Source organism: Cucumis melo, chromosome 5, assembly GCF_025177605.1.
Source record: "Cucumis melo cultivar AY chromosome 5, USDA_Cmelo_AY_1.0, whole genome shotgun sequence".
NCBI lineage: Eukaryota > Viridiplantae > Streptophyta > Magnoliopsida > Cucurbitales > Cucurbitaceae > Cucumis > Cucumis melo.
Window position 1 is genome coordinate 9,139,960 of NC_066861.1, and position 144,179 is coordinate 9,284,138.

The 144,179-nt window shown below is 32.4% G+C and overlaps 7 protein-coding genes, 1 long non-coding RNA gene and 1 pseudogene across 24 annotated transcripts in view; 5 read left to right on the plus strand and 4 right to left on the minus strand.

The window, feature by feature from the left end:
* LOC103496963 (purple acid phosphatase 15) overlaps positions 1-2,595 on the minus strand; it is an 8,784-nt gene extending 6,189 nt beyond the window's left edge. For 2 of the 5 annotated variants that reach the window (XM_051084433.1, XM_008459016.3), the window contains exons 1-5: positions 1,991-2,595; positions 909-1,100; positions 471-807; positions 119-336; positions 1-19 (exon numbers count right to left, since the gene is read on the minus strand). The exon at positions 1-19 is cut by the window's left edge and continues 172 nt beyond it. In XM_051084433.1, coding sequence (XP_050940390.1) covers positions 1-19; positions 119-336; positions 471-807; positions 909-1,100; positions 1,991-2,255 — 1,031 coding nt within the window. In that variant the 5' untranslated portion in view covers positions 2,256-2,595. Of the gene's footprint in view, positions 20-118; positions 337-470; positions 808-908; positions 1,101-1,601; positions 1,970-1,990 lie in introns of those variants that run through there. The other 3 variants (XM_008459014.3, XM_008459013.3, XM_008459017.2) reach the window with 3 other exon arrangements.
* A 25,396-nt stretch (positions 2,596-27,991) lies between these two features.
* LOC103496962 (ER lumen protein-retaining receptor-like) lies at positions 27,992-31,951 on the plus strand. 2 transcript variants are annotated; one of them, XM_008459012.3, is made up of 7 exons: positions 28,103-28,367; positions 29,781-30,046; positions 30,195-30,310; positions 30,940-31,013; positions 31,106-31,169; positions 31,275-31,355; positions 31,558-31,951. In XM_008459012.3, exons 1-6 carry the CDS (start codon positions 28,271-28,273, stop codon positions 31,309-31,311), a joined length of 654 nt encoding a protein of 217 aa, XP_008457234.2. In that variant the 5' UTR covers positions 28,103-28,270; the 3' UTR covers positions 31,312-31,355; positions 31,558-31,951. The 2 variants fall into 2 exon arrangements, with proteins under 2 accessions (XP_008457233.2, XP_008457234.2); XM_008459011.3 differs by lacking the exon at positions 31,558-31,951 and having other exon boundaries at positions 27,992-28,367; positions 31,275-31,503.
* A 261-nt stretch (positions 31,952-32,212) lies between these two features.
* On the minus strand, positions 32,213-35,938 carry LOC103496961 (uncharacterized). Of its 2 annotated transcripts, XM_051084434.1 has the most exons (7): positions 35,676-35,869; positions 35,433-35,587; positions 34,661-34,867; positions 33,900-34,080; positions 33,368-33,516; positions 32,896-33,123; positions 32,213-32,572 (listed from the first exon to the last, which is right to left on the minus strand). In XM_051084434.1, exons 1-7 carry the CDS (start codon positions 35,689-35,691, stop codon positions 32,456-32,458), a joined length of 1,053 nt encoding a protein of 350 aa, XP_050940391.1. In that variant the 5' UTR covers positions 35,692-35,869; the 3' UTR covers positions 32,213-32,455. The 2 variants fall into 2 exon arrangements, with proteins under 2 accessions (XP_050940391.1, XP_008457231.2); XM_008459009.3 differs by having other exon boundaries at positions 35,433-35,938.
* A 1,079-nt stretch (positions 35,939-37,017) lies between these two features.
* EF1 (elongation factor 1-alpha) lies at positions 37,018-39,957 on the minus strand. Of its 2 annotated transcripts, none has more exons than XM_008459007.3 (3): positions 39,794-39,957; positions 38,657-39,133; positions 37,018-38,137 (listed from the first exon to the last, which is right to left on the minus strand). In XM_008459007.3, the coding sequence occupies exons 2-3, from the start codon at positions 39,116-39,118 to the stop codon at positions 37,256-37,258; spliced, it is 1,344 nt and encodes a 447-aa protein (XP_008457229.1). In that variant the 5' UTR covers positions 39,119-39,133; positions 39,794-39,957; the 3' UTR covers positions 37,018-37,255. The 2 variants fall into 2 exon arrangements, with proteins under 2 accessions (XP_008457229.1, XP_050940392.1); XM_051084435.1 differs by having other exon boundaries at positions 39,798-39,858.
* Positions 39,958-46,509: 6,552 nt separating this feature from the next.
* Positions 46,510-58,798, plus strand: LOC103496959 (uncharacterized). The gene is made up of 12 exons (XM_008459006.3): positions 46,510-46,877; positions 47,007-47,151; positions 48,260-48,355; positions 49,783-49,859; positions 50,549-50,628; positions 51,175-51,235; positions 51,548-51,615; positions 51,769-51,850; positions 53,789-53,872; positions 53,959-54,036; positions 57,496-57,615; positions 58,479-58,798. The coding sequence occupies exons 1-12, from the start codon at positions 46,710-46,712 to the stop codon at positions 58,653-58,655; spliced, it is 1,236 nt and encodes a 411-aa protein (XP_008457228.1). The 5' UTR covers positions 46,510-46,709; the 3' UTR covers positions 58,656-58,798.
* Positions 58,799-68,753: 9,955 nt separating this feature from the next.
* Positions 68,754-84,689, plus strand: LOC103497003 (cyclase-associated protein 1-like; annotated as a pseudogene).
* A 2,945-nt stretch (positions 84,690-87,634) lies between these two features.
* LOC127149283 (uncharacterized) lies at positions 87,635-91,410 on the minus strand. 10 transcript variants are annotated; one of them, XR_007820686.1, is made up of 7 exons: positions 91,045-91,410; positions 90,528-90,665; positions 90,322-90,452; positions 89,779-90,106; positions 88,951-89,147; positions 88,510-88,748; positions 87,635-88,253 (listed from the first exon to the last, which is right to left on the minus strand). It is a non-coding gene; the product is annotated as an uncharacterized LOC127149283 (long non-coding RNA). The 10 variants fall into 10 exon arrangements; XR_007820689.1 differs by having other exon boundaries at positions 89,779-90,252; XR_007820690.1 differs by having other exon boundaries at positions 89,779-90,252; positions 90,322-90,455.
* A 6,845-nt stretch (positions 91,411-98,255) lies between these two features.
* On the plus strand, positions 98,256-100,791 carry LOC103496955 (pentatricopeptide repeat-containing protein At1g04840). The gene is made up of 2 exons (XM_008459004.3): positions 98,256-99,695; positions 99,771-100,791. Exons 1-2 carry the CDS (start codon positions 98,489-98,491, stop codon positions 100,601-100,603), a joined length of 2,040 nt encoding a protein of 679 aa, XP_008457226.1. The 5' UTR covers positions 98,256-98,488; the 3' UTR covers positions 100,604-100,791.
* A 23,469-nt stretch (positions 100,792-124,260) lies between these two features.
* Positions 124,261-127,955, plus strand: LOC103496956 (cytochrome P450 714C2-like). Its single transcript, XM_017046586.2, has 5 exons — positions 124,261-125,120; positions 125,877-126,103; positions 126,536-126,777; positions 126,925-127,294; positions 127,393-127,955. Exons 1-5 carry the CDS (start codon positions 124,847-124,849, stop codon positions 127,816-127,818), a joined length of 1,539 nt encoding a protein of 512 aa, XP_016902075.1. The 5' UTR covers positions 124,261-124,846; the 3' UTR covers positions 127,819-127,955.
* Positions 127,956-144,179: the final 16,224 nt, after the last annotated feature.

Genomic DNA, 144,179 nt, shown 5'->3' on the forward strand with positions numbered 1-144,179 from the left:
AGCCATTTGTATTGATCACCTGCACCGGGTGAAAATCGTGGTGGATTCAGCAATTTTAGTCAATATGAAACTTTTTAATCTAATGGATTGTGAAAAGAGGATCAGGTTACGGTTTTACTTGATTTGTCATAAAAAATGTAGGCACCAAGCATTATAAAATGAATGCCACCAGCATTGAAAGAGTAGTAAAATGTCGAATTAGAGTTACTCTCTACGGATGGGAATGAAAATCGGGAACTATAAGCTGCAAATGTTTGATTTTCAGCTTGCGGTTCTATTTCATGGTTCCCTTCCACCACCATCAACGGAACTTCAGATACTAGAGGCTGCATATACCTGATAATAGAAAGGCAGTAAGAGATCATTTCCTAAAGTTGCCTAATTGTTTCTAAAAAAACCAAAGATCTGAATATTTAACAACTTTGCAAGACGAGTCAGTTTCAATTTTTAAAATAAAGTACCCGACTCACCTTCCCCAATAGTCCCAACGAGGCTGATAAGTTTCGTGAATAGGAGTTTCGGGAAAAGAACAAGAGTAACAATCAGAGCCAGTGCCATTTGTAAGATACAAGTTGGCATAACTCACATCCCCAATCAATAGAACAAGGTCGGGATGATTACTCAAAATATGATTAACTGTTGATGTAGTGTTGTATGTAAGACCCAAATCACCAACCACTGCTATTCTATTAGGGTAACTCTTAGGCCCAGAAACAGGCATGGTTCTGAAAAAATATACATCACTCATTTCTTCTGCAACTGAAGGGTCTCCACACTGATATTGATACAAAGTATCAGGCTCCAATCCTGTCAGAGAAAATTAAGAGAGCTCCAGAAATCTTATAACGGATGAAATCAGGTATTATAAGAATAATGTAAATTTGAGTTAGAATTGGAATTGATCATACCCGTCAGACGAACATGGTGTATAATTCCAGAAGTATAGTTCCTGAGGCCTTCAAAGGGATAAAGTTGATTGTAGATAAGAGAATAACCCTCTGCTCGGTTATCCATTGCCATTCTAAACTTTCCATACATGACAATACTCGCAACTCCTTCAGGATCTAGTGGTTGAATGTCGTCTCCAATTTGAAAGTCTCCTGCACATCAATCGTATCTCACTGAATTGAATTAATGGCTTCACATAACGTTAAATTCAAATCCCTTTGGAGAAAAACAAAATCTCTAAAATGAAATTTGAACAAATCATTGGCGAAAGCAATCTAGAGTTTCTAAAGACAACATCTATTCCTCATATGGGAAAGGATTACCTAAGGAGCATGGATACGAGACATAAACACATTGACACGCTATTTTTTAGAAAAATATACGACATGGACGTCTTTTCTCAAATGTGCACCTCAACAATATTATACAATAAAACAAAATGGGTTTGATGTATTTTAGTCTCAAATTTTCTCTGTAAATTCTCTGCCCTATCATGTCTATTTAGTATAGTTAGCAAATGTTCAATACGTGCAGTAACAAACGTTGGACCTATATTGACTTCGTACAATAGTTTCTATTATGTGCTAACAAGTGCCAAGTGTCAAGTGTTGAACATGTCCAACAAGTAGTATCGTAGGTTCAAAACATGCAACCTTTCAATCAAAAATTGCCAACTCCTCGTAAGAAATATCAATTCGAGAAACCACCCAATGCATGTTCATATTACACTTTTCCAATTTCTCTCCAATAGAGTGTCAAACCGTGGGCAATCGAAAGTATCTCCAATTGAAGCTCACGCCAGGAGGGATGTCTTTTACGCATTTTGTCAAACATTAAATGAAGCTTGCCAATAGAATTTCCAGAGCTTTACTCAATGAAGCTTGCCAATAAAGTAATCTCATATAATTCAATCTCATAACGGGAGAATTGGTAATTTGAGCAAGCAAAAGCATCTTCAGCGGAGCAACAAGTCAAACAAGCAAGCAAGTACGCAACTAAATTAGCCACACTCCAAACGATCAACAAGAAGTATTAGAAGAACCTGTAATCCAAGAAATCCAAACGGAGTCATAATCTACAGAGAGTGAAACAGAAATCTGCTCCGGCTGAAACTGACCCCCATTTTTCTGAACTCTCGGATCAGTTTCCGGCAAGTCCTCGGCCACACCCCGGAAGCTCTTATCAAGTGGGATAGTCACAGGCTTAAACGGCCCTTCAACGGTGGTAGGAATTCTACCATAAACCGAACAAAGCCTCAAAAGAAAAAAGGAAGAGAGCAAAAGAACAGCAAATGGGAAGAGACCCATTTGCCTGGTTGGAAAATTCTGAAACCCCAGATGAAAATTAGGCAGTGGAGTAAGGAGAAATGAGAGGGAATGGGATTTAAATAAGAAAAGAGATGAAAATGAACATCAAATTGAATGGGGGAAAGGAAAAAACATAGTGGAATCCCCATGTGAAGGCAATTAGAAATGGCGACAAAGGAGATGACGTCCAGTGTTCTCTACCATGCGAATGGATTCGTTTTCTGGGAAAGAGGGATTTCTCCACCAGTCCGAATACGAGACTGACAGATTGAAAAATTGGTTTTTGCAGGCGGTTTGTTTTGTTAATTTATGAACTTTCCATACTGTTCAATGAAATGATGAGTTTGAAAAGTAAATAAAAATTCTTATAAACGCCGAACGGTATTTATTGTTTCGAGGCGCTGCAATGTTACTGACTTAAATTGTCGTTTATGTCCCTAAAGTGCTTTTTAGAGAAAAATGATTATAATAATTCTAGGATTAGGATAATTAGAGAAAAATGATTATAATAATTCTAGGATTATGGTAATTCTACTCTTATGATAATATGTTTTTGGGAGAAAAGTTACTATCGATAGTGTTATGATAGTATGTATTTGGGGGAAAGACTATGATAGAAGTGTTATAATAACATGTGTTTTGGGGAAGAATTATGATTATAGTAACTTAAAAAAAATAATAGAATTTGGATAGGGTAATGTAGGATTGTAATGAGGAAAATAGAGGACAAGATTGGGTTATTTGGGGATTTGGATAACCCTAATCCTCATTTATCATATGGTCAAACCATGTTTGACCCGATTTACTAATCATTTTCCCCCTAAAACCCTACCTCAAACATACCCTAAGATTACGTTGTTTCCCATATTTCATTTCGTTTCAATGCTATTACGTTGTCGTCATTCTTTTAAATCGATGGTTAACGATACGTAATTTTTTAATATTGTACTTGCAACATCAATTTAAATTGATGTTGCAAGTACAATATTAAAAAAATACATGTAATTTCTTTCACAAGTAATGTATCAATTAATTTTTTGGTACGAAAAGCTTGCGTACAAAACGTTCAAAATTAACATCGTATTTACAAAAGCTAATGAAACATGTTTTCCAATAAAAATTCCAAAATTCGGTAAATAAAATATGAATATTTGTATATTGAATTTACTATACAAATTAAAAAAATTACATTTGTACGAATTAAAAAAATAAAAAAAAATTAAATCAATCGTTAACAATACGCAATTTTCCAATATTGTACTTACAACATCAATTTAAAGAAAATACAGGTACTTTCTTTCATGTGTAACACGTCAATTATTTTTTTTGGTACAGAAAATTTGCATACAAAATGTTCAAAATTAATATCGTATTTACGAAAACTAATTGGACATGTTTTTCGATAAAGTTTCAAATTTTGGTAAATGAATATTTGTGTATTGAATTTGCAATATGAATATTTAAAAAAATACATTTGTACCGATTAAAATAATAATAATAATAATAATAATAATAAATTGTCATATTCCTTCCCAAACAAATATTATAAATAATCTCTCATAATTCTCCTATTTATTCCTTCTCAAACAAGGATTATAAATAATCCTTTCATTTATTTCTTCTCCCTACAAGAATTATTATAATATTTTCCTTTTCATAATCCCTATTTTCTTTATTTCTTTCTCCTCTTATTCCTTTCCTTCTCCTAAACACATCTTAAATATTTAAACTTTATCTAAGGGACAGATGACCAAATTAAGAGGAAAAATAGAATTTGAAGTATTACACAAAGAAAGGTTTTGTTTAATTATCTCAACTTTAATATTGTTTTAAAAACGCCTTTAGTTACCACTCTGTTTTAAGTCACCATTTTGATCCGAAATTCTAAAAAGTATCTTTACCATAGTAATAATTAAAGTTTAAGGAATAATGTTGTAATTTTATAGAGTAGAATGATACTAATATTACTTGTAGGATAAGATTAATAAATATCATGCGAGTATAGTCAACAATTTAATACCATAGTAAAGCAAACGTAAACGTAAAGGCATTGACTAAATAAATTTGTTTTTCTTTTTAAATAGATCGAATTCTTATAGATAATAAAGAAATTAAACTATTTGATAAATTTTGCTTTTTGAAAATTTTTAAATAAAATATACTTTAAATTTTTAATTTTATTTCTAATAAAGTTTAATTTGATGGTAATTAATATGTATTTAGATCCTTAAAATTTGACATGTATACTTTATTAAAATTGTTTAAATTTTTTAATCAAACAACGCATATTTGAAAATATGAAAATATAAATTATTTTTATTGAATCAGTTGTTATCATATGTTTGTTTTCGGATTCTCCACCCTTATATTTCACCTTTAAAAGACTTGTGTCCGTATCATTTTAGCTATTCTATCTTTTATTATTTTATTTTATGTTAGACATATATAACTTAAATTAAATTAAAATTATATTTAATTACTTTATAATTTATATTTTAAAATTTGATAATCATAACTTTCACCTTTGGAGCAAAAAAAAACTCATCAATTTTGAAGAAAACGAGAGAATCACATATTCAGCAATTTTTACTTAAAAATATCAATTGTGAAGCCTTGCTTCATCTTATTAATCATTTGTATTTAAATTTAAAGAAAAATATCATGCCAAACACTTTACCCAATAAATCGACACTTAATTGATGATTAAGCTAATGGATTTGGTGGTAAATTCTAGTATATAAACAACACATTGAAGCATCCAACTCAAAATATGTATCAACTAAATGTAGGAAAATTCCAATTTGATAAGCCAAACATTTTGACTTTGTATTTCAAAATTTCATTTCATTTACTAAATTGACTATTTAATTATATAATTATATTAATTAATCTATTTAATTAATCATAAATTATTTTAATTAAATAATAATAATAATAATATTTAATTATTTAAACTTTTTTTAATTATTTTTAATATTATTTCTACCATATATCATTATCAATCCAATTGACCTAATTCGAATTTTAGATATTTAAATATGATTTAAATACCATTTTGATAATTTGTAATAATACAAGTTATTATAGCCTTTTAGGTAGAATAATAAAACATTAACACGAGGTAAGGAAGAAAATGCGTAGCAAAAATAGACAAATTAAGATAATTATGTATTACAAGTATCAGAAGAGTAAAACGGTTGTTTATCACGATTTTCATGTCTTAATGTAGGCTTTTAAGTGAAAGAAAGAGGAGTAGCGAAGCGACAAGCATAAGGCGAATAAGGAGCACATCAACCAAAGGATAAGAGGAACGATGCTAGGCGATCTACGTTGCTAGAAGACAAGAATAGTTGACGTGGATGCTAGAAAAGAACGAAAAGACATCTGTGACGCCTTCGCAATAGTGTTTGAGAATTAATGATGCCCAAACTATATGTTAAGTCCCATTGGCCCTCACCTATAAATACAAGGCTATCTCCTCCAAATGATGTGTACAAATTTTGTGGAGGACAAACTCAACTTCATTCCTTACCTTTCTTCTATACTTTAGGTGAGAGCTTAGAGGAGAGTTGAGAGTAGTCCAAACCTCATTTCCCCTCAGTTGTAATAGGCAAAAATGGAGCTATTTCTTATGCTCAGAGGCTCGACTCATTTCTTGTAACTTTCATTTGTAAATTTTACTTACTTTGTGTTTGTAATTTGAACTTCGTGGTCGAAAGGCTTAAAGTTGTCTTTATGAATGCAAAACATTAATACTTTCATTCACTCATCTCTTTTCTTTTCCATAATATTTGTTCTTTGTAATCATGACAATATAAATAATTAGTGGAGAATCTAGATGTTGGTATTATCTATCTTGTTGAGTAGGTGTTGTACCCAATGTACATCATTCTATTTGAAAGAAAGAATTAAGTATTAGGCGAAAGAGTAATAACCTAAACATTGCCAAATAAGCGGTGAAGAGAGTATAGAGATACAATCTTGTCATAAATTTCTCTCTAACATACATATCAGAAATGCAAGTGTATGTGACGATAAGGTGTCGAAAGGTTGCTTCCCTTAATAGAGGATGAGTTATAGATTATAATACTATCAAATAGTAATGATATAAATCATATGCTAATTTCAAGTATTTGCATCCCGAAAGGAGAGCAAGTATGGCAAAGGCGTCGAGAGGAGATTCGCCCTAAATTTAAAATTAACAAATGATTTGTGTCGCCTCTCATTCAACTATTTAACCTTGTAAAAATTCAAATTACATATGGGCATTCCTTCCTTCATCTTGCCTAAATAAAATAGAGTCCATATCATGAGTAACCACCACACTCATATCCATCTTGTTCCCCTCGCACGTAGTGTAGATAGTCTTAGAATAGTTTATAATGAGAATATATCAATTTTGTACAATCACCGCATAAAATTAACTTACGCATTATAGTCATAAGCATAATAGATTCCCTATGTTTGACTTTAGCTTATCTAGGAAACCTCTCTTTTCATTTACACTTAGGTAAGAGAGAGGAAAACGTGTATGCAATTGACAAATCTTTAAACATAAGCAACGTCGTGAGTAAGCGTCAGCCCCTTTTGTCGCATGCCCAAAGCTTAGTTGTCCAGTCTAGTCGCATAATTAGAACTTGAATTTGATGTCCAGGATAACACATAACTCATTGCACGTAATCAAACATGTACATTTCTCTCGTAATTATATTGAATATTATTTAACAAATCATTTTCTAAACTAATTCGAACAATTCACATTTTTTATCGCTCCATTCTAAGTTTAAATTCACAACGAGTTAATCAAGGGACCTAATGGATCTACGGATCATGAACTTCAACAATTCGAGATTAACTGGCTAAACCCTTTTAATCGAGTTAATCAACATTTGTTAACTAATCGAGATTGTCTACTATAGCCTTTCACAAATTATTCGTAATATTGGTCGGGTCAATTTATTGTTTTCCTTGAGCCTCACCTAATTCTCTAATTAACCATTGGTTTCCACATTTTTCTTCTTCGCTCTCTTCCTTCTTTTTAATTTCTCTTTTTTTTTTTTTTTTTTTTTTATAACTTTGTTAATTCGCTCTCCTTTTTATTTTATGAATTTTGTTTATAGCATTTATGACATTGTTCCCAAATTCTTTATTTTTCTTTTTTTCCTTTTAAGTTTTATTATCGCTCCTAAAATGCTCATGTTATTAAAAAAATCTTATCTGCCGTAATCAAAACAAAAAACAATATTTTAAATTATTAATTAATTAATCAAAAAATTATCTAGTTTTGAATGAAAGGCAATCTTTCCACATTTTATATCAAACCTAAGATTTTCATTTAAAGAAAAATTATTGAGGGGAGAAGTTAAGTCGTTCAATTTCATTATCATCATCACCAGAGGGAAAAAAAATCATATTCAACATCATTATTCAAATTATCAAAATCAGAGTCCAAAGAGGGTGCAACAATATTATCAAAATTTTCTTCAACATTTTCTGCAATTTTCAAAGAAAACTCATCATCGTGCTTTTTAATGGCATCATCAATAAAGGCAAGTCTCTTATCAAACAAAATATTTTTCCCTACATAAAGTTTTTCTTTAAGCAAATCCTTAAAATTTTTAGAAATATTTTCTTCGCACGCTTTATGAAAGTAATTAGGGGTTTGTAAAAGACACAAAGAAATATTTTTCTACGACAACTTCATTATATCGAAAATGTTAAAAGATACTATGTCTCCGTCAAATTCAACACTAAGAGACCTTTGATCTACCTTTGTAATAGTTTTAGTGGTTTTTAGAAAAGACCCACCTAGTAAAATTGAATGTGATGGTTTGATATAGAGGCTCCTTTCATTTCTAGGATATAAAAGTCTACCAAAAATATTTGATTGCCTACCTTTACCAAGACATCTTCTACAATGCCTAAAGGAGATAAAAGACCAATCCACCAGTTGTATAGAAACATTCGTTTTTGCAAGTTATTGAGCTCAATATCTTTAAAAGCACTAAAAATAATTACATTTATTGATGCTCCCAAGTCTAGCATTGCATGCAAAATTAAACTATTTCCTACTGTGCAAGGTAAGAAAAACATACCAAGATCGCTACATTTCTCCAAAATGTTTGTATTAAGTAAAGCAAACGCATTCCCCACTTACCATCACTTTTTTTTGTTTTGTCGTTCGCATTTCTTTTATTAGTGCAAAGTTTCTTTAAAATTTTTGCATACCTTGGTATTTGTTGTATGGTGTTTAAGAGAGGCAAAACTAACTTGAACTTTCCTAAATACCTCCAAGAGCTCCTCGTCCTTTGATGCTGCTTTCTTCTTTGGAGCCAACCTAGAAGGAAAAGATGCTTTAGGTGCATAATGAGGAATAGTAAAAGGAGCATCTTTTACCTTGCATTGTGAGGGTTGGTAAATAATGTCTACTTTTTCATCATTTACCTTGGTTTGATCAACAAGAGGGGGAAGGTTGGATTTTTATAAATGGGTCATCAATAGTAGAATTTAAAATCCTTCCACTCCATAAAGAGATCGCACTCACGTTAGTGTGGTTGGGTTGAGAAGAAAGCCCTTTACCTCCAAAGTTTGCTTACTGTCGTAGCCAATTAGGTAATCTAGTTACCCATGTTAACGAATTCGACTCTCGTCTCTTGTTGGAATGCCTTAGCACCCGTTGAAAGGTCTTTGCTTCTTGTTGAAATGCCCTTTTGTTTCATTTGTGAGTTGACTAAGATCCTTTTAGAATTGAAGAGAATTAGATGCCAAAGTTTTCAACATTTCATCCAAAAACGACATACCTTGAGTCGACGTGAAGAAGGTAGGGGCAGTGTAGGTAGGCTTTTGATCTTGGTTTTTCCATCTTAGATTTGGATGGTCTCTCCATCCCAAGTTGTAGGTATTTCAACGGGGATCATACTTCTTGAACCCCCTAATGGCATAGACATCCTTTGTAAGTTCGGGGCATTTGTCATTTTGATGCCCGGTCATGCCACAAATCCCATATTGGATAACTTAAGGTGCACTCCCTTTAGCCATAGAAGAAACAAGAGATATTGAATTTAACAATTAAGATCTAAGCTCGCTTACCTTTTTAGATATTGAATGTCTAGCTTGATTGACCTACTCCTAATGCCTTGGGAGTTCTCTGCCATAGTGGAAATTAAGTCTTGAGCCTGTATGGGTGTCTCTCATCCGCCAAGGCTCCCCACTTTGCTGTATCTATTGTATTCCTATCAAAAGCTAATAAATCGAAGTAAAAGTACTAGATCAAGTAAATTCGAAATTTAGTGGTGGGGGAAGCTTGCACATAGCTCTTTATGTCTCTCCTTATACTCGGAGAGAGACTCACCAAAAGCTTGCCTAATCCTGTAGATTTCCTTTCTAATGTTGTGTGCTTGGAAGACAAATTTTTTTTTTTCTAAGAAATTTTTTTTAAGACTAGCCCATGTTGTAATAGACCTCGGCTTTAGAAAATATAGCCATCTTTTGGCACTATTTGTAATGGAGTAGGGGAATCTCTTCCTATTTTACTATGTTTCTCTTATGTCATGTGGCCTCATGGAGTCCTTTAAATATATTTTGTGAGGATCTTCCTCGGAATTTCCCTTAAAAAAAAGTAAAATATGGATAAGCCCCAATTTTAACTCAAACGGTTGGATGGTAGGGTGAATTACTATACATAGGGGCCTTTGGTCTACGTCGGGCTCGGCTAACTCCCTCAATCTCTTTTCTCTAACCTCTCCCATTCTAACTCTGTCAAGGTTGTCTAATCCAGGTTCAAAGTTTGATTCTACCCCACTAAATGGTTATTGGTCTTGGTTAAGAGGATTGTTTGGTTATTGGTCTTGGTTAAGAGGATTGTTTACTATCTTTTCTTCTCTCTCTACGAATCCTATGTTCCTCCCTAGAGATATCCTAAAAAAAACAAATCTATATTCAAGGAGAAACGGGTGATACAATAGGTAGAGAGCAACAATATTCCATCAAACTATTTTTTTTTTCTTTTTAAGAAAAATTTTTAGAAATCAATATAAGATTTTCAATAAATAAAAGAAAATATTTTTTAAATCAAGATTTTGGTGTCTATGCCAAAGAAATTCCTAGCAGTGGCGCTAGTTGAAAGATGCTTTTTATGTAGGGTCGTTTAAAGAATAGAAAGTATACAAGGACTAAAACTATTGCGCAAAAGATTATCGTAATGATTATTACAAGGTACATACAATAGAGAAAAGAGATGTACAAAAGAATTGAACAAATGGGTTCAAAAGAAATCTCTACCTAAAAACCCTTCAATTAAAAGAGTTACCCAACTTACTAAGCCATTTTTGGATAGTATAAAGCAAGTCGGAATCGTGTCCCAAGGAAATTTTTGCTAAGCATTTCAATCAAGAAATCAAAAGACTTTTAGTAATTTCAAGAATCCAAAGAATAATAGTAGTAAAAGGTGAGTTGATTGTGTCAAGAAAAGAACAAGAAAAGAGGTGAAAGTAGTCCAAATTTTATGAATTAAGCAATTAAATTGCAAGTAAGAACCAAAAATTTAAAGAAGGTAACACAAGTGTTTCTCTCAAGAATAAAGAATAGAGAATTTGATGATTTACTTTAATTATAATCATTGAATCAAAAGGGTATTTGCAATCAAATTGATAGATCCTCAATCAATTGGTCTTTTTGGGATCAATTGCCCAAATTTAATGAACAATGTAAAAGACCAAAATTCATATTAATTCATGGGATTAAGTTTTTATCTCAGCGGTTTCAACAAAATCATAAAGAATTGCATTAAGATCAACAGTTTCATATTGAGACTTTTTAAAGGCTTTTAAAGCGGGTAGCCTCTATCTTTAAAAAGATTCATGGGACAAATTCAAATCAACAATCAAGGGTAAATTCAATAGGATGCTAAGTGATGCTAAAGAATCTAATCCAATATTATCAACTTTCATACTTTAGTAATGAGTTTAACACTTCTAAGAATTAAGGTTAAATTCTAAAATCATAAGGTGATCAAACCTACTTTTAAAGAATTTTTTTATGAGAAAACAAGAAAAGAAAAAGGCCCACGATCAATTATGAATGCAAAATTATACAAAGATTCTCATAGAATTGAAGTAAAGAGACTCATCCTAAGAGTTACCTTAGTTTATCATAGAGATTGAAGAAGCAAAAGAGAATTGATGGAAAAAGGTAGACATTCTTGAAGCGAATTGAGAGAATTTTATTAAGCAATTGAGAGAGTTTATACTAATTTTGAGAGAATTCTTGCTTGCAAACTAAGAAATAATTGAAATATGCAACTAATGAAGTGAAATAGAGGGTAAATAGGGCTTAATGGCAATTATTAGGGTTGAGGCACTAGAGACGCACTTCTAATTTCCATCAAAAAAGTTCAAATTGCCACTTCACTTGCCAGATTTTCATCTGAGCTCTGTGGCGCTTGTTTTGAGCGCACTATGGTGCTAAGGAGTTTGCACGCTTCTACCTTAGCATGCTCTCCATCGTTGGGGGTCGTGCTCCTCTTTCACAAAATTACGAAATTGCTTTTAAAGCTTGTTTTAGTATGTTCTTGCTCGTTTTAGCTCTGTTTTGAGTGGTTCTCATTGCATCGGACTTGTTGTAATGTCTAGTTTATTATTTTCTATAAAAAAGGTGAATTTAGTGAATATATGGGGAGAGAGTTAAATACTAAAAATCATGTCAAATATAGTCCTAACAACCTCTTAACTCCTCAATTAAATGGGATAGCTTAAAGATTGAATGGAATACTAGTTTAGAGGGTGAGATGCTTGCTTTTTGAGTCACAGTTTATTAATAACGGTCAACGAATTACATTTACTACCTGCGAGTTTGAGGACATAAAATCCAACAGAGTTAACCTTAATTGTCCATAACCCTCATAATTGAATATTATTGATGTTGGATGTTTGGAGATGCCTCTATTCAATTGGTTTACTTTGTTATTTTTACCTTAATTGTCCATAACCCTCATAATTGAATAGTATTGATGTTGGATGTTTGGAGATGCCTCTATTCAATTGGTTTACTTTGTTATTTTTACCTTCATTTCCATTTTAAAACTCAAGGACGAGATTATTTTTAGGGATTGAAATGAGGTAGTAGGAATATGGTATTATAGCCAAGCCCTCATTTTAGTAGGATTAGGATTAGTTTCTTTGGTTTATTAAAATTATGAATTAGGCTTTTATCATTTAGAATTAGGATTAAATTTCTTTTATTAATTAGGATTTGTTTTTTTTTTTTTTTTTTTTTTTGCTATAAATAGAGTATTTGTATTCATAATTTTTTATATTCAATAAAATTTTCTCATTTGGTATACACCAATGAACTTCCTTTATGTTGGGTTGTTATGCTCTATTATAATGAAACTATGTTAATTGTCTTCTTCATCCTTTAGGGACCATTTGAATGTTTGAGTTTTGAATGTCTTGGACTAGAGGTGTAAGAGTAACCCAATAACTCAAATGACCTGAACTACCTAAACCATATTTATAAGGGTTGGGTTGGGTTGAGTTTTTTTTCAGTTAGGCTGGATTTTAGGTTGAGGGTTGAAAATTTTGATTTAACCCAACCCAACTCGATTTGATGATATATATATATATTTAGTTATGTTTATATATTTATATTTATAGTATTATTGTAAATATAATTATAGATATTCATAACCTATACATAGGTTACTAATTTTTATATAACTCTTCTTTCATTCCATGTTATAACATTCATTCCATTGAATTCCATAATGTAACTTATATCATGATACGTTCTATAAATAAAGGTATGCGGTGCCGTTTGTTAAAAATATTGTTAGCTCATAATAAGATTACGGTTTGGTTCATCTTAATTTCTTTATGATTTATGTGATTGTTTATGTTTAGTTTTTATTTCAATTATTTTAAGATTTATGTATATTTTATGGGTTCTTTATGATTTATGTCTATAATTTAGTTGTCTACTTTCTATTAGTATAAGTTTTGTAATTGTTTGTATGATCTAAATGATTTTATCAATTTACCTAAATATGTTGTTTTATCATGTTAGGTATAAGTATGTTGTAAAATTAACATTTTTGGTATGTATTGTTGTTAAATTTTCATAATATATAATTTTTATTTGTAACTTTAATTATTGTGCATTAACATGCATGTTTTAAATTATTATATCTTGTTCCCATTGATTTTTGTATCATGTGCATAATATGATATTTATCTAAGTTGTCTTAGAATGCATGTTTGACATGTTTATTAAATCACTACAAGAAAAGTCACTTTCTATGACATTTGTAAAGAAAAAAAATTGAGAGAAGAGGAGAAACAATTGTCATAATATGTAAAAATGCGCTTTTTTAGCGGAAAAATACGTTGTTTTCGGATATTGTTTTCCATGACAGTTATTTAGTGTCATTAAAGGGTATATGCTTTTTTTAATATAATTTATTAAAATAAAAAAAACCTAATTTTATTCAATAAACTGAATCCCTAATTGATTTTCAAATTTCTCCTTCCCCATCTTTCGAAACGACGCTACCCTCTGCTCTCCGACGCCGACGCCGACGCTACCGTCTGCTCCTCCTCCACCTTCAACCGGCGCCCGACGAAGCTTCTTCAGCCGATGCCCATCTCAGCCGACGCCCATCTCAGCCGACGCCCATCTCAGCCGACGCCCATCTTCAGCCGACGCCCACCTTCAGCCGACCCCCGACGAACACATTCAGCCGACGCCCACCTTCAACCGACGGCCGACCAAGCTCTTCCACCGACGCCCGCACACCCAACTTCAGGCGACGCCCTACGCCCTACACCCACCACGGCCGACGCACCCACCACGGTTTACCCACCCACCCGCGGCCGAATCACCCAGTCCAACGTTGATCCGCGCACCCAGCCGACGCACTGAGTCGACCCGTCATCCGCGCAGCTTCAAATCTTTCGCGTACCCAGGTTCTAATCCATTTCTTTTTAACTCATATATAATATCCATCTCCAATTTCATAAGGTTCTAGAATCGTTTATAATTGGACGTTTATAATTGGAATAAGGTTGGGAATTTGATCTATTGGCACAATACACAAAACAACGTTAATTCTCCTTCTATATTAAATTAGAAGAACAAAAAGGGGGCTATCACTTTTAACATTATTGCTTGCGACTTTGTGGTCCATTTGGTTGGAGGGAAATCACGACTTTGTGGTCCATATAACAATATATGTGCGTATGTTAGAGAATGTTAAATTCGTTTAAATGATCATCACTAGTTTCATTTGAGGTGTGCATTGTGTTTGGTGCATTATTGTTAAGAAATGTTGTTAGCAAATCTTTGCATAAATTGATCTAAAAAAAACTATTGAAAATATTAAGAGTTTTTCTTAAAGCGAAATTGTTAAGGTTACGGTTTACTTGTAGGTTACTAAGTAACTCAATAATAAACTTGGAAAGATTAATTCAAGACTAAAGCTAGTTTTTAAGGTGGGGAGATTATAACACACATATATAATTAATTTTCATCCGTTTATATTTTATTTTGGACTTCTTACCATACACGAATATATAATCAATTTAGGCTAAATTTATTATTTCCTTATTTGTTTTAATATTTATGTATATTTACCCTTGTCATACAGAATGGACAAATCATGGATGATGGAAAATAGGATGTCTAGAGAATATGATGTAGGAGTTGAAAGTTTTATTCAATTTGGTTTGTCTCATGCCAAAGGTTCTAATTCGATAAGATGTCCATGTCTGAAATGCGGGAATCGTTTACTTAAGGATGTCTCAATAGTTCGATATCATTTGTATGCCAATGGAATTGATAAAAGTTACAAGATATGGTTCTGGCATGGTGAAGATTTGAACTCAGAGACCGTTACCAGTAAAATGGAAAATTTAGGTAATGAAAAATATGAACATGATGATTTGTTTAATACAGTAAACATGTTGCAATCCGCTCATGACGAATCTTGTAATACATCCAACACATTTGATACTATGTTTGATGATGCAAAGAAACCCTTATATCCAGGATGTAAGAAATTCACTAAGTTGTCAGCTCTCGTGAGACTATACAACTTAAAGGTTAGATATGATTTGAGTAACACTAGCTTCTCCGAATTGTTGTCCATAATAAGTGATCTCCTACCTGACAACAACGAAATACCAACTTCTTTATACGAAGCAAAGAAAACACTAGGTGCCTTAGGACTCAGTTACCAAAAAATTGATGCATGTCCTAATGATTGTTGTTTGTATAGAAAAGAGTATGCAAACTCGACAAAGTGTCCTAAGTGTGGTTTGTCAAGGTGGAAGATCAATAAAAACTCAACAAAGGAAAACAGTGGAGTTGCTGCCAAGCAGATGTGGTATTTTCCAATAGTTCCAAGATTTATAAGAATGTTTAAGAACTTAGAGAATGCTAAGAACTTGCGTTGGCATGCGATGGATAGAAAAATCGATGATATTATGAGACATCCGGCCGACACTCCATCATGGAGGTTGATAGATCACATGTGGCCAACATTTGGGTCAGAACCTAGAAATCTTCGTTTAGGTTTGTCGACTGATGGAATTAACCCATTTGGAGATTTATCGTCGAACTATAGTTGTTGGCCCGTTATTACTACAATATACAATCTTCCACCATGGTTGTGTATGAGAAGGAAACATTTGATGTTGACAATGTTAATATCAGGTCCGAAGCAACCGGGATATGATATCAACACCTATTTAGCACCCTTAATTGATGATCTCAAAATTTTATGGGAAGAAGGGGTTCAGTGTTTTGATGCGTATAAAGAAGAATATTTCACTTTGCGAGCCGTCTTATTGTGGACTATCAATGATTTTCCTGCATATGGTAATTTATGTGGATGTACTGTCAAAGGCTTTAAGGCTTGTCCAATATGTGGAGAAGAGACTACTTCAATCAGACTACAACATGGAAAAAAAAATGTATACATGGGACACAGGAAATATTTGCCAAGATATCATCCTTATAGATTACAGAAAAAGAATTTTGATGGTAAGCAAGAGCATGGAAAGCCTCCACAACCCTTGTCAGGAGAGGCCATCTACTTTAAACTCAAAGAAATGATTTTTTCTTCTGGGAAGAATTGTGGCAAGAATAATAATGAAGGTGGCAATGACTACTGGAAAAGAAGATCAGAATTCTTCGAACTACCATATTGGAAGAACTTGCATGTACGACATTGTCTGGACGTAATGCATATTGAGAAGAATGTATGCATGAATATAGTAGGAACATTGCTTGATTTACCAGGCAAAAGTAAAGATGGGATGAATAGTAGACTTGATCTAGTGGACATGAATATAAGACCAGAATTGGCACCAATGGTTACAGGTAATAAAACTTACATACCTGCAGCATGTTATACATTGTCAAGAGAAGAGAAGTATCGGTTTTGTAAGACTTTGGCTGAAATTAAAGTTCCAGAAGGATATTCATCAAATATTAGAAGTCTTGTCTCTTTGAATGACTTAAAACTTAATGGCCTTAAATCGCATGACTGTCACGTTTTAATGCAACAATTGCTTCCAATTGCAATACGTTCAATCCTACCAAAGAATGTGAGATACACTATAAGTAGACTGTGTTTTTTCTTCAATGCGATTTGTGCTAAAAGTTTCTCCGTATCAGAGCTTGATGCATTGCAAGAAGATATAGTAATGACTTTATGTAATCTTGAGAAGTATTTTCCACCCTCTTTTTTCACAATTATGGTTCATCTGGTTGTTCATCTTGTGAGAGAAGTAAAACTTTGTGGTCCTGTATATTTGCGGTGGATGTACCCATTTGAAAGATACATGAAAGTGTTGAAAAGTTTTGTTCGTAATAGAAATCGACCTGAAGGATGCATTGCAGAAGCACAAGTATGTGAAGAGGCTGTTCACTTCTGTTCGGATTTTCTTTCTGGATTAGATGAAATTGGTCTTGGATCACTAAATTCAAGGGAAGAGAAACAAATCGATAGGCCGTTGTCAGCGGGAACCTATGTCCGCCCTGATATGCAGGAACTGAAGCAAGCACATCTTCACATTTTACAGAACACTGAAGAAGTACATCCATATATAGAGTATGATTTCTTATCATCATACACTAACACCATTAAATTACCCTTAAGAACACATAATTTATATTTATTAACTATATTGTAGAGAACATATGAATCATCTCAAAATTGAAAACCCAAGAAGAGCAAAAAATGAACAGTGGCTACAAGTTGAACATAATCGATCATTCGGTGCATGGATACGAGATAAGGTGAATGAAAACTTCAAATCATCCATGTTGTTTTATTATTATTATTTACCAGTCCCAACATATAACTCTTTTTTTTAATAGGTGATGTGTGAATTACATGAAGGAAAGGTAGTCTCGAACACAATATGATGGCTTGCACATGGCCCCAATTGTGGTGTAATGACGTATGAAGGGTATATGGTTAACGGATGTTCTTACCACACTAAGTCCCGTGATGACCATCGAACTGTTCAAAATAGTGGGATTATGTTAGTGGCAACGACAATGCAGGTGTCAAGTGCGAAGGACAAAAATCCAGTGATTGGTGACATGTCTTTCTATGGGATCATTGAAGACATTTGGGAAGTTAGTTACAATACGTTCAATACTGTTCTTTTCAAATGCAAATGGGTTGAAAATAAGAATGGTGTTCGAATAGACGATCTTCATTTCACGTTGGTTGACCTTAGCCGAATTGGACATTCTTCAGATTCCTTCATTATTGCCACACACGGACAACAAGTCTTTTATGTCTCAGATCCTGTTGATCCAAGATGGTCGGTTGTTGTAAGGCCACCACAAAAAGACTTTCCGTACAAATGTGCTAATGATGACCTTGGAGATATGTTGCCACACTACCCCCCAGTCTCAAAATGGAATTCAACAACTGACATTGATGAAAGTGGGGATGCATACACTAGACTTGACTGTGAAGGCACATGGGTTACCAATAGCTACCGCTTGCCTTGATGCATACATAATGTAAGATATGTTATTACAGTGATGAACTTCATAAGTTTGTTTGATATTTATCTTCTTTCAATGTATTTGTAATGCACTCGTAGGTATCTATACACACGTATGGAATCAGCAAGAACTTTGAATCTATACAAGTTTCTTGATGCTGGGTCGATTAGTTGTGGAAGTTCTAAAGAAGAACGAGCCTAATTGTTGACTGCACGATTACTTGGAACAGATTACGATCAACTCTTACTGTTTTCTTACAATTCCGGGTATGTTCATAACCTAAAGTTATTGATAGGAATTGTGGTTACAGTAGTCTAAGATGTAGTATTATTGTTTGACACATATATTTAGGAATCATTGGACATTGGTTGTAATAAACCTTACGAAGGGTGCTGCCTTTTGGATAGACCCTTTGAAAAACCGTATTGACCCAGATGTAACCGAAGTAGTCGAAAGGTATGTCATACTTACTTTTACCTTTACTTCCTTTTTTCTTAATGAGACAATATTTTAATTAGTTCAAACTTCAATATTATTCTGTAGGTCGTTCAACATAATGAACAAGAAAAAACCTGCTTGGAGGGTCGTGAAGGTATGTGAATATCTATATTGCTATGGGTTGTATATTAATCCATATTTCTAACATAGGTGAACTCATGTGTATGTGTATCTCCAGTGTCCTAAGCAATCAGGAGTAGTAGAATGTGGTTATTACATGATGCGGTTCATGCGTGACATCATAATGTCAACGAGTACTTCTATCATACAGATAGTAAGCATAACAGTTATAAAACTAGCGTGCATATATACTTTTTTGTAAATGAAACTCATTTAGAACCACTTCATTGTCTACAGATGAAAGATTCACCTCGTGCGTACACACAGGATGACATTGATTGTATAAGGTCTGAGTGGGCTGAGTTTGTAGGGAAGCACGTACATTGTGCTTAGGATAAGATATTTTGTTACACATTTTGTCACATATTTTGTCATATACTTTGCACATATTTTGTCATATATTTTGTCACATATTTTTGTGTTCGAGCTACCATGGAAAATACAGTGCTGGAGGAAAATACAACTGTCATGTTCAATATCAATGAGGTAAGGTTATCTTAGAATGTATTAAAATGCAGTTTTTTAAGTTCATCAAATTATCTCCATTGATTTAGTATCTCCTTTTGTACTTTGTTCTAGTTATCTTAGCGTGTTGTTGATCTTGAAGTGTGTTGTTGATCTTGAAATGTGTATGTAATTATTGTTGAAGTGTGTTGTTCATAAGTGTTGTTGATCGTGGAGTGTGTATGTAATTATTGTTGAAGTGTTGTTGATCTTGAAGTGTGTTGTTGATAAAAGAGTGTTGTAGATAAAGAAGTGTTGTTGATCTTGAAGTGTGTATGTAATTATTGTTGATCTTGAAGTGTTGTTGATCTTGAAGTGTGTATGTAATTATTGTTGATCTTGAAGTGTTGTTGATCTTGAAGTGTGTATGTAATTATTGTTGATCTTGAAGTGTTGTTGATCTTCAAGTGTGTATGTAATTATTCTTGAAGTGTGTTGTTGATAAAAGAGTGTTGTAGATAAAGAAGTGTTGTTGATCTTGAAGTGTGTATGTAATTATTGTTGATCTTGAAGTGTTGTTGATCTTGAAGTGTGTATGTAATTATTGTTGAAGTGTGTTGTTGATAAAAGAGTGTTGTAGATAAAGAAGTGTTGTTGATCTTGAAGTGTGTATGTAATTATTGTTGATCTTGAAGTGTTGTTGATCTTGAAGTGTGTATGTAATTATTGTTGAAGTGTGTTGTTGATAAAAGAGTGTTGTAGATAAAGAAGTGTTGTTGATTTTGAAGTGTGTATGTAATTATTGTTTAAGTGTGTTGTTGATAAAAGAATGTTGTACATAAAGAAGTGTTGTTGATATTGAAGTGTTGTTGATATTGAACTATGTATGTAATTATTGTTGAAGTGTGTTGTTCATAAAAGAGTGTTGTAGATAAAGAAGTGTTGTTGATCTTGAAGTGTGTATGTAATTATTGTTTAAGTGTGTTGTTGATAAAAGAATGTTGTACATAAAGAAGTGTTGTTGATATTGAAGTGTTGTTGATCTTGAAGTATGTATGTAATTATTGTTGAAGTGTGTTGTTCATAAAAGAGTGTTGTAGATAAAGAAGTGTTGTTGATCTTGAAGTGTTGTTGATCTTCAAGTGTGTTCTTTTTGGTTTTGCTAGGTTGACAAAGGTCTTAACAAGGCAAAAGGGAATCCTATGGCATTCTATAAGGTATGTACTCAATCATGTTATGGTTGAATAGGCAAACATATTTGAAGTGTGTATGTGTTCTATGTTGTTGAAGTGTGTTGTTCATCATGAAGTGAATGTGATGTGTTTATGTGGGTGAATGTGTTGTCTTGTTGAATTATTTTGTTTCCTTTTCTTTTCTTATTAGGTTTTGCCACAATCCATTGGAGCAATGAAACCATGGATACGCCAATTAGTTGATGTATAGCCTTTTTTATAGGTTTGGTAGGAATTTTTTTTGTTTAAATGTAATTATTTAAAATAGTTTGTTCGTACCAAAAAATATTTGTACTAACAATTAAAGCAATATTAGTAAGTGTTTATTTCTATTAAAGCGTTCACCTTTTTTCCATTTGTTGTTGTATTGGTATGTAATGTTATGTGTAATGGCAGGGCGACAACAAATACATAATTCAATAAGAAATAGAGCTTTTGAAAAAAGGGACTAAAAAACACAACTATGACATTTAAATTGAAAAATAAAACTGTCATCGAAAAAGTTTTATTGACAGTTAATAAAAGTCATGGTAAGTAAAATGATGACAGTTAAAAAGTGTCATAAATGATAAATAATGACATTTAATATCAGTCATAGATTATTAACAATGACAGTTATCTTCCGTCATAAAATGTCAACTATGACAGTTATAATCTGTCTTAAAATATAAACAATGATAGTAATTAACTGTCATCGAATATATAATAGTGACAGTTATACTCTGTCATAAAATGTAAACTGTGATAGTTATTAACTGTCATCGTAGCTAAATAATGACAGTTATATTCAGTCATTAAAAAAAATCTTTCGTGACAGGTATTATGTGTCATTGAAACAACATTTCGTGACAGTTTATACAACTGTCATAAAATACTTTCCATGACTGCCGCATCAATGACTGCAAAAAACTGTCACGAAAACCTTCAATGACAGCATTTAACTGTCATTGTAGGCCCTTTTTCTACTAGTGAATTTCTAATATTAGTAAATTTCTTTATTATAGTTCTACCATGTCAAGTCTTACAAAATTACAATTTCTAGCTCTTGATATCAATTATGATAATTATTTATCATGGGTGCTTGATGCTGAAATTCATTTAGATGTCATGAATCATGGAGAAACAATTAAAGAAGGAAACACAACTTCAAGTCAAGAAAAGGCGAAAGCCATGATTTTCGTTCGACATTATCTTCATGAGAGACTAAAGATTGAATATGTTACGGTAAAAGATCTCTATAAACTATAGCAAAGTTTAAAAGAAAGGTATGATCGTCAAAAAAGTGTGATTCTTCCTAAAACTCGATATGATTGGATGCACTCAAGGTTGCAAGATTTTAAATCAGTAAGTGATTATAATTCTGCATTATTTAAAATTTATTCAAAATTATTGCTATATGGAGAAAAAGCTATTGATAAAGATATGTTAGAGAAAACCTTTTCAACATTTCATGTATCGAATATACTTTTGCAGCAGCAATATTGAGAAAGAGATTTTAAAAAGTATTCTAAACTCGTATCATGTCTTCTTGTGGCTGAACAAAATAATGAGTTATTAATGAAAAACCATGAATCTCGATAAACTAGAGCAACACCCCCTGAAGCGAATATTGTATTTTCAAATAATAATGGTCGACTCGTGGTCATGGCCAAGGTCGTGATCGTAGTAAAGGAAGAAGTAATTATACTTTTTGTGGTAATAATCATTCAAATTTCAGGAAAACTACAAATGATAATTATAGAGGGAAGACTCCACAAAATAAGAAATTTAAAAGTGTTGAAAATCAATGCTTTTGTTGTGGTATGAATGGTCATTAGATTCGTACTTGTCGTAGATCCAAGCACTTAGTCGACCTCTATCAAACCTCATTGAAAGAAAAAGGTAATAATGTGGAAGTAAATTTTGCCTATCAAGATGATGTATTTGACCCTTCCAACATGACACATTTAGATGTTACTGACTTCTTTGAGTCTCCTGAAGAGAAAACTTATGTTAATGAAGGAGTAGCAAATATTTTCTTTAATTATGATAATGTCCAAAACTAATATTTGCATTATGTTTTAGTGTTTTCTCTATTCAACATTTAGCAGTTCATTTACATTATTTACATTTCAAGGTTAGTTTTGTTTCTTTTTAACCGAGAGACTTATTGTAATTGTTTTTTTATGAAGAGTTATGGACATTTCTCATATTTTAACTAACTCAAAGATAAATAATAAAGACTTATGTTTGGCAGATAGTGCAACTATGCACATAATACTTAAAAGTTAAAAAAAAAATTCTACATTGACAATGCTTGAAGTAAATATCAAAACAATATCAGGTCTACAAACTTGATTGAAGGTTTTGGTAAAGCAAACCTTATTTTGCCTAAAGGAACAAAATTCACAATTAGTAATGTTTTGTTCTCTAGTAAGTCAAAAAGAAACTTATTGAGTTTCAAAGATACACGTCAAAATGGTTATCATATTGAAACTAGCAATAAAAATAATATAGAATATCTTTATATTACATTTATTGTTTCACATGAGAAGAGTATATTGGAAACACTACCTGATTTTTCTTCTAGAATATATTATACTCATATACGAGTAATTGAAACATATGCGACCATGAACCCAAAGTTCATGAATTTAAATATATTTACTGTTTGGCATGATCAATTGGGTTATCCTGGGTTAATAATGATGAGAAGAATTATTAAAAATTTCATAGGCATCCACTAAATAACTAAAAGATTCTTCAATCCAATGAATTATCATGTATTACTTGCTCCCAAAGAAAATTGATTATTAGGCCATCATAGCAAAGTTGGAGTTGAGTCACCTACATTTTTTGAACGAATTCATTGTGACATATATGGACTCATTAATCCACTAGTGGACCATTTAGATACTTCATGGTTTTAATTGACGCATCAAGTAGATGGTCACATGTGATTATTATCAAGTTGAAACCTTGTATTTGCAAGATTACTTGCTCAATAAATCAAATTAAGAGCACAATTTCATGATTATACAATAAAAAATATTCGACTTGATAATGCTGGTTAGTTTACATCCCAATCATTTAATAATTTTTCCAGGTCAATTGGGATAAATATTAAACATTCTATAGCTCATGTTCATACACAAAATGGTTTGGCAGAATCATTTATCAAGCATTTATAATTGATTGTCAGACCATTACTTATGAGAGCAAAACTTCAGTTATCTATATGGGGTCATACTATTCTGCATGCAGCATCACTTATATGCATAAGACCAACATCTTATCATAAGTACTCCCCGGTACAATTAGCTTATGGTAGGAGCCAAATATTTCTCATTTGAGAATTTTTGGTTGTGTAGTATATGTTCCAATTTTTCCATCACAACGTACTAAAATGGGACCTCAAAGAAAGTTAGGAATATATGTCGAATTTGAATCCCCACCAATTATTAGATATCTTGAACCCCCGACGGGAGATGTCTTTACTACACGATTTGCTTATGTCATTTTAATGAGACAACTTTTCCAACATTAGGGGGAGGAATTAAGAATTTAGAAAATGAAATTGTCTGGAATATATCGTTATTGTCTCATGTAGATCCTTGTACAAAGCAATGTGAACTAGAAGTTCAAAAAATAATTCATTGACAAAGTGTAGTAAACCAAATGTCAGATGTATTTACAGATACTAAGAAAGTGACCAAGTCATATATTCCGATTACAAATGCTCCATCTAAAATTGAAATCCCAACTCAGCAAGTTGATACAAGTAATGAATCAGCAATGCGACAAAAGCGTGGAATACCAATAAGTTCAAAGTATAAAAATCCTCAAGAAAGAAAAGTGATCAATAGTCGAAATGACTTAATTGATAATAGAAACATTCAAGAAAAAGTCTTGGACACGACTAATGGTAAAAATGCTGAAGACACTCAAGTATATGAAGATAACAATGAGATCTTGATAAATTATACAATGACAGAAAAAAGATAGAATAGAACTGATGTAATTGTGGACAACATTTTTGCGTATAATGTTGCACATAATATCATTCCTGAAAATGAGGATTATGAACCTAAATTTGTTGACGAATGTCGTAATAGAAAGAATTGGTCCAAGTGGAAAGAAGTCATCCAAGCAGAATTGAACTCACTTACGAAACGTGAAGTTTTTGGACTTATAATTCATATACGTAAAGGTATAAAACCTGTGGAATTTAAATAGGTATTTGTGCGTAAAAGAAATAAAAATAATGAGGTCACTAGATATAAAGCACGACTTATTGCACAAGGATTTTCTCAAAGATCGGGCATTGATTATAAGGAAACATATTCTCCTGTGGTGGATGCTATTACATTAAGATATTTAATTAGTCTGACTGTATGTGAAATTTTTTAAATGCATCTTATGATGTAGTTACAGTATACCTGTATGAATCTTTGGAAAATGAAATCTGTATGAAAATCCTTGAAAGATTTAAGTTACCTGAATCATATAATTCAAATTCTAGAGAATTATATTCAATCAAATTACAAAGATCATTATATGAATTGAAACAATCAGGACGAATGTGGTACAATCGCTTGAGTGAATATTTATTGAAAGAAGATTATCAAAATAATCCATTTTGTCCATGTGTTTTTATTAAGAAATCACAGTCAAATTTGCAATTATAGTTGTATATGTTGATTATTTAAATATAATTAGTACTCTTGAAGAGTTTTCAAAGGCAATAGAATATCTCAAAAAGGAATTTGAGATGAACGATCTTGGCAAAACAAAATTTTGCCTTGGTTAGCAAATCGAACATTTAGCCGATGGAATTTTTAGTCATCAATCGACATATACATAAGAGATTTTAAAAAGATTCTACATGGACAAAGCACACTCATTGAACATTTCAATGGCAGTTCGATCACTAGATTTGAAGAAGGATATCTTTCAACCTCAAGAAGATAATGAAGAATTACTTGGTCCTGAAATACCATACCTTAATGCACTAGGTGCACTGATGTATCTTGCTAATAACACGATACCAAATATAGCATTTTCAATTAATTTATTGGCAAGATATAATTTTTCTCCAACAAAAAGACATTGGAATGGAGTTAGCAGGTGCTTCATTATCTTCGAGGGACGATTGATATGGGTTTGTTAATTCAAACATTGATCTAGTTGGTTATGCAGATGCTGGATATTTGTCTAACCCACACAAAGCAAGATCTCAAACAAGTTATCTATTTACATGTGGAGGAACTGCTATATCTTGGCGATCTATAAAACAAATCATTACGGTCACTTCATCGAATCATGCAGAAACTCTTGCAATTCATGAAGCTAGTAGAAAATGTGTATGATTGAGATCAATGACTTATCATATTCGAGAAACATGTAGTTTGTCTTTCAGTAAAAATTTATCAACAATATTGTTTGAAGATAATACTGCATGTATAGCACAAATCAAAGGATGATATAGAAAAGGAGATAGAACAAAGCATATCTCACCAAAACTCTTCTATACATATGACCTTGAAGGAAATAGTTACATCAGTGTTCAACAAATTTCTTCAAAAGACAACTTGGCAGACTTATCCACAAAGGCATTACCCACATCAACATTTGAAAAACTTATGCACAACATTGTAATATGATGACTTAGGAAACTCAAGCTATGTATTCATAAGGGGGAGTAGAAATATTACCCTTAAGAAATAGTAATACTGCACTCTTTTTTCCTTGACTATGGTTTTTCCCATTGGGTTTTCCTAGCATGGTTTTTAATGAGACAGTTATTAATGTATAAAAATTATGTACTCTTTTCCCTTCACTAGGATTTTTCCCCGTCAGGTTTTTTCTTAGTAAGGTTTTAACGAGGCATTTATTTTTATATAATATAGATATCTAAAGGAGAGTATTGTAAATATAATTATAGATATCCATAACCTATACATAGGTTACTAACTTTTACATAACTCTCCTTCCATTCCATGTTATAACATTCATCCCATTGAATTACATAATGTAACCTATACCATGATATGTCCTATAAATAGAGGTATGTGGTGTCTTTGTAAGACACCACAATTTAGTTCAATTGTTTTTTCTTCTTCATCTCTTCTCTATTCTTCTCTTTGGTTGTTTTTTTTTTTTTTCTTTTATTCTTTATTTCATAACAAGTATTAATTTATTATTACTATTATTAATTTAGTAAATGGAAAAAGAAGTAGGTCATGGACTCACACCTCATTCTCATTTTGTTCATCAGCCTGTACATCGTGTCTCATCTCTCTGACTCACCCTCTCTGTCTCGTCTCGACCTCTCATCTCCGGCGTCCACTGTCTCCTTCTCAATCTCTGGCGTTCACCTCTCCTTCTCAACCTGACAACCCAATCCAACCCAAATCATATTTTAAGGGTATGGTTCGGTTGGGTTGGGTTGAGAATATTTATGGGTTATTCGAGTTGCTAACCCAATCAACCCAAAAATATGGGTTGGGGTTAGGAATGTCTTCTAACCCAACTCAACCTGTTTATACCCCTATCTGGGATAATTAAGGTCTGTGTTTGGATTTTTAGGATAATTGATGTCTAAAAGTTAAATATTTGTGTTCAATTTAATACTTTGTAAAGATTAAAATTAATTACTTAACTAAATGCTAAAGATCAATTAAATTTAACCTTAAATAGTTTATTATTATGTTAGTTAGTGCTAAATAATAATAATAATAAAAGTATATCTTTTAACATACATAATTAAATTAATTATTGAAAATAATTAAATTACTATAAATTAGTTAGAAAATTTAACCAATAATTTATATGAAATAGTTTCATAACATTAAAAAATATAGTTATATTTAATAATTAACTAAGTTATACTTCGCCGCTCATCTTTTTCACACGTAAAAATCTCACACTTTTACAAAGTATTAAAAAACCCACGTTAAAGTGAATTTTAAGGTTCCATGAATAATATTGTCCAGAGTTTTAAAAAGTGAAATTACGTGAAACAAACATAGATATTAAATATCTGTCTAAAATTTCATGAAAAATGTGTAAAACAAACAGGACTAGGATCGTATATTATCTATCAATTTGAAATTAGGGCGCTTGAGGTGGAGATGGGGGCACTAAGAAGGTTCTAGAAAAGGCACTATATTATCCAATACCCCCAAGTTTTATTGGTCGAGGTCGAGGCAAGCTTGCTTTTCTTGCAATTGAAAGAAACTCACACAAATTTGTTTCCTATCAATCTCAAGTCTAGTTTAGGATTAGGTAATTCTCGTGGTTTCTTTTTTACCCATATAAAATTATCTATAATAATTAAAATATTAAAAACAACCTAGAGTGAAAAGATTTATACCCTTATTCTTGTTCGGTTCTTTTAAATAGAAAATTGATGTGAGGAACTGTCAATTTTTTGTTTTCTCCAAAAAGAAATTAATGGGTTCGATCTTCTGCTTAAAGAAAATAAAACCAAACCAAATGAGTTCAAATTTGGTTGGGTTTGGTACACTTCTACTTTTTATAGTGTTTTTTTGTTCCCACTTCTAACTTCTTCTATTTCATCTCTAAACAACAAATAATTGCTTTCGTTCTAAAATACGTCTGCTCAAAAACAAAGGTCCAATTCCATTCTATTCTACTTCTTCCTTTTCCGGCTGATTCCAACGCCCAGAAATATCACAATCTTCCGACACCGAAATTATGAAGATGAATGTTTTCAGATTGGCTGGGGATATGACCCATTTGTCCAGTATTTTGGTTTTACTTCTCAAAATCCATACTATCAAGTCTTGTGCTGGTTCGTCTTCTTTCTCTAATTAATCAAACCCTTTTACCACTGTTTTACTGGTTGTGGACTTTCTCAACTCCCTCCTCAATTATTCGTGTACTTGTATATGATGGTCACTTATTGGTGCCTCATTGTTTTGGAACTTAATGAGACTAGAATTTGGGTAAGGGTTTGGTTTGGTTAGTCCTTGATTTTCCTCTTCTTTTGGCAAATTCGATTGGAATTTGAGTTTCAGTCATGGATTCGACTTGAAAACTTGAACTCGTGAACTCACATTTTTAACTTTTATGAATTATAAACTTACAAATTCCAATATACATTGCAAAACTCCAAGCTTCCTACCTTCAAATGTAGATCATACAAGGTTAAGTGTATGCAACTATTCTGTTAGACCTCCAATTGTATTGCAATATAGTAGGAGAGGGAAGAAGGATAGTGCACATGCGAGTGGGAGTGTGAGCATTAAGGATGCGGACCACAGTTGGTTTGAGGAAAGAAGTAGTTAAATAGGAGGGCATTCGGAAAGGAGAGGGGAGAGCATTTTGTGGGTAGTTTCCGCGTTCAACCTTGAGAGAAAGGAGAGGCATAGGGTAGTTCTACATGTTTTCTGTAATTTCAATTTAGAATTGATATTCTATCGATTCTTCTTTGTAATAGTTAAGTATTATCAATTGAATAAGAACATATCTCTTGGTGTTCTATCATATTCCTTTGGTTTATGAAATCTTACTGTCTTCTATCAATGAACCACCGCAGGTTGGAGCAAGGTGAAAAAGTAAACTGGACTAGATTGGGTTCAAGTCCTTGGGAAACTTTTGGACTTTGGAGCAAGAGTGGGACTGTTTAGTCTGTTAGAATTTAAATATGAGCAGTTATAGTCATTATATGAGACCTATAGTTTGCGTTAGAAGTAATGGAAGTTATGTTTTTTTAGTCATGGAGCCATGAACTCTGAGCCAAATGAGGAGTGGAGTTCTCTAAACTCCTACTCCGTTGGTCAAGTATCCCCTTTGGAGGACTACCTATGTAGAATATTAAAAATTTTGTGAGTTGTTGATAAGCAAATGTCGGAGGGTAAAATAATTTTCCATAAGCTCATGACGGTTTGTGTAAACTAGTCTAGTCTAGACATTGGCTAATGTCTTTTATTAATGGAATATAAATTCTTTGGATGTGGATCAGGATATTTTCTTTACCTCACAAATTTCGCTTTCATCGTTATAATCTAGCCAGTCTGTTGTCTCTGGACTTTCTGCACTGATTATTTCATCATAAAACAGTTCAGTTTGACGAGTCTCTTATGTTTTCTTTGCTGCGATATGAGCAATAACTTGTTGGTTGTGAAAGTTTAAACTCTAATTCTGATTAAAGCTACCATGTCTATTAGTATATCATGTCTGAATCTGATTATTGATTCTGCAGGCATTTCTTTGAAGACTCAAGAACTTTACGCCCTGGTGTTTATTACCCGTTATTTGGACATTTTTGACCGATTTACATCAATATATAATTTGCTAATGAAATTAATATTCCTGGCGAGTTCTCTATCCATTGTTTGGTACATGCGACGTCACAAAGCCGTGCGTAGGTCATATGATAAGGACCAGGACACGTTTCGCCACCAATTTATCGTGTTGCCTTGTCTGTTGTTGGCACTAGTTATTAATCATAAACTTACATTTAAAGAGGTACATACAGTGTTTCTTTTTCTTCTCTTTCTTTTGAAGTGGTTCTTATCACAACTGAGTGTCGAGTCCATCATGAATTGCATTATAGATATAGCTTTGCATCATTTTTCGATCCCTGTTCTATGTTCTTAATGAATGCAAATGTTAGGTAATGTGGACGTTTTCCCTATATCTCGAAGCCGTTGCCATTCTTCCTCAATTGGTGTTGCTACAAAGGACAAGGAATATCGATACTTTAACAGGACAATACGTTTTCCTTCTTGGGTAACTCTCCATTTCCAAAATCTTTTCCGAGTGTCTTGTTATGTACATTTGATTTTGATTTTAAACCGCATATGGGTATTGAAGGATTCTAAAGGAATTTATGTTCCATCCGTGAAGATGAAAACATTTTGTTTTCATTTTTGTCTCTTACCATGCTGTTTCAAGACATGCTTAATTGTCTAATTTATCTCCAAATTGTGTTCAGAAGTTATGATGATACCAAATGGGTTACTTAGTATTAAACAAACAGAATATCGTTACATTCTCCTTGATGCAAGATTTTGTGTTGGCTTGATCACCTTTTCAAGGTAATGCCTTTAGGTCTTTCACATCTCTTGTTGGGAAGCTATCTTGTGAAAAAATTTAATGATTTTGAGAATCATTCTGTCATTACCAAATAAAAAAAGAAAACTTAAGGTTGGTTGAGTTATACTTTGTAACTTCTTTTGATGAACTTTTATGGATTTCTTTCACTGAAAGAGAGTTGCATCCATTTAAGTCCCTGCAAGAGATACAACTATCTGAAAGTTGGGAAGGCCTTTGTTTCAAAAGCATGAACGCATACTCCTTTTCATCTAAACCTAAGCCTTTGAACATACATTTATCTCCTTGTTATCTTATCTTTTCAGTGCCTACCGTGTGTTGTACTTGCTAAATTGGGTCTATCGCTACTTCACCGAACCTCACTTTGTCCGCTGGATAAGTACGTCTCTCTCTCTCTCACATACTCACACGGGCGCGCACACACAGGCAAAATTGTTCCTTATTCGTCGTCTAACAAATTTGCTTTTGCAGCTTGGATAGCTGGTCTCATGCAAACATTGCTGTATGCCGATTTCTTTTACTACTACATCTTAAGGTAAGTTCAACAACATAATGTTTGATGCTTTGTATTATAATGCATACGTCTTCGATCCTTGGATGATTTTCTACCATTGACTCCATTTTAATTGATTTCTTTCAGCTGGAAGAACAACGTCAAACTTGAGTTACCAGCTTAACCTAAAGGGATTAGTGTTGGAATCGTGTTACACTTTGGCAGAAGGTGAAGAACTTGAAAATCTCGCTGCATTTTTAATTTTGTTTTTATTGATCTTTTCTGTTAGTTTTGAATTAGTTCTAGTATGGGGCTTTATTTAAATTAGGAAGACTTGAATTGGAGATGGCCTTATAAATATAATCTTTCATTTTCATCCTTTTGTTCAATCTCAAAAACTTCAATTTCAAAATTATCAATTTGTATGCAGCTTTCTTCTACAAAATGGGGGCTCTCGTAATTGAAGACTGCAGATGAATGTATAGGTCAAATTATAGAAACAATACGTCCGAAATTTGTCTTTTTTAAACCACTTTTATTCTTCAAAAAGTTGTTATACTCTTTGAGGTAGAAAAAAGCGTTGGAATGTTGGACAAAAGGTCGGTCATTCGTTCAAACTTAATCTAAGCAAGCATCCTAGTTACTACCACATTCTAGATACTCGCTATATCGACTTTCCATCTTATTACAAATGTAGTTTTGAAACATAAATGAAGGTCGCAGTATTGTACACAAAACAACGAAAATTCAAGTGCAGTTTTTATAATTTAGTCTTTACTAAATAAAAGAAACTGCCAGTCGCAAGAATTTCAGCATTTTTTAAATTTTAGGCTAAAAACATAATTACTTCAAACAATTCTGGTCTCTCAAATTGATCGAGATGCGTGTGAAGCATCTGAAGATCAAAATGGTATTCTGGCTCTCAATAACTCAAATTATTTTTCAACAAATCTAATCAAAGTATTAAGCACAAATCTAAAAGCACTAAAACAAATGGAAACTAGTTCAAATATTTACGCTAACTGGTCTAGACACTGTCATTTCAAGTAAGGAAAGATGGAAAAGATAGGAATATTGCAGGATGATTATCTTGAAACTTTCCTTTATGCGTTTTGATATCCTTTCTCTTCGGTGTATCGAGTACTTAAACGACAAAGTAAACAATACGCTTCAGCTTTGTATATGGGTATCAGCAACAACTAACAATGTTATATGATATGAAAAAGGTGCTGACCAAAAAAAGAAATTCGCACCTGTGTAAGAATATGCAACCGATCCATTTACAATGTTGTTCAACCTACAAGCCTAAGTTTCTTTGAAAATTTGGATCACTTATCAATATAATCTGCAGATTGGATGACCCTGAAAAGCTCCTTCAAGTTAGCCAATATATGACGTGGGCCCAAACTCTTCACGCCAATAAAGTTCAGAAGTTGCTCCAAGTCCTGCAACAGATTGACAGAGCAGAACTATGACACAAGTAGAGCTTAAAAGATCAACACGAAGTGGCTTGTTAAAAGCAATAATTGAAGTAAACGTAGTAGGTAAAATTATAGTTCTTAAGCCAGGAGGACTAGGGATGAAAAACCCAAACAAAAAAGAAACAGAAACAAAATGCGTGAGATGGAATGGTTTCTGTAGAAAATTGAGAATGGTGAATTTGAATTATATGAGCTAACCATCTTGCCACTTCGCATGAAAAACCTACTACTTATTTTGGAACTTGAAGAATCACAAAATCCAGACTAAGAATGAATGAAGGAAACACCTTGTTTAACAGAAATACAGCATAAGCAGCTCTCGTTGTATCTTGTCCATCTAAAAAGAGTGGGAACTCGACATGCTTCAAATTTGTGGAAGGTTGAGTGGTGGATAAGGAAGCAGATGACGTGGGTTCTATTGAAGGTGCGTAGTCACAAAGGTAGGAACGAGAACCACCCAAGCGTAAAGGGTAGCGTAAGGGAACTTTTAGATATGAAGATATAAGGGAGACAGCCTGCAGAAAAATAGAACACAATAGCGTCTACATTTAACATCACTGACTGTTAAAACAGCATCAACTAGAGGTTAACCAAAACCAAATCATAATATTTCACAACAATCCAAACTAAATACACCAAATAGGCAAATATTACTTGCAAAGTCTAGCCGACATTAAGCAGCTTGTAAATTAGTAGTTGTAGAAGAAGAAGAAAGTACAAGTTGACAGCACAATCATATCAAGATGAGAGAGAACATACATGAGCTACGTATCCCAAGGCAGATGCAGACCTCTGAGTCTCTTTCTTGTCGCTGAAGAAGCTCATCTTTTTAAATGGAAGCACATTCAAATTTAGACCTAATATTGTCAAAGATCCATGATTGACAGGTTTAGATCCAGAAGAATTCCCTGGTGGAATGAAAAAATGTATATGATCAAAAGGCACGATCAAATGAAGTCTTAACATGGTACAGCATAAAAAATTCTGTAAAGACTAAAACAATAATATTAACAGGCTATGAAAGATAAGGTACAATGGTCGAGAATATTATGCATTCTAACACAAGGGCTTAACACAACTAATACTTGCGAGGTTTTGCTTCAAAAATAGTAGCATCAAGTGAGAAACAGAAAATATTTTAATGAATTTTTATCAATTTGATCGCACTTCAAAAGAGAGACAAATAGTGCGGATTTTTTAAATAATTCCTCCAACTATCTTGCAATACCTGGACTGAACCAAGTCTCGTAAGTGAAAAATTATCGACTGTCTCAGACTTACTAGCATATACCTAATCTACTAGTGCTGGGAAATGATTCGAGCTCTTGATCCTTAGCAGGTCCAGTCGATATTTTTACGGGATAGAGAAATGCAACTTGTGAAATCATAAATTGCTGTCTTCTTCTCAGCGTCTTCTGTAAGCTTTTAAGGCGATCATAGCCTTCTTCCCCAGAAAGTAATCTATTTGACTCCTGTCAAAGATAAGGAATCATAACAGCATGCCAGTTACCTAGTTAGTAGAGTCGCTAGTAAAGATTTCTCTGAGAACTTTATTTACTATTCTGGGTGGAGACCCAGTGACTTGAATATCAACAGAAGAAATGAAAAACAAAAGAAAAATTGTAAATATTTTCAATCATCAATGTTGCCTAGGACATGGAATTCACAAATTTACATTCATCAGGCAATTGTTGAGGGCTTGGTAGCAGCCTGCGGCATCACATCCCCATTAAGTATGAACTATCTTAAGGATTTTCAACAATCAGTACGATAGCTTTGCAACCTTACAGAACAACACTACAAAAATTCCATTTTGAGATAAATGTGGTGAAGGATAACATATGTTAAAATTGATCTCTTCGACTTCAAAATACCAGAGACCTTAAGCCAGAGTCGTTATCCATTTTTTATGTTATTAACAAGTTAGGCATCTCTACAAAGTATGGTTAATGAGTGTATGTGTGTGTCATGATTATTTCCATCTCTACTTAGTTCTTGCTCATATTAATGAAATTTTTTATGTGACTTCTAATCATACTGCAGATAGTTTACCTGCAATCGCTTCCTAGCTTTAGATAAAGCAGTCCCAGCAACCAAAAGTGATCTGACTTCAATGCTAAGACTTTCCTCTTGTTTCTTCACATCCTCTGATACAAGTTTAGAACGCATCCCCATATTCTCCATAATACATTTCCTCGCTTCAAGTTTCTCGCGCATCTCAGCAAGCTCATTTGACCGACTAACTGACTGGGAATCAATCTGTCCAACAAATAACAACCAAAAGTCCAAAGACTTTATCTACATGGCTTGAAATCACCCACATAAAAATTCCTAAAGAAGATCAATCAAAACCTTCCAATCCCCCCAAAAGGGAAGACACCAAAATAAAATCGAGAAGGCCAACAGTTATCTATTTTAACTGTTCTCTTAATGAAACTTCACTCATTAGCCTTCAAGGGTAACGCGGTAATGCAACAAATCGCCAAAATATATATTCTAAGATGTAAATGACGAGAAATTCGACCTCCACTCAACTTGTAGTTTTGAGAAAAAATGCCGTGACCCGGAATCGGAATGAGCAAAAAAAGGGTCTAAAACCCTCAGCCTTGTTGAGTATAACATAAACTCCTCTGCCGCATAAACTAAAAAATTCTCGCACTACACTTCTCCAACATCACTAAGAAACTAAATAGATCCCATTCCCAATAATCCCCAGACGTTCCAAGAAAAAAACCCAATTCACACAGTAGATGAAAATGCAGGCTGCCCAAAATCCCCAAGCAGAAGATAAAAAACCACAAAATTAAAATCAACGAAAAGAAACCTGAATTAAGGAGTCAAGCTTTTGCTTAAGAGATTCTTTTTGTTGCTTCGCTTCCTGGAGTGCCGAAGAGAGACTCCATAGCCTGGCAAGCTCTTGTTCGAAGTCCTCCCATTCAATAACCTTGGCATTTTCCGGATCCGATAATCTGGTGGAGTCTGAAGAAGAAGAAGAAGAAGAAAGGGGTTTGTCGTTTTCCATGAAGGAGTCGAAAAGAAAGGAGGATGTTCGAGTTGAAGAAGTTACAACGGCTCGGCGTCATCGTCTTTCCAGTTCGGAACAACTGTAAAAAAGCCTCAAGAAACCATTGGAATTCCTTCCTTTCTTTGTCTTTCTAACAGAAAAAAAGAAAAAAAAAAAGGGTTCGGATTCTCAGAATTGAAGCGAGAAGAAGAAAGAAAGAAGTGAGGCTTTGAGATCATGAGATGTAACGAAATTAGATATTTGGGGGAAAAAATTGGTTTTGTTAAAATTTACACTTTTTATTGAAAATGTTAGAAATAATATCAGATCTCTTAAACTTTAAAATATCAAATAAGTTCTAAGCTTTTTATTTACATTTACATTTTTTTCATATTTAATGCCTTTAAAACATCTTGAGGTTTAATATATATGGACCTTAATTTCAGGTAAGATCTTTCCATCTTAGAGCCATCGGATGTTCGGTATATAATAAGAAGTTGGTAAATTTGAAAATTTCGGTATATAATGTTTTTAAAAAAAATCGTGTGCTTTTTTCCTACAAATCTAAAACTTAAAAAGTTCATCTAATTGAAAATTAGGGTTCAATGAGGGAGAAAAAATTGAATATTCTTTATAACTGATGATGCTCGTCAAATAAAATTAAAATGTAGAAATCAATTACAGATTTTGAGTTTTAACAAAAGTTTTTTTGTAATGGTGGTATAATCATTGCTTGTCTCTCTCTTCATAGCACAGTGACTCCCACTTCCTATAGACAATTGGGTGAAGAAGCACTAATGTGCTCTGACCTTTGTTGTGTTTTAGTTCCATGAATGTGAAGAAGTAAAGATTGGAAATCTAACATCGTGTTGAGTACATAAATAATGTGTTAAAAAGAAGATGATCGATGAAGCCTCTAAATAATATGTTATTGGAGTTGTCATAAATCATGTTTATGTTTTGGCATTGCCATACCCAAAGTGCGAGCTACCTAAGATGATAATCTCATTTTGGAGGGTGACTCATTTATCCATATTGTTGTTTCCCTCTTTCAAAAGATAGGGTACAAGTACACCAAGTACTAGCTGAAATGTTGAGCTGTGCCCCTGGGGGGACGCGTTTACTCACTTTTCCCATTAAAACCAACCATTTTGCTTAAAATATGACAAACTAAATTTGAGGAGAAAAAAAAGTGCACTTCGATTCTCTAGACGAAATAATAAATTTTACATAACCTCAATCTGTCTTAATTGTTTTTCTTCCCCTTTGGCCTTCTCCTCAATGATCTTTTTAGAAAATGTGCACCAAGTTAGCTGAATCCAAAAATGAAACAAATGCAATTTCCAGTCGACCATTAAAATGCAGAACATAAGTAGAAGAATGTGGAAAAAACAATAAAAAGAAATGGCAGAAGAGAAATTAAAACTTAGATTAAAAACATTTAACCCTCAGCAGTATCCAACAATTTAATGTCTCAAAATGACTCAAAAACAGCATACCAAAATTAAAAAGAGAAAAAACACAAAACCAGACATGTAAACTAAATAAATAAGAACTACTAAGAGTACCAAAAACCAAAAGTCTCATATTTTGCATATTAAAACCATGTTTTCTCAATGACACAAAATGCAGGCTTTGATCACTTATTTCTTCTTCACGGCGGACTTGGTGACCTTGGCTCCTGTTGGGTCCTTCTTCTCCACACTCTTGATAACACCAACAGCAACGGTTTGACGCATATCACGAACAGCAAAACGACCCAATGGTGGGTATGAAGAGAAGGTCTCCACAACCATGGGCTTGGTTGGAACCATCTTAACCATACCGGCATCTCCATTCTTCAAGAACTTGGGCTCCTTCTCAAGCTCCTTACCAGATCGACGATCGATTTTGGTGAGGATCTCAGCGAACTTAACAGCAATGTGGGAGGTGTGGCAATCAAGGACTGGAGCATAACCATTACCGATCTGACCGGGGTGGTTCATGATGATAACCTGAGATGTGAAGTTGGCAGCTTCCTTGGCAGGGTCGTCCTTGGAGTTCGAGGCAACAAAACCACGCTTGAGATCCTTGACAGCAACGTTCTTGACGTTGAATCCAACATTGTCACCGGGCAAAGCTTCTGGGAGAGACTCGTGGTGCATTTCAACAGACTTAACTTCAGTGGTCAGTCCAGTTGGTCCGAACGTAACAACCATACCAGGCTTGAGGATACCAGTTTCAACACGTCCAACAGGGACAGTTCCAATACCACCAATCTTGTAAACGTCCTGAAGTGGGAGACGGAGGGGCTTGTCTGAGGGCCTCTTGGGCTCAGAGATCAAGTCAAGAGCCTCAAGAAGGGTTGGTCCCTTGTACCAGTCAAGGTTGGTGGACCTCTCAATCATGTTGTCACCCTCGAAACCAGAGATTGGAACGAAGGGGATTTTGTCTGGGTTGTATCCGACCTTCTTGAGGTAAGATGAGACTTCCTTCACGATTTCATCGTACCTTGCCTTGGAGTATTTGGGAGTGGTGGCATCCATCTACATAAGACAACAATAAAAAGCAAGATACATTAAAAACAAATTGCATTCACTCCTGGAAAAAATTGTATGCTATATGAAAAGTTTTATAAGAAATTAGAAAGCCAAAATAGTAAGAAATTGAATATGGAATATTCTATTAACAACTACGCCTAATAGAAATAGCATTATTAACAAGGTATCAGTATCTATTATATGGGGAGAGAGGGGGATTTGAACCCCCATTGATTCTTTGAAAAGAACCACACCAGTTTTGGGACCGGAGCCAACACCCTAATGGCCATTCTCTCCTCAAGAAAACAGAATTTATTACCTAATAAAGCGAACACAGATCATAGTCAGGACAATGATAAATAACGTCCATGGATGCCAGCAAATAGCCACATTGCATCTTCACTATGAATGTGGCCCTCTATCAGATTTATAACATAAATTATATTGTCAAAATTAACAACTATTATATAAAAGAAAATAAAACATGCAAGAACGGAATAGCAAAACGTATGCATGTATAACAACCTTGTTGCAGCAGCAGATCATTTGCTTGACACCAAGGGTGAAAGCGAGAAGAGCATGCTCACGAGTCTGACCATCCTTAGAAATACCAGCCTCAAAACCACCAGTGGTGGAGTCAATAATGAGGACAGCACAGTCAGCCTGTGAGGTTCCAGTAATCATGTTCTTGATAAAGTCACGATGTCCGGGAGCATCGATGACTGTGCAGTAGTACTTGGTGGTCTCAAACTTCCACAGGGCAATGTCAATGGTAATACCACGTTCACGCTCCGCCTTAAGTTTGTCGAGCACCCAAGCATACTTGAATGACCTCTTGTTCATCTCAGCGGCTTCCTTCTCGAATCTCTCAATCACACGCTTGTCAATTCCTCCAAGCTTGTAGATAAGATGACCAGTGGTGGTCGACTTCCCAGAGTCGACATGGCCAATAACCACGATGTTGATATGAGTCTTTTCCTTACCCATTTGGTATTAATCGAACTGCAAACAAAGAAACAAAGGAAGGATAAGAACTCCCTACATTCGAAACCGTCTAACACAACAACAACAAAGGATTTGACAGAAAATAAATCAACTGATATTATACACATAATCGGCATAAACAACATCCTAAAAAGTAACATGATATTAGAAGATCTAACAACCCTAGTTAAGCATAACAATACATGTAGGAGGGTTCACGAGAACATAAAGCCACCATAAACAACCCAATAAACAAATCTAGAAAATCAATTTCTAAAAACAAAAAAAGCTGAATCTCAGCTATGAAACATCATAAACGTAACGTCAGATTTCACAATATTATTGAACATCCATACAAAGATGTAAATCATAACAAAGATAAGGCATGCTACGTTGAATCATCATCTATTGTCGAACACCTAAGATACTATCAGTTTATTAAAAAAAGAAAAACATACATTAACTCAAAGTTTACCCAAGATCCGTAAAGGGTCATCAATTTACAACGTGATAATTCTAGATCTGACTCAAAACATTAACACAGGCATACAAAACAAATCGAGGAAGAAATATGACAAGGTCGTGCCTTATGATTGCATAAAAGTTACAAAGAAACGAATCAACAAAAGAGAAACATGAAACAAAAACAAGGAAGAGGAAGAAGAATCGAAAGCTTACCCACAAGAATTTGCAGAGAAATCAAAAGAAAGAAGCAGCCTAAATTTAACGCAGGAGCAAGCAGCGAGGCATTTGCAATGAGGTTTATGGTATATTTATAGCCAAAGTGCGTCTAGGGTTTCTATGAGACCGTGGTATCGCTTTTAATTAATTTTACAATTATACCCTTCTATCTTGAAACATAATTACGATAATAGCCCTTGATTTGCTTGCCCTAATTCCTCTTCTTCGACGGATATACTTTTGAGGCGCAGTCGTACGGCAGACCACAAGATTGAGAAGCTGCCACCATCATTTTTTTCTCTCTTTTTTTTTTTTTCCTTTATTGAAAATTTACGAAATTGGTTATTTGAAATTAAATTCTATTAAAAAGAAAAAATTAAAGTCTATGACTCTATTGTTTATTTTTGGAATATTGCGTACTAGTTGGGATATATGCGTTTTCAAATTATATTCCCTAAAAATAACAGTTTAGACATTCAATTTTTGTTTAAAACAATTTAGTTAATACACTTTTAGAATTATAAAAAAAAAAAAAAATAGTTTTTATCTATACTAAAAATACCGTTATGATGTCTTTTTTTTTTTCTCTATTATACCAAGTAGATTAGATTAGGTTGTTCACGATTTATTTTTTGAATAATTTACGAATTATTAATTTTAAAATAGTATATAGACTAGAATGAATTAATTTGTTTTCATTTTTCTAAGATTTGAATTAAGATAGGATGAAATCAATTTTTAATTTTAAATAAGAAGATGTGTATTTTTTTAATTACCAGATATTTATTATGATGTTTTTAAAAAATAAATTAAATAAGTAATCTCAAATTATGCAAATCACAATGAAAGGTAAGATCATGTTTGGGAAAGGGTTTCAAAGAGGAGGGTGGGGTTGATTATCGTAATGCTAGTTTTAGTCCCTAACCTCTTCTTTAACCCTATTATAATTCTAGTTTTATTCCTCAACTTTCTCTTAATCTTTTTTTTTATATATTTGTAATTTTTTATATTTATAAATTTTGTTAATTTTTTTATTTTAAAAACATAGTTTGTTTTTAAGTAATGAATTCGTTACAATTACTGTATTCAAATTTTAATTTCTTCATTGTTCAAGGTAATTTATTGTGATTATACAATTAAATTTAATTTAACTACCTCGAAAAGTCTATGTTCAAATTCATATCAATATATTTGTGAAATTAAAATTTTGATATCAATCTCAACCTGATTGTATTTTGTTAATTTGCTTAAATATTTAAAGAATAAAAATTAAAGTTAATATTTTTAAAGTGGACTAAAATAAATTCAACATAAATCTAAAACTAGATTCACTGTAATTTTCAACTAAAAAACAAAATTATAATTGGTAAAAGTCTTGATTGTTATTTTCTATTCCTGATACTTTGTATTTTTAATTGTTATTTAGACTTAATTACATATTTATGGGTTGTGTGTTACATTCATAAAAATCAATGCATTGAAATGTAATGTATACTTAAAAAGTGTTGAAAATGAACGTCGTAGTTAAATAAATTAAGGCAAATTATTTTACGAAAACTACGACGATTTAGTAAATTAAATATAAGAAATTCGTGTATTGGATTAATTATAATATGAATTAAATATATATATATATATATAAATTCCTTAACACTATCTACATAACTCATTTCTCAAAACACATCTTATCATAATACTTTCATAACCTTACCCACACAACTTTTCCCCAAAATGCATCTTATCATAACACTTTCTATAACTCTTCCCCCAAACACACCTTATCATAACACTTCCTCAACAATCATTTCCCCAAACACATTTTATCATAATTCTAGGTTTATCATAACTCTAACCTATAACCCAACCTTTCCCCAAATGGTCCTTGACATTATTAACTTACCATGTGTTCGATCTCTAGAATTTTATCTTGGCTGGATGCTTACGCTTGATTTGAAGAAGCGAAGCACGTGATGTTCTTGAAATTGGAGTCTTTGAAGAAAGCTTGTATCTTCGAAGAAGCTTCAATCTTCGAGGGTGTTCTTGAAGTTGAAGACTTGGAAGAAAGCTTGAATTTTCAAAAGAGCTTCAATCTTCGAAACTGTTCTTGAAGTTGGAGACTTAGAAGAAAGCTTGTATCTTCAAAGGAACTTTAATCTTCGAAGGTGTTCTTGAAGTTGGAGACTTTTTGGAAGAAAGCCTGTATCTTCAAAAGAACTTCAATCTTCGAGGGTGTTCTTGAAGTTGAGACTTTTTGGAAGAAAACTTGTATCTTTAAGAGCTTCAATCTTCTATAGCAGTTGAGGAGTCAAAAATTTTCCAACCGAAGAACTCCTCTATTTATATAGAGTTCCCTAGTGGGCTTTTACGGACTTGAGCCCGTGCTGGTTATGCACCATAGCCATGGGCTCAATTTGGGTCATATTTTATTTTAGGCTAGATTAAGCTTGTTTTTTGGCTCAATGAATTTTTGCCTAACTAAATAATATTTAATTGAACTAAAATAATTAATTTGATACAATTGTCGTAATAAAGACACCTAATTGTCAATTTGTTTTCAAATTTAATTTGGGACACATGTCAATTTTTACTTAATTCCAAATACAATTGTTTTAGTAAATGATGTGACAATTTGTGATTGGTTCCAAAATTTCTTATTCAACACGATGAATCCATATTTTTAATAAAAGTTTGAATTTGGATTTTTTCTTTTTTAAGGTGGATGATAATTTTGAAACTGATATTATAAGAACTTTCTTGTTGTGTATTTTCATTTTGATTTGATTTGAAAAACTTTTGTAAATTATAACAACTTAATAAATAAATTTTATAAAAGAAAATTTACTCTTTTGAGTTTTAAGAGGATATTATTTAAAATAAAAAATTATTAACTTCAAAATAAATAAATGTGTTATATTCTAAATAAACAAATGTGGAAGCATGGAAGTTTTTGGCCGGTTCGACTTTGTAAAAATGTGTTCGACTTTGTAAAAATGTGTTAGAGAGCAATTATGTTGTTTTGAATTCTTTTTACTCTATTTATAAAAAAATCATAAATATAACAAATCCATAATATGGGAGGTCTATAAAAAAGCAGCCATTTTTTTAGATATTTTATTTCTTTTTTTCTTTTTATCAATCTTTTTTCTTTTCATTTTTTCCAAACTTGGTATCGTATATCAAATATAAAATATTTACCGTTGATTGTTCAAGATCGTAGATGTCGTTTAGATTTAGAAGTAAATAAATATAAATGATCGTGTAGTAGACGAATCTTAGAAAATTTGTTTAGACATCTAAATGATCGTATGCCAACTATATTACATGCATGATTGACGATATGTAGGTTTTTTTCGTTTTCAGAATTATTATAAATATTTTGCGTTAAAAATATCTCTTAAAAAATACAAATTAGACCAGAATTTATTTGCAGTTTAGTTTATGTGTTAATTACTTTTATTTTATTGCTTAAAATTAAAATTGTGGCATATTACATAAGTGTAGCGGTTAGAAAACTATTATTTACAAATTCTGAGTAAATTCTAAATTTATCTATTGCAATTATTGCACTTTTAATGGTTAGTTCTTAAGTTGGCCATGGTTTTTTTTTTTTTTTTTTGGTATTGTTTTAATAAACAATATATTGCTAGTTTATAATGATAATTAATTAATTAATTGTAAACTATAATTTAATCTAAAATTTCTCTCCCACTAAATGGGTTGGATTGGATTAAGAAGATTTTTTTTTAACTAACACAATTTTTTGGGTGAAATTGCAACCTAAATAACTTAAATAAGATCTTCAAATATTTTATTGGGTTGGGTTGTCCAGTTATTTAATTAGTTTTGTTTCTTTTTTAAGTATATTTAAATGCCTCTAGTATTAAGATAAATTCATTGTCATTTTTGGGCATTAAAATTACAATATAAAATCATCTTATTCAGATAATTAGACATCCAATTATAATAAACACCTAAAAAGCTTTGACAAGCTAATTCATTGACCGTTCTATTCCTCTCACGACAAATAAATTGAAAGAAGACTATGCAGAAAGATTCAAGAGACCTCCAAATGAGATAAAGGAGACCACATATTTTTAAGGAAGCCTCAAACACCTTATTTAGCATGTCAATTAGCACATTGCAATCAGAAAACAAAGTGATTGAATCAACTTACGCCTTCTGGCAAAATGTAAATTTTAAAAAACTATGCATATTTAGGCATAAATAGGATATAATCGTACTTAGCAACTTTGATCAAAGCATTGTTGTTTAAAATCACCCTTTGTAGACAAATCTCTTCCTCAATTTGGTGAAGACCAACGAGCCTTCCATAACTTCATAACTTTGCAATTGAATGTGTCAAAATGACTCAACATAGATTCCTCAAAACCATTCACCCCTTCATGATGCCATAGCTCCATAGTTCTTTTTAACTTTCAGGATAATTGTTTTTCTTCCAACATATTGTAAAACTGCATGATATTTAAAAAAACCACACAGTTTGTGCAGCAACAATTATTTAAACCATTTGGAATACACATTCTAATATTGTAATATCATATCCTCTGTCATGGTAACAACATTAGTATTTGAGTTAGGAGCATTTTCACGATCTTCCTCTGTTAAGACAATTCTTTTTCACATGTCCAAATTATCTGGTTTCTCATTAACTTTTTCTATATGAACTCTTTATTCGCTTTCCAATTGCTAGTTATTAATATTGAATTATCCTATGATATACACCCTTCGCTATTCAGTATTCTTTCTTCTAACAAAATTCAATGTATGGACTTTTTATTATCTTTATTGGAATTGTGGTTGGACTCCTAAACCACCATTACTACCTAACTCTTTAGAAAGATCACTTGCTGTCTTCCTTTCAAAATCATCCTTTGACTTTCACTTCCAAGTTACCAAAGGTCAAAGTTGATCATTCCATCAAATTAATTCACATCAAACTTTATTAAACTCATAAATCTTCACATATTTGCTTCACTCCTACCAAATAAGCAAATGGTAAACATTCACGAGACTATTCACACTATAGTATGTTTCAATAATTTATTTATGATGAGGAGGCAACTCATGCTATATCACAACCATAGAGCATACTAAAAATGGTATAAATTAGGATTCAAAATCTCTAAAATCATTTGTTGGGAGAAACCTTGTACCATACTACTCCAAGAAAGGTGCCCTACAAGTAAAAGTACAAATATTTAATTGAAGCATCCTCTAAGTTCAAAATAATATTTATCTTTTTTGTCGTAAAAAGAATATTTAGTTAAAACAACTTTGAATTGAATGGGACTCAAAGCAATGAAAATATATACATTGGATAAATATATTTTTGGCCAAATAATTTTGTCCATAAATTTTGGATTTAATTTATATTTGGTCATTGTTTCAAAATGTTATACTTTTCTTTAGTTTTGGATTTGATTCTAATTTAATATGTTTATTTTAAATTGTTGCACTTTTATTCCTTTATTTTTTAGTTTTATTTTAAATTTGTCTTACTAGAAAATTTTCATTAAATACTACCTATTTTTCATGTTGAATCAATTTAAAGTAATTATATAAATTTAAAAATTAATTTAATACCCAATGGAAAATAATAGCAAAAGTTAATTAATTAAAATTATTAAAATTCTTTTAAATTAATTAATATATGTTGACACTAAAGAGACTCAAATTGATTATTCACTTAAAAATTAAAAATTAAAAAAAATGTAAATCTTAAAATAGGGATCAAATAAAAACAAGAATCAACCATAAAAATATAACAAAGTGTGTTTGGGATAACATGATTAAATTAACCAATAAGTTGTTTTAAAAAATTTACCTATTTTTCAACCACATAAACTAAATTTTAAAAACGATTTTAGAAAATAAAGTTTGATTTAGGAAAAATACTAAAAATCAACCTTTAATTAGAAAAATGAATTTTCACTGTTTAATAGTTAATCTCTATTAATTTATATAAAAAACTCCGACGACCACCATCTTTAAGCACTATTTCCATGAGTTGTCATTGACCAAACTTTGATCACTATCTCCCCTCAATCATCAGTCATCGTCTTCGACAATCGTCGCTAACCTTTGACCACAGTTTTTCACTACATCCACTAGCCGACCTCCTCCCACCATCTTCATCGACATTGCCAACCAACCTCCAACGACCCTCTTTCGACTGACCTTCGACCTCTATTTCAAGATAACCTCCACTTGTCGGCCCCAACCACCATTCCTATAACACCACTGACCACAATAGTCGACTGTTATCTCTACTGACGCTTTTATTTATACTGATTTAAAATTAATACATATTTAATGTTTAACGAACCAAACAAGGTTTTACATTAAAAAATAAAATGAGTTTTAAAAAACAGTTGCCAAACAATATATATTTTTATTTTAAGGAGGTTATTCTCAAAAGTAATAGAAAAACATATTTTTTCCTAATTCATACCAAACAAACTTGAATTGAAGTAAAAATTTTTGAAAATGAATGATTCATATTTTAAAACTTTGGACCAATCGAAATAACTCAATTGAATCAATTAAGTGCGTTGATAATTGCGAGACCTATAACTATAACCCGAACTGAATAATGGAAAAATCCTTATGGAGAGTAAAAAGTTAAGTTGAAAATTGATTTAATTTCTTGTAATTTATAGAAAATAAAATGCAATTAGGAAGTTGGTTAGATTAGATTAGCCGATGGATTGCGGTGCATTTTAACAAAACCATTTTTCTACTAAAGAGAAACGCAACCGCCAATTCATCGCATTTCCCATCACACAAGCAATCCGAATCCTAAAGAACACGGATCGATAGGCGGAAGGACCAATCCAATCTGCCGATTTGCTGCTAGCATTTCGATTCGAGTCCAATTATTTGGATATCATCAATGGCCGGCCTATCGCTCCAGTGCGGAGATTGTGGCGCACTCTTCAAATCCGTAGAAGAAGCTCAACAACATGCCGAACTCACTTCTCACTCCAACTTCTCCGAGTCCACCGAAGCAGTGCTCAATCTCGTCTGCACTGCTTGCGGCAAGCCCTGCCGGTCTAAGACGGTATGAATTTCGAACTACTTTCTTCTAATTTTAATCTCCAATTCACTTCTTTGCTTTTCCGGAGTTCGTAGCTGAATTTAGTAGAGCTGGGCCTTTTCAATTCTCTTTTTGTGGTTTTTGGTTCTGTAGGAAAGTGATTTGCATACGAAAAGGACTGGCCATACCGAGTTTGCTGATAAGACTTTGGAGGCTGCAAAACCAATAAGTTTGGAGGCCCGAAAGGTAGATGTGGAAGCGGAAGATGGCGGAGATGCAAGTGCTAGCAAGTCTGAAGGTATGGAACAATTCTCGTCATGATCTATTCTTTAAATTTCCAATCATGTTAAAAGAGAAAATATAGTTGTAGAAATGAACCCAGGGCGTGACTGATAGGTGAAAATTTAGGTTGAATGATAATGAGTTGTGGCTGTCTAAGGGGCACCCATTTCGACAATGCTAGCTGTAGAGTTCAGTTTATTGAGAACAGACGCCTTAGTTGCATTATCTACAAATTTCTGGTTCATGTCAAATGAAAGGAAAATAGAATCCATAATGTCAAATGAAAGGAAAATAGAATCCATAATCATCTTTTCATTCTTTGTCCAACGGCACTCAGAATTGAGACATTTACTTCCTTTCTTCTTTGATGGATATCCTTTCAAAGACAAAGTTAAGTCCCTGATGTGGGATATGAGAAGTCATTATGTTATATTAAATCGATCTATTCTACAATATTTACTTGAAGGCAAGAATCCTTCCTGTCATTCTTGGACCCTAGAAAGAAGGCTATACCAGAATAAGGTGAAAAGTGAAAGCCCCCTGAAGATTTAGTTAATCAAAGAAAAAAAAAAAAAAACTGAATATAACCTACTTACTGCCATTATTTATAGGTTCCCGCTGACCTTTATTTACAAAATGTCTCGTATAAAGCTATCCTTCGACTACTAACGTATTTAACCTGAAGTTGAACGAAAAAAAAAAAATTGATCTAACGGACACAACAAACGAAGAACTTACATGCCTAACAAGTAACACCATGCATTTTCATTTGGTTACTTCTTATATAAAAAGAGAAGAAACCTTTGTTCGCAACACCATCTCCCTCTCTTCACTGTATATCCTTAAATTCATCATCTCTAGATCTTGCACGTTCAAGTCACATCATCATGCAAATGCATGGAAATTATCTATGAAGCCGTCCTCTTAACTACAACAGTATATCGTTAGAAATTAATCTATGTTAGAAAAGATTAGTGTTACGATGGGAGATTGGTAAGAAAGCTCGTTAATGCAATCTAAAATTTCAAGCTAAGCTACATTTTAATTGTTTTTTTATTTGCTCACTGGTGCATTTTGCCACTTCAGTAAACATTTGACATTAATTTTTTTTTGTCTGTATTAAGAAATGGTTGTGCCTGAGGTGAACAAGAATATATTAGAGGAACTTGAAGCTATGGGCTTTCCAACAGCACGAGCAACCCGTGCACTCTTTTATTCTGGTGAGTTGTCTTTAAAGTCAGAATGCAAATCTCTTTTATTTTGAGTTCAAACACTTGGAATGTTATTTCTTCATCACTTGAGTATAATCAACTTATCGGAACTCTCTAGTCAAACTAGTATCCATGTTCATAACTTCGACCAGCAGAATATGGTTAAATTCAATTCTTATCTTTTAGATTAAGCATCTTTTTCCATTGTTCATTTAATTGAATGTGCTGGGGTAGGCTCTTTAAACGATTCAGACTCTCTCAGGTGATAGCAGAGATAGAAGGGCAACATTTAAGAGTAGCTTTAATGCAACCAAAACATTAAAAAGAGAGGGGCCAAGGATCTATGGAATAATGCTGTTAAGCCTTCCTCTATGGTGTATGGATTTATTGGGCCCAAAGGCTTATTTCATGATAATGCTGGAAGGAGGTGGTATATGTGGCCAAATATCATTACTCTTGTTGGAGTGTTTATGAACCTCCCTTTTTAACCTTCTTCCAAGTTCCAACAAAAGTGATTTGGTTTGGAGTAGCTTGTTGTAACTACTATGGTTTGCCGGGGGTCTTTTGTATGCTTGTAATGGGAGCACTAAAGCAATTTGTCACTTTTTTCCATGTTAATATAAACTTATTTGTTATATATCTCTTAACCTCAGCTGTTGGGTCCTTTCTTGTAATTCTTTATTTTTTCTGGTTCCTGTTGAGGTGGACTATTTTTATTTTTTATTTGGATTGCCACGTGTATTATTTCATTTGCTCAAATAAAATTAGATTTTCATTAAAAGAAAAAAAAAAGAAGTAGAAAATCTTATATGTTCATGTAGATTTGCAAAGATAATAGGTTCAGAATATATTTCCTTATTGGAAAAACTGAAACCTAAGTTAGGATATTTTAGTCTTATATGTTTATGGTACTTCCTTGTTGATGAACTGTGCATGATGGTGTAAACATTGTAAAATTCCTAAGCATGCTCCTCAGAATACTGCTAATATATTATTTTGGTAATTCTTTTCAGTTTGTCTCATCCACTCAGTTTGTTAGACCATCTTTTTAATGAAATGAACAAAGATATATCCATATTTTCATGAATAATAAATAGGATTGACATTAGGGGTTATAAGGGTATTAAAAGCATAATAGTAATTAGTTAGGGAGTTAGTTATATTTGTTGGTTATAAATAGAGGGAGATGTGAATGGAGAAGATAAGCAATTTTTGGTATATAAACTAGGGCTTGAGAGTGATCTCTAGATAGGCTAGGCTTGAGTATGATCTCAAGGAGGGAGGATCCAAGTACCTTGAATCAATTGGTTTATCATGTATTTCTATTATTTTTTATATTCAATATATCTAGGTTCTATCAATAACATATGGATATTCATTTTAATAGAACTATCATTTATGTATCTATTAACAAGTTTCAATTTCTCTCATTTTAGGTAATGCTAGTCTTGAGGCAGCAGTCAATTGGGTAGTTGAACATGAGAATGATCCAGAGATAGATCAGATGCCTTTGGTATGCCCTGCTGTTCTTATTTTTTAGTATTTGTATCTTTAATTTGTTTCGGAGCTCTACTTTGCTTCACACATACAAAACAATCTCTATTCATCAAGGTATGAATAGGGTCTTTGTAGAGGTACAAGTAGATAAATTTGATTGGTTGTTTGTTTTCTTTAGGTGCAAGTTTGTGTGTTCTAAACTGAAGCTGAACTGATATAATGGAAAAAGCAAAACTAGTTAAAGGAGAAGCTTTGAAAAATCAGATCATGGCAAAGAAAAAAAGCTTATTGAACCTTTCAAAACCTCTAGTGTATTAAAACGCTGGCAGAATCAACCAAAGCTGCTCAAATTGATGAAAAAACCAAATGAACTGAACATATCCGGGTTTAAATCTTATAAAACCGAACCAATTGACACAGTTTAGCCAAGATGATATATGGCAACCTACCTTGCTCAACGAAAGTTGTTGTTTCTATCAAAATAGAAAAAAAGAAAAAAAAGAAAAAAGACAACTAACCTTGCTGTTTCAATAATCTTCATTGGCAGGATTTCATATTATTTATTATACATATTATGTTGCCAAACTCATGTTCTATATATATTTTAAAATTTATTGACAGAGGTAGCAGGTCAATTGGATTATGCCATCTTTGTTTGTTTAGTTCTTGGAGGGAATGAGACCTTACTTTGTGTTTATTTCTCAGGTTCCCAAGGACACAAAGGTTGAGGCTCCAAAGCCTTCTCTTACACCCGAGCAATTGAAAGCAAAACAGCAGGAGCTAAGGTACAGGGTCACTCATAGGGATATTGTGCTAGTATTGAAAAGAGAAAATACGTAATTTGGGGGTGGGGGGAGGAGGCAACAGCATCTCTCAGAAGCCAACAAATTTTGAAAAGGATTCCAATTAGCATTACATAAGGATTGCAAATTTTATTATTATTATTACTACTACTACTGCTACTGACATAAAAAAGGAATAATACAAATGAATGAAGTCCTCGGTCTAGAGAATCCAACGAGAAGTAGGGAAAACAGTTCTATCAATTAAGTTATAATCTCTGACCATGTACCTTCAAAGCACTAGACATTTTCCAACCAAAATTTTATGGAGATCATACCTGTCATGATACTGCACACCACCTTGGTCATATTTTTAAATCTTTAGGCAACAAAGTTCTCAATCTAATTAAGAAAAGATTCCTGACTGCATGATTGCCAATTAGCATTGTTTTGTTAGGTGGCTTTTTTTCCCTCTTTTTGTTTGTTTTTGTTTTGTTCTGTTGGGGACTGGCTTCCTATTTTTCTCTCTTATGGTGAATTATCTTTTAGGGAACGGGCTAGGAAGAAAAAAGAGGAGGAAGAGAAGATAGCGGAAAGAGAAAGGGAAAAGGTATTTTATGCTTCGTTCATTTTTATAGCAACCTTTCAAGAAATAATTAAATCATTGAGGAACATCAGGATAAAGCTTGCCATCTGTTTATTATAAATTTTTTCTCTTGTCATTTCTTTAGCTTTTTCATGTTTACGTCCTGGTTTTGTTTTAATTAAGCTCCTTTTTCTTTCTTTTCTTTGGTGATAGATTCATAGAATTAGAAGTCATTAGGCTATGAAAAAGTTAAAAGTAGAATTGTTGTGTTCCTTAGCTTTTTATGACTGACAATGTGCCTCAGATAGATAATATAATATGTATTTGTTTTCTCAGGAGAGAATTCGAATTGGGAAGGAGCTCTTAGAAGCGAAAAGGATCGAGGAAGAAAATGAGAGAAAAAGGTTCTTTTTAGGTCTTTGTTATGGTCTTTTTATATTTGGTAGATAGAATTGTTCATGAATGGAATTGTTCTTATGCTATTGAAAGCATTATTACTATGTTGTATTGTATTCAAGTTTGCTCCTTTTTTATGCAAAATATCTTTCCTATTGTAGAATATTAGCCTTGAGAAAAGCCGAAAAAGAAGAAGAGAAAAGAGCCAGGGAGAAAATTCGTCAAAAACTTGAAGAGGACAAGGTAGTGATAGTTCCTAATCCTGAAAAATTGTGCGTATTAAATCAACTAAGCATCATATAGTATAGGATTTTGTTTTTAAATGTTATTTTTTTTGTGTGTTATTCCTCATGAATCAATGTGCATTTCTTTTCTACTCACTTTGCAGATTGATAAAAAGATGTTTTAAATGCATAGCTGCATGTTGGTTTGCGGAATGTACTATCTAGTGTTATTTTCGTAGTTTACATTTTTTACTCTCAATTCTTTAGTAACTTCAGCTATGAAAACAAGTAATAATCTGTACCCATCGTTTCATAGAAGTTGGTTCATAAGTGTGGTTCTTGTGGGATGGTTTGGCTGCAGCTGGTTATTTCAATTATTAATGGGCTTGGTCTGCTGGTCCTGGAAATGTTTTGTTTATTTATTTATTTTGTAAAAAACCACACTTTAGAGATGGAAGAATATACAAGGACACAAAAAACCAAGTCTCAACAGAAAAAAGAGTTTGACACTAACTACAGAAATGGACTTCTCCAATCCAAAAGAACAAGACCAAGCTCGTAATACAAAAACTACGTAGTAACCGATGTCATTTATCCCTTCCCGATCTCTCAATCTCTCTAAAAGTTATTTGAACTCATGAGTTCAATTCTCCTTTGTGAAGTCTGTCACATCAGTGCGTCTTTTTTAAAGTCAACCTGGCCTAGCTAGGATGTGGATATTATGTATCTTTCTTAATTCCAAATATAATGAGATTTGTTGAGAATTATGTAAGTGATCTTTTTTTATTATAATAGTTTTTTTGTTAAATTATAAATCCCTCGATTTTCAAAAGTTACTAATAAATCTTTGAACTTTCAATTTTGTATCTAGGAGGTCCTTGACATGAAATTAACTGTTTATATTTTAATGAAATTAACAGTTTACTTGATTAACCCCTTGTCCTTAGGCTTTTCTACATTTGCCTTGGTATAAAAAAAAGAAAAAAAAATTCTATCTTCTTTCCTATAAAAAAAAGTAAATGTTTTATTAGACATAAAAATAAAATTTTGTATCTAGTATAGTAAGGTCCCTAACTTTCCATTTTCTATATAATAGATGTTCCGATTTAAAAAATGTCGAATATAGACATGGAATTGAAAGTTTAAGGACACTTGTTAACATTAAGTTGAAAGTTTAATAACGACCATGGATTAGCTTAGTGGTAAATAGAGAGACATAGTCTCAATAACTAAGAGTCATGAGTTCAATCCATGGTGGCCATCTACTTAGGAATTAATTTCCTACGAGTTTCCTTGACATCCAAATATTGTAGGGTCAAGTGGGTTGTCCTGTGAGATTAGTTAAGTGCGCGTAAGCTGGCCCGGCCACTCACGGATATAAAAAAAGAAATTAAGTTGAAAGTTCAGTGTTCTATTAGATTCTCAAAAGTCTATTACATGTGGAATTAAAAGTCCGAGACCGATTAGAGATGTTTTTAATATTTTAGAGACCTCATGGATGCATACCTAAAACCTTAGTAACTAAACTTATACTTGTTTTGTTTTCTTTTTTTGTTAGTATTGTTTCTCTTAATATAGAAAATGACATTTGGTTGATGAGATGATATAGAAACAACAATTCAGATAAGCTAACCGATTTAAAAAGACCATTTAGTGTTCTATATCATCTTATCAACGAAATGCCATTTTGAATAGGTGATGAATAGAAAAGTAGAATCCCCAGTAGGTTGTGCTACCAATGAAATTCGGCTTATCATGAAACGAGTCTTGATTTTGTTCAACAATTAGAGTGCTTTTTTTAATCATTTTTATCATTTGTGATTGGTCCAAAAGCAATAGTCCTTTAGTTGGTAAAAGGTTAAAATTCTTCTTTTGTTTATCATATTGTTTTTTTGTAAGTTGTGAGCAAAATGATAATAGACTGTGATTTTATTATAAAGAAGTTATTTTTTCACAGGCAGAAAGAAGACGGAGGCTTGGATTGCCACCAGAAGATCCTTCAACTGCAAAACCTCCGGCACCTGTTGTTGAAGAGAAAAAGGTATTGCCTGTGCTGTTGGATTTGGTACTCTTTCAATTTTGAATTGCTTAGAGTTTCTTTGATTAAATGTTTGTTTGTAACTGCAGATGTCTTTACCAGTTAGACCTGCTTCAAAGGCAGAGCAAATGAGAGAATGTTTGCGATCATTAAAGTCCAATCACAAGGTAAGTATGTTTAAGAATTCATAGAACACTCCCAACGCAGACCGGAACTCACAGAATTGTAATTTTACACGTCTGTACACTAGCACTAGCACACACATATGGAAGTACAATTGCTTGCATATGGGATATAATTGAAAAAGAATTTGAAAGCGTGCACCAACGAGGAGCTCTGAACTAACTTAACCAAGTCAAAGAAATCATCCCAACTCCTACTTCTGTCATTGAAAGTTCTGCCGATTCCTTTCTAACCAGGGTTAACAAGGCATGGCTTTGTTTGCATTTGTCCACGAAATAGTTGTCCTTTCCATTCATTACTTATTTACTTTCCTAAGGAACAAAACTTTTCTCAATGAAAAGATACTAGTGCTCAATAGATACCAACTCCACAAGGGTGTCATGTCCAATAAGGAAACGACTGAGGTTACCTCTCTTCTTTCCTTAGTGAAGCCTTTTCTTGTAATTCTTTCTTTAGATTGTCGTTGGATCCCTCTCTTAGCAGAAAGTTTATGTTCGTTGTGGTTTGGAGGATCAAGATAGGTAAGACAATTAGGTTCTTTATTTGGCAAGTCTTGCTTGTATGGAACTTTGGATAGGTTGGTTTGAAGGAGGACCTCTCTTGTGGGGCTTTTTTGTTGTATTCTGTGTCAGAGGGGTGTGGAAGACTTATATCATCTCCTTTGGGATTGCCAATATGCAAGATATGCTTGGAGCTATTTTATGCCGGAGTTCGATGTTAGTTTTGCTGGGCAAAGGAACTTTCATGCAACAATCGAGGAATTTTTCCACCATTCAACATTTAGAGAGAGACCGTTTTTTGTGGTTTGTTGGGGGTGTGTGTTGTGATTTGAGATCTTTGGGGGAATGGAAGGATAGAGTATTTAGAGGTAGAGATAAGGAACCTTGCGAGGTTTGGTTCTTAGTGAGGTTCCTTATGTCTCATGGGGATTTGGTTTTGAAGATTTTTTTTAACTATTCTATAGGCAACATTTTACTTAGCTGGAGCCCTTTATTTGGTTGGAGTGTCTTGGTGGTATTGAAAGCAATGACAAAAAAATAACACACAAGTTTACATGGAAATCCTTGTGCAGGGAGAAAAACCATGGTATTGTTTTCTCTTGTTATTTTCTAGTAATCGCAAAAGATACAATTGGGGAATAATAAAAAGACAACAATAACTTATTGTAGAAAAGGAAAAAGTATTTACGGTGAATCTACCATTGGGCTTAAGCCCACTAATTTTAACACTCCCCTCAAGTTGAGATGTAAATATCAATAAGATCCAACTTGGTAACACATGAATCAAAGCTTTGTCTGAGAAGCCCCGTGATGAGAATATCAACAACCTGTTGACTCGAGGGAATGTAAGGAATGCATATGCTACCATCGTCCAGTGTTTCTTTAATTTCTATCAATCTCCACATGTTTAGTTCTATCATGCTGAACTGGATTGTTAGCAATGCTAATAGCCGCCTTATTATCGCAAAATAATTTCATCGGCACCTCACAATCCTGATGAAGGTCAGATAAAACCTTCTGTAGCCAAATCCACTCACATGTCCCCGAATTGATAGCCCTGTACTCTGCTTCATCACTCCTTCTAGCCACAACTTCTTGCTTCTTACTCCTCCAAGTTACGAGATTGCCTATACAAAGATACGATAACCAAAGGTGGATTTCTTGTTAACAATAGACCCTTCCCAGTCAAAATTAGTATAAGCCTCAATACATCTTCTGCCGGTCTTCCTGAACACCAACACTTTACCAGGAGTCTTTTCAAGTACCTCAAAATTTTGTTAACAATCTCCATGTGTTCCTTAAGGGGACCTGTATGAATGAGTTAATAACACTCACAACATAGGATATATCCAGTCTAGTGTGAGACAAGTAGATCAACTTTCTTATAAGGAGTTGGTATTTTTCTTTGTCAACTGGAACTTTATCACCTGAATTTTCCAGTTTACAGTTGAACTTAATAGGGGTATCAACAGGACGATATCCGAGAATGACTGTTTCAATCAACAAATCAAGTGTTTACTTATATCATCTTTGGATCTAGCTACCTCCATCCCAAGGAAATACTTTGGGTTTCCCAAGTTTTTAATTTCAATCAACAAATTGCTAGGAGTGTTTGGAGCCCCTTATGTTGCCTCGAATGTCACAATCTGCTGCCGAAGCATGTCTAGTTGTTGTTGGGGTGGTACCATAAGAAAAGCCTTGTAGGTGATGTTTGGACTGAGTCGAGGAATCACCATCCTCAAATTTCGGTTAGGTAAAGGATTACCAACACGAGGGTGGCAATTGGGTCGAGTTTCTGGAGAGGTATAGTATCCGGTTGGATAGCGGTGTAGGATTTGGTTTGCTGCAGCGTTGGATAGATCTAGGATTTGCGGCAAAGTGGTAGGATTTTGTAGTAGGATGCAGCTGGATGGTGGTAGAATTAGTGATAGATCTAGGGGTTTGCGGCAAGGTGGTAAAGGAGGCTAGGGTTGTGGGTGGACAGGGACTGGCAGCTGAGCATCGGATGATGGCTGATGTCAGATCAAAAGTGTATGTGGCTGGGCAAAGCAGATCAGAGGCTGACGGTTGTTAGTGACTGGTTGGACAGCAGTGAGCAGATTGGCACGTGCGTGGATGTTTGCGGCTGGTTAAGGGCAAGAGAAGAGGTCCATGGTGCATGTGGCAGAGGATCTGAGCCGATCAATGTGCTCTGAAGGCGGCGGAAGAAGTCCTCCATCGTGACAGCAATTCTCACATCCACAGCGGCATGGATGTTGGCGATGGTTTCGGCAGTCTCCTCTGTTCGGGTTCCATCAAGAGTGGTGTCGTCTAGGGTTTCGTCTTTATCCCTCTCTGATACTATATTGAAAGTAACGACAAAAAAATAACACACAAGTTTATGTGGAAACCCTAGTGTAGGGAGAAAAACCACAATATTGTTTTCTCTTATTATTTACTTATAATCACAAAAGATACAATTGGGGAATAATAAAAAAGACCACGAGAGCTTATTGTAAAAAAAGGAAAGAATGTTGGGCTGGTTTTTTTGGATGCTGAAAGTTCTTTCCATAAAAGAAAGCGTGCGTAGAAAAAAAATTGCACTGGAACCAGTATAGTTGATTACCGACTGCAGGGACGGTAAAATAATACATATTTGGGCTTTCTTTGTTTCTTCTGGCTTCTGCATTGGGCCCCAACTTAGAACATGTTAGTTGTACATGCTCTGCAATACCAAATATCTTGGCTGTATGGATTTGTTGTTTTGGCCATAGTTGTATATTATTGCTTTGAAGTTCAAAACTATCAATTTATTTGAACAGTCAGGAGAATAAGACCGGTCGTTTCATTTTAGTTTCTTTAATGTTAGTTACTGAGACGATAATTTTAATTCATCTTTCTTCCTTAAAGTAAATTCAATTTGGTTAGAGTGATCCCTTGTCTTAACTTCTACGTTTGTTCTAGGAGGACGATGCTAAAGTGAAGAGAGCGTTTCAAACCCTTCTAACTTATGTGGGAAACGTGGTGAAAAATCCTGATGAAGAGAAATTCAGAAAAATAAGACTTAGCAACCAAACTTTCCAGGTAGCCTCTTTCACTAATTATGGTTCTATTTTACCCGTTTCCGATGTCTATTGAAATGATTCACTTCTTTTTAAGAAAATTTTCTGGTAAATTTATGTTCTATTTGCAAGAACTATCAAACTTGCAAGTAAGCAATCTTTATGGTTTTTTTTTTTCTGGAAAGGAGACAAGCTTCTTTATTATTAATAAGTGATTCCAAAGCAATTCACTATATGCATCTTTGATTTGCATGTAGAAGGGTAAAAAACACAGAACACACATTTGCACAAACTAATGATTCGTTTTCAGTTAGAGTCTAATTGACCATATCACAAGGATGCACTATTTCTCACAAGGACTTTCTGATCCCGAGTGTTAACATCATAATGGTGAACTTGATTTTGTGACCTGATTAGTTAATTGCTCTTTTTCTCGTTGATTGTCAATTTTGTTTGAAAATGGTTAAATACAAATTTGGTAGGTAGACTTTGATGGTGATCTATTTAATCCTCGAAGTTCTAAATATGTCTTTGAACTTCTAATGATTATTCTACATCTGTCAGTATTGTAGACAAATGTTGGCTGATTAGGCCGAAGTGATGTGATATATGGGGAAATGAATTGAACAACTAGAAAGAAATAGAGTTACTTGCTTTATATAAAAGGATCATAAATTGCGACTTTGATAACAGTGCATTTTGTGCCAATTTGTCTATCATACCGTGTACTAAATTAGCAAATATTTGTGTAGTTAACATTTTCACATCATCAATGTTGACATATTTTTTAATTTTTAGGAACTAAATTGACACGATTATGACGATAAAATTATATCCTTGAGTTAAATGAACAACTAAACCTGAACTACCCATTGGATGCAACAGGATAGAGTGGGTACACTGAGAGGAGGAATTGAGTTTCTAGAGCTGTGTGGGTTCGAGAAAATCGAAGGTGGCGAGTTCTTATTTCTGCCCAGAAACAAGGTTGACAGGGCAGTGCTAAATACAGCTGGCTCTGAGCTCGACTCTGCTATTAAAAATCCTTTCTTTGGCGTCCTCTAATTTCATGTTACAGAGAAAAAAAAAATATTTTAGTACTTTTTTTTTGGGTGTGGAATATGGTCCAGATTGATGTTGATATTTGTCCTTTGGTGACACTACATTAAGAAAGATTTAGTGCATTTACTCCCTAAATGGTGGTGTCATATTGTTTGTTTTGGTGATGTCTCCTCTGCTATTATTGTCTTATTTTTTCACATATTCTTTTGATCTCATCCCTGCATTTTTTAAAAAGAAATTTGTGTCTAAAAAATCCATAAATCCAACAAATGACATTGGAGGTGGAGACGCGAGCCTGTTGAAATATCCTTGACCCGGGGTTAGGAGTTGGATTCGGAAGCGAGAATGGTCTTCGTAGGACTAGCCAAAAAGAATAAGACAGTGGGTAGGGATTATATTCCTACGCTCACTTCTTTTGGTCCTTCATGCTTATTGATTTTTATCGGTAATTAGAGTTAACTTAATAAAGCTTTAAGTGTTTTTAATTGAGACAATTGAAAACCAAACCAGATGCATAGACTTCTTTTAATAACTTTTAACGTAGAACAAACTCATGATTTAAAAATCTTTTCGATGTAAGATAAAAGGTCATGCAAGGATTGATTTTAAAATTAACAAAATCGATTTTGTCTATGTTTAATTTTTTAATTTTACCTCTAACAAATGTAATTATGATTATAAGATATGGTTTGGAGTTATTTTATAAATAACAAAAGTAGTTTCCACTATTTTGGAGGCATTTTCGTATTGTTGCAGCTCCAGTATGTACTTTCGGATATAAAATAGGTAAATTTACGAGTAATTTTTTTCATTACTTACATTGTGGATGGGGAATAAAATATATAGCTTACTTTTGACATAGGAAAATTTAATTTAATAAGCAGGTTTATATGGATAAAAATTGGAGGAATTCGTGGAAATGGCAAATATAAGAATGAAAATTCTCAAAATAGCAAATTGTTATTTTTTTTTTTGATTTATGAAAAAACTAACTGCTTGAAATAATTTTCAACTTTTTTCGATCGAAACGCCCCTCAACGAATGAGAACAGTATATTTAAGGAACCTGGAAAATCAAACAAAACATTATCACATAACCGATTACAGTGTATCTGTAAACACACCCACTTATGATAATTATTAACCAAATCAAATAATTATTATATTATTTCAAAGATCCCTAACCATATTCAATTGATTTCAATATCCCCTAATTATTCATATTTTTCCCTTCAATAATTATATATTCAAACTTTAGCTACCGATTTTTTCCTTCAATAGCTATTAACGCAATGAATCGGTTCTAAAATTTTAATGCAATGAATTCTTCCTTCCTAAAATAATGATAAACATGATGCAATAATTAACCATATACAAAAACATTAAAAAAAAAGTAATAGAAAAGCATTTAAAACATTCAAAATTCAAATCACTAAAATTCAAATTTAAATTCCAACAATTCCCTAAGATTATGGCAAATATAATGGGAATACTTAAGTTTAGATTCAAATACCAACTATCCCTAAAATCATGCCAAATAAATTGTGATTTATCTTTAAGCTTGCCAACAAACCGAAATTAATGGAAACCAAAACACAAGATTCACCGAAAGACAATCTCAAATTTGAATATTAGGAAAATACAAAATTCACCGGAACGTTCATGGCCATTAAAACATAAATTTCAACGAAGAACGGAGCAAAACATATTCTTTTTGAAAATTTAACATCTTTTTATTCTAAACTACTTTAGAAAAATAACTAATATTGCCTTCCCAACATTATATTCATAAGATTATGCTATATACATTTTATTTCTTTGCCATTGTCTACCATATTTTCGTAATATCCGACCATTACATCAAATTAAAACACGATCACTACAAATGAAACAGGTACCCGTATAATATATGAAACAATAATTTAATTTAATATTCATCCCTCCTATATACAATATACCAGTGAATACTTTATTCGATAAACGTGTTCCCTTTGAATTTTTTCCATGACTTTACAACGAGTGAAGATCGTATTCGATGGTAGATGGATTGAGTCATGTCGATATATTGACTATCGCCTCTTTGTACATGTTCCAGTTTCATCCTCGTTTCAAGAATTTGCAAATGGGCGGTGCAAACTGATTAAAAAATGAAGGGCGTGCAGACGGCGGAAAAACGACGGTGGAAAAGCGACGATGGAAGACAAACGAAGGGTGTTATTTTTTTTTATTTATGGCAAAACTAACTGCTTGAAATAGTTTCCCACTTTTTTGGTCTGAAATTACCTCTCAACGAATGAGAACTGTCCAGATTCAAATACAGTATATTTAAGAGATCCAAAAATCAAATAAAATATCACATATTCGATTACAGTGTATTTGTGAACACACCCACTTATGATAATTATTAACTAAATCAAAAAAATATTATATTCTTTCAAAGATCTCTAAAAATATTCAATTGGTTTCAATATCCCCTAATTATTCTGATTTTTACCTTGAATAATTATATATTCAAACTATAACTATTAAGTTTAGAATCAAATCTCAACCCTCCCTAAAATCATGCCAAATAAAATGTGATTTAATTATGACAAATATAATGGAAATACTTAAGTTTAGAATCAAATCCCAACCCTCCCTAAAATCATGCCAAATAAAATGTGATCTATCTTTAATTTTGACAACCAACCGAAATTAAGGGAAGCAAAAATAGAAGATTACAATCAATCGGAATTAAGGAAAACAAAAATTTGTACTAAAAGAAGAAGGTGGAAAGCGACGGTGCGGGTGGAAAACAAATTCGGGTGGAAAGCCATTTGAAAATTTGAAGAATGTTAGAACCGGAGGAAATTTGAAGAAAATTTTGAGAACTCGGTATTTTTTACCGAGTTATGCAGAAAACAGAGGAAAAATCCAAAGGCTGAAGAAGGAACAGAAGCGTGAAACGAAACAACTCACCCATACTTTGGGTGGTGCAAACCGATTAAAAAGGAAGGGCATGCAAACGGTGGAAAAGTGACAGAAGAGAAACCGATGGTGAAAAAGCGACGTTGGAAAAATGGAAGAGAAAGCTACGGTGGAAATGCGCCGGAAAGCCTTTACAGAAGATGATTTATTTTTTTGGGAGGAAAAATTAGAAAATTGAAGGGAGTGCATAGTATGTATTAGTTATAGGGTATTTGTGATTTTTCTTACTATTGTATTTGTGTGTGTGTGTTTCTTACTATTGTATTTGTGTGTGTGTGTGTGTATTTCTATCTTTCTTCTCTTCCTCCTTGCGATTTCTTTCCTCGTTTTTCTTCTTTTCCTCTTCTTTTTTTTTCTGCTGCAATTTCTTTCCTTCGTCTTTCTTCTTTCTGCTGCAATTTATTTCCATCGTCTTTTTTCTTTTCTGATTCTTTTTTACGTCGTTTAAATTTGGGTAACCAAATCTAAACGATATGTACAAAAAAATAGAAAAATTTAAAAGATTGTGTACAAAATATTTTGAAAAAAAAATCATTTAGATTGGAGTAGCCAAATGTAAACGATTGTGTAAAAAAAGTAAACAATCATGTAAAAAAAAATGTAGATAAATCTAAACGATCGCACACCAAAAGAATTAAAAAAAAATGTTTAGTCAAATCTAAACGATCGTGTACCTTGAAAAAATTTGTTCAGTAAAATCTAAATGATTGTGTACCAAAAGAATTAAAAAAATTGTTTAGCCAAATCTAAACGATCGTGTATTAAAGAATCTTGAAAAAATAAACGATCGTGTAAACAAATCTAAACGATAGTGTCAAAAGAAATAAACGATTGTGTACCAAAAGGAAAAAAAATCATTTAGTTAAATCTAAACGATCGTGTATTAAAAGAAAAACGATTTACCTACCTAAATCTAAACGATCGTGTAACCAAATTTAAATGTAACTAAATTAAACGATAGAATTAAAAAAAAATAGCCAAACTAAATGACCAAATCTAAATGATCGTGTACCAAACAATAACCAAAATTAAATGATCGTGTACCAAATGTATTACGTGCGCGTTGTTGTACTAAATATATTATGCGCACGTTGTTGATGAGACATTTTTGGTATTTTACACGGTGGGCTTATGGGCTATTTCCATTTTCGAAATTGTTTTATATGGTGTAAATATTTTGCTGCTTTGTTCTATTTTTGAAAATACCCCTATTATCTATATATGTGATATTTTCATTTTACTAGGTTTGGAAATAATATTTTATAGACTTTAGATCATGTTTTTTCTTTTAATATTATAATATGCTAACTTCAATTTGAAATAAACCAATATTCTAATCCTGATTTCAACTATTGGAAAATTATAATTTTTGTTATCTAATTATATTTTAATTTTTATTTGTCTGCGAAGTTTTTGTTGGAATTTATGTATAAAAACTTGTAGTTTGTAATTTAAAATCATAAATCCAATAAAGTTGTTAATGAGAAATTATTATTGAAATTGAATACTATAAATCTTGAATCCAATAAGCTAAGGTTCCAAGACTATCTTGAGTAAACTTGAACTTAACGTAGAGACATAACCAGGGATCAAGTTCGAGTGTATAACCTAAACGATCTATAGTACATAAATAAGGTTGGACGCCATGGATGCAACCCATTTTGTAGTTAGTACAAATGATATGATCCTGAATCATTCACAGAGAGACATGAAAGTGGAGGTTATCTTATGTAAAGAGTTTACATACGACTGAACCATAAAATAGTCACTTTTACGTTATAACATCGTTTTACTATAAAAACTGATTTTTTTGATTTGTGTGACATATGTAACTTATTCTTTATCATGATATTATTCTTAGATTTGTATAGGTGAGGGCAGCTTATCAGCACTGGCTCAATAAGCCTTCCATTTTGAGGGGTAAAATCGGGTGGATAGCCGAGACATAGGGTGTAAGACGAAATTCACTCCAGCCCATCATAGGTTTAGTAGATAGGTTGTTCCCTTAAAGACTGAATCCAAGTCTTGAACAAGGGGCCCCACCCTCTCTTTGGCGTAAGAGGGATTCAATTTATAGGTTGGACTTTAAACCAATTGTTAAATAATGGATTAGTGAGACTTAAGAAGCAAAATGCAATCTTAAGGGTAAAACTGTTGGAATTTATGTCTTACAACTCGTAGTTTGTAGTTAAAATTATATTCTATTCAATAAAGTGGTTATTGAGGACTTAGTAGTGAAAATAGAGTACTATAATCTTGAATCAATCAACAAGGTCCTGATGCTATCTAGTGTGGGCTTGAACTTTATGTAGAGACATAAATGTGGATCAAGTTCGAGTTTATAGCCCAAACGGTCTATAGTGTATGTATAAGGTTGGGCGCCTTATTTCGAGAACACTATGGATGCAGCCTGTTCTATAGTTAGTAAAAACGATGTGATACTAAATCGTTCATGTAGAGACATGGGAGTAAGGGCATCCTATGTAAAGAGTTTGCATAAGATTGGAATCATGAAATAGTCATTTTAAGTTATAACACTGTTGATTTTATAAACTGACTATTTCGATTATGATGACCTAGGTAACTTAATCTTAATCCTGAGCTAACTATGAACTTCTATTCAACCGGTATTATCCTTAGATCTGCATAGGTGAGGGTAGTTCAACGACGCTGACCTAATAAGCCTCCCATTTCAAGGATAAGACCGGGTGGATGGCTAAAAACATAGGGTGCAAGACGGAATTCACTCTTACTCGTTTTATGGTTAGTAGATAGGTTGTTTCCTTAAGGAATGAATCCAAGTCTTGAAAAAGGGATCCCGCCCTCTCATTGGCCTGAGAGGGATTCAGTTTATAGGTTGAACCTTAAACCAAATGTTCAATAGTGAATTAGTGGGACTTAAGGAACAAGATGTAGTCTCGAGGGTAAAATGATATTTTGACCCAATCGAGGTTACGAACAACTTTTGAAGGATTAACTTACTGATCATGGTTATATCAAATGGACACAAATAGATCTATAGTGAGAGGAGTGCAACTGCGAGACTTTGTGAAATAACTCGTTAGTTAACAAATATTGATTAACTCGGTTTAAAAAAGTTTAGCCAGTTAATCTTGGATCGTTGAAGCCCATGATCTATAGATCCATTAGGTTCTCTTGCTAGCTCATACGAAATTAACTTAGAACAATATGTTGGAATAATTCGAATCGTTCGAATTAGGTAGAGAGAGAAACCGACGAATATATGTGATATAGCCATTGGTTATAGAGCTTTATAGTTTAAATGTGATTTAAATATTAAAAATATAAATACGGATTCATATTTGGAAGCTCAGAATTGATGGAAAAGGTCAAAGTTGTAAAAAGTCAAAGTGATGACTTTTGACTTTGAAAAGTCAAACTTTTACCGGCTTTATATTCAAACATGATTTGAATTTCAGGAAAATGAATGTGGATTCATACTCGGGAGGTTAAAATTAATCAAGACGGATAAAATGGTAAAAAGTCAAAATTTGACTTTGACTAGATTGGTCAAATGACCATTTTGCCCCTTGACCAAAGTTAGTGAGAAAATCTAACATTTTGTTGGATAATTCCACTAACTCTTAGTGGGCTAAGTGGAAGCTCATGGTGATGACACCAAGCCCACTAAGAGAAAATGGAATGGTGAATAAATCCACTAATAGTTAGTGGATTGTGAGGTATTGGGCTTTGGTGATTCAATTACATGCAAATTTTGCATGTAATTAGTCTATTTAAGGGGCAATTTTCAAATTGAAGAAGATTTTGCCATTTTGTAATTTTGATTTACAAATTAACCTAAAGTTTTTCTCTCTTCCAAAATCTCAAACCCTAAAATTCCTTCTCCAATTTCTATTCATCTTTCTTTATTTTCTTCATTGAACGGGTCCCACAACTCGGTTCTAAGTTTGGAGTATAGCGGGTCAACTCTAGTGATGGTCCCGGGTTCGTGATCGTGAGAAGATTTGGAGCATCGGAAGCTTCAAAGGTAAGTGTTTTATCTTAACCCGAATTAATGTAATTAAGGCTTTTTGTCTTAAGCATGTTAACATCTAAATTAGTTTAGATGCATATAGGGTAAAATTCTGATCCTGTTTTCCGCTGCGTTCGTATGCTTTCTATAAAAAACGATAATCTTGTCCTAGTTGAGATTACAAACAACCTGTAAATGATTAACTTACTAATAAAGGTTATATCAGATGAACACAATTATATCTATAGTGGGGGGAGTGCAACTACGGAACTTTAGTAGAATGACCCATTAGTTAATGAATATTGATTAGCTCGGTTCAAAAGATTTTAGGCAGTTAATCTTGGATTGTTGGAGCCCATGATCTATAGGTCAATTAGGTTCATCTACTAGCTCATAATGACTTAACTTAGAACAATATATTGGATTAGCTCGAATAGTTCGAATTAGATAAAGAGACAGAGAAACCAACAAGTATATGTTATATAGTGGTCAGTTATTAGTTCAGAGATAGAACTTTTCATTTAAATATGATTTAAATATAAAAAATATGAATTCAGATTCATATTTGAAAGCTCGAAAATGATGAAAATAGTCAAAGTTGTAAAAAGTCCAAATGTTGACTTTTGAATTTGTTAAGTCAAACTTTGACCAACTTTATATTCAAATGTGATTTGAATTTTCGAAAAATGAGTGTAGATTCATGCACGGGAGATCTTAATTAGTCAAGGTGGATAAAATGGTAAAAATTTAAAAAGTTGACTTTGTGACTTTGACTTGAATGGTCAAATGACTATTCTACTCTTTGACTAAAGTTAGTGGAAAAATCCAACATTTTGTTAGATAGTCCCTCTATCTCTTAGTGGGCTATATGGATGCTAATGGTGATGACACCAAGCCCACTAAGAGATTGAATTTTGCATAGAAAAATTTAGAGGGATGACCTAATATTTAGCAAATTTTTACGATGAATTTGACCTTATCATTAAATTAAAATAAAAGATTTATAGGAAACTCAATATATTTATTTACCATAAGTATTTTAGACTGCATTTATTATGGATATTCAAACTGATATATTTAAACTAGGAAAATTTTGATAAATATAACAAACCGGTAAAATATTTACGGCCTGTGTAAAAGAATGAAAAAGCCCATGAAGTTGGTCATTTTTTTTAAAATATTCCAGGTTTGCCCTTCCCTTTTATCGTCTTTCTTCTCCTCTTCCTTTGCGATATTTTTTCTTTCCATCGTCTTTTTTCTTCTTTTTTTTGCTGAACTACTATTTGGTTCAAGATCGTGTATCAAATATAAAAGATCTATTTTTTTTAAATTTTTTTCAAACTGTTATTTGGTTGTTCAAGAATGTATACTAAATATAAAGGTCTTGAAAAAAAACGTCACCAAATCTAAACGATTTTGTATAAAAAATAGCAAAATCTAAATGATCGTGTAACAAAAAATCTAAAAAAATTGTTTAGATTTGATTGTTTGGATTTGGGTAGCCAAATCTAAACGAATGTGTGAAAAAAAAAATAAGCGATCGTGTACCAAAATAATCTTGAAAAAAATCGTTTAGCCAATTCTAAATGATCGCGTGCCAAAGATTCTTGAAAAAAAAAATTGTTTAGATTTGGTTACCTAAATGTAAATGAATAAATCTAAACAATCGTCTACCAAACAATGACCAAATCTAAATGATCGTGTACAGAGAATCTTGAAAAAATTGTTTAAATTTAGCTATCCAAATCTAAATGATAATGTACCAAACAATAACAAAATCTAAATGATCTTGTACAATATATTACAAGCGTTGTTGACGGTGTGGTTGATGGGACATTTTTAGTATTTTTCATTGTAGGCCTGTGAACTTTTTCCGTTTTTTGAATTATCCTATACAATGTAAAAATATTTTGCCGGTTTGTTATATTTTTAAAAAGACCCATTTGAACTATTAATTATTTAATATATTTTTAATATTTAATTTGTTTGATTGCATTTATGATTTATCCTAACTAATTATGGTATATATGATATACAATTAAGTTATTAATTGAATTTAATTTACAAATATTTATCTACAGTCTTTCAACGAAACACTTTCACCATCCATTTCTTGTTTTTCATTTCATTTTTTTTCTCTTTGGTCAAAACTTACTTCTTTCCGTTCATCTCGTTCATGTGTTTTGGCGAGTTCATATTTTTTGTATGTTATGTATTCTACCCAATTACCATTATATATATGTATTTTTTAAATGATTATTAATATGAATTTTTAGGTTTTCAATTGATTTTCTCTTACATTAGTAAAAATTAATTTTTGTCGATGTTGAGATGAATATATTTTCAATTTATAACAATTATATTATTTCCAATTTTCAATGTTATTCATATATTTAAAGATCATTTCATAATTTTGCACCGTATATATAAAGTTGGGATCGGTTTACATGTTTATTTGTTATATACTAGAGGATATTATGGATCGAATTAATTGGGTTTTTAGGATATATCGAGTTTTATATAGAACATTATCCCAGTTATTTATTATATAGTATGAAGTATATACACTACAAGAAAAGGTATCTACTATGACAGTTTATTCCATCCAAAATTACAAGGAGGGAAGAAAAAACTGTCATAAAAGGTCAAAATACGCGTTTGTAACTGTCATAAATCAATGAAAAATTTTAACTGTCATTGAATATAAATAATAAAATAATTTTTTTACTTTTCTTTAGGGTTTTGCGTACGCTTCCCCCCCAAATGGCCCTTTTCATTTTTATCAATTTTGTTTTCGTTCCTTCACTCCCTACCCTCATTCGATTCTTTCTTCAATTCGATCTCTCCTCACATTGACTCTTCGATTTTGTTTGTTCACGCCCATTCACTCTTTGATTTCATTCACGCCCATTCGCTCTTCGACTTCATTCACACTCAAGGTCAGAAAAATTCCTCATTTGATTTTCGTTCAAATCATTCAAACTAAAGTCTCCAGTCTCTCTTGTTTTTGTTTTCATCTCACTTGCTAGATTTTGTTCGTGTCGAAGTCGGTTGTCCATGGATGAAGCGTAATGGTGTGTTTCAGGCGTAATGGTGTGTCTCTAAAATTCTAGCACTCATATGTCTAAAATTTCAAGCATAATGTCGCCGGGGTATGGATAACATCGAAGACCACTACTTTGAATTCCTCAGGGACTACGTAAAATTTCTCTATTTTTCTTTCTCTTTTGAAAATGTTGATGATGTGCGTTAGTTAATGAGGCATTTAGGGATTTTTTTCTTTAACTGGAATTTTACGTCAGTGTTTTTGCTTAAGAAAGTTAGGGATTCGAAGACCATTTCTTAGTTATTATGATTCGAGTTTGCTGGATGGATCGGCGGCTTCGAAGAACATATTATCAGAAAGGAATAGAAGGAGGAAGCTTAACGAGAGGCTTTTTGCACTCAGATCGGTTGTTCCGAATATAAGTAAGGTTAGGTTAATTGATTAATTCATTGATGGTGTTTGATTTTTCATAACTAGGTTAATAACTATTTTTTTTTGGATTTTTTTCTCAATTAGCCAAGTGAGAAATTTTGGATTGAACAAATGAAAAATCGAAATGATAGATCACGATTCATTGCTCTGAAGTTAATTTATTTGTTTTTTTTTGTTTCAGAAACTTGACTTGGCGGGCTTAGCTGAATTTTTTGAAGCCATTGAGGGCAAATGCACTCACAGAGGGAAGGAGGTCTGATTTCTTCAACCATTTGAAAGCTGCAGTTGATAGTCTATCTGCACCGGCTTGGATTGCATTCACAGGAAAAGACTGTGGTATGAAATGTAGTTGAGTATGTCCACGTTGGAATGTGTAATTCCAATTCATTCCATCTAATTGGTTCTTGATTGTTCTAGGTATGAGCATGCCCATTGCCCATGTTGAAGAAAGTTAGCAAATGACTGAATTTTACAACAACAAAGTAAGCTAATGTTTCCTCGGAACTAGTAGTTTATTGGTAGAATCTATTTAGTCCCCCTTTCTAAAAAAAAAAAAACGAATGCATGGCAAAATAGAGTGTAGAAACTACTTAACATTAGCACAAAGCATCAGGCCATCTATAGAGTCTATCTTTTCTATTAACACAGCTAGTATTTTGTTACTGGAAACTGGAATGCATTGATCTTGTCATTATTGGAATGAATGAATTTCATATTTTGATTACTTATAGTAGGTACTTGTCAGAGATTTAATCTAGCATGCTATATGCAACCACAATTCCTAAGTGCTTTTGAAATCAGCTGTTCTTGAGTCCATTTTGATCTATCTTATTTTGGCTTTGTATAGTTATTTCATTCATAACAAAAGTTAAAATGGTATACAGAGTCGACCTGTTTACTTCTTCATTCAGGTTCTTGTAGAGTACAAAAACAAAGATCCAAATCATGTTGAGTGGGCCAAAGCTATAAATTAAGGAACTCTATTTGCCAGGTTTAAGGGACTATGTCAAAAGTTTCTATCCTTTGGGTCCAGTATGGACTGTTACTGGGAAAACAACTGCTTCTTCTGCTCTTAAGGCTTCTCCTTCTCCTAAAACATCCGCACCAGGTGCACCGGCCCCACCTCCATCCCCTTTAGCTTCACTATTCAGCTCTGAACCTTCTCAGGCTTCATCTTCTAAGCCAAAAGAAGGAATGGCTGCTGTTTTCCAAGAAATCAATTATGGGAAGCCCGTGACTTTAAGTATTGCTGTCTCTAATTTTAGAAACATTCACTGTTCTCTTGTGTTTCCAAAACTGTCCCCTTCACTATTATTTGTACATCTTTGAGCATTTTCTCTGCACTAGTTCTGAAGAAAGTCACAGATGACATGAAAACCAAGAACCGTGCAGATAGAGTTGACATTGTTGGTTCTAGTGAGAAACTTGGTCCTACAGCCTCACCTTCATTTTCCAAAACAGGACCTTCAAAGTTAAAACTTCAAATGGGTCGAAAGTAAGTTTCACTTTATGTAGTTACAAATAAGATATTGATGACAGTAGGTATCTTTACAATTTCTATTTTTTTTAAAAAATTATTTATACAGGTGGGTTGTCGAGAACCAAATTGGAAGAAAAAACTTGGTGATTGATGATTGTGATGCTAAACAATCGGTATATATCTTTGGATGCAAAGATTCAGTTTTGCAGATTCAAGGTAACGTTGTATCTCATGATCAGTTCAATTGTCTCTCTCTCTTCTGATGGCTTATGGAAAATTAATATTTTCACCTTGCAGGGATGGTCAACAACATAACAGTTGACAAATGTACAAAATTGGGAGTTGTATTCAGGGTTAGTATGCGATATTGGGTGATATATGACCCTTCTTCAACGACTCTGCCCCCAACAAAAAAATAAGTCAACTTGACACAGCACAAATATATGCATATATTGGTGATGTAGATTAATATTTTTACTTGTATTTTATAGGATGTTGTGGGTGCATTTGAGATTGTAAACTCCAATGGGATTGAAGTACAACGTCCGGTACTACGTTCTACATTGTCTTTTAGTCATCAGATCATATTTTAAGTGATAGATCGAAGTGAAGCTGTTCAAAGTTTGCTCATTGATACTATGTAAGTCGTTCTTTATTTTTTCACATTCAAATTTAGGTATCGTAATTGTATTTTTTTTCAAGTTGATTTTATGATTTGGGCAAATATTTCAAAGTTACTCTTTGGGCATTTTTTTTGCATTGTAGATTTATCATCTTTTTGCACATGCCTGTTATAGTGTATCATATTCATCTTTTCATGTTGAACGACGTTCCAGGAGCGTAATTGTCACTTGAGCTATTTTTCTCAGGTAATTTATTCTACTGCTGCTTCGGATTTTCTTTATTTATTCTTTTCAAAGTTTCTTTTATTTTTATTTAATGAATATTTGTACCTAATAGCTTCTACATAAATTTTCTAGGTGAAATTTAAACTGAATATTTGTTCATTGTTTTAAACTTTTCTATTGCGTAATTTAAAGGTGAATGGTAGTAACCTTGAGATTTACTACCCATTTCAATAGTGAGATTCTTTTGTTTTCAATGCACTAGCTAGTCGATAAAACTGTTGAATTCTGGTCGAAAAGCTTGTCTGCTGGGTGTATTTGAGCTGTAAAATATTTCATTTACACAAGTAAAATATTTTATCGATGTGACTAATGGTTAAAAGTGCCCAATTGTTGTGCTGATTTACTGCAGTGCTGATTTTCTGGTGTTTTACATCAAAGGGTTGGCTTTAAATGGATTTTAAATCGATCATTGTTGATGTTTTTGTGCTTTGTACTCATAATATAATGGAGAGCTCATAGATAGTATACTCAGTAGAATATGATCTGATGACTAAATGTGGGGATGTATATTATTGTTTCTTTGTCTTGTTATTTTCCACTTTTTGTATCTCCTGGCGTCTTACAAAGAGAGAAAGATCATATTTAAGATAGTCATATTTAAGATGCGTATATGTAAGGCTTTCCATTTGAATACCCTCTACATTTCCAATACCAAGCTTAGAAGTTATAGAAAAGAATAATTTACTGCCAAACTTAGAAGTTACTATTGTCGAAGTGTGTATGTGTTGTGTTGTTGAAGTGAATGTGCTGTATTATTGAATCAATTTTGTTTCCTTTTATTTTCTTACTAGGTTTTGCTAGAATCCATTGGAGCAGGGAAGTCATATTTGCGGTAATTCATTGATGTATAGGCATTTTTGTAGGTTTGGTAGGAAATTTCTGGTTTAAATGTAGTTATTTAAATAGCTTGTTCGTAACAAACCATACATATACCAACACTTAAAGCGATATTATAAAGTGTATGTTTCTTTATATTAAAGCGTCCACTGTTTCTTTCCATATGTGATTGTATTGGTCTGTGTAATGGTATGTGTAATGGTAGGGCAACGTGAAAAACAGGATTCAATAAAAAATAGTGCAAGAAAAACAATGACTAAAAACAAAATTATGACATTTAAATGTAAAAAAAAATGTCATTGAAAAAGTAATATTGACAGTTAATTAATGTCATGGAAAGTGAAATGATGACAGTTAATAAGTGTCATAAAAGATAAATAATGACATTTAATATCTGTCATACATTATTAACAATGACAGTTATTTGTTGTCATAAAATGTAAACAATGACAGTTATCCGATGTCATAAAATATAAACAATGATAGTTATTAACTGTCATCGAAAATAAATAATGACAGTTATACTCTGTCATAAGATATTGAATTCGTGACATTTATTCTATGTCATGAAAAACCACATTTCGTGACAATTTTGGAGAACTGTCATAAAATACTTTCAATGACTGCCGCATCAATGACTGCAAAAAACTGTCACGAAAGCTTTTAATGACAGCGTTTAACTGTCATCGTAGGCCATTTTTCTACTAGTGTCACGAATTATTTAATGAAGGCAAAAAACTGTCACGAAAGCTTTGAATTGGTGACATTTATTCTATGTTATACTCTGTCATAAAATACTTTCAATGACTGCCGCAACAATGACTGCAAAAAACTGTCACGAAAACTTTAATTGACAGCGTTTAACTGTCATCGTAGGCAATTTTTTTCCCATATCCGTTGTTATTATGAATTTCTTCCCTTTTTTAACTATTTTATTTTTTTCCATATCCGTCATTATTAAGAATTTCTTCCATTTTTTTAATATTTCATTAATAATATTAATCATAATGATGGGTAGTGTTGGTCATTTCAGCCTTACTTTTGTGTAAATTTGAGGCTCAATGTGCCTTTTATGTAAAAAAATGAAAATTTTAAGCTTCTTATGTAATTAAGCCTATCTATTTAGGATATATGAGTTAAAATCCCTTTTATATTTATATTCCACTAACTTATTAGTGTGCTAAGTGGAAGTTTATGGTGATAACACCAAGCCCACAAAAAGTTAATGAAATGTGTGTTGTTGGGCTTTGATGAGTTTAAACATGCACTTGTTGCATGTCTTTTGTCTATTTAAAAGGATGTTTTCAAATGTCAAAAGATTTTTTGAAAATTTTTCGATATAGATTTTGAAAAGAAAAGAAAAAAAAAAAAAACTCATAAAAACTCCTTCCAACACCAATTCAATTTCCATCCATATCTCTCTCAAATCCTTTACTCATTGGGTACCACAATCTGGTTCTAAGTCCAGAGGATAGCATCTCAACACTAGTGGTTGTTCTGGGTTTGTGTTCGTGGGGAGATTACAAGGATTAGGAGCTATGAAGGTAAAATCTCTTTAAACCCTAATTCATGCATGTAGTCTAGGTTTATGCATGCTAACTAGGAGCAAAAAAAATGATAATTCTATTGGATAAAATCTCGACATTCCGCTTCGCATGACTAAAATCTATAAGTTTTCCCAACATTGTAATTTTTAAGTTTAAAATATAATTCTAGGTTAAATTGACCAATAGAAAAATGAAAAAGAAGCATGTACGTGAGGTTTGTTTGATATATATACAACGCTACATATATACTAGCATTATCCCTTAAAATGAAGAAAACATTAATTTTAAATGAAAAAGAAAAAAAAGATAATTTTGAAAAGATAACCTAATAATAATAACAACTTAAAAAAACCTCACAAAGAAAAAAATAAGCATGAAAAAATGTATTTTTTAAAAAAATTCTTATAATTAAACTAATAGCCTATGTGGAATGACCTAGAAAAAGGTTTTTCAAAAATTCAAAAAGTTTTTAAAATAAAAACACAAATGTGTTTTAAAACTTTTTTTAAAAATTATTTGTAAACGCAAGTTTCTTTAGTTTGCTATATATACTAAAAATGGTTTTATTAAAAATTTTCAGGGTTAATCGGTTGCGTTGGAGGTTGGTTGGCGACAGTTGCCAAGGTTGGTTGTCGGAAGTTTGCTGATGGAGTCACTAGAGGTGGAGCTTGGAGATTGATCGATGAAGATCACCGAAGGTGGTGTTCAAAAGTTGGTTGACGAACTTTCCAATATTTGAAACAAATACCCTTTAGGCTCCGTTTGTTTCACAAGTTTTTCATGAAACTTTCAGATAGATATTTAATATCCATGTTTGTTTCACAAAATTTCATTTTTTAAACTCAGAATATTATTATCCAAGGAACTTTAAAACCCATATGACATGAATTTTTTAATACCTTGCAAAAGTGTGAGATTTTTATGTTTGAGAGATAGAACAAAAAAAATATAGCTTAATTCATTCATAATTAATATAAGTTTTTTTTTTAAATATAACAATTTACTAAAATAATTACATTATAGATAACATTTTAGAAGCCCAACAAAATCCTAGGTCCAATCATGTATAATTACAAAAGTGTCTTTGCAATTCCACGCAATTAACGCTTTTATGTTTTCATACGTGCTTCTTCTTTCCTCTGAGATAGATATGGATAGTTGTTTATCTCTATTTATCCTAGATAGATAATGATAGAACACTCAATTTGTGTTTAATTCCATTCTAACAATTAATTTCAATATAGTAATTAATGCTAATTCAACACATATATTTGCATGCTATCACAATCTATTCCAGATAGATAATGATAGACCAATATCTCTGCCCATCTAATTTCATTCTAATAAATAATCTCAATTGAATACAACTATAGGAATAAACATTATATTGTATTCTGTAAAACGAAAAACAAGATTATATAAGAAAGTATATTAACTGTTCAATAGTGATAGCAAGAAATAAACTTCTATATTTGTTTATCTCTATACACAATTCATTATAAAAGACAAATAAAAAGAGATAGACAGAGATATACATCTAGAGTTCTATTCTTATCTATCTTTTTCCACGATCCATTATAGAAGACAAATAACAATAGATAGACAAAGACAAACATCTACAGATAGACAGAGGTATATCTATCTCTATCCACGATTCAATCAAAAAAGAAGAAAAATAAATGATGATCCTAATCACGATGCAAGGATACAATTAGAATGTTTATTTATCATAGATAGATAGAAATAGACGCTTATCGCTATCTATCTCTGTCCACGATTCACTAGTGGTAAATAATCTAGCTTTATAGATAAGATAAGTTAGAGAAAATTAATAAGTATAAATAAATATATTTGAGATAGACATTGATAGAAATTATAGATGGGCAAATCTATAATTTATTAAAAAATTAACTCAAGTTAAAAAGACTTCATGACTTTTTTTATTTTGTTATAAATATTTCCAGTTTTGTTCTATATATTTAAATTACCCTTAATATAAATTATTTATTGCTATCAATTTTAATTAATTATTAAATATAAATATATTATTTAGACTCAATAAATTTCAACCACTATTTTTTCTATCAATATTTTATGTTATCTCAATTATTTAATTTAAATTATTATTTTATATCAATATTCTAATTAAATTGTATTAATTTAATTATGTCTAGCTAAAAGGTATTGCTTGCACGAGGTTTTTGGAAAAATGTGTTTCGTAGAGTTTTTATATTTGTGTTGATGTTGTATTTGTGTTAATTCAGTGTGATGTTGCTAGATTTTTAGTATTTGATCCTCTCTCGATTGAATGCATATGCTTGATTTGAGGAAGTGAAATACATGATCTTCTTGAAGTTGGAGCATGAGAAGAAAGCTAGTATCCTTAAAAGAACTTCAATTTTCAAGTGTGATCAACTTCAGGAGTTGGAGAGTTTTCTGGTTGTTGGGACAATACTCTCTAGGCCTTTAGAGTAAATGTTTTTGAACCACCTACAAATGAAGAGTTCTCAGGTGAGCTCTATGAGTTTTTTTTTAACCCCTTACAAAAAGGAAGAGTTCTCAAGTGCACTCATGGGTTTGAACTTAGTTGGTCCATGGACCTGGCTCCATGAGCCTAACCATATGGATTTTGGTTGGCTATAAATTAAGGAGATAACCGTGTAAATAGCAAAATAGCAAATAAAAAAATGAAAAATAAAAAATCTCGAAATCTTTTGATTTATAGCAAAATCGTCGACTATAGAGTTTGTTTGACTTTTTTATACCCAATTATACCCCTTTATATAGGACAGTTCATTTCATATATTTGGATAGGTAAAAAAATGAGACAGAATATCACAGATCACGAATACAGTGTATTTGTAAACAACATTCAGTTTTGGTAAATCTTAACTAAACACAATATTTTCTTGTTGGAGAAGATTGCACCAACATCCCTTAAATATATGGGGGTAATTTCTTTTACTAGATTTACGAATTCTTATGATTAATTAAGTAATTAACAATTTATGTCTATAATTCATAATAGGTATGTTTAATAACGATTTGAATTCAAATTTTGGATATACCCCTAAAATAATGGCAAATATAAATTCAATATGTTCGAATTCTTTATATTTCATGGTATATATCAAAACTTTAGTGATCAATACGTAATACATATTTTTAATAACAATTTGAATTTAGATTTTATATCATCCCCTAAAATCGTCAATTTGAATTCAAATTTTACATCATATCCCTGAAATAATGGTAAAGATAAATTCAACTATCAGATTTTTTATATTTCAAACTATTTATAAAAAAAATACATAATACATATTTTTATTAACAATTTGAGTTTAAATTTTTTGTCAGAGTTCAACACAACTACACAACATTCTTGTTTGACAGATATTAGCTGTCATTATTTATCATTTATGACTTTTATTAACTGTCATCATTTCACCAACCATGACTTTAGTTAACTGTCAAGAAAACGTTTTCGATGATAATTTTTTTTTTAGATTCAAATTTCATAATTGTATTTTCAGTGTTTGTTTTTCTTGCCCTATTTTTAATTGAATCCCGGTATTTTTTTTAGATTTAAATGTCATACTTAAATATATGTACAATTGTTCGTAAAGTGTTTGTACAATGAAGCAATGAACAGGTTATTTAAATAAGTACATTTGAACAAAAAATTGGCTACCAAACCTACAAAAAGGACTATAAATCAAACAATTGTCGGAAATATGGCTTTACTGCTCCAATGGATTCTTGCAAAATCTAGTAAGAAAACAAAATGAAATTTTAGAGTATGACTTTACACATCAAGATAAGAATATAAGAAAGATTTACATTCAGTTCATTTAATTGCAACACATTCACATACACAACACATTCACATACACAACACATTCATATACACAGCACATACTCAACACATTAACTTCAACAACACAACACCGAACATACATAACACATCACATTCACATACACACCACCCAGTTAGGAGAACATATTGCATAATTTTTTTTAAAAGAGGGAAATCAATGAACTAAATAAATGTAACAACATAAAATTTTAGTGGCAGTTAACAAGAAAACTACCCACAAAACTATGTACCCCCACCTCCCTCTCAGACACACTATAAATTCAAACTTAAATTTACCCATCAATATTAATAATCTCTTGGAATGACTCTCTGTATGTCAATGAAACATAACAATGCAAAATCTAAACAAATAAAAACAAACTTAACATTGATGTTTAGAGATTTCACACCTAATGGTCAGGGTTGGCTCAAGGATATTAGTACTAAATATGTCTAAAGTTCAATTTCAAAAGTGAATAGACCTTACCACAAGGTAGATGTACCAAAACTTCCCGGAGAGGATTGACATTATTTGCAGAAAGCTTGTAATGTAGATCACATCATGCATGTAGCTGCAAAAAACAAGACAAACCATCAAGAAGTTTCGATTAATTATTGAAATGTTAAGAAATCATTGACAGATGGAAGGCTAGCCATATTGGATTCCAACCTCTTCTTTAAAGTCAATCCATAATTTTTTCGATAAAAGAACAAGGAAGAACCACGAACAGAAAAAGCTTGTTACATAAGAGATCACCAATTACTGACTAAAAAAGAAAGGTTGAAATGAGAGAAGGGATGCTTAGTTTTACACAGAAAAAAGCAGGTGATAGAACAAGATTCATAAAACGATTAAAAGAAGAAAAAGAGTTACTTAAAAGCCATCTGTTCCTTTCAGTTACTTCATCCATATTATAAACACCACCTTTGCCACTGAATGGAAAAACCCCACACAAAACCACTTAATATTATGTAGGCCAAAAACATTACCATAGAATTGTTCTGTCACATTAGTGATGATAAACACATCAATTGATCAAAGCAACAAGTGGAGCAGAACCATTTCCCAGAAAACTTAAAAACCCAATAAGCCTATTCCTTTTGAAGCTGCAAGCTTGCTTATATATCACTATCCAATTTGAAATATGTTCAAGAAAGGCAAATGAACAAACAACCGTGATTTTTGTGTATATTGCCCTTATGGAGAGTTATTAAACCAATAGACAATCATACTAAATATCAATTTACAATTCTATAAATGAAAATCAATTTAGTCACGAAATTCAGGCGAAAAGGAAATGATAACTACAGAGGAAACTGAAATAGAATAATATGCCACAATTGTAGGTTGGTATGATCAGTATTTAAAAGATGAAGAAGAAAAAGGCACTCAGAGATCGTAGAGCAAAGACTCAACAAAAGGGCTAACTTTGAAGGTGCCGAGCTTTTGAAGAGTGGGAAGAAATGAGAGTTAGGCCAAGCAAATCACTAGTTTCTTCCATTTCAAGCATTTTAGATTGAATTTTAGAACGACGATCAAGAAAAATAGCTTCAGCTTCCTCATGAAATTTGATATTTGGTCAACAAAATCATACCAATTCTTAGTTTTAAAGCAACAGTTCACCTTAAACTTGGGTCACAGAACAATTAAATATGCCAGGTTTGTACTTAACAATTATACTTTATGTAATGGAGATAAAAACATGCATAAAACTGACATGTAATGGTAGACATACCCACAAATTCCACCAGTACTCATATCAAATCCACCATCTAGAAGTTCACTATCATCACCAGAGGTTGGCTTTGCCATTTTTTCAAGTTGGTTGTAAGGAATAAAATAAGTTGCAGACATGACAATTAGACCAATTCAGTGTTTCCAGGTGAAACTTGAATGAAAAATTAGCATCCGAACCAATATATAGATAACCTAAATAAGCAACTCAAGTTACACAAAGTAAACAACATAAGCCACATTGCGCTTATAGGCTTAATGAATCGTGATTAGAGCAAAAAATGACGAAGTTTCTGAATATGCTCAGAAAGGTGCAAGTTATACGGTTATACCTCTGACAAATCTTAAGAAAAAAGCTAGAAAACCTAACCAAGAATTTACGAACCAAAAACAAACTCTGAACTTACTGCATGAACTTACTGCATGAAACATGAATAATCTAAATAATTCTCCATCTTCCAATTCTTAAGTCATCTCATATTGCTTTGAAGAAATCACAAAAAATCTCCCTTGATCTTACATTCCTACGTTTCTAGTCCACATTTGTTGATTTGAAGAACATGCATTTAGGGATTTTACAATTGGTATCTAAACTTCACTAAAAAAAGTGCTATAAAATATTTAATATAAACCAGTCATCTTTGGATATTAATAATCATGCAAGTGTTGTACATTTTTATCTCATCGTCTTATCGAATATATATCACCGTTGACAAAATGTGATCCATCTAAATACATAATTTAGAATCAATATCTCAAAAGATTTCAATGAGATTCTTTTCGATATGGAGTGTAAGATACCATGACAATAGCTCTCAACAAGTATATCTACTGCTTTTCTCCAAGCTTTTAGACTATAGCTTTCGCTACCAACATTCCACTTTTCACTGAGTAAAGGATAAACCTAAAACACTAGACAAGTAGTAGAGTACCTCGAAGGATAAGCCCACAAACTCAGATAAATTAATTACAGAACTTCACACAAAATGTAAAACCAACAACCAATAACAAAACTCAAAGCTAAAACACCTACAAGCATATCAATGGCTAAAAGAAAAAAAATTGATCAAACGATGCAGTAGCATAAAGTACAAAAGGAGAGAAAAATAATCTTTCGAATGAAAATGGATTCTGAAGTGCTGGGATTTGAAGTAAAAGGTCGAGAAGAAGAACTTTTAGCACTTGGCAAGTAAAACAGAGTGTCTCATCTTAGCAAATAATGTAATATAGAGGTAGAAAACCAAAAGAAAGAAATGACAATAAAGAAAATCTAAGAGTCACATAGTAAGGGCGGATGGGAGGGGTAATAAAAGTATGATGTTAAAGCAAGAAACAGAAAAGTTAAAAAGGAACAATAAAAGTATGATGTTGGCAAAAGTGAAAGGGGTCGTTTGTTTAATCTTTTAATTTGCTCTAACTAATGTACGAATTTCATGAGATTTAACAAACCAAGAATGTTGTGTAGTTGTGTTGAACTCCGACAAAAAATGTTGTCATTTCATGAGGTGGTTACAAAAAAGCTATCTTATTAATCAATACTAAGATGAATGGTGCCAAAAAAAAGAAAAAAGGAAAAATAGAAAACATCAGTAAACTAAAGTTGGTTAAAAAAAAAACTATCTTATTAATCATGAGGTGGTTACAAATAAAGTTTTATCCTTTGTTAGAGACATATCCTTGGAGACAGTATATGGAGATGGGTAATCAATCACCTAAGGCAAGAAGCATAGCCTTGAGAATAGGTAAAGAGATGAGGAGAAAATGAGGCATTTAGCTATATTCACAGGAAAGCCGATATGTTTGTTGCTCCGCAAAATACTAACAACATCAACAACCTTAACAACACAGGGGAAAGAGACAACCCTACACATATACTTTACAAAAAACTTCAATTTTCCTTTTCTTGATATAGTTTTTCTTTTCTTTTTCGCATGGGCTCCATGGAACATAAACTTTGATAATACTCTGTACTCAAAATACTACAAAAGAAGTTTAAGGAATAAGCAAGATCACCCTTTTTCCACATGCCCATTTGCTGTAATTTTCTGCATTTGGTACTTTGGTCTTCATTCCAGTAATGGAATACCCTTCAATTGATCTTGCTCTTCATATAGGCTTTCATTAAAGGCATCACTAACAGCCTGAAGTGATTATATACATAACTCACTTTCACGTGGAAATAAACTTGCTGAACGATTAAAATTTCAATTTTCAATTTGTTAACTTACCTTGGACATTAGAAGTACACGCATGACGAGAGGAAAAATTTTCAAATTGTTTTAAATTTCAACCATGATGATGCACATACCTATTTGAAATTTTTGGGAAACAAACAAATCATTAATCATCCCAAACAATCAAAAACTAAAATTACGTCTTAGACCCATTTCGTATCATCAAGTAAATTCAATTTGAAAGTACATGCCAATCAAATATATTTCGCTTAATCCATCCTAGAAAAAGAATCAAAAGTTATAATTGTCACGACCACATTTCAGATAATCAAACACGTCAAATTTGAAAGTAAATATCAGCAACTACATTTTACTCAATCTTGAAAGTTCAACAGTAAAATCCTCGAAAACGAGCAAACATATATAACTCACTAGCTTGCAGTAATTTCGACATCGTGAACAGAAATCTATAGTTTCTTTGTATCTTCGATTCTTCGACATTAGAATCTCAGCTACATAACGAAAATTCATGAAAAATAGAACATTTTCAACACATACACCAACACAAAAGAAGACCTCAATACATACACTAACACAGGAAGTCCTCCATGTTTCTAGTTAAAAGTTTCTCTAAGATAACAAGTACTAATAATAAGATAACATTTTAAAAAGATAAATCCATGAAACTCCAATTCAAAATGGACAATATCATAGATATACGAAAAGCCTCATTTCTCTAAACACTATCAGCCTCAAATGTTTCTAAATCCAAAGGGGAAAGGGGAAAGGAAATTCCATATAACCTTGAATTTTGTTGGTGATTTCCTTTGCCAAATCAGAGTTAAAAGGACAAAGAGTGTCATTTAAATCTGAAAGTAAATAAATAATTCTTCGTTATAAAAAACTTTTCAATCCAACTTTGAACTTGAAAAAAGATAAGAAGTCCAAAATGTTATACCAGAGAGAAGACATTCACCTAAAGAAGAGAAACCAATGAAAATACACAAAAAGTTGTTCAAAAATAAAAAAGAAATGAGAAGATGCAATGCTATATCGTGGGCTTATAAGATATAGACACAATCTCAGTTCTTTCATGCATTTTCATGAACAGTCATCGAGGGAATGAGTGAAATCGAAGTCTCTTTAATTACTTTAAAAAAGCCGATACTTTTCCTTTTTTGGTTGATTGATTTTTAAAATTGAAGGCTATCCTTGAGAGCGTCTTTGGCAACAGTCTTTTAAAAATTTTCATGTTTTAAAAAAACATGTAAGCACCTTAAAGTGCTATGTAAGAAACCATAACAGAATATAGAACCAAGTATCCAAATAATTTTCCATTAATTCCAAAATTCATTACTTGAGAAACAATCCTAAATACATACTAAGATTAAATATTCTTTTCAATAAGAGAGGAGATTGAAATTCTTGCACTACTAGAAATAAAACCTAACACTAAACATGTAGGACCGTAACAACTAAACTCTAGAAAATACTCAAAGGCCCTACACATCATCAAAGTTTAAAATCTAACCATTCATTTTCATTCTCTTTTTCTCAAAGCCTCCTCCCATAGCCATGAAATCTCTCTTGGCCTTGATTTCATAATTTAAACAGACAAAAAACAATTAAAAATCAACCAAAGGCTTCATTAAGACATTTCATCAAACACATTGTAAGCTACCAAAATGCTTCATCACATAGCCAACAATATATTTCAAAAAATCATCAATATACCTTTAAAGAATCACAAAATAGTTAAAATGCATTTTTGAGTTACAGTACCTTAGGGAATGGACAAAGATGTTGTTGAGTTAGGGAGAGAAAGGGAGAGACAAAGAAGACAAGAAATCAGTGCTCTTTATATGCCTTTAAGAATCCTACTTCCTCTTGAATTTATCAAGGTAATTTGTGGGACTGTGCACAGGGGAAGAGATAAACAGAGGGAGAAGAAACGAAAAAAGAAAGATCAAGAACTCACTGGTGACGATATAGGTCTCTTCGTCGTGGGTCTCCATCGCTATGGGTCTCCGTTGTCGAGAAGAAAGGACATAGAGATGAGAAGAATAGGGTTAAGGCTGGGGTTTTCGTTGTGCGTCATTTGTCGTTTGTGAGGGGAGGGATTTTGAAGAAGGAAATGGGAGTATGCGTGAAGAAGGAAAATGAGGGATTTTGAAGAAGGAAAGTGAGGGATTTTGCATTTTCTTTATTTTTTATTTTAATAAAAAATATTTAATTAATTTTTTTAATGTCCTTACATATTATGACAACAAATAACTATCATGTATTTGGGAATTTTAAAACCATCATCTTTTTTCGCCAAAAACCCGCTTTTTGACATCTAATGACAATTGGTTGTTCCATTCTTTCAATTTGGGATGGAACCAACTGTAATAATAGGAGGTTTTTCTTGTAGTGATTGTACATCATTTGATATTCATTGTAAAGATACATCTTGTCCTTGGTATCTACGTGCTTTTGTATTAAAAAAGTGATCTTTGGATAGTTCATAAGTTTAAGGATACCTATCGTGTGCTGTTGACATCGTTAAAAATGATTACAAGCAAGCAACACTTGGATTGTTTCTGACTGTATGAAGTCATCTTTAAAATGAATGACAAGGCTTCATGTTGTCCTTCTAACGTTATTAATTATATGAAGATTCATCACGAAGTGAACGTAAGCTATGACAAGACTTAGAGAGGATGTGAGATTGCATTGAATTCCATTAGGGGTACTTCGGAGGCCTCGTATGCCATGTTGTCTGCATTTTTTGAGGCATTGATCTGAAACAATCCTGGTATAATAAACTACAAATATACTGTATTTTAAAACATAATACTTGGTCAATATGGAAATACATTGTAATTCTCATTTTTCTGTTTTTAGAAACGTATACGACTGAAGAAGCAGACGATGAAGGCCAGTTTTATTTCATGGCACTAGCTGCTTTAATTGATGCATGGAATTATTATGTACCAGTTATTTCAGTTGATGGTGTAGCCATGAAGAACCAATATCTTGGTACTCTTGTCTCTGCTTGCACTATTGATGGAAATTCTTAAATTGTGCCACTTGCTTTTGCTGTTGTTGATTCAGAGAACGACTTGTCATGGGCATGGTTTATTCGTAATCTTAAAGCTACTTTTGGAGAACATAATGTGAAATGGTAATTATGTCTGATGCTTACAAAAGTACAGAAAATAGTTTTAATGGTGTTTACGAAACAACTAAACATGAATTATGTGCTTTCCATTTGTACAAGAACTTGAAAAAGAACCATAAATTGCTTCCTATTCAACACTCGTTCCATAAATGTGCTAGAGCTTATACCCCATTGGAGTTTGAGTACTACATGAGATAACTCAATCTTCTCTCTCCATTAATTAGACATGAGTTGGAAGCTGTTGGAAGACATAGGTGGGCTAGGGCATTTTTTAGGAGAAAAAGATACTAGGTTATTACAACCAACATCTTTAAAAATATGAATTGTACTCTAAAAGAATCATAAGAATTGTCTGTAATTGGACTTCTAGAATCAATTCGTAGTTTGGTTCAAAAATGGTTCTACGAATGTCGTACCAAATGGAATTTCCAACGCACGGAGCTTTCAATATATGCAGAAGATTGAGAAGCTTTAAGGGAAAAGTTGCTCAATGAGTGTAAGTTTTTTGATATTCTTATAATAAATGCAATAATTATGCATACACTTATTTGTAAATGACATTTTTTTTAATGATTTGACAGATATATCTTGTAACCAACATGAATTTGAAGTCCACCATCGTAAGGAACGATATACAGTCAACATTTTAGATTGCACATGCTCATGTCGTCAATGGGACTTTGATCTGATCCTTTGTTCACCTGCATGTATTGCACTGTCTGCAAGAAACCTTAATCTGCATTTGTACACCGATAAATTTTTCTATGTTATCAAATTTGATAAATTTGTACAGGAAGGGTACACATCCTATTGGTAGTGTAAACCAAATTAGAAATATGTACCAAGGTGGCAATGATGGAATATTTTCACTGCAAGTTAAGCGTCCAGCTGGAAGACTGAAAAAAAAGGTTTTATTTTTTAGAGAAAAAAGCGACTATTCGTTGCAGCAGGCGTGGTCAAGGAGGCCACAATTGTAGGTCTTGTAAAGAACCTATTCAACATTAAGTTATTGTTTTAGTAATTTTCATAGTTATTAGTTTTTATTTTTAAGTACTTTATTTTTATTTTTTTTGAAATTGTCTATTATTCAAAGTGTTCTCTGTTATCACTGGGGTTGAATGATTGGTTTGAATAAAATTGATCTTTTGTTCATTGAAATACAAAGCAGTTCTAATATTTTTACAGCGACTTAGGTATGTTAACCTTGCAAATATACTATATTGTAGGTTCTTCATTTTTAACTAAGTATAGTTCTTTTCAAACTAGATGCATTGAGGTCATCTTAATATAAAAGTCATGACATGTATTACCATATAGGGTCAAGATATATTATGTATACTTTGTAACCACAGTTGCCTTTCGAAGTATTTCTTTTATTTGTAAATCTAGTATATTGGTTATTTTGAACGAGTTATATGATACTTACTACAATATAAATAAGTTGTACATATAAGTTGTAATATGATATTGACACAAATATAGTGTATTTTAATTTATTTAAAAGTTTAGAATATTGCACTGATTTGGGAATCACAGTGTATCTTACACACCTCTTTCACAAATACATTCATAAAGTTCATACATCTACACATAAGTTCATAAAGTTCATATATCTAAAACACAAGTTCATAAAGTTTATATATTTAAAAATAATAATAGATTTAGTTGAATAAACAAATTTATAGATCCAATGTAATTAAACCAACAGACCAAAAAAATATGTCCATAATTTGTACACCCCATAACAAAAAAGTTTAAAACCGAACTATCAAGCTTGACTTAGATGCAAATCAATTGATGACCTATTTGGATATGAATTCTCTCTCTTTGTTTGATGGACCTATTTTCCCTCTTACAACATCTATCCATATTTTTAATGTCACTGACTTAACCTTTCTATACGGTATCATTTGATCTCTTCATTCGTTGTTCCCTATCTTCTGCCATCTTTACCAATTTTTCCTTTGTCATGTTCAACTATAAAAAAAAAACGAAGTCCGTTAATAGGATAACAAATTATAACTTACATACGAAGTACGAGATATGCTTACGTGTTTTATTATAACCCTCGTTGCTTGATTATTTTCGTCGATTATTTGAAAGCCTGTCCTCACTTGGCATCTCTTCTTTAACTTATAAGTTGTTAGGAAAAATAAGTTTAACTGTATCATTCTCGAAATTGTGGATCTAACATTCATATCAATTATTATATTACCTTGGCAGTTGTGGTTGGTCTTTGGTTCTGTCAAAGGTTGGTTGCGCTTTCTTCATTATTCTTGTGGTTGAATTCAATGAAGATTGACCTTGTGCATACTTTTGTATTTCTCAAGGATTAATTACTAGTACTATAAGAAGATTTGTTGCAAGTATTCATACCCGAATTTTCACATCGTTATAAGGAATGGATAGTCAAACTACATGTCCAACAAGCAAAATTATTCAATACCGTAATTGAAATTCACATCAGTAGGGTCGATATGTCAAATACAGTATACATACACATTACTTTTCTCATTAAAGTTCAGATCAAATAAAGTCTATAGAATTCAAATACCCAGTTCTCTGAAGTTACAAATGATTCATGATAACAAACAGATCCAATTTGTAAATAACAATAAAATATACACATCATTAATTATCACAGAACCTATTTCACGAAGTTAGAGTTATAAATACCCTATAATTGGGATCCACACTTCTTAAACTAATAGTCTTTCATTATAACAAACATATGCCAATCATTCAGTACTATACTCATAAAATTTTAGATCAAATGAAGTCTTTAGAATTCAAATACCCAGTTCTCGGAAGTTACAAATCACTCATGATAACAAACAGATCCAGTTTGTAAATAATAAAAAAATATACACATCATTGATTATCACAGAAGCTATTTCACGTTGTCAAAGTTACAAATACCCTGTAATTGGGATCCACACTTTTTAAAACTAATAGTCATTCATTATAACAAACATATGCCAATCATTCAATACTAACTATTTTCATTATATCTTCTTCTTTTTCTTCATTTTATCGTATATAACCTTTTTGTCGATTGACCGTATGAGCCTGTTCATTTCTTCCTCAGTATCATCTGTGCCCTATTACAATTATGTACACATGTTCGTTTCTAAGATGATTATAAACTTTTTGAACAGGTTGTGCTATATTCAGTTTTTTCTTTACCTTATATTGGTGAGTGATCTCCATCTTGTCCTTGGGTGGTTGGTGTTGTTCCTGATTTGTGCAATTTAGTTTGTCCACCAGCTGGCCCTCCGTAAGTTTATTTTCGACTTCCAGCCATGCTTCCCTTTCCTTCTTCGTTTTCATCGTCGTCTTTTTTTTCAAACACTTTTGGATTGCTTGAATCCAAGTTCAAATCTTCATCTTCTTCTTTTTGTTCTTCCTCTTCTTGTTGGTCCTCTTCTACCTTGTCAAGGTTCTCCTCAAAGGCTCTTCCTCCCTGCATTCCAAATACAGTGTATTTTAACAATTTGTTACATGTATATACAATATTGAAGTGCAATCTGTCAAAAAAGAAAAATTCGGTTTATATAACATTCTTACTATATATTCGCTAGTCCCTTGGGGACCTGAAGAACTAGGTTGCTAACTCTTGATTTCTTCTATAATTCTATTCAATTTCTGTTCTAGTTCTTCAAACTTTTTATTCATTTTCAACTCTAGGGATTTAAAAAATTCAAAAATATTGTTCATACTCTCCTCCAATTTCTTTTGGCTTTTTTCAATCTTTTATACAATCCTTGTCAGACCATCAATCTGATGTGTAAAGGGCATGCCTCTATTCAGTGACACATGAGCAACGCGGTTAGTGTGTTGGCTCTTTCTAAGCTCATCTTCTACTTCTTGGAGTATATATTTTTTTTGCCTTGAGGAATGATACGAAGTATGGCCTGCCCACTTCATTGGGTGTAGCAAGCATATAGGACACTTCAAGCTGTTTCAAAAAGGAAAAAAAATATTTTATAAGTATTAAAACTATTATAAGAAGATTTACATACCATGGCTGAATCGAAGACCTTCTTTTTCAGATCCTTCCATTTTGGTTGTATGTCGGCTGTCCAATTACTAATTCTAGGGACTTCATTTGAAATCCTTCTTACAAAGTAGTTGGGTGGGGTAGTCAATGTTGGGATTACCTCGTAAGCCCAAGCAAGAATGGGGAAAATAAAGCCTCCCATTGAAACTTCCGTGTGCCCTTGCTACACACAACTCTATTCATGAACTCCACTAGAAGGTCAAAAGCAACCCTCCCCCATGGATACTTGTCAAAGAGTTCATCGTCGTCTACCATAAGGATATTCTTCTATTTAGAGCACATCAAGTTCACTGAGTCCTAATATTGATGTGTAAAAAACTATAAGTTACAAACAATCATAATAAATAAATACACTACAATTAATCACAATCTCATTCAGCATCTTCCAGAATTCAAAGATAATTTTAAGGTCAAAGTAATGCAAAACTATCAACAAACTTCAAAGTATCATACCCCATTATGCATAACACTCAAGACATAATACACAAATACACTTTAATTATGATAAATGAGTTTCAGTCCATTTCCAGAATTTATTACATCATATACAATATAATTAAAAAATACAGTGTAATCATAGACTAAATCCTTAAGTTATCAAACTTCAAAGTATCATACTCCATAATGCATAACACTTTAAACACAATACTCGAATACACTATAATTTTGATAAATGAATTTCAGTCCATTTCCAAAATTGATTGCATCATATACAGAAGAATTCAAAACATACAGTGTAATTATCAAGATTAGAAGTATCATACTCCACAATGCATAATACTCAAATTAAATATACAAATACACTGTAATTCTGATAAACGAGTTTTAGTATATTCCAGAATGGATTTCATCATATACAACAAAATTCACAAATACAGTGTAATTACCCCTATATCATATAAACGACAATATACCATATCACACATACCTCAATTTTTTCTTGTTTCATCGGTGCTTTGCCCTTCCATCTTCTATCTTATTTTGCCTTTTCTTCCTTTTTAGTAGTCTTCACCTATGTTGTAAAAAGAAAATTTATAGCAAAATTCATTTTTTTTACAGTTATATTAAATGTTATATACACTTTCTTTCCGTTTTCCATAGTCTTTTTTCTCTTTTTATTATCTATTGATACTTCATTTTGTTCACTCGTCTCTTTTGTCAATGAACTGGATTCTTCATCTACTGTCTGTCTCCCCTTCGCCTTCTTCATCTTCATCTTGTTCTCCTTGTCAATCTTCTTCATTTTCAGTATTTTCCTGTTTGTCAAGGTTATATTATGAATTTATATAATACAGTACATTTAATGAATTAAAGTACAACAATGTACAACACATATCTTTTCTTCAATATCTTATTTTTTCTCTTCTTCACGTTTCCTTCTGAAAACTTGCCTTTTTGAAATCTACACAGAGCACAACATCAAAACATTCATTGTACTCGTTAGAAAATAAATGCTAATAAAGCAGTTTACCAAGCTTTTTAGCCTCTGTTTCTTCTTTACAGTAGAATCTTCCTTTGGAGGTTCATTCCTCCCCCTCTTTTTCAAAGTTATTGGACTTTGTGCTTGCTTCCCGACCCCTCCACCATTGTATCTTGTGGTCTCTACTATAATTAGTTATACAATAAGTTATAAGATTCTATAACTTCTGTGTAATTCTTAAAAATATACATTAATACCTCATCGGAAGAACTTGACAGAGTTTAAATCCTCGTTGCCAATGATTTCTTCGAACTAATTAATGATCCATGCGGCTCGTAGCCTGTCACTTGTTCTTTTTCTGCCTTCTCCCTTCTCTTTTTTCATCTTTAAATTTGCTACAATTTATAAAAACAATATACGTCTATACATACATAACAAATCCCGATTCTTGTTCCTAAAATAAAGGGAACATATGTTGATATATTGTTGATATAATCTAAAAAGATAATTAAATAAACAAAATAATTATAAGTATTCTCAAATGTATCTATAAATATAACCTATAATTAAAAAGAAAAAAATAATTATACAATTTTCAAAATATCAGAATATTTGAGATCACGACAACAGGAACTTTTAAAAAATTAAATGATTTCTAGTTAAAAAAGTTGTGCATGCCAAAATTAATGGTGTTGATCAAAGATTTCCTTAAGAATCAGAGCGCAAAGGAACAAAAGAAGAAATGTCAAGAAAAATATATATTGAAGAACTTACCGATTTGAGCGGAACATATGAAGAACGACAAAGTTTTTGAAGATTTTGAAGTGGAGGAAGTTAGGGGATGAAGATTTTGAAGACGAAGATTTTGAAGCGGTGAAAGTCGACTAAACCCATTATGCAACGATCCTTTTTTGGTGGAACCAACGCAAAAGAGAAGATAGGAAATAGAAGATCGTTCTGCAACTATCCTTTTCGGTAGAACAAACACGAAAGAGAAGATAGGAAATGAAAGATTTAGGGTTCAAAATCGTGAAGACCTTTCAAAATCTCCTAAGGTTTAAAAATGTGAAATTAATGGAAACTTTTGAATTTTTGCACAAATTGAAGGGGATGTGAAATGGTTGCAGAGCTTAGGTGGAGATTTGATGTGTTATTTTTTGGTTTTGAGGGGAAATTAGAAATTTTATAGGTTTTAATTGTGTGTGAGGAGTTTTATTCAATTATAGGGTATTTGAGGTTTATTGAACAACTGAATTTAGGAATCAAGTTTGTCACTTAGGTAGGGGCATTAAGACATTGCTCCAACAATTTTTTCTTCAAATTTTTCTGTTTTGTTATTTTTCAATTTAAAAATAAAATTTTCATTTATCGAAAGTGAACCTCCTATTTTGTCATTCTTCTTGTTAGCCCTAAATTAAGCCTATTTTGGGCTCAATTGAACTTTAGCCAAAATAATAACGCTTAATTGGATCAAAATAATTAATTAGATCCAATAATTTTGATGAAAACACTTGGTGTCATCGAAATTTGCCAATTCATATTTTCAATTTCAATTTAAGACATCTATCATATTTTAATTTGTCCAAATTTCAACTATTTGGAATTTCATCATTAGTTTGAGAAATGACGTGACAAACAAATACCCATTTTCGAGATATATGCACGTCTATATGACGTGTGAATCTCAAAAAATATAATTTGAAATCAAAGTAGGATTTTGACTTCCTTAATTTGATGTAATATCTTAATTCAAATATGAGATTTTTTTACACCAAGTAAACAAATGCAATACCTTTTTAAATTTTTTTAGTCCTTTGTTTTTAAGATTTGTTTTTGCAATTTTTTCCTTCTTTTTATTTTAGAACTTTTGTCCACCATCACTTTTTTAGTTTTTTTTTAAATAGAACAAAACGCGAAAACATTTACACCGTATAGAACAATTTTGAAAAAGAAAAAAACTCACAAGCCCACAACATGAAATAATAAAAATACCCCATGATTAATCGACCACACATGCGAAAAAATGATCTTGTACCCAGTTTAAATGATTTTGTACAAATTGTACCCAGTCTAAACGATCTTGTACTCAGTCTAAATGATCTTGTGCCAAATCTAAATGATCTTGTGCCAAATCTAAATGATATGGTACCAAATCTAAACGATGCTTTGAATATATCCTTATCTATTAGTGATAGTGGTCTATCTGGGATGAACGATTGATCGTTTAGATATTGGTACACGATCGGGTATCAAAAAATAAGAAGAAAAAAGAAGAAGAAGGACACAATACTTGATAATAAAAAAAGAATAAGGAAAAAAATATTGTCTTTGTGAAAAAGATAATGTCGAAGACGAGAGATGATGATAGGGGAATAAATTTTGGAAGAAGAGATAGAAATTCTGCAAGAGCAAATTTGGAATTTATGAAAGATTAACTCAAGTTATACGAGCTTCATGGGTTTTTTTTTTAATTTTGTTATACGACCGTAAATATTTTCAATTTTGTTTTATATATGTAAATTAATTTTTTTAATATAGCTCATTTTTTTTGTAGAAGGTGAAATTGCACCCCAATTTTGTCATCAACATGTTGGGAATGACTATAATTGTAAATATAATAATTACTATCATTATTATTATTATTTTGATGGTTATAAATATTGTAACCGGTTTATGGTTATAATGATATATTCAATACACTAACCGTTATAGATCTAAAATTTAATTTAGATATCAAACCATTATTCTTTTTAGATATTTAGAAGAAAAGATTTTGGTGTGTGGTGTGGTTCTTCTTCCTTTCCAAAAACTTTGATTTCTTCTTTGGGTAACATTTTTTTTTTTGATTTCATTCCTTACTCTCATGAATGCAGGCATGAGTTGGAAAATTGTGTTAACCTTGGGGAGTAACCGACTTATGCAATTTAGCACACCAAAGTTATGTCGAATTTTGATTGCAAGGTAGTAGTTTGAAACGACACAACAACAATCAACATTTATATCCAACAAAACATGATATGGAGTACGCCACCACCTTGATCGAAGATGGAAAAGTGAACCAAGCTGGCTGGAAGCTTTGACTTTTTATTTTGGAGATAGATCAATTCACACAAAACTTGAACTTGAAGATGGAGAGGGTCGAGCTTGAGCAAACTTGAAGATCAACTTTGATTGAAGATGGAAGTGCATCAAGCTTTGGAGCTACACCACCATCTCATCTTGGAGAGGCAGAGCTCCACCACCACCACTACCTTATCTTGGAGAGGTAGAGCTACACCACTAACAATGCAACCCTCAAACTTAAACATGGAAAAAAGAACAGTGCAAACCTCAAACTGGGAGATGAAGTAGCAACTACATTACCGTCGAGCTTGGAGATGAAGAAGCAACAATGCAAACCTCGAATTTGGAGATAATGGATAAGTTGAGACACATCCTCTAAATTTGAAAATGAAGAAGTAGCAACTTTTGTTCTTGATTTTAATAAAGTTTAATCCTTCGAACTTGAATTTGATGAAGTATTGATTTTAAGGGAATGATAAAAAAAAAGTTATAAACTTGATTTTTAAGAACCTTTTGTCGTATGCCTTCAACTTGTATATGGTCTCGTGCAAAGTAGTGTGTGTCTCTTCAACTTATTGTATCGCCTCATTAACAAGATGAACATTTTGAACTTAACGCTTTGCTACCAATTTGTTATGTTTCCCTAGTAGGAATGAACATCTTCGAATTTGCCCTACCCTAGTAGGAATGATCTTCAAATTTATGTGTTGCTCCCAATAGAGATGACCCTCTTCAATTTGGAGTGTCCTCTTATACTGGAGATAAACAACATCCTTTACTGGGATGATCTTTAAATTTATGTGTGGCACCCCTACTCTTTTTATAATACTTTATGGACTGAACTTAATTTCTTTAAGTTGCCTATGTACCCTTGAAGACAAGGATAAAGTCATAATGTAGTTTGAGCTTTTTTTGTTTCTTTGGTCATTAGACCGAGCTTAAAGTTTCTTTCAAGCTTCTTACGTACCTTTAAAGAAAGGGATGAAGTCGTAACATAGTTCAACTATATATATATATATATATATATATATATATATATATATATATATATATGATTGAACTTAAATTTTCATTTAATCTGCCTATATACCTTGTATAATATAGGTGTCAAATCATAACATAGTTCAATTATGTTTTTTTTTTGTCCATTCACATTTTAAGCTAACGTGGGCTAAGAGCACCATGCAGTTTAGGCTCTTTTAATAAGGAGCTTTGCATATTTAGCAACTCATTTTCATCAAGGATTTGTTGAGCTTCTTCACTCATAGAATTGGTCAATATATTAAGTCTTGGCTTCACCGTCAAAGAACCTTCTTTATATATTTCAATATAATTTCTCTTCATGAGTGAAGAAACACAACTGTGAATCTGCTCGTTGTTGTTTTCTTCATGAAGTGGTTTTGTCCTTAAATTTTTCATCTTCCTTTCATGTTGATTGCTTGTCGTCTTTAGACGATCAAAAACAGATGTTGAAGGCCAATCTTTATTTAATGTGGATATACTTAGCCTTTTGAAAGCTGAAGTTCCAGCGGAAGTAGAAGTTGAACATTGATTTTCTTCATCTGTTGTGATTATACCCAATCTTTGAGAGACTAAAGATCAAGTGGTTAAAGGTTAGATACGATTGAATACAAAAGTTATTTGCTCGATTTCCTTTGAATCGTCTCTTTCTTTAGTAGTTATACGATTACTGTCAAACTTTACTATGCTGACAGCATGACATGTAATGACTTCTAATACTAATCATCGAAGAAGTTCCTTAGAAGAATTATACTAAAGTTATTGATGATATAGGTTAAGGGAAGTCTTTGTCTGCTTTCTTGACAGGTTTACGCTTCTATTCCCTTTTGTTTCTTTTTATTTGACTCTTGGTTATTCTTTTTGTAATATTTTCAGAGAAGCGACTTATTTTGGGTCGAATTTGACTTTTCTTTCTTTTGACGAGTCACAAAGATCAATTCTTTGTCATCATTTTCAACAAGCTCATTTTTTTTTTGGAAGTCTGTAATCACGAGCTTTTGTTGGAATTGAACAACAATGGGTTCAAAGGTCTCAAATTGAATCAATGTTTCTTTTTTATCGTGAGACATAACCAATGGTGGAACACTTGAAGTTATCGACACTGCAACATGATTCATTTAAACTATCTCATTAATATCCAACTAAATCTTCTTTTCATGAGCTAACTTTAGAATCAACTCTTTCAGCAAGAAACACTTTTCAATTGGATGATTAACTACTCGATGATACTTGCAGTAGTTAGGATCATTTACTTTTTCTTCTTCTTCCGGTCGTTTACATTTTGACAGTTGAATAAGTTGTTTTTCTAGCAACTTCTCTAACATGTCTGCAACATCAGAGTTAGGAAAAGGATAAACTTTTTCCTATCTTTCTTTCAAAGTTAGTCAATATCTCTCACCTCAATTATCTTTCTTTTTGAATTTTGTTTCCTTTCCTCTAGGGAAAAATTTTAATGGAGTCACATGAACGACTATAGATTCTTTTATGACACTATTCATGATATTTTTAGTGTCATTCACTTCATTCCTCTGTTGGCAATGCTCAACTCCAGATCATGGATGCTAGTTGTCAATTCTTCCAATTTACGAGGTTTTATACATTGCAAAATATAGGGAAACTCCAAGTGCAGGCCTTGGGTGCACATCTCCACTATAGACAAGTTCATTGAGTTTATCTTTACAATCAAGACTTAAAGCTCTCCATCGATATATGTAGTCGATGACTGACTCTCTCTTCCACTTCATGGTATTTGTTAGCTCTATTATGTTGACGATACGCCTAGTGCTATAGAAGCGGTTTAAGAACTTTCTTTTTGATGGTTTCCGATTGTCAGTCACTTCGGACTCTAGATCAGCATACCACTTGAAGGCATTTTCCTTTGGGCTTTGAACAAACTGCATGACTAGTTGGTCTCTTCTTGACCCTGCATTATTACATGTTTCAAGAAAGTGGCCAATATGTAGCTTCAGATTACCCTTTTTATCGAACTATTAAAACTTTGGAGGTTGGTAACCAAAAGACATTCTCAGGTCATCGATTGTCTTAGTATATGGCTTGAAGTACATAAAAGAAGCTTGTGGTGTTCCTCCATATTGATCCCTTATGGTGCTTGTGATCATATGTTGCAATTGTCAAACTGATAGGGAAGCGACGAAGATGGATTGTTGCTTCTAGTTTTCCTGCTGCACAACTTTTTCTCCATCATTAGCTCTAACAGCGGGGGTTTGGCTCGACTTAGAAGTTTCAGAAGCTTGCATTGAGAGCCTTCATTGATCTCTCAATGCAATGATTTCATAATCTCGCTCCTTGATAGCTTTCTTTAGAAGATCTATTTTTCTCTTTATCTCTACCATGACCGCCTCAGTTGTTACATCTACCATCATGATAGACCCTACTTCAAGGTGTGATTCTTTCTCTGATAGATTAGAAACAAGAGTAGAGTTGTCGAGCAAATGATTCTCTCCGATAACAATTATGCCTTTAGAAAATTTCATCAATTGTTCCCAACTTTTCTTTGTGAAGACAAAACCTTATTCTTGCATTATTCTCTTTGAGTGACTTTGAGTGTCAAGTCCCATGCAGAATTCGTTTGCAACAGTTTCTTTAGATGCAATTTTCTTTTATGTCATTGGTTGGTTTGTTGATTTGGATTTTGAGAGAGAGATGTCCCACTGAACGTGTCAATTTGTTCGCAAAAGATTTTTGGAGAAATGTGTTTCGTAGAGTTGAACTTGTGTTGATATTATGTTTGTGTTGATTTGATGCTATGTGGTTTGATTTTTAATATTTGATTCTCTATTTCTCACTCAGTTGAATGTGTATGCTTGATTTGTGAAAGTACAACACGTAATGTTATTGAAGTTGGGGTCTTAGCTTGGAAGAAAGCTTGTAACTTTAACTTTCGAGTGTGGTCAACTCCAGAAGTTGAGGAGTTTTCTGATTGTTGGGAGAATTCTCTTTAAGCCTCAATAAAATTTTTTGAACCTCACAAATGAAGAGAACTCATCTATTTACAAGTTCTTAGGTTATTTACAAGTTCTTAGGTGGGTTGTGTGGGCTAGGGCTTGGTTGATCCATGGGTTTGGCTCCCTAAGCCTAACCATGTGGACTTGGTCTTATTTAGCATTTGGGATAAATTAAGCATTTTTTTTTTTGCTTAATTGAACTTCAACCCAAATAATAACATTTAATTGGATCAAAATAGTTAATTTGATCCAACTATCGTCATGAAAACACTTGGCGACATTGTGATGAAAACAACCAATTCATATTTTCAATTTTAATTTAAGACACATGTTATCCTTTAATTTGTCCAAAATTCAACTATTTGAAATTTCATTGTTAATTTAAGAAATGACGTAACAATTTGTGATTAGTTTAAAATTTCTCTTTCAAGAGATATTCTTTTATTTTTCAATTTTATTAACCAAATAACTAATGAACTTAACAATAAATTAATTTATGTTAAATGTAATTAATCACTAACATTATTTAAGTAATTATTTAATTTTATATTTTACAAATTATTGAATTGAACACAAATATATATCAGACGTTACTTATGCAAAGACCTACATTAATTATGTTAGACATTTAAATTTCATATATTTAATATCCTTGAAACAATATCTGTCATCTAAACGGTTGTATTTAGTGGAATGAATTGTTGGTTAAGGATAATGCTTTGACGAACCACTGTCCTAAAAATAATTTCGGCCAAATGTAGTGCTGATCATATTGCCGGTTGCTCTTCAAGATTAAGACAATTTCCTAATTCTAAAGGTTCCTAATTCTATTGTGCAATCTCCAAAGCTAGGAATCAAAACAAAAGTGAAACTTAGAACTTTTGTTAAGGAAAGGCAAAAGAACGTGGAGAGGGTCGAAAGAATTGGAGATGGAAGTAAGTACACACTTATTTCTTCCAAAAAACTATCAAGACAGGACAATCCAACTCAACTTTGCTAAAGCCAAGGCCTACGTGTCATTTCTCAAAATTGAATCCTATGAATCAAATTAAATCAATACAATCAACTCCCAGTTCGCGAGCTAACGCGTTTCCCGCTCTTATTAAAAGTTTTGGAGCGCCTCAAAATCCCAAATCAATAGATTCATTACTTCAATCCATTTCTAATCTATGCTTCTTCCAAGGAATGGAACTGGAAGTAACATAATGAAAGATCTCCATGTTCTTTTCAACCCAAGGATCGCTTTTCTCAGTTCAATGTTTTCTTCGTCATCACTTCGGATTTCATCTCTGGAAACCCATTTCATCGATCTAATTCATGCATCCAACTCAACCCACAAGCTCCGTCAGATCCATGGTCAACTCTATCGCTGCAACGTCTTCTCCAGCAGCCGGGTTGTGACCCAGTTCATCTCTTCCTGTTCTTTGCTAAATGCTGTCGACTATGCCGTTTCCATCTTTCAGCGGTTCGAGTTGAAGAACAGTTACCTTTTTAATGCGTTAATTCGAGGACTCGCTGAAAATTCCAGGTTCGAGAGCTCAATTTCTTTCTTTGTTTTGATGCTAAAGTGGAAAATTAGCCCTGATAGGCTTACTTTTCCGTTTGTGCTGAAATCAGCGGCGGCTCTTTCCAATGGTGGCGTTGGGAGGGCTTTGCATTGTGGGATTTTGAAGTTTGGTCTTGTGTTTGATTCTTTTGTGAGGGTTTCGTTGGTTGATATGTACGTGAAAGTTGGGGAGTTGGGTTCTGCCTTGAAGGTGTTTGATGAAAGTCCTGAGAGTGTTAAGAATGGAAGTGTGTTGATTTGGAATGTTCTTATTCATGGGTATTGTAGAATGGGGGATTTAGTAAAAGCTACGGAGCTATTCGACTCAATGCCGAAGAAGGATACGGGATCTTGGAATAGTTTGATTAATGGTTTCATGAAAATGGGGGACATGGGTCGAGCAAAGGAACTGTTTGAGAAAATGCCTGAGAAAAATGTTGTTTCTTGGACTACAATGGTGAATGGATTTTCACAGAATGGAGACCCTCAAAAGGCACTCGAAACTTTCTTTTGTATGCTTGAAGAAGGAGCGCGGCCAAATGATTACACAATTGTCTCCGCACTTTCAGCTTGTGCAAAAATTGGTGCCTTAGATGCTGGTTTAAGCATTCATAATTATCTTTCAGGCAACGGTTTCAAATTAAATTTAGTTATTGGAACTGCTCTAGTGGATATGCATGCAAAATGTGGAAATATCGAGTATGCAGAAAAAGTGTTTCATGAAACAAAAGAAAAGGGCCTTCTTATTTGGAGTGTTATGATCTGGGGTTGGGCTATCCATGGACATTTTAGGAAAGCTTTACAGTACTTTGAATGGATGAAGTTTACAGGTTTGATTTCATATTGTGATTGTTATCTCTGAATTTCATATTTCGTTATAAACTCAAACGTTAGCATGTTTGCAGGAACAAAGCCAGATAGTGTGGTCTTTCTTGCTGTTCTTAACGCATGCTCCCATTCTGGACAAGTAAACGAAGGACTTAAGTTTTTCGACAGTATGAGGCGCAGCTACTTGATTGAACCTTCTATGAAGCATTACACACTGGTTGTAGACATGCTAGGCAGGGCGGGTAGACTAGATGAAGCTCTAAAGTTCATACGTGCGATGCCCATAACTCCTGATTTTGTGGTGTGGGGTGCTCTATTTTGTGCTTGTAGGGCTCATAAGAATGTTGAAATGGCAGAACTAGCATCCGAAAAACTTCTTCAGCTTGAACCCAAGCATCCGGGGAGTTATGTATTTTTGTCAAACGCATATGCTTCAGTAGGGAGATGGGACGATGCAGAGAGAGTGAGAGTTTCTATGCGAGATAGCGGTGCACACAAAGATCCAGGATGGAGCTTTATTGAAGTGGATCATAAATTACATAGATTTGTGGCTGGAGATAACACTCACAGCCGTGCTGTAGAGATATACTCAATGTTAGATGAGATAAGTGCAAGTGCGAGAGAAAAGGGATACACGAAAGAAATTGAGTGTGTACTTCACAATATTGAAGAGGAAGAAAAGGAAGAAGCATTGGGATATCACAGTGAGAAGTTGGCACTTGCTTTCGGGATCCTCAGTACGAGGCCAGGAACGACTGTTAGGATAGTGAAAAACCTTAGAGTTTGTGTGGATTGCCATTCTTTCATGAAATATACCAGTAAACTGACTAAGAGGGAGATCATTTTGCGGGATATGAAGCGATTCCATCATTTTTATGATGGTGTTTGTTCATGTGGAGATTATTGGTAAAAAGTTGTTGATCAGAGAGTGGAACCACCGATGCTTTCGAGAACACATACAAACTAACAATTGCAGCCTCTTGCAATAAAGGTTTGATGCCCTAAAAAAAGTTATGGTTTCTGAGACTTAAAAGATCCCTTAATTATCCAAGTTCTTGACAGCTGATATGATTCTATGCACACCTCATTTTGATCTCACTACAGGTGAATACCAATTGTCTGCATTTCCACAAAAAAAAAAAATGTTGGATTAAATTATATATTTGGTACATATAATTCGAAGAAAAATTAGAATTTAGTTTACTACAAAAAAAAAAAAAAGAAAAAAAGAAAAAAAAAGCTGATCTTCCAATGCCCAAAATCGTTAGAAGAAGCCTAAAAGAGCATCAGTTTGTCAACTCTCAATGAATATAAGGTCATTGGGAGCTTCGATAGGGAGACCCATTGGGAGATAATTTCCCGACAGTACAAGTGTAGCCGTTGGGAGAAACCAAAAACTTTCGATGGCGCATATACGTTGTCGGGAGATACTTATTCTTGATGTTGTATACCATAATGTCAAGAGATGCTCCTAACTCCCTACAATAGTTCTACCATTGAGAGTTTCTTCCCTCAAACCAATTTGGGATGATCTCTCAATGCTTAGAAGATCTTTATTCAAATTATTATGTTTTTCTTATTTTATTCGATTAATTTTTTTTTTAATTCTCACAGTAATAACCTAAAATTGAGATGAATATAAATCGAACCAAAAGATTTCATAAATAATGAAATCCTTGAACAAATTTTGTTTATATATGTAGTATTCTTTATAATGATTTTTCTTTTTAAAGTTTGCAAAATGTTCTACAGAAATGGTATGCCTAAATAATGTCCAATAAACATATCCAAACATTTGTTCACCTACCCACAAAATAACCTAAGGTTCAGTTAGCTCAAACAAGTGTTAAGATCCAACTAACATCTATGCATCGTAATGTTAACATAGTTCAACCAAACACACTCAGTTTAACCCGTCCTCACAAACATTCAAATAAGGAAACTGGTCAACCAAACAAACAAGAACTTCATTCAAGGCTCCAAAACAAGCTAGACAAGTCCCAACCCGTCTCTCATTCACACTTAAACATCCTAAAGTTCACTAAGCTCAGACAACTTTTAAAATCCAACCAACACTCATGCATTGTAATGTTTAACTTAGTTCAACCAAATGTACGAAGTTTAACTTGGCCCTCACAAACATCAAAAAATAAAGAAATCAGTCAACCAAACAAAAAAAAAAAAAAAAAAAAAAAACCTCATTCAAGGCTCCAAAACAAGTTAGACAAGTCTCAACCCACCCCTTGTTTGTACTCACATCCAAGTTCACTAAGCTTGAACAATCGTTAAAATTCTAACTAACACTCATGCAAACATTCAACTAAGTTCAACCAAACATACAAAGTTCAAAACTTGCCTCTCTAATAACTCCCAAATAAGGAAATTGGTCAACCAAACAAACAAAAACCTCATTCAAGGCTCTAAAACAAGTTAGACAAGTCTCAATCCATCCCTCATTCACAGTTAAAACATAAACAGTGACAAATTACACTCAATCTAAAAAATAAGCTTGAAGAGCAAAACAAAGGATGAAAGTCTAATTATAATATTTTTGTCTTGTGAGGTAGACTAACAAAAAAAGCTAAATAAAAGAGGTTTTGAATCAAGTAGTTCATGTGAAATTCTTCAACTTCTCATGCACGCTTTCAAAAGCACAGTAATGATAACATTTTGACGGCATCACGAACAGTAGGGGTATATGGGAGTTTGTCAGTATCTCCCTAAGCCTTCATAATCTCCAGTTACTTTTTCTTTAGGTCTTTGTCATTCTTGGAAGTTAAGTTGGTCTCTACACGCACAATTTTTAGTTCTGCTTCCAATTCAGGCTTCTTTATGAACAATTGCGTGAGCCTATGTTTAAAGCTATCTGTCTTTTCTTGTAGCAGTTTTCTTCAAGTCGCAATATTGTCACAAAACTTTTCGCCTTTGCCAACTAATCGTCTTTAGTTGATTGGATTAAAAGTGATGATTACACTCGGTTGCGGTTCTTAACACCTGATGTAACTTTTTTACGATCGCATGTAAATGACCAATCAAATAAAATTTATATTATACTGATCAATACTACTTATACTACTAAGTAGTACAAGTGACACACCAGATCGATTCATAGAAAAGCACGAAGATTAGTATCTCAAAGTTAATTATTTAGATGGTGATAGGGGATGAGTTTGGTGTGGTTTGAGATTCAAATGAATAAAGTGCAAGAAAAATAAAGATAGAAATGCAATCAATTAGAACAATCTAGCTAGGAGGAATGAAAGTACTCAATGTAATTTTGATCATTGAATCACCTCTACCTAGCCTGATTGATTAGAAAAGCTAATTAATGGTTCTAAATAGTCAGTTTAATTAGATTGGGAAGCATTCTAATCAATTTAACTAATCACATTACGCTTTAGGGATAAATTTCTAATTAAGAAAGCCTAATTAGAAATTTTATATGGTTTTTCCTAGGTCAATAGAACAATGCTCTTTGTTGTCGATCACAAATCACAAGTCTATCTAACCTATTGTTTGTTGCAAATTAACACACAATTATATGTCACATATTAGTCTAAAGCATTGGATTGCGAAATCAAGCATCGACTTTCAATCAATGATAACAAAATGTGATTAGTAATAATCAATAAATCAAGAGCGATATAATCCATAAAGAGGAAATATCAATCATATTATCAAAATACTCCAAAAATACAACAAATTCCTAAAAAATCCTCAAAACTAGAAAGAACAAAAATCTTACCTTTCCATTACGGTGGAAAATATAGAGACCTACATTGTTTTTGCTTGATTAAAGAGATATGCTGAAATCAAACCTAAATACTAATACTGTAGATGGATAGAGGACAAAAAAGCGAAGAAAATGATCGATCATTTGCCCAAAACAACCATCCGGATAAAAAGATATAACCTAAAAATTGAAGCAACAAATTTATATCTACTCTAAAGGTATACAAGCCCTTATGTACTGATAAGCAAATAATTGACATTGATTAGCTGAAATATAGAACGAGTAACTTTCAAGCTAAATTTTTAGCCTTTAATGACAACTTGCAATAACTGGAACTTCAAGAGTCTTTTAGACAACCAAAAGTCACAATGAATCTATAAATTCAGATTTATTAAACATCTTTAATGTATTATGTACTTATTTAATGTTATGTATTTTCATTTATTATTGTAGTTGAAAGGGCATAAAATTACATGTTGTGTTCTTTCACGCATTATGTACTTATTTAATGTTATATATTTTCATTTATTGCTGTAGTTGAAAAGACATAAAATTAAATGTTGTGTCATTTCATATAACATTTTTAATTAGTATAGATAGGTTGTAGTTTTCACATTTTGGATGCAACTTGAATTTGAATGAAATTTCTCATAGAGTGTTATCTCTTAAACTTTATGCTTTTCTTTATATTTTTGTGTTAGAATGCATGTTTAGGACTTTCAATATAGTTTGATCAATTAGATTATGGAGAGTTTGAAATCTTGAAGTTAAGAATAAGTTCTCATTTCTTCTTGATCTTTGATTAATATTTCACTACTAGAAAAAGAGGCTTTCTTGACGGTTGCATTTTATTTTCTTGACGGTTTTTGGAAAAAACGTCAAGAAATGGGTGGTTTAATAGGAAAACAGTCAAGAATTTTTATGAAAAGGCGGAGGGTAGGCAATTTTTAGCTTTCTTGACGGTTTTAAACCGTCAAGAAATATGAACCTTTTTTTGACGGTTATAAACTGTCAAGGATTATCTTCTAAATTCTTGACGTTTTTAAAACGTCAAGAATTTTTATAAAGTTGACATTCTTGACGTTTTTCAAAATTTCAAATAATATGTAGTTATCCTTGACGTTTTAAAAACGTCAAGTAATATCGATTAAATTCTTGATGTTTTAAAACGTCAAGAAATTTTATGAAATGCGAAGAGGAGTAATTTTAAAATTTCTTGACATTTTTAAAACGTCAAGTAAGAGGATTTTCTTCTTGACGTTTCAGAAACGTCAAGAATTACTAAATAATTGAAAAAAATAAAAACATAATTTTTTTTTAAAAAAAACCTAATTTCTTTTTACTTTTGAAATAAAAAAATAAATTCATTTTTTTAAAAAAACCTAAACCCCCGATTTCCCTTTCCCTATTTTCCCACACAATTCCCCACCCACAAAATAAATGTAATAAAATAAACTTATTGAAAATTATTTTAATAAAACAATTTATTAAAATAAATTTAATTTATAAAACTTTCCCTCTAACCCTTTTCATTTTCCCCGCCTCCATCTCACATATCTCACGCCTCCATCTCCAATCTCATTGTGCTCTCTCCCTGGAAGATGCTGCCGCTCCTCCGTCGCTCATGTCGTACGCCACCGCTCATGACATCGCTGCTCCGTGCTGTACGCCACACCACTAGACGCCGCACTGTTGGACGTTGCACCGCTGGACGCCGCACCACTGGACGTCGCCGCCTGACACTTCCCAAGCCGATACTCTGCCTTCTAAACTCTGCAAGTTAATGTCCTTTACTTCCTCTCGATCTCAAGGTTTGTTTAGTTGTTTCTTTGCGTTTTTTTCTGTCCAGCGATGTGTTTATTTAATTTCATGCTCATCGTCTTCTCACAGAGACTGAGGTCTCTGAAGATATTCAGCAAAAGCGCAAGAGAGAAGCTGTTAATACTGAAAAGGTAACTGATATTTTCTTTAATTCTTCACCGTCTTAGGTAAAGTGGGTTTTATTTGAATGATTTTGTCTTAGGGCTTATACTGGATTAGGTGAACGAAGGTCGACAATGAATCTTTTAGTGTATCTCAGTCTCTAATCAATGTCATTGTTATAAGCTTGGGTGCAAGAAAGCTGAGATTAAGCATCACTAGGCATCCTTAGTCTTTTTGTTCAATCATTTTCTTCTTTGGTTGCCCTTGTATTACTGAGTATCTGGTTTGCTGTTATAGTAGAATATATCTACAAGTAGTTTCTATTGTTTATTCTGTTATTATTATTAGGCCTGCTCTCGAGTTTAAGCTAACTCCCTCTGAATGGGGATACAACATTGTTCGTATCAAGAGCTTGATAACGCATCGTATGCCTATATTATGTGTTACTCATTTGTAATTTGACTTTCACTTTCTGTATAGAAATCTAGTCAAAAGGATGCTTCGGGAAGATCTGCTGTTGTTATATACTTATTTTGAGATGGTCAAGGTAATAATGTTGCAATACTTTAAAATATTCCTTTACGCAACCATGGTTCCTTGTATTCAGCTAGCAATTTAAAGGTTTTGGTGCTTTCCACATCCATGGGTTTTATTTCTTCTGGTCCTGGAAAGGGGTGCTGCGATAGGACAAATTTCATGTTTTGTATTGTAGCATGAGAGGTATGAAATATTGTTCAAATAATGCTTTGCTCAATCGCACAGTTGCAAGTATCCCTAATCCAAAACCATATCCCCTTTTTGATTCAAGTAATTGAATATTGATTTCTAATTTGTGGATGAGATATGGGTGAATCATTGTTTTCTTTTTATACCCATTGTTTGGGTTATAATGAGTTTATTTCTACTTTTGATCCATCCTTATTGGACTTCAATGTTGCAAGTTTGTTTGCACAAACGAGTTTCTATATCTTTATTCCGAAGTTCTTCCCTTTTTGAATCTTGTTAATCATATCACATTAATCATTCCCTTTTTGAAGTTCTTATAAGAATTATTGTGTGTATATGACAGAATCTCTTTTGATTGAAAATACGAAGGACTCAACATGCAATCCTGTTGTAGCAATTATTCTTCGTATGGGTGCTAGTGGGCATGGTGTACCTCCGTTGGAAAATCCTGATGGTTAGTACCTTTGTATACTTGACAGAAACCTCATTATGTCACAAAATATGAGTTGAAATTACATATTTCAAGCTTGTCAATTTCAAATTTCCTTAATGAAACTGTTGTTTCTAATTTGTAAGCTCCCTAGTGGTGGTTGGATTGTGATCTACGAAAATATTATTAGAAGTACATGAAATGTGTCTTTTCGATTGTAAATCTTGATTATGCATCTAGATACTTCATTATCTTTCCTCACTTTCTTATTCCATTTCCAGGTAGGGTCAGATATAAATTTGCATCATTTTGGAATAGGAACCATGTGGTTAGAGCTTTACCGCACTCAGTGAATAACTTCCGTGAAATGCTGGAAGCTGAGAAGAAGGCATATTCCTTAGACCTTAGGTTTTCTTTCCGTTGATATTTCTTATTGTTTGTGTTTTATTTATTTATTTACTTATTTATTATTATTTGTTATTAGAATGCCCTTTTATTTGTTGTTAGGAAAACTTCAAACTTGGAAATTTACTTCTTTTTGTTGATCTAATTCTAATACTGTATTATGATCCTTACTCAAATGATGGAAAAATTTTGCAACTTTCTGGGAGGTTTGTTTTTGTTTGTTAACTGTTGTTCTATTCTGCAGGAAAGAAAGAGGGAAGAAATTAAACAGCAAACATGAAGGGTCTTTTCATAGGGAGGGGGCTGATTCTTTGAATTGTTCATATGGAGGGGGTTGATTGGTATACTTTTGAGACTTTGTTGTAGTAGTCATTTTGAAACTTTGTTGATAGGTTATTTATTTATAGGTGAATTGTTCATATGGATGATAGGTGAATCGTTTATAAGAGTTGAATTGTTCTAAAACTTTGTTGTTGTAGCCATTCTGAAACTATGATCAAATTGTATATGGATTTTGTAAATGATAGAAATATTTGCAAAGTCTTGGAAATGATGTGGTGAAAGGTTTTATATTTGATGAATATTGTCGCTTATATATGTATTTATGGAACAATTGTTGGACCACTATACAAGACAAATGGAACAATTATATTTGATGACGGTTTTTAAATGTCATAAACAATCACTTTCTTGACGGTTATTAAATGTCATGAAAAAGCACTCTTGACGGTTTTGTCATGGATACTCATATTCTTGACGATTTTAAACTGTCATGAACACTTATACTCTTGACGGTTTTAAACTGTCATGAAAAATTGAATACTTGACGGTCATAAACTGTCAACGTTCACTATTCTTGACGTTTTTGCCAACCGTCAAGAACTTTGTCTTTCTTGACACTGGATTCAACGACGGTTTTAAAACCGTCAAGAATAATCATTCTTGACAGTTTAAAATCGTCAAGAGAGTATGTTTTTGTAGTAGTGTTTCCAAGCAAAAATATGTTTAGCTTTATTAGGGTTGTTTAATTGTTTGTTTAATCAGGATTATTTTTATTATTGTTATGGGGTTCACCTAGAATAAGAGGAGTTCTCAAATGTGATTGAGGTGGATTGATTATTGTTACTGAAAAAGTTTTTGTTATTGGCATCCATCTTGATTGATTTGAAGTTTAAACAATGTATTTTTACTTTATGTGATTGTAGGCGTGAACTTATTTGAAGATGATGTTTTTTTTATAAATATATTTATTATTTCAAATGCACATTGTAAACCATGCAATCATGTTCTAATTCTCTATGCAAACTCTCTCACTCTCTCTCTTTATGAAATATGTTCTAATTTTGTAAATCGAACTTTCGTATTTTAGTGTAGTTATTAATTCATAACGTTTTGTTTGACTATTTTATTGAATTTTAGATTGAATCATAACTGAAAAAGGAATACCACATATTACACCCCAAAAAATAGAATCAAAATATTATTAATTGGTAAAAAAAAAGTAACAATTCTCGACGCATGTCAGTGGGAGTTGAAACTCCACAATTTCTGACCCTTTCACTTATCGTCAAGCATTGTGGCTCTTCTAGATGCACAAATACGTTGTCAGGAATGGATCACTCCTGATGCCTAAATCGAATGCATCAAGAGTCATAAATTCCCGATGCACACCATTTAGGCATTGGAAGTTTGACACTGTACTATTGTGCATCAAGATCGATCAATTCCCCATGCCATGCATTCTAAGCATTGGGAATTTCTCTCTCGACGTGGTTTTCCTGACCACATTCCTGACGACAGTTTAGTCGTGGGAGAACAATTCCTGACGTATTTTAGTACATATCCCGACGACTTTATGCATTTGGAGATTCCCTATTTCTTGTAGTGGAGATATCTGAAAAAATGTAAAAAGAAAACCAAAAGACTCAAGGGACTCAAAGGAGTCCAAAGAAAGAAAAGGCTCGATTGACTTAAAAGAAAAGCATGAGTAACATTAGAAATATAAGAGATACCAAACACGAGACTTTACAACCTCTAAGTTTATCACCTAGGTCTCCTCAAGATGAAGCACATACTTGTACTTAAATCTACAATTATAGAGAGTGATTACGTGACTTGTAAGAGTGAAAAAAAATAATGATTTAAAGAGATTAGTAGATTTTTTTAAGATGGGGGGAGGGGGCGGACAAAGGGCATGGTAGAACAAAGAAAATTAAGGGGAGGGGCGAACAAAGGGAGGGGCGCAAACAGAGATGAAGGAGGAGGTAGGGGGCCGGAAAGAAAGAAGGTAAACACAAAAAGAAATCTGGGGGGGGGGGGGAGGTGGACGACGGAGAGGGAGGAAATAAGAAGAGCCACACGAGATGAAGGAGGGGGCACCAAAGGACATAACCAACAAAGTGAAGATGAAATGACTGGGTTTACATTTTAGGCTTGGTTTTAGATTTGATTTTTGATTTTTTATATATATAGTCAACCCGACGCTTGACTTGCACAACCTAGCTACCTGGCCCTTTTTCTTTTTCAAATTTCCAACTCAACCCAACCCATATAGTTTGGTTGGGTAACCCAAGTTGGTTGGGTTACTATTTTTTTAGATACCCCTAGTCGAGGTTGAACTTGACCTTTCTACAAAGTGGTCAAATCGAAAAGAAAATACGTGTAAAAATTAGGTCATTTACCTATAATATTTCTTAATTTAGGTTCTTGTATTAGAAGGTTGGCCCTACTTTTTGTAGACAAGTTATTATTCCCAAAATAACGAGATATCACTTGAAATGATGAAAGATTTATGTAAATTGTACCATGATCTTAAAAAACAGACAATTAATTACACGTTGGAAGTTAGATAAATAATGTGCAAGTAAGATACAGACAATTAGAGGTCTAGAAAAAAAAATGTGTTGGCATCTTCGTCTCTAAATAAATCCAGTGTGTCACACCTGAACGTAAGAAATGCAAGACGCCTTGTCATAGTGTAAACTTACACCTCGATGTGTCGTCTAAGTTCCATCGAAATTGATGCAGTAGCAACAAAAGAATGGACTAGTGTGTCACACTCTAAGTTGGTAAGGAACACATGATGTGTATTGACATAGTGCCAACTTAACCCTGACGTGTCTTATAACTTCCACTAGAGTTAATGCAATAACAATAAAGGATGGACTATATTCCAAGGATGGTTTGTGTGGTGGCGAGATGGTAAAAAAAAAAGTAAAGTTCGATATCAACAACCACCCATCAAGCACGAAAATAGGGCAAATAGCGACCCAAACTCTAATAATTTTGACGTTAAGATCAAAGAAATAATGGCTTCTATATGAGTTTTTGATGAGAAGCAGAACAAAAATAGTCGTCAAATGACAAGGATAAAAAGAAAATGTGTAGAAAGAAAGAATGAAAAATATAAAAAAGTTGGGTGCCTAAAAAGTAGGAAGAAACAAAGAAGATCGGTGAAACTAAGAATAATTCTTCTTGTTCAAAGGCCAACCATTAAAAAAAAAAAAGAAATAGACAAAAATTTTCAAAAAAAAAAAAAGAAGAAGAAGAAGAAGAAGAAAGTTTTATCATAAGAATTTTTTATAGAAAAATTTGGAGGGATGACCTAATCTGGCTACAATATTCCACAAATGTCTTAAATTCTCAATTATTTTTATGAATAAGATTTAGCAAATTTTTAGGACCTTATCATTGAATTAAAATAAAAGATTTATAGAAAAATCATTACATTATAAATATTTAAGAGTGCAATTATTACCGATAATAAAACTAACATGTTTGAACTATTAATTATTTAATATATTTTTTAATAATTAATTTGTTTGATTGCATTTATGATTGATCCTAACTAATTATGATACATTACAAGGAATAAGAAAATTCCTGATGCCATAGTGATTCGGCAAAAATACAAAAGAGCGTCGGCATAGGTTATATGAATGAAAACTTCATTGAAAAGAACGTCGAGGAAGCTTTCCTCGATGCGCTAACCGGATGGCGTTGACAGAGCCTTATCCTTGACGCAGAACATGCCAATGTGTGGCTGACGTCAGTAATTGATTAAGCTTGATGTTTCCTCTGTGCGCTGGGGATAATGCTATCCTAACGCGACGTCGGAAAAAGTTTTCCTCGGCCTAAAGGAAAAGACGTCAGAGAATCATCTTATCCCGACGTAGGATATAGGTCGGGATAAATTTTATTATTATTATTATTATTTATTTATTTTCTTTTTTGTTATCGTTAGGTATTGTTTTCGATTTCGTTTTTGAAGACAACAAACAAAATTCACAAATTAGTAAAATAAAAAATTTACAATTTATAAAACTAAATACAAAATCCGAATGTATAACAAAAATTACAATTAAGTTGTTCAAATTGTTCAAAACAATAACATTAAAAGAAAAAAACTATCCCTATCTCCTAAAACATAGTCGTGGACGCCAAAAGCAAGAATTGCAAACCTACGAATGACACAAAAGTTGTAACGCCCCAAAAATTAAGATAATTTTGGAGTTAGTTATCTTAATTTTGTTTAATTAAGATAATTTATTGGGCGTTATTTTGAATCCATTTAATGAGAATTATTTGATTTATGTGGGAATTAAAATTAATTAAATATTTCTTGGATGAATATTTAATTAATTAGAGGTTTTGACACGTGGTGTTGGTTGAGTTTTTATTAAATGGTAGGTTAAGAGGATTAAGTAAAGTTGTGGATTTTTAATGTTGTTGAACTTGAATTTAATTAAATAATTATGGATGTTATTTAATTAAATTGTCGGGTGAAAAGTTTGTTGGAGATTTGATAATTATAAGTATATGTGGAAATATATATATAATTATTATGTTAAAGGAAAAGATAATTATATTTGTTGAAATATAATTATTTAAGGAAAAGATAGTTGTATTTTGGGGAAAGGATATTTATTAAAGGAGAAAAAGTAAAATAATTATATTTTAAGAAAATATAATTATTTGTAAAAGGATAATTAATTACTTTGGAGAAAGATAAACAATAATTATTTATTGTGAAAGATAATTATTTACTTTGGAGAAAGATAAATAATAATTAATTATTGTGGAAGATAATTAATTATTTTGGAGAAAGATAAATAATAATTAATTATTGTAGAAGATAATTAATTATTTTGGAGAAAGATAAATAATAATTAATTATTGTGGAAAATAATTAATTATTCTGTAGAAAGATAAATATTAATTCTGGAGTGAAGTTGTTATGGTTGGGTTAAGATAATTCATGTTGGAAATGATTTATTGGAAAAGATTTGATTGATTAAATTAATTGAGGATTTAAGTTAATTTGAGATTTTGGAGGGAAAAGTTAGTTTTGGTGGAATTGTAATTAATTGAGTATATATATATATGGATATATATATTTAATTAATAATTTGGAAAAGTATAGTTAATTATATTATGGAATATAATTATATTTATTTGGAAAAGAAAATAATCCATGAAGAGAGAGATGGTTGATTTTGATTGGACGAAAAAGATATATATTTATAAGAGAATAATGGTTTAAATAAATATATATTTATTGTAGATTTTGGTGAGAGAAAAATAATAATAATAAAGAAGTATTATTATTATTATTAATGGTTATATATGCCTAAGATTAAGGCATTTATTTAGGAAAGATAATGAGAATAAAGATATATGTATATTTTTTTGGTATTATATGGATATATATATTTTTCATATTATTAATTAAATATATATATCCATATATATATATACTCAACTAATTACAATTCCACCAAAACTAACTTTTCCCTCCAAAATCTCAAATTAACTTAAATCCTCAATTAATTTAATCAATCAAATTTTTTCCAATAAATCGCTTATAATTTCCAACATGAATTATCTTAACCCAACCATAACAACTTCACTCCAGAATTAATATTTATCTTTCTACAGAATAATTAATTATTTTCCACAATAATTAATTATTATTTATCTTTCTCCAAAATAATTAATTATCTTCTACAATAATTAATTATTATTTATCTTTCTCCAAAATAATTAATTATCTTCCACAATAATTAATTATTATTTATCTTTCTCCAAAGTAATTAATTATCTTCCACAATAATTAATTATTGTTTATCTTTCTCCAAAGTAATTAATTATCCTTTTACAAATAATTATATTTTCTTAAAATATAATTATTTTACTTTTTCTCCTTTAATAAATATCCTTTCCCCAAAATACAACTATCTTTTCCTTAAATAATTATATTTCAACAAATATAATTATTTTTCCTTTAACATAATAATTATATATATATTTCCACATATACTTATAATTATCAAATCTCCAACAAACTTTTCACCCGACAATTTAATTAAATAACATCCATAATTATTTAATTAAATTCAAGTTCAACAACATTAAAAATCCACAACTTTACTTAATCCTCTTAACCTACCATTTAATAAAAACTCAACCAACACCACGTGTCAAAACCTCTAATTAATTAAATATTCATCCAAGAAATATTTAATTAATTTTAATTCCCACATAAATCAAATAATTTTCATTAAATGGATTCAAAATAACGCCCAATAAATTATCTTAATTAAACAAAATTAAGATAACTAACTCTAAAATTATCTTAATTTTTGGGGCGTTACAATCTTCCCTCCTTTTTGAAACTTTCGTCTTCGAAAGTTCTAATCTTTGAACAACTTGGGATACTTGGCTCTCATGTCTTAATTAATAACAAATTCTACAAAATTCCAAAATCTTTAATTAAATATACACACCGATGCATATATATTTAATTAATCCAACACAAAACACCAAATACATTCCTTAACTTCCAATTCCACTTAATGTAACACCCAAAATAGATTCCTTAAAATTATGAGGTGTTACAAAAGTAAAGTTAGATATATATCATTGATGAGAAATTAAAAAAATTAAAAATTGAAAAATACGTACCCCAAGTGTTCATAGTCCTCTCTGTGTCCGACTCAATTCCTCGATCATCTTCCTCATCTCTTCTATTTGTCGTGACTTTCTTCCATTTCTTGAGAAGTTTCTTCTATTTTTTAGAAGTCTCTTCCATTTTTTAGTCACGCTCTGCCATTTGTTCGTCACGCTCCCTCGACCTTATTCATTGTACTTCAATTAAGCGGTTAGCATTTTCAAGGCTAGCTTCTAGTTTGCTAGTCTCTCTATTGTGCATCTCTTGGTCATATGAAGAGGAAGAACTTGAAGCATTACTCTTTCGGGACTTGGGCTTGGGGCCCCAACCAAGAGCTTTTGAGTAGCCCGATCCATACCCAACATGGTCTCGTATATTTCGTCTCTAGAGAGTGGTTGAAAACCCTCTGGGATGGGTTGGGACTAAAGTTTCAGCATTCAATTCTGCACCATACAAGTTGTAAGTTGTGAGTTGACAATTAAAAGTAGAAAGTGTAATAAAAAGTTTTTATAAAACTTATATGGGCATCTGTTTCTGCTTGTGAAACGAACTCGCCAGTCATACTGGCGTGTGTTTCTCTAAACAACTCGACAGGTCCACTAGGCGATTGCGTTCTTCAATAAGATTGTGTTGTCGTTGAAGGAACGACTTGGATCCGCTTATGTGGTTATTAGGCTGCTTCGCTCTAGCGGCCTTGTTGACCCTTGATTGCTCCTACATTCAAACAATCAAAATTTTACATCTAAACAACAAAAATGAAGTACTAGAAAGTAAAAGTAGACGATATAAATCACCTGAAATTATCTAGTCATGTAATGATCGCAAAGGAAGTGTCAATCTTCAACGTGATTCATCAATCTTGGCGGTGGGTTTGCTCGTGCTTCTTCAGGGTCGCTGAACTGCTTGAAATGTCAGTGGTTGTTTACCATGAATTCCTTTTACATGCTGAGCATTTGATGCTTAACAAAGCGAGTAAGTGCTCGATCACCAAAATCAAGCACGAGCTACACTACAAAAAATAAAAAACATAAGGATTAGTCTTCTACATATGTAGGTTTAACGTATATGTTGAGTAATTTACAAACTTACCTATAGGCCGCCCTTGATGACCTCGATGTACTCTTGAGGGCGTGGATTGGAAATGTGTTTCGTATTAACACACCGATGGTGCAACTGAACCAAACGACATGTGCGAGATAAGCTTGTCCCCTCTTAGGTGATCGATATGGGGATCTCATGTTGCTGTACATGTTGTTCCAACTCCAAGTTTCAGGAGTGCTGACATCGCTTCGAAGTGGGAGTGGGTTAGGTAACATCTATGAAAAAAGAGCATTATCAGAAACATAAACTTAATTATCGATTCAAGTGTTTATGTAATGAAACTAACCTGAAGTGTCGACCACCGAAGATGATCCTCCTGCGTTATTGAATGCGTCATCTAACTCCAGGTATAGATTTGCCTCATGAAAACTGTTGAAAAATGACACAATTCCTGTAGACATAAAAACGAACAAACGTTAAACAAATATGAGTATCTCTAACTAAATGTATATACTAATGTGTATATGTGAAGAAGACATTACTATTCTTCGTCGCTTGATCTGCTTTGAGGTGATGATAATTGTTTATCATCATCGTCTATGAAGTCGTCAGCAACATGACATACATCTAATCTTTCCACCACTGTAAGATCAACTTCAACCTTACACAAAGTGTCATCCTTAATGTGTTCGTCAACATGATGTTTGACAAGGATTTTCAATATATTAAGTTGCTTATTCTTAATATCTTTCACTTCTGGCACATCCATATACGTTTATTTTGGACCAATTGAACAAATTTTCAATTGGTACCATTTTTTGGGTTCTCGAGGTAATAGACTCGATATACCTAGGTCGCAAGAATCACTGGTTCCATAGCGAATCAAAAACGGGATGTGTTGATTGATTTGTAGCCTAGTTCCACGTGTGTCTTTTAGTTTTTGTTATTATCTGTGTCAAACCATCTACAATTGAATAGCCAAACACATCGTCCTAGTGAATATTGGATGTGCAACACTTCATCTAAAACACCGTAGAAATTGCTGTCGACACTTCCACCTCCATTACTTTTATCGACTATCATTACTCTACTGTTCAGTATAATGCATCGAGAATCACGCTTCAACATGTGAAATCACACCCCACATTTAAAACAATATGTGAAATCCTATTATTTTAGTTCCTCAATCAATGGTTGAAAGTAAACATCAATTTCCTTATGAGGAGATCTTGGACCGGATATGAGCAATGACATGAAGAAGTTTGACTTTTCATGTATTTTCAAGATGACAAATTGTAAGGAATTACACCACATGTCATATACTGTACGAGGTACTCATATGACCAAACATATTAAACCCATCTAAAGCTAACTCCAAACGAACGTTCCGTGAATCTGAAGCAAAATCAGGAAATTTACAATCAAAATGCTTCCATCCCTCTGCATCAGTTGGATGTCTCAGCACATCTTTTGTTTTCACTCGTTTATCTCTATGCCATCTCATGTCAGATGAGCCTTCTTGTAATACAAACAAATGTTGTAATCGCGGTACCAATGAATGTGGCGTAATACCTTCTGTAGAATTTTTTTCCTCTGTTATGACTAACCTTGTACCGAGACTTACCATAAGTTAGACAATGTTGCAGATCTCCAAATTCCTTCCAATGCAATACACAATCGTACTTACAAGTATGAATAGTCTTGTATCCCAAGCTCAAGTCACACAATTTTTGTTTGTCTTCATAGAATGAATTAGAGATAGTGGTACTACACATTGGAAACACATGTTTTAACATCTCTAACAGCATGTCAAAGGACTTGTTACTCCAACTATTGAGAACCTTTACAAGCATCATCTTAACCAAAAACTTCAGGGAGTAAAATTCAGAACAACCGAGGTATAGCTCACTATGTGCTTCATTCAATAAGTTATGAAATATGTTCATTGTCTCTTATTCGATATCTACCCCACTATTAAATGATATGTCATTCTCCAAACCTTCCTCTGTTTCTTCTACGTGTTCAATTGGAGCTTGCAAATCATGAAACATACCCGACATTTCATTTTCTTCAGAAAAAGAGTTACTGCTAGTTCCTTCATAAAAAGGATTATTACTGCTAGTTTCTTCATCAAATCTTTGTATACCTCTATGCAAGTTCACGGGGCTCTCCATGATACATCCAGTTTATATAGAAGGGGGGATATTCCAATGGTAAATAGATGTCGCTCCATACCCTCTAATGAGTCCTAATTTAAGTTCATACGTCTCTTGTATAGACACTTGGTTCGTCCGTATGCATTGACACAATACTTTGCAAGCTCTAAAAATTGAGAAACTCCCTCTCTATACTCAATCGAGAACTTCTTCCTAAATTTCTTCAAACCCTTGTCCATCGTTATAGTCCTAAAACATAAATATGTTTGATTAGTCTTATATTCACCCCTCTCAAATGCTCAAACTTACTCCATGAATAAACTACATCTTAGAAGTATCTCAACTTGTACTATAGCTAAGTTTCAACTAAAAAAGCTACCATTACTTCAATCTTTCAAAACTACCCAACATTTTCAGGAGACCTTACAAGCTACCTAACACTTTTAACAAATTATAAACTACTAAAGGCTACCATAATTGCAGGATAGCCAGAACGGTCAATAAAAATGACTATTTCAATCTTTACAATCTATCTAACACTTAATTCCAACAAACAATGCATAGTAAAATATTAAAAACTAGAGGCTAACATAAATGCAGTATAGTCACAACAATTTCAACAATTTCAACAATTCAACCCTAAAACTCTAACAATCTCAACCCCAACATACATTTCAATAATTTAAAACATAAACCTACAATAATTTCAATATACATTTTATAATTCCTAAACTTCAAACAATTTCAATTCAATATAAACCCCCTCCTCCCTACCCCCTTAAATTCAATAACCCCCACACATTTTCAAATATTCAAATTGGAATTGAAATTCAAACTCAACTTCAATCTTAACTTCAATTTCAACTTCGATCTTAAATTCAATCTTAAATCCTAAAAACACTTCAAATTCAAATTCAATACTAAAATCTAAAACTAATTCAAAATCTAAATCTTAAAACTATTTCAAAATCTAAATCCTAAAATTAGTTTGAAATCTAAGTAAAAATGTAACGCCTCAAAACTTTGAGGTTATTTCTTAACACTATTATCCTGAATTTTGAAAATTTTATTTTGTTGGGAGTGATGTTATGTGAGTTTGGTGAGAAAAAGAAAAGAAAAAGGAAACTATGTTTTTATAATAATATAAGATAAGAAAATATAAAATAAAATAATATAATTATATAATTATATATGATTATTATTATAGTTATTTATTATTTTTTTCTTTTTTTAAAACCCTAAAATCATCCTCCTTCTTCATCTCAGCCGACAACCCCCTCACTCTTAATCTTCCTCCTCCTTCTTCGTTTCAATCGGTTGTCGTCTCTTCATTTGCGCAAGCTGCCACCGGTTGTCGTTTCTTCGTCTGCTTTTGAGTTCTAATTAGCATTACTCGCTGCAGCTCCGTCTTCATCTTCACCGCGTCTGTCCTCTGTTTGCCGAACTTCAGACTCGGTCGCTCGCCGTCGTGACCCATCCTCCATCCGAACCGATCTCTCCTCCGTCCATGTTCAGGTTGTCTCCGTTGAGCCATGCGTAGGTTCTCCGATCGGCTTCTCCGTCTTCCTTGTCCATTCATCTAAGCGTCTCCTTCATATTTGAACCGTTTCGAGTCTCCTTGCGTTTGCACGTCACTTTTACCTCATTGTAAGTTGTGTGGTAAGAATTACGTGTTATGTGGTTGTTATGCTTCGTAGCTATTTTGAGTTGCAAGTGTTGGATAAATTAGTTGGTCTAATTGTTGATTCTTGAAGGTGTTTTAGAGAGGTGACACTTGAATTTTAGAATTTGCACAGTGGGTTTGTTTGGAGTTTGATTCTCCTCTTGCTTGGGTAAGTGGTAGAACTTGAAGTTGTGTGTTTTGGTTAAGTGACTTTACTTATTATAGTATTTGAACCATTATAATTACATTTGGTGGATCCTTTGGACTTCGTTTAAGCAAGGATTTTAGCTATCTCGAGGTAAGGAACTTCTACTACTGGACTCAATTTTAGATTGACACGTATTGACTGATATGATAGTTATAATATAATGACTGCACCATTCGACTGTTTGTATAGATAAAAAGCATTGCTAAGTTATGCTTTTGACTGAGTATAGACATCATGACTACTATGTGTAGTTTAGTTATATTGTTGGACTGTGTTGTTGACTGAGTTTAGGTGATTTGACTGTCATGTGTAGTTTGGATATTGGTGGGTTATGCTATTGACAGAGTATAATCGACTTGACTGTTATATGTAGTTTATACATATTGATGGGTTGTGTCGTTGACTAAATGTAGATGCTATGACTGTCAGGGGTAGTTGCATATTAATGGTTTGCACTATGGATTGGCGTTAGATGGTGCGACTGTGATGTATGATTTAGATATATGTATATATTCTGGAACGGTATTGTTGACTGAACTTAAATTGTTGACTAAACTTAGATTGCTTGACTGGTTATGCTAGAGATTGAACTAATAGTTAAGATGTTTTGTATATGACTGTCATGGGCTATTTAGACTGGAACGAGGATAACAGTTAGCTTTATCTATGGGGTAGCGTACCTTGTAGGCACGATGTCCTACGGGATCACCACATGTTGTGTATCCTTCGGGATCACTAGACTGAGATGTGTATCCCTCGGGATCACTAGACAGAGATGGCGAGATCACTAGACTAATATGTGTATCTTTTGGGATCACTAGACTGTTATGTTGCAGGGTACCCCTTAATAAGAAGCTAACTGTTATTACCCCTAACAGGACCAGTAGTGGATCTCTTACTAGGTATATCTTTAACTCACCCTTTTATGTTTAACTTTTTCAGGTAAAAGTAATGTGAAGGTAGACTGGCGAGGGGCAAGAAGGATACGTGAATGCCATATGAGGACGTCTTTCCTTTATGCTTCCACTAAATGTCTTTAATTTTAATTGTTTTATGGACTGAAAATGAGTAATGTTTAAAATATTTATTCATCCGTTTGTTTTTTTTTTTTTTTGATAATTTCCTAGACGACGGTTTGAATGTCTGAATTTAATTTGAAATAGGGCCTGCAGAAGATTTTGTTTTGTTTTTGGTTGATTAATAATTTTTAAACAGGTTTAATAAATTTTATGTTTGAATGAAGTGTTTTAGTAGTAAAGTAATGTCCTCAGCTTAGTTCGAAAAGTGGGGTCGTTACAAAAAAACTAATTAACTAAACCAAAACTAAAACAAAACAATAACTAACTAAATAACTTAACGAAATGAAGAGCCACGGCGGTAAGACGACAACGAACGACGAGACAGGGACGACAACGAGCGACGACGTGGAGTTCTCCTCTTTTCGGTCTCTCTCTCAATGTTCTCGATCTTTTCTATTTCGTTTATGTGAATTACATAATTGAAAACATCTTTTTATATAGGAACTCCCGATGCACATCGAAAACATCGCCAGACCCCTTTATTCCTCGACGTGGCCAACATTGACATCGGGAATTGGTCTCTTATGACGTTCAGAATAGGTATTACCTCCCCCGACATCGCCTACATAACGTTGAGGAAACATAAATAATTATTTAATTTTTTCCTTTTTTTCGACGTGGCCAACATTGACGTCGAAAATAGAAACCACATTTCCGACGTTTTTGTTCATTTCGTTGAAAAAATGTTAGAATTAAATATTAATTTTTCTTTCCCCAACGTCTGAAATCATGATGTCGGGAATAGTCATCTAGGCCGACACGTACTTTACGATGTCAAGTGATTCTCTTTTTTCTGACGTGCCTTTTGTCTACGTTGGGAGACCCTCAAGTTCTTGTAGTGATATATATGACATAAAATTAGGAAAGTTTTTTTTTTTTTTTGTTATATACCAAGGGATATTATTGGATCAGATAAATTGAGTCTTCAAGATATACCAGATTTTATATAGAACATTATTACAATAGTTTATTATATAATATAAGGTATATATATGTGAAATAATCAAATATACATGTGTGTATATATGAGAAAGTACGTAAAAGATATATCCTACTATTATGTAACTTACTAAAAATCTATAATTGTTATAATTATATTTGATATAAACATGGTATATATTTAAAATTAATAACTAAACCAAATAAGTGCATGAATATAACAATTTTACAATATATAATCTTATATACCAAATAATATATGTTTATCAACATAAAAAATAAATCATGATATATTTACGAAAAACTATAGAATTTGTAGAATAAAAAAATCAAAATGGAAAAAACATACATACATTTGTACAAAACTCGAGCAACATAAAAACATAAAAACGAAAAAAGGAAAAAATTCATGTAAAAATACAAAAAGATGAAAATAAATAAAATTTATATGGAAAAGAAAAAATAAACCAAATATTTATAATTAATAAAATATGTATTGTCTCACATTAGATAAATTGAATCTCATACAATTAAAGAAATATATGTGTATTATCTCACAATCAATGTTTCAAACTAAAAAGAATAATAAATACAAAAATTGAAATTAACTAATAAGGAAACTATTTTCATTTTTTTTTCATATTTGTGTAATTATAAATTTCTTCAATTTTTTAACTTTTTTAATTATATTAATCATAAGGGTCTTTTAAAAAATATAACAAAGCGGTAAAATATTTACACTGTATAGAACAATTTCGAAAATGGAAAAAGGTCACAGGCCCACCGTGGAAAATACAAAAAATGTCCCATCTTCCACGCTGTCAACAACGCACGCGTAATATAATTGGTACACGATCATTTAGATTTGGCTATAATTTATTTTTTTCAATTATATAGTTTAATTTTGTTACATGATCGTTTAGATTTGGCTAAATGATTTTTTTTAATTCTTTTGGTACACGATCGTTTTTTTTTACATGATCGTTTAGATTAGTTTACACGATCGTTTATTTTTTCAAGATTTTTTAGTACAAGATTGTTTAGATTTGGCTAAATGATTTTTTTTAATTCTCTTGGTATACGATCGTTTATATTTGTCTACACGATGATTTATTTATTTTATTTGATCGTTTACTTTTTTTACACAATCATTTACATTTGGCTACTCTAATCTAAATGATCTTTTTCAAGATTTTTTATACATGATCTTTTAGATTTTGCTATTTTTTGTACACGGTCGTTTAGATTTGGTTACTTAAATTTAAAAAAGAAGAGGAAAAGAAGAAAGAGGATAGAAAGAAATCGCAGCAGAAAAAAAAAAAAAAGAAAGAAAGACGATGAATGAAATGGCAGCGAGGAGAAAAAGAAAGACGGAAGAGCAAACTTGGAATGTTTAAAAAATGTCTAACTTCATGAGCTTTGTTACACGGGCCGTAAATAGTTTGATGTTTTGTTAGATTTATGAAATTAACCTTAATCATAAGAATGGATAATGTTGGTCATTTCGACTTTAATTTTGTGTAAATTCAAGGCTCAATGTGCTTTTTATGTAAAGAAATGGTAATTTTAAGCTTATTATGTAGTTAAAGCCTTTATATTTAGGTTATATGAGTTAAAACTTTTTTTAATAAAAAAAGCTCAAACATTTGTTTTAACATATTGTCAAATTTATAAGATTAAGTTAGTAGTGATAAGGAGACTTTTTTTCAATTTATAAGATTCAAATCTTGGTTGATTTAAGTCTCGTTTGGTAATCATTTAAAATTTTTTGTTTTGTTTTTGGAAAAATTTCTTAAATATAACAAATCACTTAAATATTTACGGCCCATGTAACAAAATCCATGAAGTTAGCCATTTTTTAAATATTTCTTGCCCTTTCGTCTTTCTTCTCCCATTATTCACTTCGATTTTTTTCTATTGTCTATCTTCTTTTCATCTTCTTTTTTCTCCGCTGCAATTTCTTCCCATCGTTTTTTTTTTCTCTTTTTTTTTACGTCATTTATATTAGATTTGAGTAACCAAATCTAAACGATATTTTCCTATTTTTTTTACACGATCGTGTAAAAAAAAAAAGTCAAATCTTAAAGATCGTGTATAAAGAATCTTGAAAAAAATTATTTAGATTGGAGTAGCTAATCTAAACGATCGTGTAAAAAAAAAATAAACAATCAAATCTAAAAGATTGTGTACAAAAGAATTAAAAAAAAATCGTTTAGTCAAATCTAAACACTTATATATCAAAGAATCTTGAAAAAATAAACGATCGTGTAAACAAATCTAAACGATTGTATACTAAAAAGAATATTGAAAAAATTCGTTTAATCAAATGTAAATGATAGTGTACCAAATTTATAAAAAAAAATCAAAATCGTTTAGATTTGGATAGACAAATCTAAACGATCGTGCAACAAAATAAAATGATCATGATATATTACGCACGTTGTTGAGACATTTTTGGTATTTTTCATTGTGGTCTTTTTCCATTTTCGGAATTATTCTATACAACATGCTTTGTTATATTTTTTAAAAGATCCATTTGTTTTTTCTATTTTTAAAATTTTGTTTTTAAAATTTTTGTTTATTAAAGACTTTTTTTTCTTTTTTCTAAAAGAAAATTACTATTATGTATAACAAAATATTGAAACTACTCAAAGAACAAAGTAAATATTCTCATAATGAGTCATAAAATGCAAAAAAAAAAAAAAAAAAAGAAAAAAAAAAGCAATAATTGGAAGGAAGCTATAGAAAAAAAAAGCCTCAATAAATTATAGTAATTCAGTTATAAAGTATATGAACTAAAAAATTTATACGTGAATGAATTATATCAAACATATGAGTTAAGAAAATTAAGTTGAATGGAAATGCGTCAAAATGGTGACGATCAAAATCTAGATTTTTTGAGTTCTTCAATTAATTTACCATCTAGTCTTTAACTAAAAATTAAGACCCTAAATTAATAAAATTGATTATATTATTTGACATCTTAAGCATCCGAATATAAGAGTTCACTGACCTTTATAGCGAAATCTTATCAAAATATAGGAAAATATAATATTTAAAAAGATTTAGGAACTAAAACATAGAGTGGAACCAAAATAGAATAACATCAAAAGTTAAAGAACTAATGTCGGATTTAAACCATACACATATACAAATAATGACCTTACTATGTGTGCCAAAATTAAAAAGAAAAATAAAGAAATTAATTTCTTTTCCCCAAATTGACGTTGATGCAACCTAACTTCCTCTCCCTCCCTTTCTTCACATTAGATTCACCGCCTCTCTCTCCCTTTCGGTTATCCCCCAACAAGCCAACATCCCCTCCCTCAAAGACCCACGCTTCCAACTACTACCCTTCTGACGCTCTCCCTCTCACCTCACAACAACGCCTCACCTCTACCCTTCTTATTTTCTTTTTCTTCTTCAAACACATTTTGGGATGTCATCTGCAATTAAGAATACCTTGAACGCCTCCCCTCTATGCTTCAGTTTAGTTCGATTCTAAAAAACATATCCTTTCAAATTTGTGGATCCATTCGATTTCAGTTCTAAACCGAACTTTAAACACCTCTAATTAAAATTATTTTAAAAAAATATAGTAAAATCTATTACCATTTTTATAGTACAATATAGTTTTGTTATTTTGCTATCTATATAGATTCCAAACTATTTATGCTATTTTCAAATTTATGAATTCTTAATTATCCCTTCCCAACATTAAAATTCTAACCTAATATTCACTTACACAAAAGGACAAAAGCCAAGAAAGGAATGCAATGCATCCAATTCATGGATTTCATCTCCATGTGCAAAGTGTAACTCATGCACTAATCTCTCCTAAACCCCAATTCTAGATCTGAAATTTAAACGGAAGAACGGACAAACAGAGCTCCAAGCAGCAATGGCGGCAATGATACTACTCTCTGTAATAGCCGTTATTTTCTTCTTCCTTTTTCTTCACCTCTTCGAATTGCTATTCTTGAAACCGGAAAGACTACGATCGAAGCTCCGTCGACAAGGAATCGACGGTCCTTCCCCTTCTTTTCTCCTCGGAAACATACCGGAAATTAAGACCATTAGAAGCTTAAAATCATTTGGTGAAGAAGAGGGTTCGATTGCTCATGGTTGGTCTTCCAATCTGCTTTCCCATTTGGAGCACTGGCGGAATCGATACGGTAATTTCTTTATGTTTGTGTATATTAGATGATTCTGTATAGAACTAATTGTAAATATTTAGCTAAACTTTGGTTTGTATATATATAATATACACACTCCTCAAATACTTCAATACACAGAGCGTATAAAGGGGAGAAGCAGCATATGATTAGGCGTTTTTTTTTTCTTTTAGAAAATTTCATTTTTAATTTGGATGAATACGTGTATTTGGTTATTGTTCTTTTTCAAGATATACTTTTAAGTCTATGAATTTTTTAAGATGGACTTAAAAGCACATGCATCGAAAATTAGAAAAATGGTTGGAAAGAATATATGATTTTTGGAAATTATCTTTTTAATTTGAAGATCGATGATTAAAAATGTTCATGTGATTTGGGAACTAAGTAAGTATATTTTTAAAAATTTGATGATTAAATACGTATATTTTTAAAACTTAGAAACCAAACTAGTAAATTTTTTTTTTCTTTTTCTGTGAAATTTAAGAAAAAAATCTAGTGTAAACAAGTAGAAACCAGAAGAAAGATATGTGCAGGAAATATGTATAATTTTCAGAACAAAAACAAAAATCGAAGAGCAATGTCAAACATTTTAAGAATTTTCCAAAATTACTTTCAACAATTGGAAAAGGTTTGCGAAATGGAGGTGGTTAATCCCTGAAACGAAAAATGGGTTAAGAAACGAAACCCAACCCATTTTGTTTTTAATTATTTATAAGGGTGTCTGAAAATGAAATATTAGTGATTGGTGGATTTTAGGAAGAAACTTTGTGTATTCGAGCGGGACGGTTCAAATGTTGTGCATAACGGACGTTGAGATGGTGAAGGAAATTGGTATGTCAACGACGTTAAGTTTGGGAAAGCCTGCCCACTTTTCAAAGGATCGTGGGCCGTTATTGGGCCTCGGCATTTTGGCATCAAGTGGCCCACTTTGGGTCCACCAAAGGAAGACTATTGCTCCTCCACTCTATCTTGATAAAGTCAAGGTAAAATATCATCATTTCTTCATACCGACCTTTTTCTTTTTTTTTTTTTTTAGATAGTTTTTTGTCACTTTGGTTTATCAATTTTCAATTTTGTTTCTCCTAGATTTGTGAATTTTAGAAGTTCCAAATGTTCAAAAATTAAGGACTATATAAGTGGTTGTCAGCCACTTGAATATTTTCCTAACGATCTTATTTTCAAAATTAAATACTTGAAAAATTAAATCAAGCATTTCTTAAATTGTAGTTTTGAAAGTTTTGGGATCAATTAGACACATACTATTTGACATGAAATTAACTATTGGGTCAAAATAATTTCATAAAATTTATTCTCACTGTAGTTTAACAGTTCTACAAAGACCATCCATTGATTTGTGGGGCTAATTATTCAGCGTATATAATAGAAGATGAACTGAGATATGTTTGAATCCATAGGACATGACAAATCTTATGGTGGAATCTGTAAACTCCATGGTAAAATCATGGGAAACCATAATTGAAAATGGTGGAGGAGAATCAGAAATCAACGTGGATGGATATTTTAGAGCCATGTCTGCCGATATTATCTCGAAAGCTTGTTTCGGAAGTAATTTTAATGAAGGGAAAGAGATATTTCAAAAACTCAGAGCTCTTCAAATTATCATGTCCAAAGCAAGCATTGGTATTCCAGGATTCAGGTATATATGTAGGCAATTTGATTCTCTGACTTCAAGAAATATAGTACATGTTAATTACGGTTGTTTGTTGAGCTATGTATAGCTTGATGCTGAAACCTGTTATCAATTTGATTCAATATTAATTTGATTTATATTTTTGTATGCTAGGTACCTCCCCACCAAAAACAATAGACAAATATGGAAGCTTGAAAAGGAAGTAGAATTGATGGTTTTGGATGTGGTAAACAAACGAATCGAGCAGTGTTCGAATGAAAAAGACCTGTTGCAGATAATTATCGAGGGTGGGAAATGTCTTAATGAAGACGGTAACTCGTTGAAGATATCTAGAGACAAGTTCATTGTTGATAACTGTAAAAACATATACTTTGCTGGCCACGAGACAACATCAATAACAACATCATGGTGCTTGATGTTATTAGCAATACACCAAGATTGGCAAGCACGTGTTCGTTCTGAGGTGCTTGAATGCTGTCAAGATCGTGCTCTTGATGTTGAGACCATTAAGAACATGAAAACGGTATTCCTACTCAATAATGTCAAAAGTTTGAATGATTTATTGAGTTACAAAGAATTCAATTCTTATTATCTTAATTAATTTCTTATTGCCTATTGTAGTTGACAATGGTGATCCAAGAGACACTTAGGTTGTACCCACCAGGAGTTTTTATCACAAGAGAAGCACTGGAAGACATAAGATTCAAAAACATCGTGATTCCAAAAGGGGTGAATCTTCAAATTCCAATCTCATTGCTACATCATAGCGTTGATATCTGGGGCCCGAATGCACTCTTGTTCGATCCCCAGAGGTTCAGTAATGGCATCCTCAAAGCTTGCAAGAATCCACATGCTTACATACCGTTTGGGGTCGGGCCTCACATATGCGCGGGTCAACATCTTGCAATGGTAGAGCTAAAAGTGATTGTGAGCCTTATTGTGTCAAAATTTGAATTCTCTCTTTCACCGGCTTATAAGCATTCCCCTTTCTTCAGCTTGGTTGTGGAGCCTAGAAATGGAGTTATTCTCAATCTAAGGAAGCTTTGATCTTTCTCTCTTAATATACTTAGTATATGAAAATCTTATAGAACTTGTGAAATAAATTAGTTTGTACACAAGTTATGAGATACAGGACAGGACAATTTGGGTTTGAACTTAAAATGGTATTGATCATAATTACGTTATTTGTTTTGTCCTTAGTTACATAAAACTTGTTAGGCTAACAGGACAGTTTCTTTAATCTTTATATAATTTAGTTTCTAAAATAGAATTTTATTATATTTTCAAATTGCATTAATTAATTGGACCGATGGCTAAACAAGAGAAGACTTTAAATAATAAAGTTGGTTGGGTTGGTAGGATACTAGGATTTAAATACTGTATTTCATCTGTTGCTTCTTCAACTCATTTTGGAGTTGAAAACTATTGGTAGGATTTAATTGTTCTCTAGATTCTAAATTTCTTTAACTAAGATGTTTTAAGACGCCATACCCAAATGAATCAATATACAATTAATATGTTTTAAAAATATATTAATTATTATTATTATTCATAAAAACTGAAATTTTATTATATTTTATAATTATTTTTATCAATTCGGTTATTTACAATATTCTCCTCGACTTTAATGATACTTCTTTATATATATCATTTCTATAAGAGAAAATTTCAATTTTAACATAAACAACTATATATTTCTTATACTTTTCTCGTCCATAAAAATGTAAAACCAAATACCAACTAAATAATGTTCGTTTGAATTGACTTAAAAAAAATGTTTTTTAATAAAGATATTTACTTTTTAAAATTAAATTCTTCTAATAAAAATCTTTTAAGATACATCTCATAAGCTATTTTGAATAATTGCAAATATTCTATTTTTTTTTCTAAAACAACTTATTTTTTAAATTAACCAGTTAAAAATATATTCCAAATACATCATAAATTCTCATTTGGTTACTCTTTAGTTTTTTTTTAAACAAAAATAATCTTTTAAAAACTATTTTTTGGATCTCATTTGACAACCATTTGACTTTTTGTTCTTAGTTTTTTAAAAACTAACATTTATACTTTACCACCTCTATATTTATGGATATTTTTTTATCTACTTTATACAGATATTTTAAAAAATCAAGTCAAAATTTGAAAACTAGATCTCGTTTGGCAACATTTAATTTTTAGTTTTTTTAAAGTAAGCATATTTCTTTTCAATTTCTTACAGTAGTTTGCATCTTTATTAATTAAAAAAGTTGGATTTTTAGCCAAATTTAAGAAACAAAACAGGTTTTTCTAAAAAAAATATTGGTAAAAGAAAACATATCACAAACCAAGAAGTTTAGAGTTGTAAGAGGTGTTTATGAGTTTAATTTCAAAAATTTTAAGGGATAGTTGCAAATATAACAATTATATTCAAAATAATTAAGTATATAGCAACATTTTAAAAAAATTGTAAATATAGCAAAATCTATCAATGATAGAAGTCTATCATTGATAGACCATGTAACAAACGCTGTTTATCATTGATAAACCATAAAAGTCTATCAACGATAGAAGTTTATCACCGATTAACTTTGCTATATTTGCAATTTTTTAAAAATATTGCTACATACTTAATAATTATTCTAAAAATTGCTACTCATTGTACTTACCCGAACTTGAAACCAAAATGAAGGCCCTGTTTGTGGTTTATGGTTTTTATTTTTAAAAAACAAATCTATATAGACTACTTTTACCTCCAAATTTTGTTCTTTGTTATATATATGTGTGTGTATATTACCAATATTTAAAAAAAACAAGCCAAAATTTTAAAAACTAAGAAAAGTAGCTCAATTTTTAAGAAAAACTTGTTTGGTATTTACAATTTAGCTAATAATTTAATCATTGTGCTTAAAAAATATGCAAATCATTATTAAAAAAATAGGGAGGAATTAGACTTAATTTTAAAAAACCAAAAACTAAAAATAAAATGATTACCAAATGGCTAAGTTTACAAATAATGTATCTAAGTAAGATGAAACATGGAGAGAAAATATGCTTAATTTTAAAAAGTCAAAAACAAAAAAACAAAATGGTTACGGAACAACTTTGTGATTTTTAAAATTGAATTTGGATTTTGAAAATATTCCTAAAATGTAAACTACAAGATAAAGAAATAAATAGATATAAGTCATGTTTATAAACATAATTTTTATGAACTAGAAACACTAAATTTAAAATTAGCTTACTTTTTTTAGAACTTGTTAAACTAGTTTTTATGGGTCGATCTCAATCAGAATATACCATCGAGATTTAGTTAAAACTTTAACCTTTCTTCGCATGAATGTTGTGGGCTTTTGCAGTAGAATTTGGCATAATATGTAAACAAATCTACTAATTGTTTCAAATATTATTTAATCTTTCTAAATCTCATATCAAATCTTATATCTTTTGCAAAGTTTCTCTCATCCTTATAAAATCATAAAATCTATGTCAAATCTTTTAAGCCATTTCAGTTTCCACAATTGTCTGAATTTCCAAAATTACAAATGGATTTACCAACTATAAAAATGAATTTTAGATGATTGAATTGTCATTTTTAAATTTTTCAACATATCAAATTTTGCAAAAAAGAAAAAAAAAATTAAGTTGTGAAATCTATAGAGTTGTTAATTTGTGTGAGATTTCATCGAGAAAATCTAAATACATAGAATATCTATGTTTATCATGCTCGAGATTTCATTGAGAAAAATCAAATATATAGAATCTTGGTGTTATTTTGCATTGACCGAACACCAAGACCCACCTAACTTTTTCAAATGTTATGGAATTTTTATAATCTTTCATGAACTCCTAACTCTTCTCAAATTTTTTCATGTAATCTTTTTCGGATTTTATATTATTTTATAAATACTAGGTTTAATTTATGTTCACACAAATTTCCAATTTGATTTACTGATTAGCTAAATAGATTTGGGAAGTTGATTAAAATAACCGATTTTAATTTTTCTCTTTTGAAAGTAGCACACTATTTTAAAAGTTGTGGTAGTGCTGCTTCTCAGTCCTTCTTGTTTGAGATCAACCCTGAGATTTTAATTTAAACATTTAGGATTTCAAATGACTCAATGATATGAAATGACAAAAGTACCCATGAAAACCACACTAGGTCCTTACTACGACAAAGTTCTCTATCATCTTATTCCTAAATTGTTATGAAATGTCAGAGGTTGTGCAATATATGCGAGATATATGAGAAATCTGGTATTTGAAGTTGGGTTTTTAATTTTTTTTTTTTGTTTTCTACACGTACCTTGCAATGATTCGTGGATTTTTCTACATTTCACACATGATACTAGGTTGAATCTCAGTTGAGATTTCATGAATTAGCACTTGAGATTTATTGAAGGTGTCCTAAGTTTTGGCAATTTCATGAGCTTTTACCACCATTTTGTATAAATCTAAATGTATATGTTGATCGAGAATCCCCTGGATTTTTATACATAATGGTGATGAAATCCCCAATCTCGTGGCACCCAATACAAAATGTCCCAAGTTCTTCTTACAAACACTCTATCTCGACCAAGATATTTTCAGTTTGCCTCGAGATTTACGACATTATATGTCAGTAATGTTTCTGCTTTGTTGTGATATTTTCTATATTCATTGTCCTTTTTTTGGTTTGTTTGGCAAATGGCATTAACATTTAAAGTTCGCCATTCTTACTACTTTTTGGCTAATTTGACTTGTTATCATTTAGCTTAAATTGTATCGAACATTAAGAAGTTAACACCTAGCAGTTGGTCATGTTTAGGTAAATTGTGTCTGACCATTTTTTTGGTGTGAAATTAGTTTTTAATGAGTTTCTGTGCTATTATATTTTGTTGAGAGAGGTTTAGAAGGATATGGAAGAACATCATCATTTTTAAGTTATTGGGGAGTAAAGTGTCCTTTGGATCTGACGGGTTTGACAAAGATTTTTTTGCCTTTCAGTTTGAGAGTAATAGAGGTGCTGTAAAGATGACGATATTACATTTCATCGAGTTGACAATGATGGGAAGGAAAAGGAGACAACACATGAACTAGAACATGTCAGGATTGGTTGATTAGTGGGAGAATTTCTATAGTTAGGGCTGAGGCATATGATTTTTACCAAAACATTAGGCAGCTTGCAGGGTGCACTTAAAGAGAAAGTTGCACTCTACAAGAACAAACTTAACAGTAGTAAGTCTCCCAAGTCATACACTGTACATGTCACACCTCCTCCCAGACCACTTCTTCTCTTGATCCGAGAGACGGTTTGAAGTCGATAGATATCAATCTCTACTCAACAATACCTGATGACCCTACCTCTAATACCTTTACTTGAATAACTCTCGAAAGAAAAATAACACAACTCTAAAGAAGAAGTACTAAAATAACTCAAGTGAAACCCATATTATAATGAACATTAAGATGGTCTTACATAGACCATAGTTTCTCTTAGTTACAAAAACCAACTATCTCTACCCACAACTCAAAACTAACTATATCCTAGACATATTCACAAGAGTATAAATACTTAAGTACAAAACGACTAAACAACATACTAAAGAAAAAGACAAGATTCTCTAGCATAGTGACAACATGATATAAGGCTTTGGGAACATGACCTCTACCTGAAAAGTGGGAAAATAATTTGAAAGTGGCCTAGGGAGTGACTAGGATTTAAAACAAGCGTTTATAAAACGTTTAAGCCATAAATTCAATAAATATCTTAATAATTCAATTCAACAAACATTTTAAAACAATTCCTCAAACACTAGTCTTTCCTTGTCTATAACACAAGATCTTATAGATAGGTCTAAGCTAAATCAATACCAAATCCAAATCTTAGCCACGATAGTAGAGTAAGATCAATACTATCGAACCAACCTCAAAGATGGACATCCCTAACTCATCTTTAGAGATAGACATCCCAACCTCAATGCTCAAAGATAAGTCTGTTGGAATTTATGTTCTAAAACTCGTAATTTGTAATTAAAATTATATTCTATTCGATAAAGTGGTTATTGAGGACTTATTAGTGAAAATTGAATACTATAATCTTGAATCCAATAAACTAAGGTCCCAAGGCTATCTTGTGTAGACTTGAACTTTATGTAGGGACATAAACGTAGATTAAGTTCGATTATATAACCCAAACGGTCTATAGTGTATGAATAAGGTTGGGTGCCATATTTTAGGGACACTATGGATGCAGCCTACTTTGTAATTAGTACAAACGATGTGATCCTGAATCGTTCATGTAGAGACATGGAAGTGGGGACATCCTATGTAAAGAGTTTACATAAGACTAGAACCATGAAATAGTCACTTTTATGTTATAACACCATTGAATATATAAAACTGACTATTTTGGTTTTGATGACCTAGGTAACTTAATCTTAATCCTGAGCTAACTATGAATTTCTATTCAAATGGAATCCTCCTTAGATCTGCATAGATGAGGGCAGCTCATCAGCGCTGGCCTAATAAACCTTCTATTTCTGGGGTAAGACTAGGTGGATAGCTAGGGACATAGGGTGCAAGACAGAATTCATTCCTACCCACTTTAGGGTTAGTAGATAGGTTGTTCCCTTAAAGACTGAATCCAAGTCTTGAACAAGGGTCCACAACCTCTCATTGGCCCAAGAGGGATTTAATTTATAGGTTGGACCTTAAATCAATTGTTCAATAGTGAATCAGTGGGACTTAAGGAGCAAGATGTAGTCTCAAGGGTAAAACAGTATTTTGACTCAGTAGAGGTTACGAACAACCTGTGAAGGATTAACTTAATAATCATGGTTATATAAGATGGACACAAATATATATATATAGTGAGGGTAATGCAACTACGGGACTTTAGTGGAATGACCTGTTAGTTAACGAGTGTAGTTAGTTAATCTTGGATTAACTTAATAATCATGGTTATATAAAAGAATGTAGCTAGTTAATCTTGGATCGTTGGAGCCCATGATCTATAGATCCATTAGATTCTCTTGCTAACTCATATGGAATTAACTTAGAACAATATGTTGGAATAATTCTAATCGTTCAAATTAGGTAAAAAGAGAGAAACCGACAAATATATTTGATATAGCCATCTGTTATAAGTTTAAGATAGAGCATTATGTTTAAATGTGATTTAGATATTAAAAATATGAATACAGATTCATATTCGAAAGCTCAAGATTGATGAAAATGGTCAACGTTGTAAAAAGTCAAAATGTTGGCTTTTGACTTTAAAAAGTCAAACTTTGACCTTGAAAAGTCAAACTTTGATCGGCTTTATATTCAAATATGATTTGAATTTTAGAAACATGAATGCAGATTCATGCTCGGGAGGTCGAAACTAGTCAAGATGGATAAAATAGTAAAAAATTCAAAATATTGACTTTTGAATTGAAAAAGTCAAAGTTTGACTTTGACTTAAATGGTCAAATAACCATATTACCATTGGACTAAGTTAGTAGAAAAATCCAACATTTTTTTTGGATAATCTCACTAACACTTAGTGAGATAGGTGGTTACATGAGATCTAAACACCTATCCCATTAAGTTCCACTAATAGTTAGTGGAATATTAGGTGTTGAGTTTTTATAAACTAATTACATACATTTTTGCATGTAATTAGGTTATAAATAAGTTATTTTTCAATTGCTGAAAAACTTTTGAAATTTTATTAAACTTTATAATTTACAAAATTTTACCATTTTTTCTCAATTTCTTCCTTCACCTAATTGGGTCCTACAACCCAGTTCTAAGTTCAAAGAATAGCGGGTTAATACTAGTGGTGGTCCCCGATTCAAGTTCATGAGGAGATATCGAGGAATCGGAACTTCGAGGGTGCTTTTTTTATTAACCTTAATTTCGTTTTAATTAGGGTAGTTTGCATGTTAATTTCTAAATTTGTTTAGATACAATTAGAGTATAGTTTTGATCTTTTTACCTACGCATGTATCGATTTCCATCAAGGTCTACCTCAAAATTCCTCTACCCATAATGTCCTTCCCTGTAGGGCTATAGAAATAATAAAATTGGTATAAACTAAAATATGCTTAAAATTATAAACTTTTCAAATAATAGCTCTAACATGTTAATGATCTTCTTGCACTTAGAAAATCTTATATCATAACTCATGCTTTTAAAACATTTACAAACTCATAAATTCAGAGTTCGTTTCTAATTCTCTTTCTATCCAAGAAATACATCTCAGCAAATACATGCTTATCAAATAGTTTTAAATACCTCACATGCTTTAAAAATAACTCGTGAATCAGATTAAACTCAAGCATGCTAAAACTTTTGGCTAGCGAATATATATAGAAATCTCTATTTGAAATTTACTTTGTCACTCACAGCTAAATCTTTGACCTATAATTTTTTCCAGTTTCCTCTAGACTTAAAAACTTATAATTAAATTCAAATTAATCCCTTGAGTTTTTTTAAAAAACCAAACGTTGCTAAAAAGTGCAAAATACAAAATATGCCCAAAAATGGAATTTTGGCATGACTGACACACATGCATTGGCGACAGGCTTGACACGTGCGAGTGTAGAGCCTTGGGGCATGCCACGTGCTAACCTTGCGCCCCCTTAGCCGCTTGCCATGTTGCATGTTGGATGTGTCGTGCTCGCATGGCTGGCCACATGACCCTTAGCCTAGAGCCTTACCTTGCTCGCATGCACACTACCAAACTTTATCGCAAAGCCTCAAGTATCGAACCGCATGGCTCAGCTCGCGTAGCCCTTATCTTATCCGTAAAGCACATCTCAACTCCTAGTCAACATATCACAACGCCTAACATGCCTTGCTTGGCTGTATTGCCTTGTCTTTAGAGGCTATTTAGACAACCTTGACCACCTAGTCTAACCTTAAAATGCCTGGACACCACACTTTAGAGGTTTTCAAGCCCCTTTTTGGCGCCTTCTTAACACTTAGCCAATTTTTCAAAACTTTCCTTCTTCTAACAACCATGACACCCTTATAATGACACATCAATAATGACACACCAACAATCACACTTAGGCCACTACCACAACTTAGTAAACTCCATTTTAGCCCTTCTTTGAACCATTAATTCAACTAAATCCTAGTCTTTCACTCAACAACAGTAGTTCAGCTTGAACCCTAACTTACAAAGCCAATACTAGTCCTCAATACTTCTTATGAAACATTATAAATCGATTGTCCTGTCAGTAGTAAGCTGATCAGCCCTCGGAGATGCATAACCCGTACCTAAAAAAGGTAAAAAAACAAGTGGAAAGATTTAGTCAAAAGACTTAGTAAGCGACAATTTTATAAAACATATTTTTCATAAACAGTTTAATATAAAACCTCGGCTTAAAGGAACATTTAAGTATTAAGAAATCATTTCATAAACATGACACTTGTAAACATTAAAATTTTGATTTCATAAACCTTTTCGAACCATGGATACATAACCAACCCAGGCCATACTACACCTCATCGTCTTATGACAACTGAGCATCAAATCACCCCATCATCAAAAGACGTACTAGGCCTCAGAACACCTCGTCATCTACATAAGAACATAATATACCATTTGCCCTGTATCCTCCTCCTCGTAGGCATACAAAATATATCTTTCCTGATGGATTGTAGACCAATAGGCTTGTCAACCTTCCCAATAGTAACAGAGTAAATCAAATGTGCACATAGGAACATAGATAGTACTCTTTAAACATTCGTGCCTAGAATTGTTAAAAACATGCTTGAAAACTTTCCTTGAAACATATTTTGCTTGCAATTCATAAGGTCTTAACATACTTTGCTTAAATCATAAGTGCAGCTTGTAAATATTTAAACATTCATGCTTTGCAACTTCCAATAGAAATCAGTATGATCAAATATATTTCAAAACATGCTTTAAACTATAGCTTATAAAAATGAATGGTGTTACTCACATGCTATTTCTTGTGTAGCTTGAAATCATTCTTAATAAATAGATTTTTAACAAAAAAGTGTCATTTACTATACTCTGTCCAACCCTTGGCATAAAATTTTCTTTAAATTGTCCTTGACCTTAAAAATCAATATTTAAATCTTAATAAATTCACTGACCTTGGAAAAGACCCAAAATTTGACCAAAATTGCAAAAATATCAAAACAGCCCCAAAACCATGGCATGGTTCTACTGGCCACACAACATGGATGCAAGTAGCACACGCGCACGCACAGGGTGCCCTTTGCATATGCACTTATCTCTGGCAACGTCATGACTTGAGCGCTAACCCCTTTGCACGCATGGCCATGTGCATAGCTTAAGCGCATCCATGCCGCTAGACTGTGTCTTGGCTATGTCGCGTGCCCTTAAAATGCTCAATAAGCCTTTTTACCTCATTTTCATGTGCACGTCAAGCCCCCTTCATGCCTTGCTGTTCAGCCACCTTAGGATTTCCCAGAAATTGTGAAAATTTTAAAATTAATCAATCAACTTCCAAAGCTTATAACTTTTAATCCATACCTCAAAATAAAAAAGTCCTTCTACAAACATGCTTAGAGTTATCTTAACTTTTTATCTCAAAAGTGCTGCACAAAACTCCAAGTATTTCATTTTGTAGCCCCTAGAAGTGATGACTACTCAGATTCTCCCTGAAAATGAAATTTTCTCCTTTCTTCAACTCAAACCTATATCACCTCACCTAGTTTTTGTGTAACAGGCCTTCTCAGCAAATTAGACTCATAAAGAAGGCATTTACAAGTAGTTTGAAGTAAAACACACGAGGGAATTGCTCCCACACATCGTCCAAAGTCACCCTTTTATAGAGAGCTTTGCATGCCAACTCGATGCCACCTCCTGCTTGTCGCAAAAATGCATGTTACGCACTATAGACACCTGGAAACCACCACACCGACATGCATTGAGACCTACAATAATCATAAACTCACCCAAGCATTGGTTCCACACCCAAAACAACACTTACTCGCACTTTAACCTCATAACAAGGTCGCATGACCATCCTTGCACAACATGCCTACTAACCTCCACACCTAAACACCATCATCTTGCCTACTCAAGTCACTTACCTAGCACAATTTGAATGCTCATGACTTCTCCTTAAAGGTTATCTCACCAACTCCTTTCTTCAAGCTTGGTGCTCAACAAGTCTTTAAAGGTTTTCTTAGATACATGACCACCTACTTGCCTATCTTGCCTAGCATCATGGAGGTTCTCAAACCAATAGTTGGCCGCTTAAAGGAACCCTTAGAGGTTATTTTTGCTTTGCTTAACCGTCTACCAACTTTACTCACTTTACATTTAAAGGTTTTTGGAAGCCCTCTCAGCCATATTTTCTACTTAACCTTCGTCGCTCATCACCCTCCTTTAGAGGTTCTCATGGCTTATCTTGATTCATCTTGGCCGCCTAGCCTTCCTTTCACTCCTAACTTATACTTAAACCATTTTCAACTTGCTTTTCCACCTAAAATTTTTATGGCACAATAATCTTGTCACTCATCCTTTAACCAATTGTTCCAAGAAATTTTCTTTCATTTACCTATTAACTCATTTTTTTTTCTTTCCATTACCAAGTCCTTGCAAGTCTTAAGGAACCTTAAAGATAAGGTTTTTACATCTAAAATCCAACTCATCCACTTATTTCTTTGGAAGACTTAGAAATGCTACGGTTCAGGGTTTATAGTACATATTTCTTTGGTCTTCCGGGTTTGTTAATTAATTTTATCATCATTGTTAATTGTTATTATAATTGATGATGCATTGATGATTGGATATTTGTATTTTTAATTGTTAGGTTTTAACATATGGGACAGTTTCCTCCCTTAGTAGACAGGTGGTGAATAGAATTTTCGTCGATGAAATATCCCGTATCATGTGTTGGAGTTGCACTTACTCAGATAGTTTGAAGGTGATTCAAACCCAAGCATTTGGGTCCCAAGTGGTAATCCTCTTTTTGTAACTAGCATGTTTTGGGGTATAGGGTTTAAAATTTAGGATTTGGTACCTAATATTTTTAATTATTGTCTATATTATGCTTGTCTAAATGATTTCAAGCTGAACGATGAAGAATGTGCGTACTTGATCTAACTTTGAAAACTTCGACCACTGAAGGTTATATACAACCTCCCCTTCCCCAACCTGATAATAAACTTACCAGTTGCTCAATACTTCAATAGATCTTATACAACATGTAAGTGCAACCAAAACTTACAATGCCTTGAGCAAAGATGGATTAGATGGAGTCGTCCTTCATATCTAAGTTGAAGGCCATAAATCACATGTTGGTGATATTACTAAAGGTAAGTCAATTGACAATGCTTGTCATTTATGGCTCATTGGAGTTTTCTATTCATTTATATTGTTTATAACATCTGTAGAGTAAGTTGATTGAGTCACAACAATACTATGATAGTGGTGAAGGTTCGTTGTTTTACCTGTTGATCCATCTATTGATGACTCGGTGGATGAGTATGTACATGTCCAATCTAGTTCCTCCTACTAATGACAACCCTATTGATGATCTCTCCTTGACATCAATAGTAAAGTAAGACGACGATGGTGCGTGATAATAAGTTTTCAATACACTTCCACTTTCTTACGACTAATGAATGGTTTGTTATCACTTTCTACTGAATCATCCTATTGCTCATCTACAGTTGCTGGGTTACTATCATCCATCAGTCCTTTGTCAAAGCTTAACTCTATATTCAAAGTCAAATCTACCTTTATCACTTTCATCAAGTCAACGTGATTTGTATGATGAGCATTAACAACCGCTTTAAATACATCTACAACCACCACATTAATGTTGACATTAGAATCCACAGACATCTCTCACATCATATACATACTCATGATTAAGATAAAAATTAAATATGTCGAGATGTTCCATGTTGCCCAACTCATTTGTTTTATCTTCCAATTCCAATAGACACACGTTATTAGTCAATGGACTCAAAGAATGGACCTCATTCAAATCCACGTTGTATTCGGGGATAAAGTGAAGCTTAGATGTGAATGAAGGAATATTTTGGGCTATTTAATTTGAATAGGAAATGATAGTATTGTACTTCTAAATTTATGGGCTACTATTGGTATCTTCGAACCAAAAAAGAGCACCTTGAGACACATCATCATCGATTTGGAAAAACTAAAGATCTTGATTGCTAATAACACATACATATATAAAAGGTTTCACATTGTATAGGCATTTTAGCACCAAATCAAACTCAATGGAATTTATCCCATTACTTATTTAAATTTCCCATATGAAGTCTTCATACTTTATACCAACATCCACAATCAACCCTTTTATTTGACCTCGAACACATTCTTTCTCATTCTTCTTCTGTTCACCCCAAAACCAATAAATATATAAAACTCTTTAAAAAATACATACACATACAAAAGATTTATAAAATCAATCAAACTCTCAAAGATAAAAGGCAATATCAGTGCATAAACATTCAAATCTTGCTTGAGATTTTCAAACCTACGCTAGATCTCAAGGCAAATATAAAAACCCGACAAAGAATTATGATTATTATGATTTGTCACCAAGATTAAGTAAATGAAAATGCAAATGTAAATCATTAGACTCATCAACATGCAAACAAGTCAAACATATTTTCAAAGGACAATATTGTTATATTTACTTTGTTTTTCTTGATTTTTTTTTTTTGCCAAAATATAGAATGTTAGGAGGCGTTTGGGGGAAGGGTTGGATTATGAGGGTTAGGGTTATGTAATCCAACCCCCGTTTGGGGGAAGGGTTATGTAACCCTAGTTTTAACTCCTTAATCCTTCCTCAACCCTTCTTCAACACTTCTTAATCCTTTTTCAACTTTTCCTCAATCCTTCTTCACAACATTATCATAACACTTCCTTCATAACACTTCTCCCAAACACATCTTATCATAACACTTCCTCCATAACTCTTCCCCCAAACACATCTTATTATAATCCTAGGTTTATCTTAACACTAGGTTTATCATAACCTTAACCCTCCATAACTCAATCCTTCCCCCAAACGGCCCCTTAGTGTTAGAGAGCAACCAAACACTTGAAAACTAGTTTTGAGTTGTTTTGGAAACTTCTTGAGCAAGATATTTTAGGTTTTCTTAAGAAAAAGATATAAAATAATAAAATAATAATATTTTCAAGATTGAGGGCATTTTTGTGAAATTCATTTTCTTTTAAGGTAATCTAGATGTACACGAATTATATACTAACAAAATTGAATTAAAATCTCAGGGGTCAATCTCAGCCAAGAAAAACTAGAAGCACCACCACAACAAAAAATGCTATTTTCAAAAGAGAAAACTTAACTAGGTTATTTTTGACAAATTTTCAATAAAGCTATCTATAATCTTTTCAAATTTTTTGTTTAATTTTTAAACTTTAGAAAGATAAAAATATCATCTTGTGAGTTTTCACTGAGAAAACACTAAAGAATCTATAGTTTGGATATAAGATAGAAAAATTAACTTTTTATATAAATCTCAGTGGTCATGATCTCGGTTGAGGATCAAGAAAAACTATTATAACAAGTTTTCATTTTAAAAAGTGAAACTTTGAAGATGTTATTTCTAGCAATTAATTTTTCAAATATCACAGTGTTATTGGATGAGACCTTAATATTGGCTTTCAGTTTTTTACGTGTGTTTATTTTCTCACAATTTCCTACTTATGATTTTCATACATTTTTGAAGTGCGTAATTGAATTCTTAACTAAATAACTAAAAACAAAAACAAATTTTGGAAACTATTTTTTCATAGTTTTTAAATTTTGGTTTTGTTTTGAAGATACTTTTAAAATATAGACAATAAAATATAGAAATCAGTAAATAGAAATAACGATGATGTGCTTATAACTAACACTACTAGAAAAATGGCCTACAATGACTGTTAAACTCTGTCATATTTAAAATTCTTGACAGTTAATTGCAATCATTGTTCCGACAGTCATGGAAAGTCTATTACGACTATTCGAAAAAATTGTCACAATAAATATTTTTCATAACCGAAAATTTATTGTTGACAGATAATAAATGTCATTATTTATATTTTATGACAGAAAATAAATGTCACATATCCAATATTATTGACAGATAATAAATGTCATTATTTATATTTTATGACAATGACAAACTGTCATCATTTCACCTAACATAACTTTAATTGACTGTCAATAATATATTTTCTTATTCTTGATTTTTTTTTTAAATTCAAAAGTCATATACTCCTATATTATTATATTTTTTTTCTTGCCCTATTTTTTTTACAGTTCCTGTTTTTCTTCCCACTCTGCCATTACATAGACCAGTTTAAGCACAAAGTACTATACAACACATCCATATGGAAACAAACAATTAACACTTTAATATAAATACATTAATGTACACTTTGTAATATTTATAAAATTGTTGGTAAAGGGTTTGTACAATGATAGAATAAACATATACATGTTTTGGTACCAACAAGCTATTTGAATAAGTACATTTCAACCAAAATTTTGCTACCAAACCTACAAAACGGCCTATAAATCAATCAATTGCTCCAATGTGGCTTCATTGCTCCAATGGATTCTTGCAAAACCTAATAAGAAAACGAAATAAAACTTTAGAGTATGACTCTATACAACAATATAAGAATATAAGAAGGTTTTACCTTTTGTAATGCCAACACAAGTTACCAATTATATCACTAGTTAAAAGGAGAAATAAATCGAATCTACTTCACCCAATTATTAGTTCATAATATATCTCAATATATATCCCCCTCCCTCCCAAAATATAACTTTAAGTCACACTAGTAGAAAAATGGCCTACAATGACAGTTAAATGCTGTCATAGAAAGATTTCATGATAGTTATTTGCAGTCATTGATGCGGCAGTCATGAAAAGTATTTTATGACAGTTCTACAAAACTATCACGAAATGTGTTTTTCATGGCAGAGAATAAATGTCATGAATTTCTTATTTTATGACAGATTATAACTGTCATTATTTAGATTTTATGACAGATAATAACTGTCATTACTTATATTTATGACAGATAATAACTGCCATTATTTATATTTTATGATAGAAAATAACTGTCATTATTTATCTTTTATGACAGATAATAAATGTCATTATTTATAATTTATGACGATTATTAACTATCATTATTTCACCTACCATGACTTTAATTAACTGTCAAGAAAATCTTTTCCATGACAATTTTTTTTAATTCAAAATTTCATAATTTTATTTTCAATCCCTATTTTTCTTGCCCTATTTTTTTTTTAATTCCTGCTAATGGATTTCACTGCTGCTTTTGTAAGCACTGAAGGGATGTTTTGATGTGATAATCTTATAGACAACTGATGAAAAGTAGAACTCTAACTAAGGAAATAAGCATGTTAGCAAGTTTGAATTTGGATTTATTACCTTGGCATTTTGATGTTCCACTTTTCAATATCTTTATGCAGTGACATCAAAATTTCATGATCTCATCAACATGGATAGCAAAGGTTGAACATTTGGCTTTCGAGGAGAGGCATTGGCTTCCACATCAGATTTGTCATTGGTGGATTTTGTATCGTGTTCATATAAAAAAAAAAGTTGAAAACGTATTTCTTTCAAATTAATCATTATAGATTTGTGTTAATTTATTTATCAATGTTCAAATCAACAAATTCAAAGTATATATCTAATATATAAACTAACTTATAAATATTTAGAGTTTTAGGAAGGAAAATTGTTTTAAATGAGAAAATTAATGGATTTGTAAATGTTTTGGTTTATTTGGATATTTTTTTGGTAAAAATCCAATTAGATATTTTGAAATTTCAAAATAGAATAATAAGGAATTTTTAAAATTTATGAACTAAAAAGTTAAACCTAACCAAAATAAAAGTTGGAATACGTTTTCTCTTTTCTTTTGACAGATTCAAATATAGATTTAACCCCAACACAAAAATTTGATACCCAATTTCCAAATCAACAAAAATTCAATGGAATTAGTTTAAACATGCCACCGTTGTCGATAAAGGAAAAAGAAAGATCACCTAATAGAAGCGACGGAGAGGTCTGGGAGGACCTTTATTAGCATGACAAGGTTGTGAAGAAGATTGATTCCAAGCAGGTTGCCTAGAAGAAAAAGAAAAATAAATAAATAGAGTACTAGAGGAGACGACTGACGTTCCAAGCCACCGAAACGGTACTGATTTTGCTTGAGGGAGGAGACGGGAAGGGAAGGAGACAGCTGGCGGCGGCCTTGAGGGAGGAGATGGGAACGGGAGGGATTTTAAAGAAGAAAATGAGAGTGTGCGTGAGGGAGGGATTTTGCCTTTTCTTTATTTTTTTTATTTTAATAAAAAATAATTTAATTAATTCTTTTAATTCCCTTACATATTATGATAGCAAATAACTGTTATGTATTTGGGCAT

Coding starts and splice junctions, on each gene's coding strand:
- LOC103496962 (XM_008459011.3), top strand. CDS start 28,271: ATGAAGATGAATGTTTTCAGATTGGCTGGGGATATGACCCATTTGTCC. Junction 30,047..30,194: donor ATAAACTTACATTTAAAGAG/GTACATACAGTG, acceptor TGCAAATGTTAG/GTAATGTGGACGTTTTCCCT. Junction 31,170..31,274: donor TTTTACTACTACATCTTAAG/GTAAGTTCAACA, acceptor GATTTCTTTCAG/CTGGAAGAACAACGTCAAAC.
- LOC103496961 (XM_008459009.3), bottom strand. CDS start 35,630: ATGGAAAACGACAAACCCCTTTCTTCTTCTTCTTCTTCTTCAGACTCC. Junction 33,517..33,899: donor TCCCAGCACTAGTAGATTAG/GTATATGCTAGT, acceptor TCATTCCACCAG/GGAATTCTTCTGGATCTAAA. Junction 32,573..32,895: donor CTGTATTTCTGTTAAACAAG/GTGTTTCCTTCA, acceptor AATCTGTTGCAG/GACTTGGAGCAACTTCTGAA.
- EF1 (XM_008459007.3), bottom strand. CDS start 39,118: ATGGGTAAGGAAAAGACTCATATCAACATCGTGGTTATTGGCCATGTC. Junction 38,138..38,656: donor TGATCTGCTGCTGCAACAAG/GTTGTTATACAT, acceptor TGTCTTATGTAG/ATGGATGCCACCACTCCCAA.
- LOC103496959 (XM_008459006.3), top strand. CDS start 46,710: ATGGCCGGCCTATCGCTCCAGTGCGGAGATTGTGGCGCACTCTTCAAA. Junction 47,152..48,259: donor AAGTGCTAGCAAGTCTGAAG/GTATGGAACAAT, acceptor GTCTGTATTAAG/AAATGGTTGTGCCTGAGGTG. Junction 50,629..51,174: donor GCAAAACAGCAGGAGCTAAG/GTACAGGGTCAC, acceptor ATTATCTTTTAG/GGAACGGGCTAGGAAGAAAA.
- LOC103496955 (XM_008459004.3), top strand. CDS start 98,489: ATGCTTCTTCCAAGGAATGGAACTGGAAGTAACATAATGAAAGATCTC. Junction 99,696..99,770: donor TGAATGGATGAAGTTTACAG/GTTTGATTTCAT, acceptor GCATGTTTGCAG/GAACAAAGCCAGATAGTGTG.
- LOC103496956 (XM_017046586.2), top strand. CDS start 124,847: ATGGCGGCAATGATACTACTCTCTGTAATAGCCGTTATTTTCTTCTTC. Junction 125,121..125,876: donor GCACTGGCGGAATCGATACG/GTAATTTCTTTA, acceptor GGTGGATTTTAG/GAAGAAACTTTGTGTATTCG. Junction 127,295..127,392: donor CCATTAAGAACATGAAAACG/GTATTCCTACTC, acceptor TGCCTATTGTAG/TTGACAATGGTGATCCAAGA.